A 144,179-nucleotide genomic window follows, 5' to 3' on the forward strand; every position below is an offset into this window, starting at 1 on the left:
TGTTTGCATTTAATGTTGCGCTCGGATGGTAGGCATTGTAAAGTAAATAATCATGTTTTATGGTAGGGTGTTTATTTTTTTTTTTCAGAATTCTATTCTTACTTTGCTACTTGTGTGTACAATAGTGATCATATCGTCAGCATTATTTTGACCAGGCATTGCCACTTTAGAAATAAAATTAAAGGTGTGTTGTAAGCTATAAATATACCCACTAACATATTCACTATTGCATATTAATATTATCATCCAATTTTCCATAAAAATATAAGTGAATTCCGATATCAATAATTCGATTTTCGAAAGCACTTAATCGATCAATTGGAACCTTCTGTGCAATCTCGATTCTTAAAGAACGGAGACTTTGAAATTAGCGATTTATATCGAATGATATGGCTAATCGTTATTCGGTGCCGGCTGAGTGCTGGGGACCTTCTACCACGTCGTAAAGTGATATTACTTCAGTTGTGGGAGAGTGACAGCGCGATACAAAGCGTAGAGCGTCATCTCTCTTCCACATCAGGAATAATGTTAATTTGAGAGGTGATGGTAGGTTCTCTGTTTTGCGATTCGCCTTACTAATTTCTCACAGTTCTATCGATATAATGGCAGTATCATTTTTGCGTTAACCGTGTAATCTCCGCTGTGGGTAATTCGGTGTTAGCACGTCGTAATTCATCACGATTTTGTGCAGTGTACCGTTTTCTCTTGCGAGTGCGGGTTTTGTATAGAATTTTTACGATACTTTGTAGAGACTTGATGATTCTGTGCGTTGAATTATTTTGAATATCAAGGGGCTCATTAGAGGAAAATTTCTAAAGCCTTTTTTTCAAGTCGGCGATATTTGACAACAAAGACTACGGAGTGAGGATTCTTCGATTTTCTGTTATAAGACAACACTGTAGACTACACAGAGAGAATGAATTAAATAAAACAACTCCCTCACTAAGAATTTAATCCTTGCCGCGGGGGTTTTCACAAACAATCAAGTCACATGCACAAAGACACCCACGCTCATTACAAGGATTCGTAGTCACACAACCTCTTGTGCAACGCGGGGATCAAACCCGTGCCACCTCGCATCCAGTGGATTGGCATGGTGACCTCATCCACTCGGCTACCAGTACAATCAAAGTCATATTTGTTAACTAACATATATTATTTCACCCAACAAAGACTAGTAAAAACAAATGCCGATACCATAAAGAATGCCTATTTGTAAATTATAACGGTCTCTACACTTGGAGAGAGGTTAATTAAATTAAAAATTAATATTTGCCGACTTTAGTAATTTGCACGGCCATAATTTTCCAATTAGATACAGAACTTTGATTGCGACGGGTGGGAATGCGGTGGGATAGGATTTAGGTAATTCTACAATTATGCATAGGTCTGTGGCTGTCTTGTGATGCCGAAATTTCTTTTGATCATTGCACCGCCATCGCGCCATGAAGCTTCAGGTTTTAAGACTTAATTTGTCTTGAGCTAAATTACAAGGAACTAAATTCTCAACTTTTTTAAACTTCGTGAAATATGTAGGTAGCTTTTTATGTCTGTCAGCTACGGTAAGGGAGGAAAGTTATAGAAATTAATTATATAATAACTTGTAGTATTATTGATTACTTTTGTAGCTGAAATTTTCGAGGGCTGATTAAAAAAACATTATGCAAATTATTAAGAATGAAGAAAATGAATGGCATACGCAATGCCAGTCACATATTTTGATACAATGTTAAGTAAAAATTTACATGAAATCTTACAACTTTAATTTGAGTAGGCATGTATTAATTTCCTTTTAAAATATGCGATATATTATTAAGGTGTGTCCTTCGTATTTTTTCCTTAACTTCGTAAGCCTGATCACTTTATTATTGCTACTAATGACTTAATGATTACTCACGATTTTGTTTTTGGTTTACATCATCAATAATACCTTAAGGGGTAGAAAACACACTTTATATAAAGAACGTGATTTATTCAAAAAACTTTTATGGTGTTGGCGCTTTACTTTCGTATGTAAACCTCCTTACTGGACTGTTGAAGTTACTTTTAAAGACACTTAGGTACCTACCTACTTGATTTGTTAGAGTATCATCTGCTTACCTTACTTATACGACTAACTTAGTTGTAATGGATAAACATAAACCTGAAATTTTAAAAATGATTTACCAGTTAAGTCCTAATTCTTTTTTCTTTGCTATGACTCCGCACCTTAATCAATGGTTCAGAGAGCACACATCTACATTTAATAAGGTTAAGGGAATGTAGAACATAATCTTTCATTGATTTTGACTTAAAATACTATCAAAACTTCTTGCATGCTAGTACTTTAGGATAGCTCCTTAAAAAAAATGAAACAAAAGGCGTTTGTTATCTGTAAACAATTTGACTGTTCATTTGAATTCGAGTCACGATACTCACGATGCAATTCATCACTGACTGACTGACTGGCAAGTCACTGACGTATCCCGATTGTCAGTCAATCGGAGATCAGTCGGCTATACTCGGCTACACTCGGCTATCGTCGTATGTAATCAGCAAGTTCGGTAATTGTTGAGTTCGCACGTCGTACGTCAAGTCACCGCAAATGCCTCGCGGCTATAGGCGATTAAACCGCTGATTGTGATAGTATTACGTGTATGCTGTTGCTATTGCTATCAGGAATGTCTATTGACTTTTGCGTTAAATATTTGGAAGGAGAGGACTGTTTGGAGGGTCGTTTCAGGTTCAAAATTAAACGAAATTAAAAATATGGTAGTACGTTGAATGAAGGCGTTTGGTTTGACGTTTTTTCCATGAATCAATGATGAAGACCTAAGACTTCTGCTTACAACCATACACATACAAGTCGAAACGTCAATATTGTTTTAATCAGACCGATTGTATTATTAAAGTGAAAAGTTATTTTCACAGATTACAGCCGGTTATTTGGTAGCGATAGAGTCTAATTTATGCGTAAATAAGTTTTGCAAACATCGAAATTGGGCCGAGTTAAGCGCTATCTACCGATAAATGGCAAACACTACATGCACCTTGATTCTTCTAAGTTAAAATATATTTTTTCAATTAAGATTTAGAGGCGATAGCAAATGACTGCTATTAAAACACGTAGTTCATCAATTACGGTGACTAGTTTGGCTTCAAACGGGCTGGTTCACATAATGTCCCTGTGTCGCCAGGTCGTAACAGTTTGCTATGCAAATTGGTTTATATAAATGGCCCATAATTAGATTTTGTTTTTATTTATCCGCACACCATCAAGTAATAATTCAAATTATGAAAGACAAGTTCCTACGGTCATTATTAATTGGCTGTCAGCTGAGTGATTTGATAGTTAATTATACGTTTACGCGAAGTACTTACAAGTTATAGAGATATAACTGGTTTGGTTATCCTTCGAGTTCTTGATGTAAAGTATTCATTTGAGAGGATAACGACACCTTTTTATTGATGCTGTTAGGTGTGAAGTATGATATTAATAAAGAAGAATTATAGGACACTTGTACCTACTGGAAATTCAGTTAGTAGAGTACGAAATTGCTAAAAATATAGAAGTAACACCTGTACTTACTTGATACCAAATTTTGCCCTGCTTCAAAATGATTATAGAAATATAGAGCCCAAGCTAACTACATCTTAAATAAGTTTAGAAATTGGGCTAAAAAAAGATTATTTCATCATGGAGTCTCAGAAGAAAAAAGACTGAAAGCATCCGATTTCTAACTGCCCAAAAACACATGAGTTCGAATATATAAAAAAAACTTGAGGAAATAAGCTATTCTAAATCTCGCCTCATTCGGAGTTTTTTTTTTGTAAACTACCACTTGGAGCGAAAAACTAGTTAATAAATCAGAGAATTACCATCAGAGCTGACGTCTCTCGTCTCTCCGTCCGTCCGTCCGCTAGCCCGGACAGACCCGGGATGGCCGAAGCCCGCGGCCCGCAATTACGAACGTCGCGAACTGCCGCACCGCCATTATACAATTTAGGATAATTAACTACCGGATTTTGTTGTGCTACCCACAACGTAATTACGTCTTATAACATGCCGCTACCACTATTATTACTGGCAAGTTCATTTTGTTGCTAATATAAGACTTGTAATTGTTGGATTTGTTTAGTTTGTTGTGTTGGTACGAATCGTGACTGTTTAATTTGCATTCGAATTTCGTAATCGATGTGAAATTTTTGATTTACGATTTCTTTTTTTTTCTTTTTCTTTTTGCTGGTCAAGAGAAATTTAAAGTGCCGCAAAAGAACTTTTCTCATTTTTTTAACTCGGTCGTTTAGTAATGGTGCTTAGTTTTTTTCAAGTGTCTTATTCATTTTAGTTTTCTTTGAGAGTCTCGCAGGTGTCATTCGTATGTTTACAATTAATATCTAGTTAAAATATAATTAATATTTCTGATTGACCGGCTGTGAGTTTTCAAGACTTGTATTTTGTTAAAATACTTACAAAAACTTACAAAATACAGCACTTATTTCTTCGTTTATGTCATTCAATAATTTTGCTGCCAATACTTCTTTCTGAATAGCACTTGACAAAAACGGCATTTCATTTCAAGTTTACTCAGTTAAGCAGAATTTCATTTTAAAATTCCACCGCTTCAATGGAATACAAATTTCAAGAAAAGAATTAAATTTTAAATGTCAAAGTGTTGGCGCGAAATCTTACGGCACGCGACCATTTTTAAAAAGCCAAACTCCCATGGTGTTGCAGGCCACATTAAGTAAACCGTTCATTATTCGGTGCCCTCATTCGGTGGAATTATTTAAATGTCAGCTAAATTGCTTTAACAGTCCGAGAGCAGTAATAAGGTGTCCATACAGCCTATAATTTTCTCTCGCATTCAATCACTCAAGCACAGTGGAGGCGCGTCGTGCCATAGACTATGAGTTTACGAACTGTTAAACCTTTGTGCTGACTTGGTAATGTCTATGTCTGTTACGAAATTGTTTTTCTTTTATAGAGATTGTTTTGTAGAGTACCTGGCAGTATTTACATGGTTTTTTACATCTATCATTAGTTTTTATTTCTAGTTAGGATTAGGTACCTATTTTCATAACGAATAAACGAAATAACGAATAATATTGTACAAATATTGACATGAGAGAAATATGTAGTGATGTAGTAAAAGAATTTTAAGCACTAATTTGAGGAATAATCTGAGGAGCAAATATTATTTCCAATTTCATTTGAAAGAGACCGATCATATTATATTGTATGCAGATTTAATGTAAATATATTAGGTCTGTAACTTGATCTAAAAACAAATATTAGATCAAGTCGACTGGTTAGAGTCAACAAATATTACAGACAGGTCATTTTCGTTAATTAGTAAAAAAAAACATCAGTCAGTTGTTCAAAATCATTTCGATCATCGGCGCTTACAATGGCGTATCGATTCTACATAAAAATCTTTGCCCATACATATGAAGCGACTTTCATCTCGTTCAACCTGTCCAGTGGTGTTGTGATAACTTTTAATAGAGGCCGCAATCATAAGCCTATTAATAAAGCCCGTGGCAGAGGCGTCTTCTCGCTTTAATCAACATTTTCAATGAGATTATTAAATGCCGCGAGTTTCCAACATGGCGACGGTTTATGTCCACTGATGAGTTTTACGATGTGACCGTGTTCGGCCAGTGACGTATTTATTACGATATTGATGTCGTTATTCTTATGTTTTTTGACGTTTATCGCAGATGATAATTTTCTTGTGAAAATATTGTTGTGGAAAAGTCCGTTAAACTTTTTGCCTCGATTCAACATTTATGTGTTACTGTTGAGTAACCTCCATCGGTCATGATGAATGTTAATGTAATTAAAGTCTTCTTGGTTTATCTTATTCCTTATGTTAGATACGTTAGGTCTTTCTGGAACCTTAATTCGACCATATTTGTCATGAAGGATTATCGGACCTCCATCAAATTGTGCCGTACAGTATCCTTAATTAATGTAAGTTCTTAATTAATATAACATTAAGATTTCGAAAGTATAAATCTCTATCACTATCGCTTTTCGCCGTATGATTTACTTACAACCAACCTTTTATTTCATGAGACATTTGACAGCTACATGTCTATAACAAAGGGAGAACAAATTGAAAACATACTAAAGCTACAAATAGTTTAGTTTTTACAATAAATAAGTCGAATGAATAGAATTGGCATCAATACATTTGTATTGGAGGCACGAGCTCAATCGGCTGCGTTCGTGTGTCATCGGCAGTTGTCGGCGCTGTGTCATGCGCGCGCAATCTGCCCCCGCTGTGTCGCCCGCGCATGCGCGACGTCTTACTCGATACAGTCATAGAATAAATTTGTGTGAAAACTAATTCGTATTAATGTAAAGATTTAATTCTATCAAGGAATTAAGAAAAAAAATATGATTTTAATAGGCTTTTCAGCGATACACGTCGTGCTTGACAGAAATTTATTTTGACTAAATTTATTTTAACTTTTTTTGCTACGTTTGACCTGCCTGTACAAATGGCCTATTATCGTTTTACTTTGTGACGAAAGTAATTTTAAAATGAGCTATTGGTAAGTTTAAACCAAAAACCACATACACTACGTTTTAACATACACTACTCCTTAGTTAATTAACATGAAAACCCTTCATTCAAATAACGCATCTACACTAATAATCTATGTCCCGTCGGCAACTTACCCTTTGCTATTATCATTCATAATTGAAATAGTCACAAAAAGTAGCAAGAAAGGAGTCCGAATAAGATACAACTCCATTACAAGTGGCCAGAGGTTTTGATTGGTCACCACACGACGCCTTTATGCATGTAAATCAAATAAAAAAAAAACAGGAAAGTCATGATCTAATTTAACTGCGCCTAATAGAGATATCTTGATACATTTAGCTATGTAATGTTATTTCATGGTGTAGGTAGGTATAGTATATTAAATAAAAAGGACGATAAATTTTTTGAGTATAAGTTGTGTTGTACGAGAGTTGTTTTAATGAAGTATCCTGCTTGCTGAGATTGGCATAAACCATAGTATCTAGGTATGTATACATGTTCAAATTTAAAATGTATAGAGGTTGAAAAAATGTGTCAAAACAGTTTACCTTCTTTATTTTTAATCGGATTAAATATCTATTTTCTATTTATTTTATTTTCTTATCAGTCTTAATAGACGTTGTCTTAATAAATCTTTCAATGGGTCAGTTAACTCGTTACCAAAATGTAACGTAACAAAAAAAAAGTAAAAAACAATATGTCACTGTCAAAATAAATTCCTGTTAAACAACGATGTGTATCGCTGAAAGGCCTATTAAACAAAGACACGCTATTCGTTTACTAATTGCAGAAAACAACAGTGAAACCACAAGACAATACGATAACCCTACCCTTTCGAAACGACCAGCTTAACAAGACCTCTCAGGCTGTGCAATAAACTTTCGCCGGCGATAACAAAGAGGGAAACGTCCAAGGACTTGCTCAGATCAATTTAGATTGGTGGGTTAATAGCTAAGAACGAACTGGGAGGTCTGCCGGTCACCCCACTAATTGAATGTGTCAATCATTTTAACAACGCAAATGAATAGGGCATAGAACTTAACGCATCCGTTTTATCAAGACCCTCCTGAATTGCTACTTTGCATACGGGCGGGGATTTTCGTGACTGGTGGGACGATTGCCCCGGGCAGGCGATCGCTCATTGCTGTATCATGCCTGTTTATGCCGGACAGCACTAATTGTGTAATTTTCCAGTAAACTCATTAGTGGGGGCACGTGTGCCGATGGATAAAGTTTGTTGTAGATCTGTTTTGTTTCAATTGTTGGGATCGACTGGGAAAGGTTCCGAAGCTAAAACTAAAACTTCTTTTCTAAAATTTTCGGCACTTTGTTTCAATGCTTTTTCTGAATACATTCTCTCTACTCCATTTCCACGCTATTAAAGTACTTTAGGTTGTATTATTTAAGATATGATTCAGCCTTCAGCGCAGTGTCGACATTTGGACAACAATTCAGTCCTAAAGCTCCTTCTAGTCCTTTCGACTCTACTCTGTAACAACAGACCAAGAATAAACAAATCCAATAATATATTCAAACCAACAAAACATTGATGGTTCCTATCATCTCATTATTGAATCAGAGGCCAAACTCTATTTACATATACAGATGAAGTCTGGCTGACAAAAAAACATAATTTGTTACGATAAATCATAGAGCGATCATATTTCATCGTCACAAGTTTTGAATGCTTGGCGCGTCTCATTACAGAGCGGAATGAATTACATTGCCACCGAGTGAGCTGGCCAAGGAGTATTTGTTTAAATTGAAACGTGGTCACGTGGTCCATTTGGAGTAGGTACCTACTATTTATTCCCCAATTTAAATAGGGATGATGTCAATTTTGAATAAATTAATTGATACGTATTTTTGTTTTATCCCGAAAACATGAATTGATGGAAATACAGTGAATGGAACTTACGTGTGACTGTGACGTCACTTCTGTGTATTTTACGGAGTCGTTCCATCACAAGCGTCTTCTAATCTTTATTTTAAGCAATTTTATTCTTTAGATTTAGGAAAATATACGTGTCTAATATTTTTAAATTTTATTCAGTTTAAATTACTTCTAGGATAAAACTAGGAATTAAATATGTACACTTCTTCTGTTGGTCTGCTTTCAAAGTCACCTGATTCTTTTTTTTTAATCTTTTTAATTTACGTTGAATATTTTATTGTTTGACTGTGGACCTAGCACTAAGTCACAAACAAACTCCTTTAGAAATTGTGTGTCTTTGAAAATTGATTGTGTTCCTTATACACGTTCCGTATTTTTTCCATCGAAGAAGACCGAATGTCTGTATTTCCCATTTCTCGACTTTGATATAAGACTTTGTATTGACCTATATCAATTTTGCGGTAATCAGACTATTTTTTTAAATGGTTATACCCAAATTGGTAACCAAATTCTCAATAATAGAGATAGAGATACAATTGGAACAATCGATTTTAAAACTTACTATCTTTATAATTAAGTTCCTATGTGTAAATAACCAATGAAGTGATTAGTTTTTGTTCTGTTCGTCAAGATGGCGCCACCGAGCCGTGTCGTAAGTCACGAGACATTTAATAACGTTACAAAGAGAGCTTGCAATAGTGATTGATTGTTGTTTTTCTATTCATTTTAGGATCGATAAGCAATAGTTTATTAATATTTCAATCGATATTTCGTTTTGTAAAGTTCAATACGTCCTTGCAAAAAGTACTTGGGTTACGTCGAATCCCTGCGTGGTTTAGCGTACAAGATGGTGCGTATTTTTCGGTTTAGTTTTTTTTGGACTAAAATACTGGTTTAAAAATGTTGCTCACAGTTATCAAAATTTATTAAACAATAATTTATGACAGAAATAAATAAAACCCATGGTCGTCGTAATTCTATTAGGAGTTATCAATATTCATGAAATATTCATTTCAATCTTTTAATATTTAATAACATCATCAAGCCTAAAAATTGACAAAAAAATTTAGACGTGAGTTTTTTATCGATAAAAATATCATTATTTGCACCTGCGAATCATAATCGATTTCGTCTGGGCACATCTCTTTGGATGTGTAGCGACAGACGTCACGCTGCGCACGCGCACCCCTACCGTTACACACGAATATTAGTTCTTTATTAATTCTGTATCGATAGTGTATCGATTTACGTTTTATTATCGAGTAATGGAAATGTGGATGGACTTCTATTGATATAAATATGACAAAAAGATACATACCGGTCAGTCAGAATGTGACTTGGTAACATTGAATGACAACAATAAAAAAACAACTATTTTAAAAGTAATAAAATATCAGCTATATTGACTGAGTTGATATTGTTGAAATTGATTTTACAATCGAACATAACTCATGCTGTTTGTAAAGCTTCTAAAGTACAGATAAAAAAAACACAATCAAATATTACAAACAGATCTACAATAAACATGCTATAAAAAATAAATTATAAAAAATAAAATGTCTGACTACTATTTATTTTATAGCAATACTTTTTTCCAGCATTAATAATTTCAATTTAAATGCCGAGCAAAACAAAATATTCAAAATTGGAATACATATTTTTTTTAAACAGCTCTGCTTAACGTAATAATCGTAATCCATCACTCGCTGGGAGCCAATCGGCTACCAGCAGTCTATTCGTAGCCGGCTGATTGAATTAGCCGTATCAATCATTTAAATGAGGTTTTGACCTTATGTGTTGTGTGCCTGCTCTTACCGTAGTGTGCTCTTAGCTTTATACACTGTTAAGGTTGGCGCCAATTGTACGAGTCGAGTGTTACAATTTGTAATGTATCTGGTTGTTTGTAGGCTTTTTGATACTGTTCGATGTTTAATTGTGTCTGTATTGAATTTCACAAAAAAAAAAAAAACTGAATTTTTGCAAGGATCTGTGTGATCAAACTGAAGTACCTAAGTAAAATTTTTGTTGCACTTTACATAACGCGGCACACGTTATACACTTGATTGTGTTTTTTTTTGTTATAAATCACAAAGCTCTGCTCTAATACTAGTTTCAAAAACACTTCACGCAACATACCTTCATATAAGGTTCATACGTAGTATGGCTTCGTAGTTTTAGTAGGCTTAATTAAAAAATAAGGACGATAAATTAAGTAGGCAGTCAAGTGGCAATAATTTAACATTTATACACAAAACTACATGTGTGAATTATTTTAATCGAAAAGAACATCGAAATAAAAAATAAAAAGACAACTAAAAACAAACGCTAACTTAAACAATACAAACATTCCAAATACGAATTTGGAGTCCGCGAAAACAAACTGCCAATAATATTGATTAAAAAACAACAATGGCGTGTCCACGCATCGTAATATTATTTCGGGACAGTATTATAATAAATTCTGGTGTTAATTATATCGTGAGTGGGTCGGCGGTACAAAGCCGGCGCGGCGCGGGTACGCGTGTTGATTTTCAGTTTATTTCATTAGATCCGCGCAGCGGGGTGCGCGGGAGTCGACGCCGGCCAGGTAGAGTGTTTGTACTTGCGGCTAGGCCTGAGACTGTACTGTTAAGTATATAATTCTGACCATTTGATGCGACAGTCAAACTGCAACCAAAATGGTAATCCTTTTATTCTGAGTTAATAACTGAAATGCATCATATTTTCTTCTTAATACTATTTATTGATCTGGTTGAATGAGATAACTGTGGTGGATACATATCTATTGAATTTACAATAGATATGTATGCCACAAAATGCAAAATGGCTTTACTTCTTTTGTATATTCGATATAACTTACGATGCAAAAAAATAAAACCCGTCAACACAAATAACCCGTACACAAACAATATTTATCCGTTCCAATAACATGGTCACTCTTCTGAACGCCATAGGGTTCACCTGCCGCTTAAAATTGTAAAATATAGCATTTTTAATGAAGTAACCTTTTCAATTTTCGGCTTTATAACCTTTATCGGCGTGACATCGGCCTAATCAGCTCGTTTGCTTGTTTCTAAATGTTTCTGTTGATTCTTTTTTCAAGTATTATTTAGTGCCTCGCCTGATTACCTTTCTTTTTTAATTTAAAGAGTTGTGCTTCGACTGAATATATGGGGTAATTGAATTTCGGTGATAGTTTCATGTGTTTTAGTGATGTGCGTGACGCTGTGAATGTAGATTGTATTTTTTTTTGTGTCGTTAACTAGGGCTTGTAATAAAATGTTTGTTTGATATCGAATTTGAAGTTAATTATTAATTATGTGTACGCTTATTTAGATTCTGTTTTTGATTAGTTTGATCGGGGTTTGGTTTGATGTAGGAATGTTATTGATATTCGAGGATCTTTGATGGAGAGACCAATATTAATTTTGTAGAGTAGGTACATTAGCAAAATGGACAAAATACGAAAATAGGCTTCCTAATATTCAACTTAGTTTTTTTCTTCTTTTGAATATTATTTATGCATATGTATTTCGTATGTTCAGAGTAACAAAAAACTAAACGTAAATCTTTTTACCACATTTTATTGTTATCTATGAAAATGCAATAAAAAAACTTTCTTTACGTTTACAAAAGTTATAAAACAGTGTAATTTCATTACTGTAGTAAAATTAAATGGAGCTTTAAAAGTGTATTATGGTTCAAGGGTTAAAGGTCATAATATATTCAATTTTGATGATCGACAAGGGTTTGGATTTTCGGAATTTATTTAAATCCTTACCGTGGGTGTTTGTTAGTTATGTAACAAAAGAAGAGAATGATTGAGTGAAGTTTTGTCGTCGTTTTGAGACTATTTGTGACCCAGAACTCTTTTATACATATATTACTAGCTGACCCAGCAAACGTTATTTTGCCTTATAAATTATTTCTAGTTGTATGTATTTATTAATGCCACATTATAAAAAATAAAAACAAAAAATAGGTTAAAATAAAATTAAGTTAGGCAACCCTTATCACTTAGGGGTATGAAAAATAGATGACACGGGAGTTTTATATATGATATGATGAATATGTCCTTATTTTATACAAGAGAAACATACTATGGAAAAAGTTCTCATCTTGATCATTTGTGACAGCGAATTGTGTATTGCTCTTATCGAAAAAAAAGGACAACCACAACGTTTGTGTCGTCCACGAATACTTGTTCTGAGTCTGGGTGTCTTTATGTGACTTGAATGTTTGTGAAAGCTTAGGGACACAGGAATTAAACTCCTTATTGCGGATAGAAACATATGATCGTTTCGAACACTCATATATTGACATTTACTATTCGTCTATGTGTTTACTTACAAACGGTAAGACAGAATTAAAATAATGTATCTTCTTTATTACATTGTTTGTTTTATGAAACCATAAAATAAAATGTAAATCTATGCGAAGAAAACAATAAAAACTTTACGTTGAAGTCTTCAATGTTATGAGTTATGAATTTGAGAATATGTTTAGTATATAACTTGGTTCTTCGGGAAAGAGTAAAAAAATATCGCCATCTTTGTCTTACTAGCTTTTCATATGTTTTAATCTGACTCTAACAATACTTTATCCATTATCCGGACTACCAACTTACATTGGTCAATCAAAGTATTATATTAAAGGTAGTTTGTCACATGTTTAAGCTCTAATAACTAGACCAAACTTGATGAAATTTAGTGACGAGTTAGCCGACACCTGAATTCAAACGTAGGTGACTTTTTACCTGAATGAAACATAATATTATTATATTAGTAATGTTTTGCATCTGATACACGCGCTAGTGATGAAGCCGAAAAGGAAAGTTAAAAATAACCTTATTTGCTTTGAGAATTATGTATGCGAGAGTCAAATAACTATGTCTAATAATTCGTTTATTTTACCTGCACAGAAGCTGTATGTAAAATTTCACCAAAGTTTATTCAAACATGTGATTGTTTTTCAGAGACTTTAAACTTTTCGTTTAACTCAACGGCATATTAATACAATGTTAATAGTTATTAAAATGACCCAAAGATTTATATTCGTGCGTAAACAGGCTAATACCATGTTAACATAGGGAAATTTCTATTATTTTAACAGTTATTCCGTTTTATTGATATTGCAAACACGTGTAAATTAACTTTGAACTGCAACAGACTTAACGAAGTTGTAAAGTTTATTGAAGTTACATACTCATGTTAGTTGTGACCCTGTAGGATAGTAACTATGTAGGGTCAACACATCTGTAGAAGTATTTAGACTAATATTGTATCTTGTTATAACGTCATAAGGTTGAAAATCGTATATTGTAGTTTGTATGATCTGACTGCATTTTATCTAGTGTGGAGAATAACTTATTTTCGTACAATACAGGTGTTCTTTTGGCCCGCGTTTTAGATAGTTATAAGCTGGGATATTTCTTTACCTGACTTCTAAAAAGAGTTTCTTATGGCAAAGGATATTTTATTTATTTTTCAATTTGTTTGTCCGCTGTCTTTCCAAACTACGACTGGGTTGGCTTTAAGCAATTCCGGAATCAGCCTAACACGGTATTTCAAAGGAAGTGCCTGCCAATATGGCTCCTTCTTATTACTACAATATTAGCAAAATGTGTTGTCATAGTAACTGACAACTGTAGTACACTGTAGTAACTGACAAAAAATCAAAGTATTTAGAACAGGATTAACTGTTTAGTCAAAACTTCCTTGAGATAAATTTACCTGCTACTGAGAATATCGCTGAAACAAAAATGTATGAATTATATTTAATCAGGCATTTCATGTTTCAGAGTGTACCTTGTCTACACTGAAATATGTGAAATTATCCTCTTTGATGTTCAATTGTACTTGAGTGTTATACATATACAGCTTATATTGTACCTACAATATTTTTTAACTGAAAAACTACAAGGTATGTAGATCGTAATTCTGTTATTCTTTATTAGAGAGAATTATGTTTAAGAAGATGTATAATTCTCACACAGCTTTGTTAAAGTGCTGCGTCTTTGTATATCTGGGTATTCTAGGTATGTGGGTTACTATGTCTCAACGAGGGGGCTTTATGAAGAGGCTAAGTTGGGGTAAATTGTTAACTGACTCTAAAAGTATTTATTTACAATACAATAATTGAGCAATATCTTAAAACAATATTTGTGTGAGTGCAAAATGCCTGGCGAAAGTTGAAGTACGGAGATTAAAGCTAGAGTTCACACAATTTAAATTGACTGATATTTTTCCTTTAAAAAGTAACCCTAAGGATCTCAAAAAATTAATCTCATTCAACATATCCAAAACTCTTCAAAACTAAGAACATAACGACAGACCATTCCCTAATCGCCTCGGATCCCCAGCTGTGAGGCAATCATTAATTAGTCCAAGACTTGCTCTTGAAACGATAAAAAAGTCGGGAATAATTTAAAACTCCATAATTGGATATTATAACAAAAATATCGCATTAAAACTGGCCCATTCAATTTAAACCGACCTCATTTGTTACTGTTTGTCTATGGTAGTTTTGTTTTAAAGTCTACGTTGTCTCTGGTATGAGATATTGTCCGCCATTTATTATTTTAATTTAGTGATGTTCCCGCTTTATATTTGGATAGATGGTTTGATTTATTTAGATAATGTTTGTGTGTATATGAGGAGTTTGTAAATTATACGAAATTAAAGCTTCGTTTAGGCTTTTATTTATGTACCTACACTGCATCGTAATGGTAATTGATACAAACCATAAATAAAAAGAATGTACTTAAATATGACATACACGGACAAATAATGACACTAAAGAAACCAATTAGATTTCGAAAGTATGTCCGCGACCAGATATCGATTGTAAGTTTAAGCTGATTGACCGTATTTCCTACAATACCTAAGTTCATCTCTTTTGATTACATGCATTTATAGGTCTTTAGACTGGATGATTTCGGAACACGATTAAGATAGATCTTAATAAAACAATTCAATAAGAAAACGCAGATAATTAATTACATTTAACTCTCTTTAAGTTCCCACAGATCCCCAATCAAATTACATATTATTCCCACAAAAAACAATGTTCGGGATGCGAGTCGTGAGCGCCATTACTGGGAGCAGTTGCGCGGGCGCAGCGCCTGATAAATCATTGTGGCGCTTCTTGAGTCTCATTGGATACAACTTTGATTGATGGACGCAAGAGGGCCAGTTTATCGTCAGTTTAGAGTCTGCGCGTAACACGGTAATGATGTTCCCGGATGACCTTAAAAGTAAAGTTAACCCTTTTTCGCTTTCGTCAATTTTTGACGTCAACTTTTTGTGATTGACCAAAGAACTTGATCTTGCATATTGGAAACTCCAAACCCCTTTTTTCAGTCTTCGTTTGTATGAAAAAGGCTTTCAGTTTCTTGTGTGTTGAAATACATGGAACTATTCTTTCGGTGGTAGTTTTTACTGATTTCGTATTCTTGTAATTTTAATTAAGAAGTAAAAAATCGTAATTTAAGATTTTTTTTCTTTGTGTTGTACAAAAAGGCTCATCTTATATAATAAAGGTTTTTACCATACCTCGCTTCGAGATGTCAGAAAGTGGGTAGATAAAGATTGAAAATAAAATAGAACTACGAAGAAAAAAATCTCTCAATTTTTATTCACCCTTTATTCAACATTGATTTTTGTATGACGTCTTCTACAACTTTTATTAATCGTTAATAAACTTTTATTCCTCCGATTCGCCACGACCCTAACGAAGCGTACAAAATCTATTATTTTAAATTAGTTTTATTGTATAAAATCACCCATCGTTTAGTTAACGATTCGATACGAATTAGAAACATTAGCGAAGTCGGAATACTTTAATAGAATCGCACGCGCAAATACTTGAATTAGGTACTTACTTTTAAAGTTTCCAGCAAAGCGTGCATTATGAAAAGTTTTATCGATTGTAACCGTTATGCGTCGGCAATCGATATTCGGATGTTGGTATCAATAGTATCGTGATCGGGCGTATCGATTAATTATGAGAATTGATTAGACGTGGGCGTGGCCCGGCTAACGAGACCGGCCGATCTCGTGTTTGTTTAATTACTCGGGATTCCGCCTCCCGCATCGCCTGCTGCCCTGGTACTTTGTTATTGAACGCTTGCTTCTGGTCTTCAAATAAACTTATGTAAAATGACTACATGAGCAGTACATGTTCCTTGATAATAACAGTCCAAAATTACTGAAATGTTCGATCGAGGTTTCTATATGACTTCTGTATTGATAATATTCCAAAGTATTTAAAAGTAACTTAATGAAGCGATATATGTAGTTTAGCATCAGCCTAGTTTCTACGCGTTAGTATTGACTTTAGGAGAACTCTTTCAAAATGTCATTCCTATGGAGAAGAACCTACAAGAATCTCCATAAAAAAGTATATTATAAACGTTTTCTCCTAAATCATTCGAATATTATGTGTTATTTATGCGTGTGTTGGTTTGTTAACTCTATACAATATATACAATATAAACCGCTTGACCGATTTTGATGAAATTTAGCTGATACTAGGCCGACTGCGTTAAAGGAGGGTTATGTGTTTACAACCGTTATCCAGACGGGCCAAACCAGTGTTTTCATAAAATGATAATAACCTGTCACAACATTCATACGCCCGCTTCACACGCGCAAATTCTAGGAGGTCACAAAACATACAAAAATGTTGTTCGCCTTCCTACTTTTTGTGTGGATTCATAATTAGATTTGGCGAAGACCCACCCTGCCCGGCAACTGTATCTTGGTACAAGTTACAAGAATATCGTCAGTTTTAAAAACCAATATGAATTGTGAAATTGACAGAGTTTATCTAAGAACGTAGTTTAAAAAAGGCTTAATTCTCCAAAGCTTCTCATGAATAACCAAATTGTTGAAAAGCATCCGTCTGTCAAGAAATAATGCTTAAAATCGTTTGTTTGTTTTAATAAGCGTATTATAATAACTTTCAGGCTGGAAAGATATTTTAAGACTCTTCAATAATTGTATAGTTTTTTTTTGACAGTCATCACCGAGACTAGCAGTAGATACACCACGACTTTCACCGTAGTCGTAATCAGTACATCAAATTAATTCCATGTGTTAAAAGTGAACACATGAAGTTATTCGCGTTTGCCCGCTTCAACTTTTGACAAAGGCGTTCAACATAAGCGGCTGTTGAGAGGCGTTCCCGTGTAGATGAGTTTGGGAGGATAAAAATTCGATTACAATTAAATTAACCAAACTCGTATTTATTTTTCATTAAATCTGATTTTGGAACTCGTAGAATATTATTTATGTGGCTGTTAAGTTTTGTTGCTACAGACGTTTTATCAAAATTCCAGAATACAGGCCATCTTTTTAATACTGGCCGAATGGGGTATTAAAAATTATGTATTTTGAATAAAGATCAACTTGACAGTTGTATGGTTATAAATTTTGGTAACCCTTAAATACCAAATAAAAAAAGGGAAGATATCACAAAAGAAAAAAATCTAAAAATGCTTTACTTGTCTGTCTTGCTCGTTTTAATTCAATAGCTGACCTAGGACGGCAGTAGTGTTATTACGTTTATAAAGCTGTTTGTTTTATTGTATTGTCTGTCAAAGTAAACGTTTGGCAAAGTGTTTTTAATTGTTTCATTTATCTCGTCTGTAGAATATTATTCCCCGCTTATTACACCAGGTGGATGTTTGTGTAGTTTTTTTTCGGGTTTCGTATCCAAGTAGCTTTAGGGTAAAATCGTTAGCCTGTCACTAATGTAACACTGTTTATCCGTCTGTTGAGCATGTCTTTTTATCCAATGTATAAAATGTATGTGTTTTAAAATAATTTATAGAATCGCAAAACAGGTCACCTAGATGGCGTAGAACTTCAACATTGTTCTATTAGTTCTACAAAATTCACCTCTAACCAAGCTTTATTTGATGTTCAAGAAAAAGAATATCAAAAAATCTAAGAAAAGTCATTCAAAAGCGGAAGTCGCAATTTGCATACTAAACGTTTCTACGATTGCTTTACAATTAGGTCCCAATACACAGAACAAACTAATCCGTCAGAAAGCCGCCATTAAAACATCCGTTGAAATTAAAAAAAACGAATAAACGTGAGTCACGGCTTTCTTTCAATCAAGCGATGGTAAATCATGGGTTAATTGAATTTCAGATTAATAGTTAATCATGAGCCAATCGGCGGCGTCCCACGCACCGAACTACCCACGTCGATATCAAATGTAATTGCATGTTATTGAATTACAATTTAATTAAATTCGATTATGTAATTAATGTACGCCATTGTTGTGTTCGTGATGAATGGCCCAGTTGAAACGGTTAGCTGCCATATTTTTCAACTTATGACATGTAATATGGCTCTGATTGATGTAAGTGTTTGTTGAAAGGCGAACGTTTATTTCTGTTAACGTATAAGCGTTCGGTTCTTGTCTGTTTGTCTGTTTGATCGATATTGGCACTACTAAAATACGCGCTGTTGGTCGATAATTGCTGCTTTGGTTTGTGTTTCGATTTTATTAGTCGAGTACATTATTCAATGCTTGATATCTATAGATTTATGGAACAGGTCTGGTCCCACACGGAGAAGTGTTGTGTATTATTATTGTAAGTTTACTGGCATTAGTATATGCAGATTTAATAATGAGTAAGTTAAGTTTAAGTAAGACCTAAGTTTCAATACCTATCTCCGGCTAAAGAAATGTTTTTATGAAAATTGGTTACCCTTCAACTTTATTACCGTAGGAAACATAATAGGAATCTGGTTTTCCATCGGGTTTGCAACAATAAAAAGGTTAAAGGTATTTAGAAAAAAAAGGCCGTTAAAAGATTCAATACTCTTTTATTTATACAAGATATTCAGTAATGATTTTGTTTTACTTTTTAACAAACAGCAGAAGCGAAACACTGGTTTGTGCAACATCAACATTTCTTTTTTACCAAAAAGTTTGCGTTCAATCCTCTTTGGTGCAACTTAATTTAACAAACTAATTTTAAAACCTTGAAAACATTTTAACTGTTCATTAAATGGCCACCAACACCAAACCGTTATCATATAAAATACATACACAATTTTCAAATTCAGAAAGAAGAAAATAATGTCTTTTAATCCCCGACGAAAAGCCTTTTAACAGATTACACACGGTGATTTTTTAGTCGGCTTACAAAAGCAGCCCAGTTCAGGTATCCGACTTTAAATACCCCTAGGCGCGATTTTTTTACCAATAACTAAGATATTAGGTACGAAGAATGAAACAAGAGAAATCTGAAACATACTCTTAAAAATGACAAAAACGCCGCCGCCCGCGCCCCTCACAGAGCTGTTTCTAAAACTACGAAATTGCATCATAATTTTGTATAAAGATTGCATTTTAAATTTATTCAAATCTCATAAATTCTATTTTTTTATCATGAACGTGTTCTAGTCATTGGATACATGAACTGGGCTGCTTTTGTAAGACGACTAAAAAATCACGGTGTATATTATGACAAATTTTCACGATTCTTAACATTTTTTTTTGTTTGAATTTGAGTTTGAAATTGAAATATAAATAAATAAAATATTACAGCATTGTTGATTCATTAATTGGTTCAAAATTATTATTTACATTACGAATAAATTACAGGTATAATAACTTGTTTATTGTCCATATTTAGGTTTATACACACGGTTTTTAATACTTTTTCTTGAGTAAAGGCACAATTAAGGCTTCGACATACCGCTGTACATACACTTACAGAAAACTTAAAGTACTTATCACCTACAATAAATAACAATAAGGCCTACTAATGGACGGATTCGAAGTAATTATAGGTATCTTATATAAAACGTAAATTTACGAATATTTACTAAAATAGGTATCTTACATGGCGTTATTGCCAAAAATGTTAAGTAGACATGGTCGTTCAATTATTTTACAAAAGATATTTGCAAAATTATGCCAAGAAGTAGATAATTGGAGTCATTTAATTATGTTCTTACTTTTTGTCATTATCTCCCACAACATTAACAGACAAGTATTTAATTATAATTAAGATGTACAACAGGCTCTCGTTATCTCGTTAAAATTTCAAGATGATTGCTCATATGTTTATTATTTTATTTAATTGTTGATAATGGTATTACTTTTAGTTACGCCCCGAATGCAAGGGTATGTCATTGCAAAGTTATTTAATTAATATAAAATTCATTGAACAGTTAGATCAGCTGATGATAATTCATTGATTCATTGAATGGCATTCAGAGTGCTATGACGTCATAGTACTATATTTAAAAACTCAATTGCTCAACACCCAACAATTTAGAAATAAGGTTATAATCAACATGAATCCCGAAATTAGAATTAAGTAACGGCAACCCGACGTGATTCTCCCAATGTTGCCAACCTTCAACGGGTCGAGCTTCAATTACGAAACCGGATTGAGGTTCCCCGAAACGGAACAACACTGCTCAACTGATCAAGTCGGTATGATGTCTTTGCCTCAATATTTCTAGTCTGAGCTCATGTTCGCGGGCCGCCATCCTTAGGGCTGCGATACTGGAACTCCTTCTTTCTATTTCTGGCGCTGTGGGTTGAGTAGGGGGTGATTCACTGCCTGGTGAGATTGGGGGTGAGACGGGTGGTGGGTCTGGGGACTGTCGAGGGGGGGCGGCCAGGCCGGCGAGCAGAGAGTGGAAGGGAGGGCTGGACGTGTAGAGTGGAGCGCTGAAGAGTGGCGGGCGAGGGAGAGGTGCGCCGAGGTACTGGGAGCCGAGGACTGGGGCTCCTGCGTATCTGTGGACAAAATATGGATGGTTAAATAACAATTGAGAATGTAACACAGCATAGCTGTATGCTGGATGGATAAAGACTACTGAAACAAATAAGAGAATAATCAAGAGCTGAAATTGTTTTCACTCTAGATCTTTCCAGTAGGTTTTCTCCTTCTATAGTAGTAGTCAATAGTCAATAATCGAACAAAAAACATATTTACTCTAAAATAATATAAATTCGACTGTAGGGGACTAAACGAGGCGTAGTCAAAGAGATTTGCATCTAAATTTCCTGATTTTACGCTAAGCGATGCTTTGTTTTACCAAAGAACCAAAACCATTTTATTCTCAATGCAAAACCATAAATATCAATTATCAAAGTTTCCCACTCACCTAAAAGACGCCAATGCATTCGTATCAAACGGTTTCCTGAATCCGAATCCTAGTTGTGAGAAAGGGTTCGGCATGGAGGCGACCACTGAGGGAGGGGGCGCCCCACCCGCCCCCCCAAGGTACGGGTTGTAGGGATGCGCTTGAGGGCCCACCTTCTCTTGCTTCCGCCATTTTGCGCGGCGATTCTGGAACCAAACCTGCGAAAGAACGATGATAATGAGTTTTGTTTGACAGATGTCATTTGTTTTCGTTTTTTTTAATGGCTACTTTTATGACTGAAATTCGAATGTTTGTCATGTTGAGTTATATTTTGTTCAATAAGCTTTAATTAGTTGTATGCTGAAGTTTGTAAATCAATCATATTTAATTCGAATACGTCTTTTACTATGTCACGTAGTAACTAAAATAAGCTTTGCCTTAATGGTGATATGACGGCAATTACGAAAGTGTTTTAGTGCATATTTATACAAATTGTGTTAAATATACAATAAGATGAACAACAAGGCTTTACTTCTTAAATATATTTTATGTATGCACTTTAGCCTATTATATATTCAGATTATTTTCGAACCAAATTGTTCCTAGCAGATAATACATGAAATTATACTAAGTCCATAAGTTAATTATCTTTAAAAACGTTCTTAATTTTTTCTTGCTTTGTTAAATACACGATATGCAAGCTAACAGGTGTAAAAACGTTTTCGATTCTCTTACATAAGGTAATTACTAAACGAAAATAACTGTACGAATTACTGTTGTTCTTTCTATAATTATCCAATTATATTCAGCCAGTGTTGAGCTAAATTGGATTTAGACAAAGCAAGCTACAGAAGAATTAAGAAAAAATGAAACTGTTGTTCATATTCTTGAAAAAGGAACGCTTTTGAAAAAGGATTAATATCGAACGGCCATTTTATGAAGAAAAGATTAGTGTACCAAATTCAAAATTTCTACCCAAATTGTGACGTTTGAAACTTCAAATATTGATTGTAACATTTGCAACATTGAATTCAAGTTTCCTTTTTTGAATTACGTTGTTGGTTTAAAAAATGTATTAGTCATGATTGAAATATCAACCTAAAAATGAATGAAATAATTCAATTGTAACAATTTATTGTGTTTCTTTGTATTTGGACGTAATAAAGCATGTTCAACAAACCTTCACCCGTCTTTTACATTGTAGCTCTGACAAACGTGTCATAAAATATGGCAGCCCAAACAGATATTTATTATATTATAACAACAATAAATTATTGTTCAACAAACTCATGTTTATTTCATATTTTCGTCAGATGTCTTTTATAATTATTTATGTGCCGGTCGGGGAAGAAAAACTCTGGCATGCAGCATACGTTAGACACACAAGGAAATTGTGTCAAAATGAAAAAAAGTAACATTCCTTAATTGTGTTTGGACCTTTCCTTATCTGACGTTTACAAAGTTGTCTATGCCGGCGGCGGCGACACCACTTAAACTGTCATCGCTTTTACAACTATCTTTTTAACACGTTAGACGTTTGCTGCAAGTTTTACAACCGGCAATAGTAAGTTTGTGAAGGCACCAAGTTATGTGTTCGCAATATCAAATAAATAGAGCCATTTAATACATATAGAGATATAAAGTGCGTGTCGCGGGCCTCGCTAGATTTATTGCCCATTCAATGACTAAGCCTGGATAATATCATGTCTCCGTCGATACTATCAACTAACATTTGTAGAATTATATCCAACGGTGTTATTAAATGTTAATTGTACCATTCAAACTGACAGCTACCGTATTTTATTACAACAAAAATCTTACTTTTAGCAACAAAAAGGTTACAATTCAATAGTTCTGTAAAAGGTCGATTATCATAGCATGAAATATTTATGCACGTACAAAAATGTTGAGACATGAAAAAAATCGTCACGAACCGTACAGCCATTATGTAAACTGTTATTTTTATGGCAATTTAAATTAATTCACTTATGATAAATGGTGTATAGTAAAAAATTAAACGCGTTTCTGTAAATGTCGATGCGGTTTTAGCGGATGCTGTGATAAACAAGAAACGTTTTATGTTGACGGTGGGCTGGTGCGCGGGAAATCGAGCCTTAACTACTAGTTACTTAAAGTTAGTTTTTGCGTGCGGAGGTATGATCTATTAAGTTTACAATGGCCATTACGGATATGACTTCATACGGCGTGGAGGCCGCGAATTTATAAATGTTGTAATTGGTGGCGGGAAGGCTGACGGCATGCGGGCGCAGTGGGCGCAAAAAGGCACCGACTGCGTCCCAGGTGCCGTGTTTAATAGCTTAACAGAGTCGCGCATTAAGGTAATGACCACGTCGGCCGGCGCTGCGATCGAGCCACCAGGAGCGCTAAGACTGCGCTGCGACGTGAATGGGGACACCATGCATCGAGTACTGAGAGACCACGATCAAACAGTACATTTTTGCAAAACCCATCATTAAAAACAGTTAGAATTAACTCGTAGATCTATGTAAAGACACGAATACGCTGCGCCTATTATTTAAAGCTGTCAATATTAGAATAGTGCTCAACTTTTAGAACCCAGCTGGGCTCGGCTCGTGCCATTACGGTAGCATCAAAAAAGGCCTCATTAAAACCTGATCCCCTTATCTCATCCGGTTCACACTAATGTTTTATAAATCTAACACTTTATCCGCCCACGTGCTAATGCTAAATATATTAATATTAAGTAGTTTTTAAAAACATTAGCTAATAATTTGTTTTAAAGCTTTTGCAGGCGGCCTAATCTGTGTCGTTAGTATAATTCTGCATTTATAATTCGATGGCTTTTTTTTGTGAGCGCAATTTTAGCGGCCGCTCGCGTCATGATGGAATCAGCTGGTAATAATACAAGAAAATTGCTAATGACCTCATTTAATAAACAAGGGTTTGAAAAATACGCACCTATTAGTAAAATGGATGGTGGCTCTTTGATCTGGTGACTGGACTCATATGTAATGGCGCGCGTTAAGGTAAGTAGCTTCGTGTAGATGTCGCCACTGCGGGCGAAGGTTTCGATGCTATCTCTTATAGTTATGAGGTCGATGTATCTCGTCAATTACGGTTTTATGGGCTTCGGTTATGTAGTTCTTTGTTGCTTCTGGTTATAATAATGATATCCCCATTTCCTTGACATTGGAATGACTATACTATAGTTGATCTACCGTATGATAATACAAATGACGAAAATTAATGGCTGCCTCACTTATAATTATGGAAAATTAATGTTTTAGTCAATAAAAAATAATTTATTTTCTTATAAATTTCTTGTTTTATAAGGAATTTTTCGTAGCAAGGAATATGAGAACTGTCACGCATCAACTATAGTGTCAAGCGATCTTAAAATATGACAAAAGGTAGTCCTTGTAGAAGCGAGACAGCGCTAGCAGCATATTACCCTCTCTGTCTACAAGTGTCGGCATCTTTCCAACTTTAAAAGCCCATGGTAGATAACCGATTAGTATTACATTTCCACCAACAGTTACAGTTAAGTATGAGCACTGACCACAGACCACAGCATCGTTTAACTATACTTGTACAAATAACTGTTTTATTTCAATAGAACTAAACTAGGTACTTAAACATGTTCAGTACTGATAGAGTAAACAATTTTATTACTAACATCTTATTCACATGATACATACAGTCAACATCACAGTCTTAATACATACTGAGTTATAAAAACTGTTAAATGGCATAGGTACGTATACTTTACCTACGTCTACCTTATGAATCTATATCTATACTAATATATAAAGCTGAAGAGTTTGTTTGTTTGTTTGAACGCGCTAATCTCAGGAACTACTGGTCCAAATTGAAAAATTATTTTTGTGTTGAATAGACCATTCATCGAGGAAGGCTTTAGGCTATAAACCATCACGCTGCGACTATTAGGAGCGAAGATACAATGGAAAATGTGAAAAAGACAGGGCAGGTATAAATCATAACTTATATCTTCTACCCACGGGGACGAAGTCGCGGGCAACAGCTAGTTAATAATATTTATATTATTTATCATTTTGATACACATATATATGTATAGGTAAAGTTACACCCAAAAAGTAAAAATGGCGCCAATGACTTAGGTTTATTTTGCTGGTACGATACGAAAAAGCGTTATTATTTTAGTTTCAATATAAAGGTTAACTGTCTGCTATCATTATCAGTCCCGGCTTAGTCCACTGCTAGACATAGGCCTCCTACTCCAATTCCTTTTCGGATATGAAATCAACAAAAGGCTCATAACGCTTTGGGTTGAGCGGAAAGTGTGAAACTTCTACTGACTAAAACCCATCCATGTTCCTCTCTTTGCCTTTCGCAGCCACTGTAACATTCTCGGTGAAACCCGCTGTCTCTACAATCACTGCCATACGAAAATTTTATAAGTTTTTTTTTCCGGCGCTTTTTTGATCCGTCTGATGGATAAAGATTTTTCATTAAATTTTGTTGCCGACTGTCCTATTAGATATCTTTATATTACTTGAAGTCCACTTTTTATTGAAACATCTGCCTCTTGCAATATACGATCGATGTCTTATTAAATAACTTTACCTATTATTAATAATCAAACTAATTGGTTGACAATTCTTCTGAGTAAAGCCTTTATTACTCAATTTAATTCAATTATAATTGTATCTAGACATCTTAAGACAATGGGCAGATGGCAAATTATATACATGTAGTAAGTACTGTCTATATAATTTGTAGATGACAATTGATGTTGATATAATTTGTAGATCATAAAAACATCAAATTATTTAGTTACAGGGTAAACTTTTTGTGGGATAAGCATTATTGAGGTATTTTCGAATAAGTGTTTTTTGCATTAAGAAAAATTACAGTCTTTTTTTTATAGCTGTATCGATAAAAATAGGCCAAAAAACAAATTGGTTTGATAAGAAATACCTAAGTGTATTTGTCATTTGATAAATTTACCACAAGAACAAACGTTGTTTAACTTTTAAACTATCATAGTGTTGTAAAGACGGCGGTATTTAAGTTCCTACAACTGAAATACCGCCGAGCCGTCGTTAATTTGCAAACGAAACCATACTCCACAACCCAACCATAAAAAGCCTTTTTCATAATTCAAATAAATATAATTCGATGACTTGTTTTATTCGATTACTTCATCCTTGCAACATTAATTCGCATTCGAGTAACAGCATCGATTGTGCACAAATAAAACATTGCGACAAATAAGTATGGGGAACTCTATGTTATTAAAAGATTGCGGGCAACAACGAATATAAAAGAGTTTAGGAATGGATGTGGTATATATCAGAAGAATAATGTTTTAACAACAAAATCATTACACATCACATCCACTATAAGTTAAAAACTGCTGAGCCAAACTTGATGACATTCTAAATGTCAGCTATTTCACGTTACATGCAAAAAGACTCAACAAAATTGATTTATCCATGTCGAAGTTCTACGGCAACAAACATAAAATACAGATTTTCTTCAGTGCATTAAGGCTTTTATTTATTCATAATTAATTACAAGTTACGCATATCTGGCTTTTTATGATTTTTCTTGCTTTTTTATTGCTAAAGTGACTTGTACTTAGTGCACTCGGCAAACACTTCTTTTTAGTTTTGCGCTAAACTTATCTACCTAGATTTTTTGTTAGTATTTATGTTGATTTGACCAAAGGTTAGTCTCATCGTTTGCTAAATAACATAATTACTGTGATGAGTTTAATACGGTTAAATATCATTAAATTGACTATTTATGATAATTGTAATTAAAGGCGGTTAAGTTGCCTTTGCCTTGCAGTTTGCTGCGTTCGCATTTTTTTTGCTTCGTTCAAAGCGTGATATTGCTGTACGTAAAGAACTGAGCTTAAAATTAAAAATATTTTTATGCTGTTTTAAGTACCAATTACTGGTACTTATTATTATTCCAAAAATATTATTATACATTTATTCTCATAAATTGAAACAGACGTATCAAATGGCGATTACGTTACAAATTAAACAGATTTAAATCCATCGATCGACGGACCAATCAAAAACCGAAAATTTTGTCGAACTCCAACTAATCAAGTACCTATTAAAAACTCATTTACTACGCTAGTAACATTCATGTATCTTTTTGTTTTCTATCACACATAGAATAATAAAAAGATTAATATTCAAACGACATTGTAAAAAGTAATCAAATTAAAACTTTGTCCGTCGCACTGCGGGGGTCAAACCTCTTAGTTGTGGACAAGTACACTTCTATATCTTTCATAATTAATAAATAAACATTTATTCAAATATAATTACTTTATAACCTACATCTATAATTGAAGTTAACATATCAGTTAGAATATGAATTAATCTATTAACATGGAACTATAGACATTATAATTAATTAATCATTTTACGGTTTAAACAGGATTGTTAACATGTATGATAATAGGACCCCCTAGTAGCCACATTTATACGAATTTTTGTTGTAATAAGACCCTCAATATTTACTTCTTAAAAATGTATGTTAATTGCAAAAGATGCAAAAGCGATAGTCATTGTGTCTGAATTTCTAATTATTAGGAAATTCTTTAATTTTAATATTGGAATTAGCTAGGTTTTTTTTTAACTAAAACAAATTATATCGTAGCGACTCAAGAGGCGCAAGAGGAAGAACAGTGGAGAGGACTTAGCCCAACTGTGGGATATTCTGGGCAAAAACATTAATAAATAAAAATAATATTCACTATGTTTGACGTATTTGAATGTTTGCTATTAATTTACCTTCCTCATATATAGTCATTTAAATGATTATCGTACGCATTTTTCTATTTCTAATAGTCAACGCGTACAAAGCTTTTAATTAACAGTTTATACGTAAATAGTTATTTATAGGACTAATTGAAGTTTTTACAAGGAAACTCATAACAAATTCTGACACGTGTATAAATTGAATTAATTAAGTGTAATCATATGATTATGGGTGACGACGCTATCATAGAAGGTGTTAACAAAACGTTTTATGGATGTACTTTCAAACATGTTATTTTTTAAATCATCTTTATTTAAGAGATTTCTTTTTCGTGATGATCGGTGACAATGTACTAACAAAAGGTTATTTTGTTTAGTTTAATTTATTAAGTCTGATAATAACAAGCATCGCTATCCCATAAATTAAATGTTAAAATTTGTTTGCTTGGGATTCTTATTTCCATGGCAAGGATGTTTTTCTCTAAGTAAGTAATAAACATAAAACTTCAGCTGTTAATAAACTGAGACAACGCTGTACGCGGCCTAGAACAGCAACTCTTTTCGACAACTGAAATAGTTTTACTTCAACAGACGATGGTAGGCTTTCAAACCGTTAATCACAAAATTTACTTCAAAATACCGCATCCATGAGCACAGTTGCTTTACTGGCCGCATGTCGCTGTAGTTTATTATAGTTATCACTGCGGGTCTGTCTCATTCGATTCGGTCTGCTCTGATTGAAGGTTGCCTGACAGGTCCTCGCTCAGGTATTAGTCTTATACCGTTGTATTAGGAGTTGTACATACCGATATATTTATACACTTAGTATTTAGTTTGACATTTGTTCTTATGGCTGACCGGCTGTTGACAGGGAAAATGATACCAAAGGGACATAAAATCCGAATAAAATCTAAAATCTTCTTAAGTGATAATCCAGGTTATAAACTATCTGTGTGCCCATTTTAGTCCAGATCCGTTCAGTGGTTTTAGCGTAAAAGAGTAACAAGCATCCATCCATATTAACAACTACCTTACATACATTCCGACCACTACCTTTCAAAGTAATATTATTGTAGGCGTGAAAGCGAGAGGGTGCTCTACACAACGTAGAGCAGCATCTCTTTCATTCAGTAAGAAAGTGAAAAGCCGTAGAATTTGAATCATTAAACATGTCTTACCAATTAATTAAGTACCTGTGGAACACTCAATAAATATAAAAATAGGTACCGTTTTAAGATGTAGCTGTAAAATAATATAATATCTTCTTTATGTATTAATTTAACTTGAGTTTTAACGGTTAACAAGTACAAGTCCAATCAACTTTGTAGTTTCGCAAAAATAATTATGTATTGTAGTTATAGGTACCAAGAAATAGAAAAACATTTTAAATTATAAAAGGATAAGATCAAATTAATATGTTGTAAAATTAGCTATTAAATACCAATAACCTAGAACCAGTTAGTTTTAATAAATATGTATATTTTAAAACGCGACTTTTTAAGGCACTAATAAAATTGATAATAAATATTTAAATTCAAACATAAAACCTCATATTATTGTTTTACACGTGTTTTGTGTCGAGAAAGGCAATAAATTGGATAAAAAATAATTTATTACTCTTTTTCATTGCTTTGAAGATTTGCTTTTTACCCGACGGCGTTAAAAGGAGGGTTATCTAGTTACGGTGTATGTATGTATGCCTAGACAGACCGAATATTTTCGATTGGACACCATGTTAGAGCTTTAACAAAAATAAATACTAATATTGGGCCATGAAATTGGCGGTCTTACCGCTGAAAGCGATCTTTTACAGACAAGCTTTGGATGTACTTCATTCAGAATACATGTAATAACATTTGAGCAGGCATTTTCGCCGTCATCGGTCTTTGCCACGCCCTGCCCCAACGGCTGGACGAATTTTGACAAGAGGGTAACATTGAATTTGTGAGAATTGTGCAAGTGATATAATTATGCTATTTAAATATGAAAAATGTTTCAAGTGAGGATGTGATATGTCTCCTTACCCTCTAACCCTGCTAGTAATGGGTATAAAATGAAAGGCAGTTAAACTCCGAACTCGAAAATATAAGTTTTTCATATTATTTTTATAATATTGCTTTGTAGTTACAAAGTTTCGCAATCCAAGACCAATAATTTGTTTGTTAATTTTTTTGTGCTTGCAACATTTATTCAAGTGTAACAATGTTGCCAGTTTACAACCCCTATTATGCGATGCCACAGATAAGAAACTGTCGTGTAACGTGAATACATGTAACGACAATTATTTGTTGTAATGAGATACCAACTGAATAATAACGTGTTAAACGATATAAAGTACTTTAAACTAATTTAAATGTCTTTTTTTGTTAAGAGGTTAATTTTGAATGTAAAATAAATGTAAATGACGTCTATTGTCATCGACTCCTCATAATTATACTTATTATGTAATATACGTTTTTTTTATTTTGTTCACACTGGCCTTTTTTAAATCTGTTTGGGCCCTACCACTGTCTCTCCAAACCGTGCAGAGCCGCGTCTGCTATTTTTACTTAATAATATGTTTATTGATACAATGGGTTAGCCAAGTATTGTTTAAAGCTTGTACCACAGTAGTAGTACCTATGCTCATGAGCTTTTACGTGTATGGCAGCGAAGCAATTATATTGCAATATTTTTACTTAAAGGCCAGTGGTAGGCCCCCTAGCTTGGCGGTGCTTAGTAAAGTAACTGCTTGTTTCGTTACGATTCAAATTGTACACGTCGATGTTCCGAGACATTTCAGAAACACTGGTTTTTGACTGTTGGCTTACACGTGATGACTGTCACATAATGGTGTAAGATATTAGTATTTAGTAGCGATCATCAGTTCTGCAGGCGAATTACTCGTATTATCTTTTTTAGTAAGAAACGAGACAGCGCGATACACATTGGATAGCGGCCTCTTGCTTCCACAAATGCGATAACTTTACTTTAAGCTTTGGTGGTTGGCCTATAATACGATGTATGTGAATACAAGGGTTTAAGAGTTATAAATAGTTATAAACCAACACCGCACATCTAAATGTAGTCATAGAAATGTACTTATGTTTTTAATATGTACTTAGAGATAAGTTTTATCGTGCACATCCTGTAAATACTTTAATAAAATTGGAAACTTGAATACATAAACGTAGAAAGTGGCAGAAGTTAGATTTTAAAAACGGTTCTGTGATGTAAACATGCTTTTGATTGTGAGAAAACTTTGCTTTTAAATTTTGTATTTCTTAAACAAAAACAAAAACTTTAAGCAAATAGATGGCGATTTTGTTGGCAAAAATTAAATAATGCACAAAAATTAAGACATTCTATTATAATTTTGATGCTTCTGTGTTTCTTTTGTAACTTATATTATATTTGCTGGCAGTTCGAAAAATATATAAATCATTTACATCTCATTATGTTTCTTTTTTTGTTAATCTTTATTGATTATTTTAAGTTACCTGTATTCGAGCTTCAGTAAGTCCAATTTTCATAGCAAGCTCCTCCCTGAAACAAGAAAATTAAGTTATTAAAACGTATTAAATCTTATCTTAGCCGAAAAATCACTTCTACTACATAGACGTTTCCTGATAAATGAGATTTTCTGAAATCTGTTGCGTATAGTAGGTACTTTGATTGAGCACCTACCAGTCAAACCAGAAAAATGGTTTATGAAACATAATTCCCTTTTGGAATTTCGTAGATAGGATCGTAGCAATAGGTCTTCCATAAAAATACCACAACATTCTTTTAATAGTTAAATTAAGATTCTCACAGAGTTGGAAATGAAACAGCGTACTTTTTATCATAGAGCGACATCTCTTTTCAACACCAACAAGGATCTAATTTTGAAACGTACACAAGGTAGCCTGATAATAAAAACAAATGCCGATATACCCATCATAAATCTGCTAATCACTTTATGGCTTACAAACAATAGAATCGTTTACGCAAACGAATGTAAACTGAACATAAAATGCAATTAACAGGCAGATTATTGCTGTAATTAATTTAACAGAACTAGTACTTGAGAAATTTAATCTGCTTCATCCTATTACGAAATTGCTGAAGGATTAACACATTGATAAGCTTAAGATATTATATTATGTTTGTGTAAACTTCAAGACTTAATTGGATTAAAGTTTATTAATGTATTAATTGTTTTCTTAATCCGGTGTTAAGAGTTTTGTATGCCAGATGAATGGGTTATATGGTTTTTAGATAAAACTCTCGGTATTTATTACTGTAGCGGTAGTGTATTCGCGTAAAAAAAAGGTTTTCGTCTCTATAGGACAGTGTTTAAAAAAAAAACTCGACTCTATCGTTTCTTCTCACTATGGTGCTTTAATAAATGTTTTTAAGTAGAAAATATGGATATTAAGAGTGAAAATAAAATACGATTCGAAACGGTAAGTGTTACTGAGTTACTAAGAAAAACTGGACACTAAAATAAAAAGGGCTCTGAGAAAAATAAAGGAAAGTATGTTTAGACTCACCTCGTAAAGACATCAGGATAATGTGTCCTTGAGAACGCCTTCTCCAACTCCTCAAGCTGGAAACTGGTGAAGGTGGTCCTGTACCGCCTCTGCTTCCTCTTCGGCGCGAACTCATCAGCATCATCGCTGTCTGCGGATCCTGGCGGGGGCTGTGACGGTGACTGGTCGGACCTGGACAGGTCCGGGGTCGTCCGGGGAGAGTCGTCTTTAGGGGGCTCCGAAACCCCCATGCTTGAGGCGTATTTCTGATACTCTTGGTTGTGGGAGTAATAGTCTGGAAAGAAAAAGTTCAATTAGTTGATGACCGAAAGAAAAATGAAAAGCAGGTCATGTTAGGAGACTGCTCTGGTTGAGTTTCCACTACAGGGGTACCTCCTACTTGCACAAAACAAGAATAATAAAAACTAGTAGAATTCATTCACTAACCAAAAGCTTTCTTACAAAAATATCTCTTAACTGACATCCACTGCATATTAAGTCTAAAAATCTTGAGCTGATTATTTTCCGTCGATATGCAATCGATACTTGAAAAAAGTCAAATATCTAATGGTGACTTAATGATTAAATAAAATAAAATATTTACGTTGAAGAATAACTGACAATTCTCTTACGGCGTATTTGCAAACAACACTTTTCTTAACTATATGTCTATCTCCACAATACACTTAGTAAAGAAAAAGACAGCAAGGAACCTTAAGTGGGAAATTAAAAACAGTATCGTGTATGCTACAAGACTATCATAAAAGGCGATGAATATAAATCTAATGATCTTAATTAAGCGCACTTTAAGTGTAATATAACAGACAAAAAAGCGCCATCTATGTTTCAATATACGAACTACACGTGTGTTTAGGAAGTTAACGTGAATACTTGAGAACGAATCAGTCATTTTTCTAAGATTTTAATTAAATACAGGCGCCGTACAATGGCGTGTGAAACACTTCACTAGAATTTATACCGAACATACCATTTATCAAAGATTATTACACAGATATCACGTGACTTGGTGTGTAAGTAGTTCAAAGATTATCGGCGTATTAGCAGTTTTTACTTCTTAACTACTGTGAGACTTAATAGCAACTCTAAGTAAGACTTGCAATTGTGGGAAAGAGATGCCGCTCTACATGATGTAGCAAGCTATCTCGCTTCTACAATGGTAATGGACAAGTGTGGTTCGGGGGATTTAGCCACGACCTCCTTGCTCCTATAGGCTATAGCGTGATGTTAGGATTTAATGTAAATTAAAACCTCCACAATACTCATATCAAAAATCCTACTTACATAAATTTTGAGCAAAGCGAAGCAAATCGGATCAGTAAAAAGTCCTTGATATTTAGCATTATTCATACAAGAGACGAGGGATGGAAATTATACAATTTTGTTTTTCAATTTCTAAGACTGGATAAGTACGTTATTTTCTTTTGTCCCGCAAACATCAATTCATAAAATTAATTAATTAATGCGAAGTCGCTACGTCACAACCCATCTCTCCTAAACTTTCAAGTATCTTTCTCGCGTGAGTTACATTTTATAACAAATATAATTACGCTTATACATTTCTACATAAATAAATACATTAAAAATAACTTACAAATAGACATAGGTCAAACATTTGTCCTGGGTGGGAATCGAACCCACGACCTCCGCTATAGCACTCATCGCCACTGACCACTAGACCAACATAACACACTATGGAGTGCAAAATAATAAAGTATTGAATAGTTCCTTGTGATTTCCACATTGAAACTTGATCATTAGATGTATAAAAATGGCTGTCGTGATTCCCAACTATTAATGGTAATTTGACCTCAAGTTTCTAGTAATCAATTGTGTCGTTTAATTCAGTTAATGTTATTAAGTTAATTGGTCTCTGATTATGGTGTTATGTCTTTAACTGTCGCTTTATTATGTTGCTAGAGAAGAATAACACCAGATAATTGCATTTAATTTGCTAGCTCAATACGGTCATTTAATCATTGCCGGTTGATCATTTTTTCTTGTTTGCGATTTTAGAATAAATATTTTATTATGATATTTGTATTGAATAGTATTTGTTGAATAAACAAATGGCATAAAATTGGTCAAGTGTAAGTCCGACTCCCGACATTGAACTGTCCGTATTTAAGTTATTTTTCATGCATCGTCTCTTTCCATAACCCAACAGATTGATGATTTTTATATTTTTTTCTTATTGACTTTTAACTTTTAAACCTACTGTGTGCGACGTGTCGCTGAATCGATCCCCGCGTAGGACAAGCGTTTGTATGATCGACGAATGCTTGTTCTGAGTCTGCGTGTCAATGTGCATGTGGGGTGCATGTTTGTGAAACCCCCCGCGTCACAAGGATTAAATTCCTAAATGCGGGAGTCGTTTTAGTTGAAAAAAAGTTTTCTAAATCTTTATGTCAAACATTAGAATTACTACCTGGTACCTGTTAATATCAAATATTAGAATGATTACCTGCACATTGACTCCCAGACACAGAAAAACCTAGTTTGGAAGGCTGAGGTTACATTTTTTTTAACTATGTACAAGGTATTTTTTTTAATTGTGTTTTTTTATGAAGTAAAGATCATTATTATTATTATTTAAGAACAAAAGAATGAATTATTTTAAGAACAAAATCCGTAGTAAGGATTGCGTGCTATAAGTATGCAATGAGTTAACAAATTGCGTTATAAAAGTCACAGATTGCTGTTTGCCACCTGTAATCACGGAAGCATTAATATAATTAATTTAAGTGTTGTATTAACGTATTAATACTCATTTTTTGTGTAATTGATACGATTAATTAAAATAGTTTTTAACTTTCACATTTCTAATACGAACACTTATTTATGAATTCATAGCGTGGTTATAAAACGTGTTTGTCCTTCTGACAGATTCTTTCAGAACACTATTTCATCTTACTCGTTTTTGGAATATTTTCCGCATAGAAATAAATCCATGTATACCGAGGACCTTTACTTGAACAAAGAAATTACAGACCATAGGCCATAGCCATGAGAAAACTTTGCTAAATGACATAAATAACACATTCGAGGGCGATAAAGAAAGCAACTTTAAAACAAAGTCATTCTGAAATACGGTTCGTAAATAAAGTTTGTCTCAAACACGGATATTGTTACCTATAATTTGATTAAAAATCACCACCACACTGCACAATCCTTGGCACAATCACTCAAAAACAATCATAACTTTCTTACAGCAAAATAAAAAAAATTAAAAAAATTATTACGTTTTTTTTTTCTCAATTTTAACACATGCTTATAATATTTTTCTCACACAGCTAATTCTTAGAATGTCGGTTAATAAATGAGCCCTTATTTCAACGTTACGCGATAACAGCTGATAATAACATTGATATTATCATAGAGAATTGGATTTCTTGTGTAAGCAACTATTTTTAATAGGATTTCAATTAGTATGAATTGATTTATTTAGATTGGAGGCTTTATCTTTACAAGGTTGTAAATTGTTTTTAGAAATAGCGAGTATTATAAGTTTTTAGCACCCAATATGGCTATGAAGGTGAAACATCTTTTGAAGCGTTTACCTCTTAAAAGATTTTTGTTTTTTTTTTCGTTAAGTAACTTAATTTATATCTACTTATTGCTTCTTGTAATTTGAATAGCGGTAATGATATTCTAATCAGTCTAAAGCGATGAGTAAGATTTTGTTCTGATTATTTACCAATCAAAATGGAATTCTCTTTTTAATCCAATTACAAACCTTGTTATTCCCACAAAATGGCATTAAATTTAGTAAACCATAAAATTAAAAAAAGCTTTATAATCAAACGTGTATAACCAAACTCACAGTGACACTTTCTGTAAGGAAACTTCTTTCACGCATGTAAAGAGTCCACAAGTATTTTTAACACACCTTCACAATGATGCACTTATGAACAATACTGCACTAAATCTAGAAACACCATTCGATGCCAATTTGTTATCGGAAAAATAGTGTCTGGTATCAGTGAAATGAATTTTGACAGATTATTGTCAACTTGATTCAACCAAAATGAGTGGGCAAATATTTTGAGCCTATTTTACTGTATTTCGCTAATTATGATTCCTATAATTTTAAGGACGAAGCGTTTACTAAGAGCTGTATACAGGGAAAATGTTAGGTACTGCTTGCAGTCTAGAGCGCTGTCTCGCTTACACATTGTTTGTACAACTTGTTGGCATATATTAGGTTAACCTATAATATATTCAACCTTTGTCAACTACAGATTAAAAAAATCTAAAAACACACGTTTTTAAATGTTTCAAATTTCACAAAAATCGACCCAGCCGTTTTTGTACTTGCATTGTGATCGAGTTTAAAGCTACCCTGAAAATTTCAGCCTGGTACCTTATCGGGAAGTGCCTCAAAATTGAAATGCAAAAATCCAACCGGAACGACAAAAAAACAAAAAGAAAAGTGAGTGTATAAAAACGTGGGTAAATTATATAAGGGATTTTGTTTTAAGAGACAAGAACTACCAGGAGAGGGTTGCTTAATAATCATACACATTTCTTTATTAATACAAACTGTAACACTTAAAGATATACCTTTGCCTAATGAGTCGTCTCCATTTCATGTGAAATGGCGTAGCAGACTGGATTGTGATATAGATCGATCGATATCATCAATTCAAAGAAGTCCGTTTGCTATGGTGACTAATATCCTTTTTATGTAGATTGTAGATTTTAACAATGACTTATCTTACCAATATGTACCGTAGATGAAGCATGGTCGATATATTACTATATAAATAGATTTTCGATATAAGTTTCTTTGGTCTTAAAAATAAAATGTTATGAAATACTATTATAACTAATACTATTAAGCTTAAAGCATTTTTTTTGGTAAGTGATCCCTCGGCGTAGTGTCACTCTTACTGACTAAACCTAAACCGCCGTGCTACGTCATCCGCGTTTTTGTATCGGTGTATGGCAATGCGTTGCAACCCTTCATACACCTTTTCACCATAATTTACTATTTTAATTATATCTTTAGACATATGCGTCTATAAAGACTCTATATACTAAGCAATTATAGGAAAATTTGGAAAATAAAACCAAGTTTTCACTACCCGTACTACACTTTTCGAACGTAGAGAATTTGTAGAGATACGCTACTAAGTCGCTTTGTATTCATATAAAACGGTCTTGACACCGCTCTTGTCCTGATTGTATAAGTGTTTTAATCGGTATTGACCAACTAGTTTGACACCAAATCGGAGTCCTTTATTCGTGAGCTGAGGCGGCGGGAGGCGGTGTCTTAAAGTCTGCAAGTCGAAATTAGTCGGCCGGCCCCGACAAATGCGCGTGAGTCAGCTATGAATCGCTGCTACGATTTTTATAATAATTCCGCTCATATGATATCCAAAAAGTTTGTTAATTTTGGCTTGGTAAGTCCAGTATTGATCATATCAGCGTGGCCTTTCGTAGACAAGCCAAATCAAACGCTCTATCTACACGCCTGAAACTATGAAATCGAAAACCTAAGCCACAACAGTATCGTAATGAGGAAGCAAATTACGTGTTTTCCATTCAATTACATAGAACTTTAATACAGGACACGAAAACGCGTGTCCAATTAAGATTCTTTCAATGATAACCCATTAACAATAGTTGAAAAACACACGGAACTCCAACTGATCTAGCCTTATATATCTTTTCAGCGGCTCTTTAATTTATCTAACAACGAAATTCACAAATCGCGATAAAGATTTAACAATGATTGAAAGATTACAATCTCTCGTTATCAGTAATTCGATATAATTTATATCTGGGTAATGCAGTATTCGATCTAATTAAGTTTACAAATAAAATCTGATCTAACAACAAAAGTACCGATATCTAGATAATAGCGATAAGATGACAATTGCGATAGTTATCAACGATAGCATATTTCGATATATCTGTCGATTTACCGACATTTTATATCGATTTTTAAGTTGAAAATAATAGAATCGACTGCTGATAGAGCGATGGATTGATAACGAAATTGTACATTTAATTTTATTTAATTAACATTTTGTATTTCGGTTTCCATTTATTTTATCGATTGAGAAATCTGTTCGATTAGTAAAATCAATTAGAAATGGGAGATCCTGTGATATGGTATATTTCGGTGGCTGGTTTTCAATTAGTGGTTTTGTGTATGTATTCCATAAGTGACCGACTGATTACCTGATGTAGTGATACTACAAGGTCTATGTATGCTAATAAATAATAATGATAGTTTATGTATAGTTGTTTATGTGTTTATTGTAGATTGAAACCGAACGCAATTAATTGGAACAAACTTGTTAACATTTACGTAATTTAAACACAGAGAAAACGTCATAAAAAAAATCGGCTTCTATTTTCCGCACTTAGAGTCCAAATTCACCCATTGTGCAAGAGAAAACCTGGATTCCACGTATTAGAATCTTAAATCGCGTGCAGAGAGCTAACGTGATGAACAATGTTAAAAACCGTCTCCATATGGCAGTTGCAAGAGCTGGTATGACTATGACAATTTTAAAAGAAGTTAAAACGATACACCAACGAGGTGTGTAAACTTAAATGTATACATTAATGCCTTCTTGTCTATTTAATAAGAATATCGAAGAAATTCGCAGTCACCCGGTAGTATGCTATATAAATTTAATTTACGACAGCGAGCCCAAACAAAAGGTTGTAAATTTTACGATCACAATCATACATGTGGAAACAACACTAGAAGAATCGTATTAACGTAATTTCCCATACAAACAAAAAATGTATGTAATTATGAGTTACATATAGTTTCTATTTGATACACGGAGAAAGTAGTATCAGTTCATTAATACATAAGTAATGCAAAAACTGCTAAATAGATTTTAATGAAGGTGACTAATTATGGGAAGAACTCGGATGTATTTGAAATATCATTAGATAGTAATATTCAAGAAAGTTCTTGTGTACGGAATTAGTAGAGAAATCTTATACTCGTGCTTGGATAAATGGTTCGTTTGTTGTTTCCTAACTTCTTCTAAATTTAGAGGGATGGATTTTCCTAGTTATGCGACAAAAAGAAGGATTTCTGTAATCTTCTAATACATAAAATTCCCGTGTCACGATGTTAGTTACCGTACTCCTCCGAAACGGCTTAACCGATTTTTACCAAATTTTATATGAGTATTCAGTAGGTCTGAGAATCGGCTACTTACTATTTTTCATAACCCTAGATTAATTAATATTTTGTCTCCACCGTGATCATCGACTGTTAGGCGATACGTAGTTCGCCGGGACAGCTAGTATAATATAGGCTAATATTATAAACATGAAAAATTTGTACTGCTCGGATATTTGTTACTATTTTTACGCTAAATATATAAACGTTATTTAATTAAACTTAGCAAGGAAATAGATTGTAGTGGTAGAATAAGACAATCGTTATCACGATTAACAGCGATAACATCCTTGCAGACAGAGTCACGAGCGATTGCTAGTTTATTAAAAACTTAGTTTTGAAATTCCTATTTTTCATTAAAACAAAATTGGGCAAAGGTTATCGTCTTCATGTTAATATGTAGGTGAAACCAATGTGTTAATTTAGCACTTTTATGTTTTTGAATCTGAATGTCTGCCAATGAGCTTATTGGAGGACGATTTGAGATATGATATGTAAATGATGTTGAAATAACATTCTAATAGATATACAAACTGATAACATCGGGTCATATAATTAATTCCGATTTCGTACATAGTTTTTGGAGACCTCCAGACAGAATAACAACGTCTTTCTTTCTGTTGAAAATACTAGAAAATATAGAAGATAAAATTCTCACAAAAGAAAATGTGTTTTCCATCCACCATTTATTAGCTGTTCAAGATTTGTATAGGAAAATCCATTATACTCTTTCGTAGTAAATTATGTGGACTGTGGACCAGGGCCTCGATTCTGCTATTTTACAACGGCCAATGAATGAATGGCAATTGAATTAAATTTGAAATTATTCCTATTATCAATTTAGATTCCCTATTTTTCAAAAGTATTTTGCCAATACAATAATTGAAACTTAATTGTATTGACCTTGAGTTTAGCGTCCCACACTGAATTTCCAATTATTGTGTAGAAAAATGCTTAAGATAAAACGAAAATTGACATTCAAATTTCATTCAATCATCGGTCATTTTAAATAGCAGAATTGGGGCCCTGATCGGGGCCCAGATAGGCTTGCACCTAAAGTAAAGTTATTGTACTTGTGGAAAAGAGACGACGCCATACAAAGTGTGTCCGCTGTCACGCTTCCACAACGCCCTCATAGTCAAGTTAAATATCTATAAATATACTTACTTAAATGTATGGAAATAATATTTCTGTAGTAACTTATAATAAGGATGATTATAAGTTACTATATTATTAACAAACATATGTACATACAAAATAAGAACCTCCTTTTTTGAAGTAGGTAAAAAATAAATTTGGTTATGTTCAGTCACGTGACTGAAAACTGCCTTATTCTAGTATACAAGCATTTTCTGCCAACGTTGAAGAGTGACATAACGATACCCTATTTATTAGGCAGTCGTGGAAGAGTGATAGCGCTCTACAAGGTACATATTGCCGTCTCTTTCCCACCACAGCACGGCTACAATATTATTACAATAAGATGTTGCAGTTTCTTGGTCTATTCTATAAGACAGACAAAGTCACAAGTACTAAGCTAAGCTAACGCAATTGGAACCTTGTCGCACCTTGCCCCCGTTAAACATGTCTCAATTAGGATTACAATTTCAGATCCAAGCAATTAAATTAATCATGCACATGACATAATGCCGGCAATTTGTGTACTAATAACTTTACAATTAACGTTAATTATATTCTTAGTATTGAACTCAATCTATTAAGTATACATCAGATGTTGTTTTTTCCATTGCATTAATTGATGACTTTGTACTAGTTTTTAATTAAAGTGTAGGTCTACTAGGATATCTTAATAAAAGTCTTTTGTGAACGTGTAAGCGAGAAAGCGAGATATACCGCATAGAGTGACATCTCTCTTCCGCTAAAAGAATAGTTTGGAGTGGAACACATGACAAGAACATTTAAACAAAAATGTACTTTATTGTAATGAGGTAAAGGATTAATTTTGAAGTTTTGTGAGTGTGTTGTTATCAGTAATACGTTTATTGTTAACGTGTCTTGGAATTTCCTTTGCTTTTTCTTAGAGTAATGTTAAGTGAGAAAACACGGGAACCTTACTTATAAATTGGTCTATTAAATACAAAGTCTTTGAGTTTAATATGGGTACAATACCCATAAAATACGTATATTTTCATGAGTAAACTCATATGCAAGAAATTAAGAATATTCTTTATCATCATATAATTTTAAGTTAAATATGGTGTAAAATTCCACAATGTCTAATAGTTAACAATTTCATCATAAAACGTTCACTTTAACAGATTCGTTTGACGTCAACGGATAATTAAACCTTTACAAAGTTTGCACATTAATTAATGCTATAAGTGAGAATCATCTAATCCACCTTTGGACGGTAAGAAAAAATATGGGCAATTGTACGTGTAAACATTTCTTGAAAATTGAAATTATGATTTATGTATAAGTGTGTGAGTAGGTATGTGTAATAATAATTTTTAATCGACGTAAAAATGGTGGAGTTTCTCAATTCGACTGTATTTAGTTTTTTTTCTATGTTTGTGATCTCAGAAATTTGGAGTCGATGACACAATTTTCTTGATTGAACGTGAAATGGCTGTTTTTGTTCCCATAAAAAATCATCATGTTTGGTTTTTTAGCTTTTATTTGAAGTCGATTGTATGTTTTTGTAGTAAAAAAAAAATTATAATCTTTTTGCATATGCTGTCTGTATCTCGGTACTGTAAATTCTTAAAGCGGGAATGCTGTGGGAACGAGATAGCGTATCACAATGCGCGTAGCTACGTCTTGCTTATACAACGGCAGCTTGCTTTAAGCATTATATTCGTAATAAAATATAACATTAGATGTATTGATGCGTAACATTGATAATTTTAATTACTATTGACTTTATAATGACCATAAGGAAGCATATAACGGAGGCAAAAGCAAAATATATAAAATAGCATAGAGTTTGAAACGTGTTTTTCTATATTGATGAGATCAGAGTAAATATCGAATGTTTCAATTGGTCGTTAAATCTTATGTTGTCTCTGTCATTTTAGGCTGGAGAACAGAGACAGAAATATTTCAGAACGTGTTTTTAAAATGAAGCTGCGTAATAATGGAAAGAAAATATATACAGGCTTGTAAGGGGATTAAATCGGTAAAATAATTAACTTACTTTACCATATCATTAATCAATGATTACATTAGATAATAAAAAAAAAACATTTTACTAAATATGTAGAATACATTTGACTAAGTAACTGTTGACCTTTAAAAGCATATACAACTATATCTAAAAGCAAGTGTCCCAACATTGTTGTAATTCACTCATAACAACTGTTAACCAACACAATTACATGAACGATTTTATTTCGAATTTTCGAGAGCAAATCGTCGGGGTCTTTGTCGGATGCGCGGGCGCAACGATTATTTATAATTATTTAATTGCGAGCGTGCGGGTCGTGACACTGGCTCGCGAACACCATTTTCCTTCGGGTTTTTACATAATTACAGTTATTCCTAGTGATTCTACGTTTTTGTATTAATTTTTCCTTTATTTGATATAAGTTAATTGTGTGGTAGTACGTATAGGGAAATTGTATTAGAACAAGGAGTTTTATTCCAGTATTTGCCTATATTGGTATTTGTAAAGAATTTTAAACAGTACTATAGAAACCTAATCGAAATTTTAATAAAAACTTTACCGAGTCCACTTTAAACGATAAAAAAACAAATTATCGTCATTTGAAATCTTAAAATTTGCTATTTAACACACAATACAACGGTGGCGGCCATTATGAAACACGTCATCTCTAGTCTATGCCCGAGATTATTCATAATTGTCTATTCCACTCGCAATATTCTGTTCTAATTCTAACTTAACCTACAAATAGCCAACAAAACAATAACACAAACGGTTCGCCGTCGACACATAACTGCTGAATATAAAATTAACAAATCGCCATAATTTACATCGTAAATTATGCCTTAATAATATGCGAGCTTATCTCCTACCAAGACATCTACTGTCCACAAACATATTATAAATCTAACCTTAAAAGTTACAACTTTTGAAATAAAGCAATAGAGTTCAATTTTGATTGACTCATTCTTTCTAAAGTGTTAACGTATGTTGGTATCTGCAAACTTATTATTAAACTCCCCTCAAAACGTATTAATCCTTATAGGTAAGCCATAGAGTTCAATTTAGACTGTACTATTCTTTCTAGAATGTAGTCGCAACTTGGTATTTGTCTGTAATAAAACAAAGGGAATGATACATGCAAGTTAATTACAACCAGAAATGTAATTAGGTCTAATCAAATAACGTGATCTTTTTATACGTTTTTGCTTGAAGTATTTTTTGCTTCTACCATGTTTTTGCAAACCGTAATAGTGTTTTTGTTCTATTGTAATTGAAATGTGTTACTTATACGCATAAAATTGTTTCTATCAATCAAGGTAACAATTACTTACGATACTTTTAAGACGCCGCAAAATGGTCGAATGCGTGACACTGAGAATTTGATTAGCGAAAATCAACCTTATAGGTTTTCGACTAAGTTGTTGCGAATGTCAGAGTAATAATACTTATGTGAGTTTGTCTATATAAAAAAAGTCTGTAGGCTTTTAGGATATGATAAATTATGATAATGAAACACGTGCTAATGGATTTAGTTAAAAACTTAATTTAAGCAACATTTAAAATACTTTTTTTGACTATCTTGTTCTCATATAATAAATAAAATTAAAATAAGTTGTATTTTTTATTAGAACAATTTGCTAAACTGTTCCATAAAAAGAGGTTATTTAAATCATTGCCTTATTCATAGCAAAAAGGTTACACAACCTTTTATGTAACATAATAATAACAATAACTCGTTACTTTAATAACTTATTGCTCATTAATTATTCTGTAGCCATCTTTGTATAAAAATATTAAACATTAACATCAGTTAATTTTGAATTACGTGTTTGTTACGTGGGGTTTGCAAAAACGCGGGAAAAATGGGACTTTCTCGATGTAATTATAGATTGGAGAAGAGATAGTGCGCGTACGCACGTTTCAAAATGGCGGCCGTTTTAACCCTAAACTGATGAGTTCACGTTGACAAGTTGAAATATTATTTTATTGTTTAAAAATAATAAAACTATTATATTTATTTTAAATTCTTCTTTTTATTGCGTGTGATATTAAGGGCTTTTTTATAAACCTTTATGAACTAATTGACTTATGAAATTCCGACGAATGCTTTACTAAATTTTACCTTTAAGTCCATCCTTCAAACTGTCTTCTCTAAACGGAAAGAGATCTTTGCCCAGCACAGAAGCCTCGACTAATAATGATACAATTTATCATAGTAATGCAAAATGCTGGAAATATTTTAATTGCATTCTAAATCCGGAGTGACTAAACGCCGACACCATTTTAACTAGAATGTTCAAAAAAAAAAAAATACAGTCGAATTGAGAACCTCCTCCTTTTTTTGAAGTCGGTTAAAAAGGTTGAATATGTAGCGTAAAAGGTTGCTTAAGAAATTGAATACCACAAGTTTGGAATACTTCAGAGTATTTCTAGAATTAGTTACGCTTGGTATTATCGTATTTGAATATAAAATTCAAAGAAACGTACGGTTTGTTGGTTCAAACGAAACATAGTTAAAGAAATATGTCTGTTAAGTTGGACCTAGACACCTTGGCTCAACTTAAATAGTTCCTAGTATTTAGAGAAGGCTTACCAGCTAGAGCAGTTGTAAGAGCGAGATAGCGATACGCGTTGTAGAGCACCGTCTCTTTCCCACAATGCTATAGTCTTACATTGAAAGGTGATGGTACATACATTGGTTCTAATTAAGTAATTCTTAGTACTTTATGAGAAATATCTATAATACTGTTAGTTTTAAGTAATGTTTGTTTTTAATGTATTATTTATAATATGTGTCGTTTAACGGTTGTAATACAAATAAAAAGTTTCTCATGGACTTGAACTACGTTTTGAATTGTTTTTTTGTGTAAAATAATGGTTGTTGCGTATTAATATTGTATTAGACAAGTGAAATAATAAAATGGTATATGTTACAGGAACTAAAAGTTTAAAAAAAAATATTCTGTGTCTGTGTGTCAGTCTGTGCGTGTCGCGAGTTCGAACCCCGCATAGGACAAGTTTTTTTCTGATTAATAAATTCTTGTTCTATGTACTATTTGTTCCAATGATCAGAATGGTTGTAAACATAAGCAGCATACCTAAGAATTTAAATTCATAGAGCGGTTATTGTAAAAAAGATGTTTTTTTATCACAAATCAACGATGCGAAAACTATTTATAGCGAATAGAATTTCACAATACACATTTTATAACATCGGTGTAAGAATAAAAATAATATAATATATAAAAAAAATAACAGATGAATAAAGTTGTAAAGACTTAAATGCTAAGTATCGTTATCTTCATAATCCCGTTGTAGGCGTTTCCGAACTATAACACCTTTTGGTACTTATTATTTTATCTTATTAACACTATCATTGTGATACTGGCACTAGCTGGCGCCATTACTGTTTGAGATAACAAGCCCTATCATGTAGGTTTTTATTTACTCTTTTATTAAGTATTTTTCACACTTTTAATACCACGCACCGTTATTTTAGGGTTAATTTACTTCAAAATGGCGTTTAACCTTCACAGTGCCGAGTATTCGAAATATTGATTTGCAATAATAATTATTGATTTTAAAATACAAATGTCAGTCGAATAAATTATGTCAAAACAGAACATGAATGTTAATATAATTGTTATTTGCACAATGTAATGTTTTAGTATGGCAAGTATACAGTAATTATTTGTACATAGCTTATAGAGTGAATACGTTATCAATCGATGTTGCCTTATGCAACTACACAACATTAATCTATTTTCAAATCTAAATAGACTTTAATCACGATATTTTGGCGATAAGATCTTATCGTACTATACTTATAAAGTACAAATGAGCTACCGATTCAACACACACGCTTTCATGTGCCGACATACGAAAAACTAAATATAATGTCCTGTTATTAATTAAATGATAAAGGGATCTTAATTAATTTTATTAAAATTACAAAACAAAAGATAGGCGAACATGAAAGAATCACCTTGTTTCGCCAAAGGTTGTTAAAATGGAATTGAATACGTTCGTACACATTCAAAAGCCAATTATTTTAACAAGTGAATGTGTTCCGGCAATTATATCGATTAAAACATAATAAAATGACCACCAAATGTATTTATGGAAGGTAATACAGAACTTATTACTTACGAAAGAAGTAATGAAATAAAATTATTAATAAAGATATGGTTTTAGAACAATAGCGGCAACAAAAAAGGTAAGCATTAGGCGTGGACTAGACAAACATATCAATTGTAAAAGTCAATTGTAAAAAAATGCCTGCACTCACTACGTACGAAGGAAATTAAATTCCTGAGTGCGTGCGCTGTCGCACTAAATTAAAAAATAATTCAATGAGTTCTAATTGTGGTGCGGCGCGCGCAGGGTCGATTTTATCTTCAACGTTCGTAAAAACATTGATCGATAGTATAGATGTTACACACACTCGTGTTTTAAGTAATCATAGCCATCTTACGTCATGAATTTATAAAAATAAAATTATATTCACGAAAGAAACGCGAAAATGTTTTAGAATTGCATGAGGTCTGTGGGGTGTATGGTAATTTTGACCTATACCTGCATATATTATGTAAATGAATATTGTTTTAACACCTCATTTACAAATTTTAATTGTGCTATTGATATTGTTAAAAATGTAGTTGAGAATTCTCTTTATTATTTCAGATAATATACTATGATAATACCATCACCTCCTTAGCTGACCACTTACGACGGACTAAGAAATTATTTTCAGTACTTTACAAGAAAATTACAATTTAAGTATTGTAAGAGAATACAGACATTAGCTAGGGATCGAAATAACAGCCTTCTTCAGCCAATGGAACTATATTTTATTTTCATCATCATTAGTAAAGTAAGTTATGACGACCTCCGTGGTCGAGTGGCGTACGCACCGGTTTCAAGGTGTCGCTAGCTCTGAGGTCCCGGGTTCGATCCCCGGTCGAGTCAATGTAAAAATTCGCATTTCTACATTGTCTCGGGTCTGGGTGTTTGTGGTACCTTCGTTGTATCTGAATTCCATAACACAAGTGCTTTAGCAACTTACTTTGGGTTCAGAACAATGTATTTGATGTTGTGCGCATTTATTTATATTAACAAATTCTTAATTATCACGCCAATTTTGAAATGATTCAAGGAGCTATGAGAGCCATTTCACTTAAACCTACTTAACGGACACAATTAAATAACGAAATCTTTTGCTCTTCGTTTATTGTTGCCGCGGCAGTTTCAATAATAAAATTAATTAATTTCACAGTTATTCGATCGCACGTAGAGTGCGTGCTAATCGACAATTAAGTTCAATATTATTTCTATTTGTTTCATACGCCGACAGCCAAAGGTACGGATATATTTGCAATATCAAACGGGCGTTAATGTCTCTCACGGCTATTCATTACCTGTACCATGAGTTGTAGACATGTTGTATGTTGAAGCGAGACAGGTATACATAATATAGAGCGCTCTCTCACTCCCACAACGACTAGATTTCCGCTTGAATCGCTCATGGTAAGTGCAGTTTCTCTTAAAGAAATATTAGTGTTTGTATTAATATAAGTACTAGGCTCAGAAAACGCGTTAAAGTACTTGTTCAACGATAAAGCTAATTGTTATTACCAGATAAATAACTTCATATACTTCACAATTATAAAGTGACAAGAAAAGGAGTTGGTATTCTAAAAAGTATGGTTATTGTTTCATTTTATTGACGCTATATACTGGTCTTAAAGTAATATTATTGCGGTGTGGGAGAGAGATGCTTTTCTACGGCATATATTGCGCTGTCCTGCTTGGATCCGTTCTCGTGGATTTTCGTTCACAGAGAGAGGCAGATAGACAGACAGACACAATTACTTCTTCATTGACTTAAATAAACAATAATTAAACAAAATTTCTAAGCCGTACTTCATCCTTAATTTTGTCGTTAAACAATATCTTATGAACAGTTTAGCTAAACAGTTGAAACTTTCAATTCCGAAATTTTTTAGCCGCTACAACAAAATATCAAAATCGCATCGATTTGCAAATTTGTCTAATTTAACTTTTGAGCGGAACCCTCGCGACGCGAGTTCGTCACGCACTTGACCGGTTTTCTATTTTCTTTCATTTATAAAGATGATTGATCCCCATCCTATTGGTAATAAAAACATAAACATATTTACCTATAAGTATGGTATAGGTACCTATACCCAGCACTTGTGTGCGTTAAGAGATATTTAAATGAATTGTGTTGTAATGGGCTATTTCCTGTCTTTAACTCGTGTTCTGTTTATTACTTATACTTAAATGGTTTGAGATAAGATAGCAAATATTAACAAGAATATTGGTACAGTTAGCTCTAGCAAAAAAGACCACCTCTATTTTTTTGGGTGTTATTTGATGCATTTTAGACGACGTCTTTTGACGATTACGTGAGGTTGCTATAACATGAAAAATAAGTTTATTAGTAATATAACAATATCTCCAACCATCAATACGTTTCGACGGACCGTGTGTAAGTACACGTCGCTGCAATTTAACCCTAGAATGCGCGCGGAAATGTCAGTCGGCATAACAGCAGCTGCGGGCGCTCCCGGCCTCACTTTCAACTCAGTACTTTCGCGTAACCATAAATTACGGCGACGTCCGGACATCGCCTCCCCGTGCGGGCACTAATTGCAAACAAATATCGGCCTTCGCGCCTCCGAGCCCGACACCCGTAATTATGGGATCGTTTGCCCGCTATGTAAGTGCACCTTTGTGTAAGGACATTAGATGCGCGTACGCTCTGCCTTCACATTGATACTCGATATAGCCTTCCAGCGCTGACCGTCCGCTAAGCGACCGGTTTAATCTACATAGTTCAAGTAATAAATTGAAATTACCGAGAAATGAGTTAATCATGCAATTTTGAATCAATTTCACCGAATGTATGACGGGTTGTGTAAATAGTGTGTTAGTCTATGTTAGTCACGGTGCTGGGGCGACGGTGACGACCGTTTTATCGGCCGATATGCGTCAAGTTTATGACGCGCATAAATCTTGCGGGAGAGGCCGATAGGCCCGATAACGGCGGCGGGGAATTGGCGACGCGGGCCTCTCTAGGTGGCCTCGCATTTACGGGTTGGATAGTACCTTGCTAAACTTGATTTATTATATTAGATTAATATTTATTAATTTAATTGATTGATACAAAGTGAGCGGGACGGATAAAATTCAAAGTATTCTGACATTTGAGGCTTAAAGGATTTCCAGTTTAACCACTTATTATGGAAATGCAATAATAAAATAATTGTTTAAATAACTTCTCGAGTTCTTACTCGACAGTCTCGCAGTCACTTTGAGTGCGAAGTGCTTAGCATAATCATATGCTTTCTATTCAATATCATGTTGATTCTTTTCTTTTATTATTTGCATCGACATCGTTGCGTCGTTTTACGCAAAGGGGACGAAAAAACTGTTCAGTAAGGCATAAGTGTTTATACCTGTACAGGCACAAAGGAAGGGCGAAACTCCCAGGTGGTTTTAGTTAGTAAGAGTCCCTTCCCCAAGGCAGAGAAATTTCATGGCAATGTATCCGGTAAAAAGAAAAGAGAGTGGTTAGTAAAACATTCTCTATAGGTATAACCTATTTAACGCATTAAAAAAACTAACTGTAATAATAAGCTTAGCTATTTAAAACGTGTTATTTGTAGTTAAGTACTAAAAATGAAACTATGTGATACTTCGCTGACAAACTCATTGACCGATTTAAATATTCGAAAATAAGACCCAAGTAGTCCAATAATAATTACGAAGTGATAGTTTCCCACCATTAATTGCGGGCTTATTTAAAAGTAATATTATTTCAGATGTAGGGGCGTACCAGGGCCCCGATTCTGCTATTTTACAATGGCCGATGAATGAATTGCAATTGGATTAAATTTAAAATTATTCCTATTCTCTTTAGCATTTTACCAATACAATAATTGGAACTTAATTGTTTTGACCTTGAGTGTACCATCTTGTACTGAACTTACAATTATTATGTATAAAAATGCTTAAGAGAATACGAAAATAGTAATTTTAAGCCAAATTTCATTCATTCATCGGCCGTTGTAAAAAGCAGAATTGGGGCCCAGCGCGCTGCACAGTATAAAGCACCGACTCTTTTTTCCACATTCGCAATAACAAAACTTAACGGTCGCCTTTGCCTATTTATACGAAAAAAAAATATCACCATTTTACATTAACTGAAATTAATACCAATTAATCTTTATCAAAATTCCCCGTCAACACTGTCACTGCGATCGGGTACAATCGACCGATATCTGTCTCTCGCGAAGCGGAACGATTGGCAATCCGTGTTTCATATTAATAATCCTAACTTGAATAAATTATGTTCGTAACTTGTGTATGTCTGTTTGCGTGCTTGTCTGTGCGTTTGTACTGGAAATAGATTCATAACTTTCACTTGAAAGGATAGCAAATAAAGTAGCCTTTTTAGGTCAGCGGTCACCGTTTATATACGCATACGTATTTAATTATTTTGCAATATAATAATTATTCGAAAAGGCTTTGTTGCGTGCCGGACATTAGGCCTTTGATTTTCAACCATCGGTCAAACCACAGGGCTTCAAAGAAATTAGGTGACGCCAAAAAATTAATTAAAAATGGTTTATCCACTAAAATTTTGTGAAACTAAACATAAAACTGAAGATTAGTAAACCTTAATGTTTTTCATTGAAAATAGCAGTTACTTTCAATGTTATTTCATAAATATCATCAGTCGCCATTTTTTGATGTAAAGAAATATTAATGTTATTAAAACTACGCACGACGAACTTAATTGAAAGTTAAAAGTGAATGTACAGAAGTATAAGAAATAACGCTTTTTTCACAAATACTTACTATAATTATTATTGGAGATATTTTTTTTGATCAAAACAATTATTTAATTATAAAGATATACCTTCCATCAGCCATTTTTATTTGAAATAACTTACAAAACTATTCATAATAATGTTTATAGTCATGTGCTTAATGGACATAACTGTAATTATTTTATTATTAAGAACCATTAAGTACTCATTAAAATAACAGAATCCGGCTGGTCTACTGACTGACCGTGCCATCGGTCCTGGGAATAGGAAAAGTTATTTTCCGCAAATTTAATTTAATTTGCTTTTAAATATTGTTATTTTAGACGTTCCGCATAGGGTATAACTGCCTGTCTGTCTATCGGTCCATATGTCGCCAGTCTCTCATGCTAAGGGATTGCTAAACAGTTGAAAATTAACAAATCAAATCAAATCATAAAGTTTTTATTTCAAATAGGCCATTTCTCAGGCACTTTTAAAACGTTACATTACTGACTCTAGTTGCACGTTTCCAAAGTGTCATTCTTATGGAGAAGAACCGGCAAGAGCTCCATAAGTTACTCTTTTCAAAATAAAATATTACAGTAGCATTTTACATTATAATGAATGTTTGCATCTAACGATTCAGGTTAAGCAACGACGATTGTAAAGAACATCAATTTGTTGGTGGGTTACAAATAAATTTAGGGTCCGTACTAACCGATTTGTCTCTTGTCTATTATATGGAACGTTAGCCTATTATATGTTACTTTCATGGCAGATAGGACATCTAGAAGAACTGCTCAATCCAGTATGTTACGTGAAATCCGTAGTATAAACGAAAATTCAGACCCGATACTTTTAAGAGGATTGTCGGGACTTGAATTAAAGTGTTAAGATGTAAAAAAAGACTTTATGCACAATAATAATTATAATTGATAACGCTTACTTAAAAGGATTATGCTTCAATCTTTCACATTTCATTATTAATAAGCTTTTAGAATTCACTATTGTCTGTAATGTCTGTAGTTTTAATTTATTGGTTGCAGATAAATATTTTTTGAAACATTTGAATATTTCATAAGTTTACTTTTCAATGTAGTGAAATGATGAAAACTTTGCAAAAACCCCCACGAAAAATATTAGTGACTTGAATGTTTCTAAAATCAAAGTAGACAAAATCTTGTAAGTATTTATGTTAAGGACGCCAAAATAAAGATGAATTAGTTTTTTTGTAAACGTTATTAGAAGTGATTCGCGAGGATGATGAAGAGGTGTTTTTTTAAACCAGACTATATTTTAATTCCCCTCCACCCCAGACGATCTTACGCATTCTCAAATCGGTCGAATTTGGGAAACCCAGCCGGACGAAAACAAGAACAACCAAGTACGTCTACTATTATCAATCCCACAGCTGGACAACGCAACCTCCTTCAAATATAACCTTAATAAAAATGTTTACACAAACCATTACTTATATTTCTATCGGTACAACAAGTTCATATCTATTTAATTAATCATAGATTCACAGACGTTGATTAAACACGTTTAATTATGCATGTTAATTAAATGATTACTATATATATCGACCAGGATTTCTAGTGTCATAATGGTACTTGAGATGTTGAAGTTATAAACTTGTCTTAATTGTGAGTTGATATTTAGATTGACAGGTTTATGCAAAAATGTCTGAATTATAAAGACATATTCAGGTCATTTTGGCGATTATTTTTGTCCTCTATGAGTAGAAATTAAGTTATTTCCAATTTAAAGCTTTCCTCTGTTTTTAAGAGTATGGGTATTGTATCTTACAAAATTGACATCATATACAGATTATACGTGTTTTTGGACAGTCTGTAGCACCAATTTCTTCTTTTAGCGCAAGAGAACTTGGGAAGCAGAAAAGAGTTATCGATCATAACTCTGTCTATTATATGTAGGTATAAGAGTAATACTCTTGCACCAAGATCCTGTCTATTACATAATATGACTAATATAACTCTTGTACATCTTATTCGTTATGTTGTTTTTGTCTGCACATACATTATTCAATAATTGATAAACAGTACAGTTTATTTATTAAATACCGGTTGGCTCACTCGACTCTTCACTCGATTTTTTCGATGTAACATTTAATTAGTTTTTTTTTTGCAAAACTTTTAATTATTACATAAAAAATATATACGTATTTTAAAGGAAGCAAGAGCTAGCTAGCTAGAGCAGTGTAATTAATACTTGAATTCAAGGGGTCTATTATTGTCTTAGCCGTTGGATACAAAAGGTATAAGTACGTGAAATATGAGACACTAATTATGGTTATTTTAATGAAAAGGTCAAAGTTGCAATAAGGCTAGTTGTTCGCCACAATATACATTTAAATGTAACAATTATCTCAATTTCTAATTAAGAGGACACGCTTAAATGGCTCTAATTAACCACTATCAATGCTAATTAAATTAACATAATCAACAATACAATTAGGTATCTAATTATTGATGGTAAAAACTAGGATTTTCTTGAAGTTAAATAAGCCTTTGGAGTGGGGATGCATAACGTCGCGAGGAAATTGGATTTCAAAATATCATCAGACATCACTTACCCTTAGCGCAAGCTTGGCAAATGCTTTTTTTCCCTCTTTATCGCGAGAGTCCTTATTACATCTTTAAAGTATTGAAAAAGGTACAACTGTATTCAAAAAGACCAAGGCAACATAGCCCGAAGACCTAGACGCGTGCAACCGAGTGGTGACAAAGGTCGAATCAATCGAAAAGCAGAACGGGCACAGGCGCCTAGACGGTTCGTTTTAGCTAATGGAACAAAAAAAAATGCAGCTTACAACTCCGTAATTGATGTAATTTCCATTAATAACAGTATGTCTATTACACCATAGTTCTTTACACCCTAAAATCACTTCAAACTTCCCACAAGTCACTTCAAATGACATTAACCTCACGCCAACACGCGCAAAAAGATGACAAGCCAAAACAAATGCAATACGAAAACACGCAACATTGTCCAGTTACAAAAATAATCGGGATTCGAAAAACAAATTGACAGCCCTTAACTAAACTGGATTGATTCCACGACACACCACCTTTACACTCCCATCAATTCATTTTAAACCTTAGGACTATAAAGTTAAGAGTTACGGGATAGTTTGCCAGTGGTATAATACCGTGGTTACCATCGCGATAGGATTTGTCAGTCAATAAATTGAAGCTAAAAGTCTGGAGATGTGTTTTGACTGGACGCAATTAATGCACTTTGTGCTGTAAGAGGATTAGTTTGAATACAAAAAATATATAATACACAGATGATGTGGCTCGGAAAGGACTTTGAAGGAATTAAAATGATACCTGTCGCATAGGCATTATCGCATTTGAGTGTGCACAATGTATGATTTAAAAGGATGTAATTATTCTGTAAATTTTCCAACGATAAAATTTTCTTTTTAAGAATTGCCTACAGAGAGAAACATTTATTTTTTAAGCAGTTAAGTATTTTGACTTTATTTTATTTTTTGTACATTAAAATATTATAACAACAATATACAACGGTTTACTCACGCATATTTATCTTCTTTTCCCGATTAGTTTCGAATCAACCGGTGTTCTAACTCATGAGTTGACGTCGTAAACCGAAAAAAAGTCGTCCTATTATAAATTCCCCATTTGTATGTCATTCGCGCAATCCATTCAATTATTTTTATGTCATTCTACAATTATTGCAAACATGTTTAAAAGCATAGGTTTAAATGGTTTTTAATTAGGAGCCGCGTCCAGTTCGCCTTAATATGGACATGGTAAACGCTGTGAGAAACTTATAGCTTATAACTACATTTACAAAAGATATACAAGATACGGCGAAGTGGATTTAATTTACATATTATATGTATTTAATGTTTATGTTAGATGAGTAAAATTCGTTTAGCTGGTCTAAATGGTTAGCCACTGGTTATTTAGTCATAAACTTCTGATGACAGTGGTAGGTATGTGTTGACAATTAGCCTGTTTTATTATGTAATCATAACTTGCTTCTAAAAAGGAATATACTTATTTATTCAATAATTTATTTCAGCAGATTTTTACTTCCATTTCAATTTGGTAGAGTATTTATAATTGTTCTTCAAAGAGAAATTTTATCAAGACACATTAATTCATAAAAGTCTTTTTATCACGATAAAATAATATAAAGAAGCTGAAGATTGTTAAAAGGCTGGATTGAAGGGAATTCCTCTAATTTTTGACAGATTAATCAATTTCATTTGTCGTCTAAGTATTAAGGCAGAAATGCCAAATCATTTTTTCATACATCGGGTTTAGTATAGTTAAAACTAACGGCTATACGAAGTCAACCTATCAAAGATCATTAATTTAAGTTATTAACTTTAAAAGTATTAAAGTGCACTACAAATTGAAATAGTGGGAAACAAATAAAAACTGACGTATCGAAAGCTATTCCCACGGGAGTTGCAGAATTCGAGTGAAATGTTAACGTACTTAGTAATGGGCTAACAACATGTTATTAAATCGTTGCGAGTTCTCAGTTCAACCTAGAATTACTCTTATTTTGTATTTGTTTAGGTTTTGTCTTGTTATCTTTGGACTTTATTTATTTCATGACAAAAATGAGATAGAATTACCAAGGCAATGCATAAATTATCTCAAAAAAAAAATCGAGTGTTTAAAATTAAATAAAACTAAAATTCATTGATTAGAGTCAACACTGATCCACTGACCATCACATATTTTGAAGTTAAACATATTTAGTACGTTACGGCAATATGGTGTCACATTTCTGTTTTTATTTATTTAAATGCGCCTATTTTAGCTGCATTTAGGTTAATAAAAACAAACACACATAAGATCTTAAAAAAGTAAATTTTATAAAAATACTAGCTGACCCAGCTAACGTTGTTTTGCCGAATATTTTTTTCTAGTTATATGTATTTTTATGCCGCATTATAAAAAATAAAAACAAACAATTTCTTCCAAAAAAACAAATGTATTTTTTTAGTGTGAGTAACCCTTATCACTTAGGGGTATGAAAAATATATGTTGGTCGATTCTCAAACCTACTGAATACGCATGTAAAATTTGGTAAAAATCGGTAAAGCCGTTTCGGAGGAGTACGGTAACTAACATCGCGACACGGGAATTTTATATATTAGAAGTTTTTTTACGAAAACCCAATTAAATTGCAAAAAATCAACATAAACCGTTTTCTTTAATGCACTACGTAACTCCAACATACAAATAAAAATCGTGTTTACGTCAACGTTCATCAAACAATCTTTCATGCTTCCAGTTATAATTCTTAATGACCAATCATTGGCTAATCAAGAAAATGATCTAATTAACTATTATTGTTTCCACGAACACACTTCTTGCCACAATAGGTGTTGACATCTTTCATTTTCCCTTTCACCGTTGCTTAGCAACGTCAATAATAATTGGTACTTTGGACTCATTGCAAGTCATTGTTGACCATCTGTGTTCTGATTACAGGATTGTTAGGTTGTTGTCTTTTGAAAGACGTATTTAGAGGAAAGAAGATACAAGGAAGAGTTTAATCGCAATAAATCAAGAAAAGAAGGCGGTTAAGCGAGAGTCAAAAGACTAAGGGGTTTTCACTAATAGGATCAAAACATAAAATTGGTGTAGGTACCCATTAACTTTATAATCGTTACAACTTTGCATAATCCGTAAATTTATTCGTGATTTATTTTTTGTATTTTTTAAGAGGCATCCGAAATACGTTACACAGAAAAATCTGTTTCGCTATCACGGTTCATGAGATACAACCTAATAAAGGCCAGAAGGACAGAAACTGTTACTTCAATAATAGGGTTTAGTTTTAACCCTTAGGAACATAACCCTAAAAAATGATACCATACATGTTTCCAAGGCAAAATCAACATAAAAAGTCCTGTTAAAGTCAAAGCAATAACTTAACAAGTAGAAACAACAATAATTAAACAATGAACACTAAAAACCGTTACATTGTACGCAAATAAGCTGATGTTGGCTTGTTCAATTTATATGCGCACGCGCAACTGTCCACGTAAGGTGTATAACGACGGACTTGCAATAAAACACACCCCCATAAGTAATAGCGAATGTAAAAACCGATGCGGGCAAGATTAATCATCAACAGTTAAAATTACATTCCTAATCACCTTTGAACCAAGCATAAGATAGTTAAACACAATTTTCTCATGTGTCTAATGGAATTAAGTGTTTTTCCCCTATCTTATTAGCCGAAAGGCCGTAATCACTGTGGCTTGGGCGACTCGGCGACTCCAAGTGGGCCATTCGCGAAAGAATCCGTTCGCAATTACACCAATCAATTATAATGGAAGAGGAAATTGCTCGTTTCCGCGGCCGCTTACACTGAACACCGAGTTGACAGGGTTGCTCTGAGATATAAGCGGAAGCGGGTTGAAAAAAAACGGACATCAAATAAAAACTACCGAGAAAAACTTGATAAACTTTCTGTTCTGAGGTAACAAACATAAACAGACAAATTGAGAACCTCTTACTTTTTAAAGTCGGTTGAAAAACAGTTTGTGTTATTAATCATTGATTACTAAAAATGATGCAAAAACCAACCATGATTTCTCGGAAACACTATATTACACATTATTTAGACAAGTGCCAGTAACATCGGGGCTGACACCACGACAGTTAAATGATTAACTATTGTTAGTTATGATGATACCCTCATGCTATGCTGTCATTACTATATTTATGTAACGTCCAACTAAAAATAGGAAACGGTATGTAAATTAGGCGTAATACATCATGGCTGTAAAGTTCACTGAAGTAGACAGAATTTCAATCCAAAATTAATGCATACCTTGTTAAATGAAAATCGATTGTGTTGAATTGAATTTAAAGTTGAAATTTAGTTTTCTGACGCAATTGTATAGTAATTTGGACACATAATTCCTCAGCTTCAGTATTCATTCTTAACATCCGCAACAACATAACAAAACATATTTAAAAAAAGCCCGCTTCCGCCCGTCACTTGGGCCAAACATCTATCGACGCGCCTAGCACGCGACTACCAACAATTCAACGGATCACGGCACTGATCATGACGGTGTCCTGCCCCGACATGAACAACTTCCAAGAATCCAAGAACCAAGGCAAGCAAGGAATTGAAGACAAGACAAGAAATAAACGCAACAAGACATTGAAACCGGGACGCAAGAAACAAATGCTTTTTGAAGAGATTCCTCACGTGAAGATGAAGAATTTTAACAATTTCTCGATAAAATTCTTAAAAGAATTAGGAGCGATCATAATTTATTGTTGCTTTTTTGTTTTGCTTTTGAAGACTTTATTGTAGAAAGCGTTAATTTATAGCTTAATCGTACAGTAAGGCACGAACAGAGAGAGGTAGGTTTGACGAATGATAAAAAATATGTATGAAGTGCAATAGTTTAAAGAATTTTTAACTGTTATATTTTATACTGGAAAATGCAAGACATTATGGATAAATATCTGATAATATTGCCCTTGTGTGTAGTTTTTATTACAGTTTAGGCGATCCAAAAAAAGGCTTAGCTGTAAAATTATTTGGTTTTTGTCATGATTTTAAAATCAACCTTTGCAGGCCTCTGACTTAGCTTAGCATACACTTGAAAAGTCTCACTTACGGTTTCCTCACGATGTTTTACTTTTTAAAACGCATATGAATTTTGAAAGAAACTAGTGCATGTGTGATTTGAACCTTCAACCTTTGACTTGGCAGTCCAAAGGCAAATACACTAAGCCATTATCACTCTTAAACAAAAAAACCCTCCCATATAAAACCAGATTTAGGTATTAAGGATCACATAATCATGTATACAGTACCTAATCGCTTGATTGTGGCATTAAGCTTTCAAGTAACGAGTAAACAGAGTTAGTTAGAAAACGGTTTATTTAATTAAGGCGAGGCGCAATCAACGTGCCGCGCCGATGTGGCGATACCGCACGGAACCTCACTTAGTGCTTATAGCTGGGTACTGGCGGAGCTGGGGAAGAACTTTTATATATGTACTATACAGGTAAAATATATATAAATACAATCTATTCCTTCTCGTATGGATGAGGTTTTCTCTGGTTTTCTGAAGTTTTGAGATATATCCGACATCTCCAACACATTTACAGGAAATGTTGGAAAAAAGTACAAAAGTCTGCATAGATTGATGAGGACGTCGGGTCCTCACCAGTTATCTGGACAATACTTGGTAAGGCTTCGTCAGACATTGGAACTGCTCATAGCGACCGTCAAATATGTATGTATATAGCCGCCACAAATTAACGTGCCGAACGAAACACGGACGAAATTTCACCCATCCATGTCACATCCGCATTAAGCGTAGCTTAACCAGTGATCGATTAACTTGTGTAGTTGTTGCTTGGCCACGAGGTCCTTCAATTAATACCATTGTCATAAATAAATAGCATTATAAGTCAAATAATTAAGGATATGAATACTTAACTCAAGTGCTAACATGCATTTCTGAGGTATAGTCTCTTCAAATGGGCTTGATAACAAGGCAAATATCATATAGTCCTGATGATATGAAGTGCTCATTATAAACAATAATGAAAATTCACTTCAATTCATTTAATTAGTACTTGATCATAATCGCAACTAGTAAAGTACCCAAATAGATGCCTTGAGGGATTCCCATCATAGATTGTATGATCATCTATTTAATAACATTATCAAACGTTTGTGTAGCGATCTTTCGATGATGTACGTCTGCTGCCGCTGAAATAGATTTATCTTAAGCCTATTTTGTATTTTCAAAGCGTCTGAATCGCAGTTGACCGGATTTTGAAATACGCCTCATCCTACTTTAGTAGAATGGAATACAAACAAAATGTACCTTTTTTTAAGATTTTGTCAATCTGCTGTTTGTCGCAACAATTACTGCCAGTGTCGCGTACAAATGTACTTAAAGTTAATTTAATTGTATGTAAATTTAACAAACCAAAACTGTCAAAGTCACTCTTGTCATCTTCAAAGAAAGTTACGTCAAATTATCCACCGACTACTTATAAACAATATGAAAATATATCATGTCTCGATAAAGACATAAACTAATCGAATCAAAATCGACATTGTATATCATTGGATCTCCAATTTAGTATTTTAAACAAAAAACAACAAAATACCGGTACTAATGAAGACACAACGGAATAAACATGAGAGCCGTAATCAAAAAGCAAAAAGATTTTACAATCACGGCTCGGTGGCGGTGGGTGACAAAAATGCAATTTAAGTTATGCCAAAATAAAAACTCAATTCTGATTCGAAACCCGGGTGTAATGGCGACCGCGATGGCAAAAACTGTCCTTCGATCATCCCATAGCATAATTAGTCCCATGCTGCGCTAAGAAACATACACCATCTACAACTAAGCGTATATTAGTTTTTTCATCTATCGCATTGAATGCGCCCTGCAATTCCCATTTTATGTCGCCAATGTCTTGGTGATGTTTCTATCTTGAAATTTCACTTTTTCTCAGAACAATTTGCCGTTTTTGTCGACAGTAATGATCATTGCGTTTACATCGAGATGTCTTATTTATCTTTGTAATTTATGTTGTTATTCTATACAGATGAGCATAGTACGTGTTGCACTTACTAATGCATAGGTGTGAGTATAATAACGTTGATATTAATTTCCGGGCTTTGTACCAGGTCTGGTATGCAGAGGGGAATGGCGGACGGTGTAAGAAATAAAATAATGTTTCCATCACATTAATGTTCAGAAGAAGATATTCCATAAACATTAACACTTTATTGAAAACACTACAAGCGTTGATGTACATATTAAATTTCCTGGTAACATTAGCACATAATTTAGTTTTTGTTTATTATGGGTTTAGGAAATAGGAAGTTTTGTGGTTTTGAATAGCCTACATGAGATAAGACCAACGGGAGAAGAAGTAACTTATACCAATGAAGTATACTTACATTTTCAAAACAAATATATTATAAAATTCTAAGTTGTAAGTAAGTTTTTTGCCGTTGTATCAAACACAATCAATTTTAGAATAAAACAAAAAATGCTAGAATAAAAAATTACTATTACTATTGTGTAGAAGCTAACCACGGCAAATTATAGACAAGCATTTATTTAAATTCTTATTCACCATAAACATTTGTCTAAATGTCGACATTAGATCGTCCGTCATTAATATCTTGGAGCACTTTATCTGTTAATAATTCCATGCAAAAACCATTTAAACTCTCAAAAGGCACACCTATTATCGTTGAAAACGCAATTTATTAGCCGGTAGCAATCAACAACTATGATGTATGCAAGAATAATGAGCTGGATTCTGGTTTATATTCAATAAACACTCTTCAACGCCATGGAGAGGCATCAGATCAGTTTCTGTTCCCTGATTATTGAGACAAACTTTTTCAGTCTCTCCAGATTCCTACCACATATCTCATTACCTGCCTGTTTTGATCAGTTTGTCGGTGCTTATACCACTTTTTACTCCAAAATTTGCAGCGCATTTGCGTTTTAGTACCGATCGTCGCGTCATACATATGCATGGATATGTCGAACACAAAAAATCCCCTCGATTGTCGGTTGTTTGCTAAGTACCATAAACAATGATAATTAATTAAATGAAGCATATAACAATGACATTTCATCACGACCCGCTGTATTAGCATTATTAAGACCACCGCAGCGTCAACGAGGGGCAGGACGTGTGCCCACTTTCCGTACATAATAAGGAATGGCCGGCAATCTGTTATTTTGTGTGCTATAACCAGAGCTGGCCTCCCTGGATTCTTCGCGGAATCAGTCACCTCAGCTTGACCAGTTTTTGCCGACCCCGCGACCGGCCTCATACTGTTCTTATACATTACAAAGAAGGTCCTAAGTACAATATTATTATTGATCTGCTGTTTATACCCAGATTGCGATATACCCTTTTAATATGTAACAGCCCCTCCAGCAGGGTGGGAAATTACTCCTTTTTGAGTACTTTCAAGTGTATCTTCGATGCAGGAATTTATATCATGGCGAAGCGTTCGTGATCATAAAAACCAAATTCCATTTAATTATGGATGATTTTTAAAATCTGTGAACAATGCCAGCCATCCTTTGTGGTCGCACGGCTGCTTTTTTTTTGTTTCCGATGAAACTAATTTGATAATTTCTTATTGAAATGCGGTCGAGTCCTTCTCTGAACGACCGATATAGACTACGTATAACTGGGTTTCAAAGAAATGAATTAATTGACGGACGAAACGGTAGCATTGCGTACAGCGATATGAAAACCAATTAATAGAATCAAGGATGCGCGAATCAGAAAGTGTTTTGTTGGCAATCGTCGTACACGACGAGATACGGCAAGATTTATTAATGGGACTGTACCTGGGACTTGTACGGACCCACTCGACTAAATCCGATATAGTTTTGCGATGAATATTATAATTTTTTAAGTTAAATATTCCCTCAGTTTTTGAACTTATAGCGTATGTGACAACACTCTATTAAAGTTGTTATATAGATGTAAATTTCGATAGTTTTGAAGTCAGCGACTAACTCAGTAAATACACCGTTTACCTAGACAAATATTTTAAGTAAAACCTATTAAATATTTAATTTATTCAACAAACCTATTAAGTAACTTAATTAATAAAGCCACTTAGACATTCGTAAAACTCTACACATTTTATACTCGAATAGTCCATATAGAGACAAAATGAGCTAAAACCTTTCGCCGACTTATCTCCAAACTATCCATTATTCAATATTCAACAAAACAAACTATCAATATTATTAATATATTCGCAATTAATATTTGTGTGTCGTCGGCTGCGTCGCGAGTCGCCGTCACTTAGATATGTCAAGATTTATTGACTACGTCACCAGCTAAAAGGTTTGAGACAGAGCTCGGACGATAAGTAGTTACGTATAATTAGTGTGGGGACACGCGACCACCGAGACGAGAGCGGACACACAAACAGACCGTCTCGACAAGGAATTTTCGGATAAATAGGTGAAGGTTAGTAGTAGGCTGAGGGTTTATGCGGTGTCAGTCTGCCTTGTCTTGTAAGACTACTCGATTGCTTCTTTAAATCAGTACCGATCGCATAAAAATCAGAACGCTGATCGATTATCGATACTAGTTTATGAGTCTTACCGATCTATAATTGATTCTGTTTGCCGTATTAAATTTGCAATTTAAATCGCTAGGCAATTTACAAATATATTTTGCTATTCAAAGTGCGCGTATATTCAGACGTGAGTTTACAAATGGGATCGGTCACATCAGAATCGCGTGACATGTAATAACTTGTGCATAGGTTTTGTAATGAAATCGCCGATCCGCGATAAGTGAATACATATTACTGTGAAGCTTACAGTGAGCTTCGTGACGTATAGCTTACACACGGCTTTGTACGCATGCGTGGCGTGTGGCGAGCTCGATTAGTCAGGCCGCGGTAAAATATTGCAGAATGGGCTCAAGGGCCCGCGCACATGGCGTTTTCGCGGCTTTCACTGTCAAACTGACATAACACCGCCATGACACAACGTCACACCTTTACTAAAACCACAATAACTCAAAAAAAGAATACAATTAGCTGCATGACATTCTATTTTTAAACAATGCTAAAATTTATTGCCCTTAATAAATAACGAGTTCAATTTCTAAAACGTGTCCGTACATATCGTGTTGCGTGTTAACCCTACGCCTGCTACCCTGGTTGACATTCCGGCGGCGTGCCTCGGGCCTCCGCGACCAAATTGCCGCCTTTATCTTAGGCGCCTTCGACAAATTACGTCGGCCCCAAAAAGTCAACGAGCTTATCACAAAACGTTAGAGCGTGTGTTAGTTGCTTGTACGTCGCTGCTTTTAATTTCGCCCGTATAGTTTTTGTTATGTCCTCATTTTAGGGTTATCTCGGTAGGTAAGGCTGAATGCCTCTGTCACATATTTTCGTCTGGCATCCCTTTGGGAGTCGTGTCCGAGCTTGTAAGTGCTCGTGTTGATTGGGGTGTGCTATAACATGTTTTGTGGCAATGTTAGTTTGTGTTTATAGTTTGACACGCGCTCTCGACTCCCGTACATAATGTACGGTCAGCTGTAGCGGCAGTGGGATGGTCGGCGAAAGTGTTCATAAGTGGGTCGCGTGAAGATAATTGCAATTAGTGACGTGATCATATGACTAAAGGTTATTTAATTGCCTTAAAACTGACTCACCGACTTACGCTTTTTTTACAAAGATCTCGATAAGCTATGTACTCCATATTTTTCTGTATTAGACCACCGAGCGAACATTATACACAAACACACATTTAGTGTGATAAATTGTCTTTGCTATCACGTTATTCAAAATACAACCATAACTTAACTCTTTAAGGTATATTTTTCTACGTTTTTTTATATTTAGAAGTGGGATTGTAAGGACTATTACGTTTGAATTATAAGTTCTATAAAGGTGCTAACAGTTTAAGTGTAGATACCATTTGTTAGGTTGAAGTATGGTTCAATAAATATTGGACACCTTTTTATAATATATGAAGTAGGAATAAATGACAAATTAAACACGTCTTGAACTGCAGTCGGAGTACTTTAGATAACCGATTATAATTGTATCTACTTATTTTGTTTGAAGGTATATTTTTATCATATAGGTCGTCTTATATATCTAGAATTTAAGAATTGGGTGCAAAAATTTTTATGAACGACAGATGATGGCTATGAATGGCTTCTTGGTCTAGTGGTAAGTGAACCTGACTGCTATAACGGTCCGATTCCCATCAAGGACTATGGTTTGTGTGATGAGCACGATCGGACACTAGAAGGCGGGTTGTGAAAGTTATGGAATGTGATATCACTTAATTGTATTATTAACTATCAAAACACCACCACTGCATGGGTATTTTATTCTTAACTACGGTTAGCCAGTGATACTTTTAGATGACAAATTGTTAAACAAAAACCTTTCGATTTTCCTAAGGCTCTTCAAAAAAGCTAAGATCCTTACGACAACAAACCAAGTATTGCATACTGAATACATCTTCAAGACTACACCTTCAATTAAAAAAATCTTAAAGAACTAGTTTATTATGGCATAAACGACATCAATCCATCAGCTATGCTACATTGCTAATAAAGGTCAACACTAACCTTAACAGTTTTAGATCAAACCGATAGTCTTATTAGTCTCACCTCTTATAACCATATAGGCCAGGAGCCAAACACAACCGCTTCCAGTAATACAAATGCAGCAGTGAATGAGACGGCGCTCTACAAAGAATATCGCTTTCTCGCTCCCACAATTTAAATGATAGTAATAGGCCAGGTAACTTACACTATTATTTATACTTAACCAACTTATTAATGAATATATTTGCAACTGAATATGGATGAAAGTCGTATACAGGCTATACACTCTTGGTTATACCAAATACAGTCCGTGGAATAATTTATCTCAACATTTTGCATTTACAAAGATAATGCCAATGATTGATTTATTGTATTTGCTGAAGTAAACTGCGATTTATAAGTGCTGACTATCGGTTTAAATAGAGTAGGAGAATGGTACTTAACGTTATTATAATTTATTATGGAAGTCTTGTGTTATTATAATCGGTGTTGGTGTGTTAATATTCCACTGCTTGGCTATATAAGATCGAACGTTATGAGTATTAGGACTGTCAGAAATTAACATTTATTCAAAGTTGGTATTTCAAAGTAATCGGCCCCGGGCCACCGGTTTTAAGGTGTCGCTAGGTCTGAGGTCCCGGGTTCGATCCCCGGTCGAGTCAATGTAAAAAATCACATTTCTACATTGTCTCGGGTCTGGGTGTTTGTGGTACCTTCGTTGTATCTGAATTCCTTAACACAAGTGCTTCAGCAACTTACTTTGGATTCAGAACAATGTATGTGATGTTGTCCGCATTTATTTATTTAATATAATAATCATTTGCGTAAAGCGGTGAAGGATAGCACAAGGATACCGTTCACTTATGAGATTTTTTCTTCATACATTTGTCGCATGGATAGCCGAGTGGTATAAAAAAAGGCTGCTGTGAATGACGTGTCATGGGTTCGATCCCCAGGACAGTGTCCTTTACTTGTGCATGTCACTTTAATGAAACCACCGAGACACAAAATATTACACAAGCAGGAGAGGTTTATAAGAGTCGGAACCGACACCATAAATTTAACTTGATATCCGAGAAACAGAATGTTTAGGTACATTAGGTAACCCATCCTCGAACTAACCCTGACAAGCGCAGCTTAACCTATGTTATGGATCAAACCGTACAGCTTTTACTTAACCAGTTAACAGTTCCTTATACATCGCAAAAACAAAGATAAATTCAATTTGAAGCTTGTCTTCCAATTATAAAGGGTTATTTAATAGTTCGTTTATTGCTAAAAAAAAACCTGTATCCTCTATGTACTTTTAATGGTTTTAAATGTGAAAAGTGTCAGCTGTCATGTTTAGCTGTCATTTTGCTAATCATCGATCAAGCTGTCAAACCAGATGTTGAAACTTAAATATAGATGGCGCTAGGTTGTGTTATTGCGGCACAGGCTTTGTGTATAAATCCAAAAGTGCTGACATTTCATGTCGTTCTTTAAGGCATTAAGTAGAAAGAACATTAGGTTGTTCATAAGTATTTTTTTTCCAGCCATTTCTTTCCCACTGCTGGGCAAAGGTCTCCCTTAGATTCTTTCATAAGAATATCACACGTTAAAATAAAATTAATTAGGTATAGGGAGACGATCAGCTGATCATAAGTATTTCAGTTTCGATAGATTGTTTCCATCTTATTTAGTATCTACTTTATAAATTGAGTCACAACAGAATCCAATTACGCTCTAGGGTGACAATATAAATTCAAATAAAAATCAGACTATTCAAAAAATCTGATTATCACTTAAGGTTACACTTATTCTATTACCATAATTTCAATTCCCATCATCAAAAGCGCTTTAAAAACCACACAGAATTACTTAAACATTTAACTTCAAAAGAAGGTTTCATCTTAATCATAACTAACTCTTTGGTGCTAACCGCCTCATCTCAAAAGCAGTAGTAATAGTAAATAGCAGCTGTACGAGTGTGACAGCACTCTACATGCCGTAGAGCCCTATCTCTTTTCCACACGTACAGTTATATCACTTTAAGAGTAAGTGGTAGGCGGTCAGTGGTCTTACTGCGAACCGTTCCCACTTCAAAATGTAGGTAATTAGGATTTCCACTGAAGTACTAAGTGAAATACTAGCCTGGGGTTGAATAAGCTGGTTAGAGTTACTAAACTGATATGGCTAACAAGAACTGTTACAACTACTATTAATATTACATATGTTGTAGTGATAGCCTAGTGGTGTGAACGTTGGACTCCCAAATCAAAGGTCAGGTTTGAATCCAGGTAAACATACATGTTTGTTTTGAATTGATGTGCGTATAACAAGGTTATTGTCAGTTTTATTAATAGCTATTTATCGTAAAATTTTCAAGCATATATTTTTTTCTGTGCTAATAGCTTACCTACGTTATGTTTAACATTTGATATCAGGTAGTGCAACAACCACACGGCAAGACGAAGTAGTGTATGTTTGTATTCAATGATACTTGTCATAAACCAAAATGGTAGAACGGATTCAGGTGAAATTTAATGTAGAGCAAAATGAGATCTTGAGGAGTGTGAAGGGTTTTCAAAATCTCCATTTTCTTCGAGTGTGGTGACAGTAACATTATTTCCTCTTTCTAATGAGACTAATTTGCCTGCACTGAGTAAGGAAATCATGTACTAATTGCATTTTATATAATTACCAAAGACATTAAAATTTTCATGTTTCAAGCAAGAAGTGTCATTAAAATATTATAACCCCTATTAAGCTTATAAAACTTAATTAAACTTTTGATGATTCTATCTAATTACTCGGCCACTTAGGTATACTGGGATCAGTGGTATCTAAATGCTAAAAGTTTTCATCCCAATTTGATATAGGTCTATGGTTACCATAAGCAATATTATTGTAGTTGTGAGAGCGGGATAGCGCTCTACAAGACGTATATCGTATCGTATCGTACCTCTCTCTTTCACAATTGGTATAATATTACTCTGAGAGGTGGAAACCGTGAATGGCCTTCTGAAAAAATACTGAACCTAGTTAAATGGACGTTAAAAGTTATCATAGTTATCATGAAATGTAATGGTACAAAATTAAAAAGAAATATCCCATGAATAGTCTTCAGTGCAACCCTTAATTGGCTATTAGATGATCAACCACGTATAAAGGTTATAAGTTAATAATAATAATTACATTAGTTAATTTTATTATACCATAAACATTGATCACCAATCAGAAATTGTCATAGCAATTTTATGTTTTAATAATTTTGATCATAAAAAATATTAAACTACGTTATTAACTGTAATTTTGAAAAATAGAATAAAAGGACCAATATTAGAATCGACTTAAAATAATAATAATTTTGTAACACTTCTGCAAACGATTTTAATTTTGCTTTAATTTACAAATTCAAGACAATCATTTTTTTAAACAATAACATAAATTAATACTTACGCATTCAAAACAATAGAAAAAGAACTTTAAATATGTTATTTATGTTTTCACATAAATATGTATTTTAATGAATAATATAAGGCTATAAATAAGAACATGACGTTTCTTCGCCGTTCATTGTTCCGTCGGCATTCAATTAAACAAAGATAACTGAGACATTTTCATTTAAACTTGTTCACACAATTCTATTCTAGTTATTTCAGTCATATTAATAAATTGAACTCAATTAATGATGAAAACTAATACATATTTAGATTACAAATTTAATTAATCATGACTAAACAATTTTACGACACGCAATTTAATGAAACAAATGTAAAAATAACAAGTTCCACAAAATGCATTTAACACTAAACAATTTTAATGACGTTACATATAGCAAACCTGATATCGGACTAATTTTAATAATAAATATTTAATTAAAGTGAAAATTGAAATTAAACGAGTTTTAAATGTATTTTTGCACTCACAGTTAACCGGCGAGCGATGATCTCTCGGACTGTAACACTAAATCTAATAAAGTTGAACACTCAATTTCTGATATGACCGAGTAATTAAAGAACAAGCAATTAAATGAAAACATCAATTAATTAGAAGGGGAGAGGCGAGCGGGCGCGAGGCTGCGGCACTCACAACTGGTTTGAAGAAACGAACACAGCATGCCTCATCCATAATTCAAATAAAACATGGGGCCCAGACCCCGCCCCTGCGGTACGCCGGCCAATAGCCTACACATCGAGCACACTCCGCAACTCCGCCTGCTATAAACTTATTTCCCCACCTTTCCTATTTTAAATTAGCCCTATTCGATTTCGCCAATAAATTAATACGCAGCGATAATATCATCTCGCGGCGGCCGACGGTATCCTACGTCGCCGATGTAATTGCTCGTGGGTGCCGATTGATTATTTGCAATATTCAATTAATAATAAACGTGATTCCGATGATCACGACCGGCCCCAGCTAACAAGAGTAATTCTTAATGTCTTAATTGACAAATTGAATTTCTGAAAATATAGAAAGCAATTACAATGTTCGATTGATTTTTTTTAATGAGGGTAATCAATTTCAAATCGTTACCGCTACTGGTAAAAATGGTAGACGAGTCTCGGAAGCCAAACTAATTTCGTTTTGAACCAAGTTACTATTATACAAATGAATTCGGAGATTTGTTTTGACGTATCAAACAGGAAATTCTTGGTTACTAAGCGTTATTGCTTTATCAGTATCAATATTTTACAAAGGCGAATTGACATGGAGATAAAAATGGGATTTTGTCCTCCACTCCGGGTTCACTGGCGGGCCAGTCACGAGCTCGACCACTTTATGCACATTAACTAATTTATTTGCGGAGATTTTGCTTGACGACTGACGTTCGACTTAGTCCTCGTCGATAAGAAGATTGAAATGGTTAAAAGGATTTTGATGCCCCGGATACGTAATTATTCATCGTCGATTGTTTAACTTATACAATGTCTCCGCATTAAGCTCTTCACAAAAAATACAAAAAGCAAGCTGACCGTCTTCTTTTCCTGTATTCAAACACATGCAATTGTTAAGCCAAGTTTTATTATGAATCGGTGTTTCAGCTTCGAGTAAAATGTTTTAAAGGTGGCATTAAGGACAACGACAAATAATGAATCCTTTATCACCATGGTTCATTGTCATTTTGAACGACAAAAGCGTTGCAGTAGGCAATTACTTGCTTACGTAAAGCTTTTTCATTGTTGGCACCACTAATTCATTTTCGAGGGAGCATCGTTTTTTGCTTTTAGCATTGTTTGTTGGTACAATTTGTCAGTTTGTTGTCCTTTTGAGGTTCGCCCGCTGGACGCCAGAAAAAAATGTGCCCCTTTTCGGAAGTTGCTAATGATAAGGCGCCAGTAGCTTTGTTGGTTTTTTTGTCGTCTGTGGTGTGAATTAGAACTATGATTGTCTCGTTGTATTTATTATTACCCCCGGTCCGTTCTCGCCTGTATATCTAGAGAGATGTGTAACTTTTTGGGTTTGCCGACAGCACAAGTGTGTCGGTGTATAGTTTGCGGTTTCGGAGTTGATGACACGTGGCGGCGAGTCAACACGGAGTCGGCATTTAATAACAGAGCCGAGTCCGCCGCCGCCGCGCGCCGGTGTGGTCCGGAAGTCGAGATTGTCATCATGAGACATTTCGGAAACAATTTTATTATCTTTTTCCGGAGATTTGTTTTCTATTACAGATATTAATGTTAGCGGCGGAATAATGTAATGTAGTTTTGATTATTTTCCACGAGCTCGTGAATCCGCGCAAATTGCACATTGTATAAACATTAGCATTGTAAGAGATGTGGGTATCTAAATTATCAATTTATCTACAGTCATTTGACAACGTTAGTAGATTTTCCAAATTATACTTGGACATGCATTAGCAAATGCTCACACGAGCTTTCCGTAATTACTTGTATTGTAAAGCAGGATGTACCTGCAGTTATCTACGACATCTAAAATTAAGGGTTCGCTACAATTACAATAATTTAAAAACAGATTCAATGTTGGTGTATAATTTAACTTTTTAATAACGTCTGGTAATATTACAAGTGTAAACAGAATACTAACGGGAATCTATCGGACGGAATTAGTATGAAACGATTACCCAGATAGGGATCTCCGCCCTCATAATTGTTATTTTTACTGTCGTTAACGCGCGCTACGTAAATTTAGACACGAAATGCCACCTCATTTACTTCCAACCCCTCGATGTCATTTATGAACATGATAATTTCATTTTCCAAATTACATTACAGATGTTTATCTTTAACAACTACAGCAGTAATAACTTTACGAAGCTAAATCGTGTGACCGTTAAAATGTTCGGTGTTGAATTTGAATGATGTTAAAAAGTTAAAGGAAAATCAAAATCTTGGTTATTTACTAAAGCGTTACTAAATGTGGTTCAATAAAGTTTGTATAGGCAGTAATGCGAGGCCGGGGCGGGCGTGTTGCGGCGCGGGCGCACGCTCTCGCCCCCTCCCCCCACCCTCCCCGGCCCCGCTCGTCTCCTGCGCCTCGCTACCGTTCCGCTAAACAAACTTCACGCAGAGACGCCAAATCGATTCTCCGCAATCGCATCTCCGCCGCATCGGCCGCCTAATAATACTAAATCACTTTTTTATCGACGCTGAGATATTGTTAAACGGATCGACTATGAAATTATAGCGGCAATCGGCGTCTCATTGTTTTCGCTCCGCTCCCAGAGGATCCGACGGAACGGTGGAAATCTGTTAACTCATAAATTCATTATTTCCAAATCGGTTCTGCATTGTTTTCGATGAACATCTTTGTCTGACAAATTGGCGTGCCTGAATCCCGTTCGATGTGGCACGGCATAAGGCATATGTTCCAGTAATTTGCTGAAAATTAGATTTTTGATGTAATAGGACAAGGTTGGAGTGGAACTAAAGTGGATCTTAATCACGTTACGTATAATTAGGGTCAGGTGATGTGATGTGGGCGTTCCGGTACACCTCAAAGATGTAGAGTCACCTCATTGATTGAAAATGTAAAATGTCAGTCGAAGTGATTACAAAGTTTACTGAACTCGAGTTTAATCAACTATTACTGAAAGAACGGAAAAACGATTTAAATAAAAAACAAAGATGGCGGTTTGCGGGCAATTTGAATGGTCGTCCATTGAGCAGAGTGAAATGGAGCGGCGCGCGCGCAGCGGCCGCGGTGACACGAGCCGCGTACCTACCGGACAGAGATTTGCAACATTTTTTTTACTCTATTAACCATTTTATAGAACACAATTTAGTTAAATAAATGCGACGAATTGGTTGAAATATCGATTTATATAAGATATTGCATGAAGTGTAAATATCGTAAATCATTTAAATAGATAGGTGATTTATTTCGTGACCTTAAATAATTTAACTAGGTATCTATTCTGAGATTATTTATATGCCTAGAGCAATTTATTTTAATGGGATCATGTATTTGGCGATATCAATGTCTATTTAAATTTCCATTTATCCCAAATCAAATCAAAACCTGAGTGCCATTTAAAAACACCACTGAAAAAAGTGTAAATATAAGTAGAAAATGTTGAGCTCCCCTGCATGCAATCACAAACGACTAGCAATACAAACACATTTAACATTGAAAGCGGCAAAAGAAACCATTTGAGGTTTGTGCCACTACGCACAAGATAGGCTGAGTTTTTGTTGCGCGTGCGCCGGATGCGGTGCGAGTGCCCAACAAGTACATACTGCGGTAATGTGTATATAATTTCAAGTTAATTGCTCGCTAAATAACTTTATAATATATGTCATTATAATTGTATCAACGTTAACGGAGATTTGCTTTATATTTTATGTCTAATGACATTATTTTTGAAAGATGTGTCTTGGATGAGAAAATGTGGGTAGAGACTTTGTGTTTGTGGGACTTTGTCTAATTTTTATGTAAATATGTTGAAAGTTTAAGAGAATTATTTAATAACTTTCGTGATTTCGTTTCCGAACGCGTATTTATAAGGAATTGTCGAACTTTTGCGATTTCAGAATTAAAGTAAATTTTTCAATCAATCTTTGTATTTAAGGCCAAAAAATAATAATAAAATAAACCTAAACGACCATCTATTATTTCATCGTTTCACTCATCCATTACTTATTAATTATTATCAGTGTCATCTTAAAATAATAGTTTAAGAAAGTGATTTTATTACAAATGCAATTGTTAAACGTGATAAGGAGTCATTTTAATTGTTACTCCCAACTCTCTAATTCAACAATTAAATATATAACTAGCATATATCATTTTTATTTTTATAAAGTATCGGTTAATTACCAAAAAAATTGTATATTAATATAAATCAAAAGTAATTACTTACGAAAAATAGTGAAGATTTATTTACTTAAGTAAGATCAAAGCACGTTTTACACACACCTGACTAAATAAAGAATTTCGCTTTACTATTATCTTTAAAACAATAATTTTCTTGAGGTCGAAATTCTGCCTGAAAATTGGATAATCTTGACAACGCAAATTACTCATAGGGACGTTTTGAAATGATTACCAACCGAAGCAAGAACGATGCTAAGACTAAACTAAAATATATATTCGTCTCTACATTTTATTTGAAAATGACAAAGACAACAGACACAAAGTTTCACTGAGCGTCCTTCTCAAATAAAGCCGCAAGTTTAGCTGTCTTCCCTCACCCTGTATTTACAACCTTAATACAATTTATGGACACGAAATTTCCCTTATTCGGATAGAAAATGTTTTGTCAGTCATGTAACGTGTTTATAAATAGTATATTGCTGTCTCAACACTAACTTTTGTCGTGTTTGAGCGCCATTAGCATTACCTATTTATATAATTGTGCCGACGTACCGGTCAAAATGTAATAACTTATTTTTTGACTCTGACGTAACGAGGTTGGGTTATGAGAAATTACTGGCAGCTAATGTAAAAAAATAAATAAAAAAGTACTCTCCTTTATGGTATTCCATTTTTAATTAAAGAACCGAGTTTAGATTTTTTTGGCTGGGAGTTTTTGTTTTTAATAAAATTATGAAAGAGCTATAAAATTTGAAATGTTATCATACATGTCTACATTTGAGTTAATTAAGACTGTTATAAATTATTGTTAATTTACGATTTTAATTGTCAGTGAACGTAACTTTCTCAGACCGAGAATTTCCTAACATTTAGTTCATAAAATGGCATGCGTAGTATATAAACTCAGACAAGTCTAAAAAGAACAATTAAAAATATGTTCTATATTTTGTTTCATATCGCAACAAAATCTTTTATATAACAATTAAAAGTTTTGCTTGAATTGATTTTTTTTTTCCTAGCCTACTGTGTCCCACTGCTGGGCAAAGGCCTCCTCCAAATCCTTCCAGGACTCTCTACTCTGGGCCGCATGGAACCAGCCTGGTTGGTAAGCGTTGAGGTCGTCTCGCCACCGCTTCCTAGGTCGCCCACGACGACGCCGTCGATCCGTTGGAATTGAAAATTATTCATTTTTATTTTAAATATAGTTTTCTCTTCGCCAGTCTTCTAGTAGGTAACTTGAAACTCAAAATTGGCAGCTCTCATAATATATGATTATGAGTAAAACTGTGAAATAAAACCCTACTTAACAAAATTTTAACGTCTATCGGTTATCAACTTCATCATTTTCGATATAAATATTTTTCCAAAGAGTGAAGTGTAAATCGAGTTAGGTTTTTACGGCGATCTCATTGTTGTCTTGAATGTAAGCGTTTTTTGTAACTTTTATAAAATATTATTATCACAAAAAGCTGGCATTTCATTTTAATTGCCATCGGAATTTATAAAAGTTATAAGTTTTAATAATATCGGGCCGCGCGTGACCATGTTACACAACTTTAAAAATTAAAGTTTTTTTTAAGTTTCATCGTTTTTAGATACTTTTTACTTTAAATTACGCTTTTAATTTACCTTCTAGATCTTTTTTAATCTCTTTAATACGATTTTAGAGGCAGTTAATTGCTGAAATAATTGTGTGAGCAATAAAATTAAGCTCTTTCAACAATATAAAAATATGGATTTTATTTCATTTTCGTGTTGGCAGCAATAAATGATAAACAGCTCCAAGTTGTTTAAAAAGTCCATTATTAGCAGAATATTCGTTAGAAAATACTTTTAAGAATTTTAGATTGTACTCATGCGTAGTAGAAGAACAAAAAAGTACAGTAATTACTAAAAAGAATGTGATAATATCAAAAACGTGATTCCGAAACGCGAATTATACAATTCACATCACTGAACCAAGTCAATTTTAGAATAAGACATTCAGCCATTAAAGAATCATACATTCACCAATCAAAAAATAGCCTGCCGTGTCTATAGCCCCAATAAAGTGGTATTACGAAAGCCAATAGGCTATAACAAACTTCCAAACAATGGTAACCATGCTTGTACATTATTAAGCAATTTCGACAACCATTAATCCGGTAATGGGCAGTAATCGTATAGTAACGACTCCGTTAGTGTATTTGTGATCATATTTACGATAATTCCTTATTAGATTGGTTCGTATCGAACGTTATGTGATATTTCAAGATACATCTAATTCAAAAATGGTTTTATAAAGAGTCAGTTGTTCGACTGTAACAACCTGCTTGGTTTTTTTGATTTGCGTGATAAGTTTTGGAGCTTGTTATGTAATAGGTACTATTAGGTAGATAAAAGGGTAAGACAAGAAATTGATTACACACAGCACACTTGCTAATTATATAAGAAGGTATTGTATATTGGTATACCAGAATAAGTTGATAAGTTAAATTTTTATTCAGTGTAAATGGCCAACTCTGTGCTGATTTTTTATAGAAAATAAATAAAAGAATAAGTGTTAAAATGTCGAAATGTTTTAATGTATAAAAAAAAACGCTTTAATTTTTTCTGGTGTAAATTGTTCGGTCAAATCAATAACGTTGATGTAAAATTAATTAAGTTCTCTAAACAATTGAGGCCATATCGACAATTTTGTTCAATAGGCTTTTAATTATTAATATTAATAAGGATTTCTTTAAAGCATCAATTTGCATATCCAGTTGGTTATTGCACAAAAATCATTAAGTTAATATAAGCGGTTTCGAAGTTATCATGGTCAATACACACAATGATTGGAGGATGAATCGATCGTAAAACTTAAATAAATGCAAGCCTTACTGAAAATTATATTATGACTTTCAAACAAACAGACCAGGGACTATCGGTAACTCAATACATAAAAAAGGCAAAAAATTCAAACAGAATTATCACAAGCAAGCTTAAAAGGCCTAAAAAAGATATACCACTAAAAAAAATCGTCGCTAATTTAATGTAATAATAATATAATTTGTATAAAACAGCAGACGTTGACAGAATAAACGCTTATGAAACCACGAAACATCGTTATCGTATCGCGTGAAGTTTTCAACCGAAACCCTTAGAAAACAAAACTGTGTAATCATCGGAAATTTCACAATATCACCAGCACCCTCTCCAAGAAAGTTACAGTTGTGGAAGCAAGATGCCGCTCTACAAAGACTAGTGCCGTCTCACTTCCATAATTCCAACCATCTTTAAAACGTGGCGTTAAGCCCACAGGAGCTTAATCGTAAACGATTACGTTAAGCACAAACTAATGTGGTTTTAATACCGGGATAGCTGATGGCAATTTGTTCCGAAAAAACTCAATTTTGGTCGCCCAGACTTAATGATAAACTAATTATTTGTCGCCATTTTGGAAAGGGTTCGAAAAATGTGCTTTTGTACTTTTTGGTCGTATGTGTTTTAGTAATGGAAAAATTCAATTGTATGACTTTTTGTTTGCGTAAGAGAAATTGTATTTACGATTGTAATTCGTAATGCAATTCGACTTAATGTTGTAATGTGAAATTCGGGATGGCAAAAAAATATTAATGTTTGTCAGTTTCAGAAGGTTTTCGGGCGTATTCCGTTATTGTTTCATTTCGTTTTAATTATTTATTTATTTCATATGACGATATTTACAGCTAAAGGTACCAGGTGGTAAAAGAACCAATTGTCAAAAAAAAGAAATCTTCTATCCAAATTCAGAGCTGACAGCTGAAGAATTTAATTTTAAAATAAATTGTCCTGAAAGACAAAAAGTCTTACCAGATCAGATAGTCTACCGCTTCATCTTGCAGCAATATTATTGCAGATGTTGAAGATAGATGTCGCTCTACGCCCTGCACTAACTTTAATAATATTAGTTTAAGACGTGACAGAAACTCAGAGACTGACTTTCCAAATGAAGAAATAGTCTAAGTTAATGCCTCCCACTTTCCGTACTTCACATTATACCTATACAAACCTATACTATGCAAACGCTTAACTTATCTATTAAACATGCGCACGCAAAAACATTACAACAACTCCTTACCGAAGCGTCAATAGCTTGAACATCTGTTGGTAACCAACACACTGTATCCTTAAAGTAATAAAAAATAACGCCTAATGTACACTAATAGTGATGTAACGACACAAAGCCCTATAATTCGATGGCCATGCGTTTAGTGATGTCCCTCAAATTGATTCTTGTTGTGGGTTCCGATGAATTAGGAAGGGTTGAAAGATTTTAGGGTCGTTTGTCGTGATCATGCTTATTATGTATTTTTTGTCAACAGGTACTGACAAATGTCGATTTCGGATTTTTAGGGTGTCGAATATTAATTGGATTGGATTTGTATATGGCTCGTGGGGTGCTGAATTATTTTGTTTTAATTAATTATACTGTGCAAAAACATAGTGAACCAAAAAGGTTTTGAACATTACTAGCTTTGCCGCGGTGTTACCATACCAATAAAGTACCTGTGTGTTAGTCCAGGGGCTTAGCTAACCCCAAATAAAGGAAAGAAAATGAGTTATATACACTCGCAAATTTGTTAGAGCCTTCTTAAATTAGTGATATAATTATAATATTATTACCAGCCTATAGATTTCCCACGTTTTGAGCATTGTTCACCACGCTTACTCACTAAGGGTTGCTGATTAAAGTCCTATAATTGTTATCCAGGTTTACCAACGATGTTTTTCTTCTTCGTTCATAAGTTCTTAGAATAATCAACGAAATACATGGGCGGGGATCACACTTCCCATATTTGAATAGTACAACTGTGAGCTAGAAGTCTAGAACATTTTATTTCATCTAGTCATGGCTTAGCAACCGATCTTTCACTGAACACTCCAGTATGACAGATTGTGTCTTTAATAGATCAGAGAAGAACAGCAGCAGGGTCCAAAAAAAGCTCATTAAATACAGATATTAGATATGCTGTATAGATTACCGGACAAAAACTTAGTCAATTTATCTGCACACGGTTGTATTATATCTATTGTTGATTTAAATTGTAATCTATTTTTATATGTGTTTGATAAAAAAGTGGTATTATGTTAGATGAGCTGTTAAAAAAATACGGATTTGGCTTTTTATTAATGCAATTTGGGATGTTTCGAGTTTTTTGGAATCAATGTAAATGTTTACTCTTGTGAGCTTTTTAGTCTTAGAGTTCAATATGTACGCCAAAAAATACAAACCGAATTTCTCATGATAATTTTTAATGACAGAGGAAATATTTCTATGCTTCTTGTTTTGCTCTGTGTAGTAGCCAGGATGCTGAGAATAAGAATAAAATTGCGCAGAACGCTATTATTGAACATAGATAAAGTAAGGGGCAATAACTTTTATTTTCCTTAAGTGCCGACGTAGATAGACATTAAACATAGTTTTATTACTCAAGCATTAATTACTTTAATTGTCTCCACGAAAGACCTCATAAATCTTAATACATACATAAATACGTCTCTAATTACAATAGAATACACAGAAGGTAAAATAAATCCGCTTATCAACATCGAAGACATCAAAAACTATAAAAAAACCCAATTACAGCAAATAAACAAAACAAATGTACGTTATTAACATTGCAATTGTATTTAATTACGTATGTGCACACTTGACACTAATTCAAAATGGAAAATGTCCTAGGACAGACGAACATCTATTATCTGATTGCGATCTTTTACGGTGTGACAATCATGTAACTCAACGTTCATGTAGTCTGTGCCAAATCGCATTTTAATTAGGCAGATAAGACTCGCCATTAGCTAGCAAATTACCCGAGGAGCTGTTTGTTTTATTTTATTTCTGCTTATCTGTTAATGTTGCATCTTGTCCGTCAAATTACCGGAAAACGTGTGGGGTGCCAGTGCGAGCGAGTAGTCGTAGTAGGATTTTTATTTTTAAGATTTAAATGACGCTAGACTGAGTAGGTTAAGAATACATAAGAAATAGGTAGGGCTTGGGTGAGTAAATTATAAGCTTGTAAAAATATTTTTGCGCCCGATTGCAAAGAGTTGACCCTTCCAAACAAAAACTTGCCTTTAAATGTTTCCAAAATATGTATAAAACATTAATACACCTAATTAATGCATGAATGAAGGGCAATCAAATTAATAGGAAAACTTTCTAAGTAAATTTATTTTTCCTATATTACGCATATCCATGTCTTTCGTCACTAGTATTTGTTAATTAAGAGTACCTAATCTAGTAAAGGGACAATGCTATTATTTTTTTCCCCTCATTTATAATACAAGACTACATAAAACATTAGGTACAAATAAGGATAAAAAATAAAATTAATATTAAAAAACACACTCAACAAACAAATGACGTCTGTCACAGAAATAAAAGTTATTCAATTCAGAATAATATCGCCCTAATTAATATACGATACAATTGTATTTTTAATTACCTACGTATCACCCATTTGCGTCACTTGCATTACCTATAGGTCTCTTTGTTCCATTTTGAATAAAATATTGTGTATTTCAAATACACATATTTTTCACTTCGCCCGATACTGAAACAAAATCTGAAGCTGTTTAAAACACAAGGTATTAACAACAACTATTCTTTACTTAGTAAACGAACAAAATTGACAGGACGAAGAAACGGTCACAAGTTCAAAATAATATGACATATATTACGTCATAAGCTAATTAAATCATACAGAGTAGGTACAACTCGCTTGCAGTGGGACCACAAACCAAGATGGCGTCTTAAGTCATCAGTTGCATTAATTCTACAATATTTTATGCACATTTTATTATAACACCTATGTGTTTGCATTTTTTACATCATTTAATTTCCTGTATGCAATGGAAATAACACTGATGTATGATTGTGGTGTAATTGTATTATTAATATCTCATGTTTTTTTACTTGATAATTACTTAGTTCAAGACTTAATCAAGGGATTTAGTACGTACATATACCATATGGGGGTAATAGGCATAGTTTCAGCCGACTTCAAAAAGAAATTCTTCATTCGTCTGCATTTTATTTTAATCGTTTGTTACTTTACATCTTCGAACTAGATGAACCGATTTTGTAAACCTTTACTGACCAGTAGTACTAAAATAGGTTACATAAAAATTACTAAATTATTTGTTATGAATTAGTGAGAATTAACTAGAGAGCCTCAATCATAAATAATGTTTTACAACAAGACACCTAAGTGTACAATTATCTATGCATCTTTTCACATCTTTATGCCTAAACTGAGAAGACACTCAATGCATCCAAAAGGCAAAATTGCCATCAATTTAGAGCCATCATCCTTCGTCCTTATACAACTCCATTTTGTAAATTACCGCTGTGACCACTATCCCTTATCGGGTCCTAGTTCAGGAGTCCCCCCATCAACCATTGTAATGGTCAAGGAACATTATTTTTACGAGCGTCATAAGTGATCCTTTTTCTTTTATTTTTACTACACAAACCGCGCGTGCGCCTTAAATGCGTCCCTGTGATAACTCTCACTTTTAAACCCTCTTATCACCGCATAAAGGTCCTTTCAAATCCCAAAGGATTATAACCTTTATTGTAAATACTTTTAAGGTCTATATTTTTTTGCGAGAGTTTAGTACTTTAAATTCCAACAACATAAGTCATTTGTTAAGTTATCAGCACTTTATTTAGAGTCAAGATTTTCTGAATATCAGAATGTTTGTTTTTTTCGGCGCCGGCGCATGTTTCGAATATTTCGAATGTTTTTCCTTTTGGTTGTAAATTATTTGGTGATAGTTAAGTAGCCGTGTTTTTGTATGTACTTTATTTGTTGGTTATTGATTAATGAGGTTCTTTTAAATAAGGTCCTGTTGGAAATCGAACGTGGAACTTTGATATTTGTGATGGACGACCAATTGCTATGAGTAGCTGTACTAGTAATAATAGTTATAATAGTTTAAGTTAACGAATTTAAAAATATTCTTATCGTTATCCAATGAAGTTCAAAATATATCTGAAGCCTAAAAAATGTTTTTTTAGAGCAAGCGTTTGAAGGAGGACATTTGCTTTTACAAACCAAATAGACAGTTAAGTTACATGTTATTCACATATACAAGACCCTAGACAGTCACTCCTATATCATTAAGTACTTACGAAAACAATGAAACGGAGTTATTCCGCAAAAAATACGGAATTAATTTCTGAACGCATGTATTTAACGTCAGAAAGATGATATATGCAAAGAGTTACATAATTATAAAGGTTTAATACCCATTGAGCATGACTAGGATTACATATATAAGGAAGTACAGTAGACCAAATTATAGCGTCATAAAGGTATAGAAAATGGACCTTACGGCTTTGGTTTTAAGGTTGTTTTTAAGAATATTTTTTACAAATGATGTGGTAGTCTGTACATGTAATTACAAATCGTACGTTTGAAACACCTTTACAACGATAACTTCATTCATAATTAGTTTTCTTTTTAAAATTATCGGAATATAATATCTAACGCCCAACCATTTTACAAAGACCTATTCGCTTGTTTAGCCTCTAAGCCTTTGATTGTTAGGCGGAGCTCAAATTATATTGGTCACATTACAATTCTGCAATATTTAAAAAATATCAAAATTGCTTTAAAACGTAATGTATTTTTTTAAATAATTATTGCTTTTATACCAACTTTAGTTTATTCATATGAGTGATTATAAACGGTTTTTTAATCTTAACATCTTTATAATATAACGATAATTGCGTTGAAATAAGTAGATATTAAAATTTGTTGCATATACATATTACGCCTATTATTAAAATGTTAATTGCTTTGAACATAACATACATCATGTCAGAAATAACATCAAATGAAATTAACGCTATTGTTTGTTATAATTAGTTTTATATTAAATAATATTACGTTTTAGAAGCAATTAAGTTGTTGAAATTATTTATATTTTAGTTAATTTGAGTATCTAATCAGAAAATGAAAAATATACGTTAACGCACATAATGGGTTTTCAAAAACCTCTGATACAAATTGTTTCGAAATCACTGTCTACTGATATCATAGGCTGCGTTTACAACAGAGATGTACGAGGATGCGTAGCGAGGGATGTGTCTGTAAATAACCAATCGAATCGCTTCATTTACCTCGCCTCGGTCTGTACAGCTCTGGTGGAAACGGCTCAGTGGACATCCTCACACGACACATTTCTACCGGACATCTCTGGTGGAAACGCAGCCTTAAGAGGAAGACGAGAGGCGATGTTTTTCCATGGCTTTGCAAATATTTTCTTTTTATTAAATTTACTTGACGATTTTGAATCATCACTCAATTGTAATGTCCTGTCTGCGCGCAATGAACTGCAACGCTTTGCCATGCACCGGTCAAACGCGAGAGACGTTGCACGGCGGTACAGGTTTAGTCAGTAAGAGTGGACACTAACCACATCCTCCTCCGGGGAAGTGGGTGTCCATGAGGATTCCCCCGCTATGTAGAAAACAAAAAAGGTTTCACATTTGTGTTATAAAGTTAAAGACAGCGACGCCATTTATCCATCTAAATTACAAAGCTTGAAATAAAAGAATATACACCAATAAGGCATCTAAAGAATTCAAACTAAAATATGTTTTTAGAAAAGTATCAGACCACAAAAGTGACGGTACTACACTGTCTATGGTACAAGCGGGCTGCGAAACGTTAATTGATTGCGCACGCGCACCTGTCCCCCGTATAAGCGAGAATATTGTTGCCAGCCTTGAATAATGGGTACTACACTATATTATTAAAATTACAGCTGAAAATCTTTATCCTCAATGTTTTTGTACAGTGACGTGCAAAATTCTTTTTTTCGTGATATTTCTATTAGCAATGTAGCATGTATGCCCGTTAGACTGCTATGACAAAGGTTTGAATCTCAGCACGCAGCAATTTCATTTCGAATTCATGTGCATATTTCAAAGTATTTGTCACTGGCTAAAAACCGTAAAGAAATCCCAGTGGAACACCGAATAACAAAAAAATATTTTAAGGGTATCTAAAGGCCAAACTTTTAAAGTCTAACACGTGCATCAACCAAGTGGGACTGTTCGAAAGGGGCCCCGGTGCACAAAGGGGAAAGGAAAGAATATGGGAGGATTTTAGTCAGTCAGAGTCTCACTTCCTTCAAATCCGAAACCGTAGGATTCATTTTAATGATTTACCATCCAGAATAAAGGTTGTAATGAAACCATAACATACGATGAAGGCAAGTAAACTAGAAAATATATTGTATCTTATCTCTTACACGTACTTCCTTGAAATTCGGTTAATACAAGAGTTGTTACTAGTAGTTATAACAATAACGCCTTTAGCAAGCATGCGAAATAAATGAATTGAAGCAATTATAAAAGCTAGTAAATTATCATTTTCTTTGCAATTATTTTTATTTTATATGACATATTGAATTAAATAATTTATTGTTAAATACAATGGCGGACGGAAGGGCGTGGCTGATTGCATTTCCGAGCACTAAATATTGATTTAGCGGAATTAGTACCAATTTATTTGTATTTATATTACGTACTGATTTTATTTGAAATAAAAAGTTGAAGGATGAGTTTAATTATTAATTATTTCATCCATAACTTCAATCATACAACCAGAACCTTCGCCACCAGAAGTAAATGTCGACAGTAAAAGTCTTTTGTAAATAATTATAAATATTATTCGTGGATCATTAAAAACATTTATAGCCATTGAAAATTCTTAAACAGATCTTTCGCTCTTTAGATTAAATAGTTTATTTAATTTTTCATGCTTAGCATAGAGTGCCGTCTCACTTTTTAATCCACTGTCCTATTTTTCGACTGGCCTGTTGGTCTAGTGGTTAGTGACCCTGACTGCTATACTGGAGGTCGTGGGTTCGATTCCCACCCAGGACAAATGTTTGTGTGATGAGCACGATCATTTGTTCTGTGTCTGGGTGTAATTTTATCTATATTGTGTATGTATTTAGAAATATATAAGTATGTTTATCAGTTGTCTAGTACTCATAATACAAGCTCTGCTTAATTTGAGACTAGATGGCGTCGTGTGAAAGTTGTGGAAAAAAAAATACGTTGTTAATCCTCCTAGTAGGAGGATATGTACTATGTATACGTATTATAAAATCATGGGTAAGACATAGATGACATGGTCATTTTCATTTTACTTTGGCTGCTCGTCTCTTTGTTATTGAGTCTAGATCAGAATTTACTATCCATACCAATCATTGGCCTAGCCTTTTCCCAACTATGTTGGGGTCGGCTACCAGTCCAACCGGTTTCAGCTAAGTACCAATGTTTTACAAGGAGCGACTGCCTATCTGACCTCCTCAACCCAGTTACCTGGGCAACACGATACCCCTTGGTTAGACTGGCTGTCAGACTTTTTCAAGCTTCTGACTACCTGTAACGACTGTCAAAGATTTAGGAATAACATCCGGGACCCACAATTTAACGTGCCTTCCGAAACACGGAGGAACTTGTTATGACAAAGATGGTCACCCATCTACGGACCAACCGCGTCAAGCATAGCTTCCTGCAACCTGTGATCGAATCACTTATGCGGTTATAGCTTAGCCACGAGCTCCTCACTATCTATACCAATATATCCAAAAAATGTAGACCTACGTCACTTTCACGAGCGAACATAGCCACATGCCCAGCTAAAGAATTGATTATACAAGTTCTGATACCGACTGTACAATGAGAAATACTTGTTTGTATCGTTCAAGGTGTAAGCCTTGCTTAATAAACGTAATTAATTTTACGAATTCGAGTCGGAACAATAAGAGTTATTGCCAGCCTCGCCCTGTTTCAGACCTCTTTATTAAAACAAGGATGTCCTTTATAAACCGGTAAGTGTAATTTTCTCGGAAATTGTTTAACAAGAAAATTTGGGCGTTGTTTTTAATAATGATATATTATTTACTTAACAATAGTTAATAATGATAAATTTAAGAAGGCTGACTTTAAGTCTTAGCTCGGAGTTAGTATCTTTCCGCACTTTCATTCGGTATACTTAATAATTGGCTGACGCGGCGTTTTATGATTAAGGACGCGGGTTTGATCCAAAACACGCATATTTATCGGGATATCCCATAATAACGATAAATACGCGGTAGTAAACCGTTATTAAAAATAGTTATTAATTTACAATCGTCACCACTTCAAAGCTTTCAGATATCAACTTCTATATCAAAATAAGGAACAAATAAAAAGCAGATCTGTAAATGAACCTAAAAAAGAGAACTTTTCAGAATACAACTACTGTATATGATATGAAACTAAAATTAATTACGCGACCCAAAAGTATTTACCAGATTCTTCTTTGCTATATACAAAACATTTCGCACAATGTTATCTGCAAAACAATAGCTGGCGTCCAAACACACTTAATATTCAGCAAGGGTATGAAATTCCAGATATCATAGAACGGACAAAAACACAGCTGTCAAACTAGTTTATTGTCATTGTACTCAAACAGCTGCAATGTGATCTATTGGAATAAGCTTATACGAGTTCATATCATGTACATGTCATATTAAAATAGAAGCAGGAATTCATTCGTAAAGTCCTCACTCTCCTAGAAGGTTTTTTATGGAAACCCATATAGAGAAGAAGAGAGAAGGACTCTTCCAGCTTTAGTTTGAGCGGAAGGGAGTGTCAGACTTCCGCTAACATAAACCTGACTAAAACCCATGTTGCCTACCTTCCTTTGCCTTTTGTGTACCAAAGGCGCGGTCACCCTTATGGACAATCCCACTGGATTGACACGCTATGTTAGGGTCAATCCATGACATGGAATTTTAATATAAAATATAAAATTTGTTATTTGTTCTAAGAAATTGGTCGACCGGGTTAAAGTTCTGCTTAAACAAAAAATATACAAGAGATGACTTCGAGTATTTAAAAGTTTAACTTAATATTTGTCAAACAGTATCGTCATCCATCACCTCATGGGGTATATGTAAAAGCGAGACAGCACCATACACGCTGAGGACTAGCGTCCTTCTTTCACAACAACGCAACAATCTTCCTATAAAACTTGTTGACAGGCTACCAGGTGATTGGATATTAAAGTATTTAATTACCAAGTAATATAAAAATAAATAACAATTTAAATAAAAGGACTACTTTGTATAAAGGTCCATATAATGACAGGTGCTGAATACATCTCAACATTCATTTGTTTCGCTAGATAATAAAACACATTTCTGTGCATGTATTATCAGTACTCTTCTCGATAAAGTTTTAACGAAACGAACCTTTAAATTTGTGGCTGAAAAGCATTTTACGAAGAACTGTTTGGTCGACTTTAGTTGAATTATTTAAGAGGAATTTGCATCAGCTATCGCGTGCAAAGATGGATCGCTAGTAAAACAATTTGTTTTCGAATTACTTTTACAAATACTATGTCACACGCTTCGGTACGTAGATATCATCTTAATCTCTTTCTTGGCTCCAATCGTGACAGGACCCTTTGAATTAAGCCCTAAACTTGTCACGAACGGCTTGCATTACAAGACACCATTTTGTTTTTATAAACTATTCAGGTTTTAACAATGGATTATTTGTTCTTATTGATGATAGTGATAGAGATAGGTGTGATGAATTGTACCTACAGTTGCTGACTGGTGAAAATCTTCCCGTTCGATATTATTATGCTTCGCTGAAATTATTAAAATATTTTCAATTCAATTCGTAGGCTGGATGTGTATGATAAGTGTAATACTGTACCAGTCTGGAAGACAGCGGATTCTGGATTGCCGCGTACCGACCACTCAGAAGACATTGCATGGAGTTTAAGGTCTAGTAAATAAAAAATCTGCTTCCTCCTTCAACGAGGATTAGTTGATGAGCATTCCCACGAATTCCAAACAGACAAATATGAGAGACTGTTTGAACATAGTTCCGTGTTTTGAATTTTTCCCAGTTCCCAGTTAATGCTGGAGGCTTCTACAGTAGTGGAACCGAGACAGCAAACTGCACAACTAAGAGTTTTCTGTCTTTTTAACAACTCCAAAAGACTTAAAGGGGTGATAAGAAGTCCCTTAGGGCAATATGTCAGTACGCGAATAATTTGTTTGAAAAGATTGATATGAAACCTGTAAAATAAAAATCACTGACGATAAATAATCGTTGTGAATACCGATCACCTGCCGAGGTTCTAATTTAGTTCCGGAAATCTGGTAGGGGTGCGTTATGTTACGTCTAAACAATCGGTGCTAAGGGTCGGTGTTCACTGGTAATCGGTTTATTTAATGGGTTGGTTAACGTTGTCAATAACAACAAGATTTTTGTTGACCGATTTCAGATGCATTTTTTTTAATAAAAAAGTATAATATCAATTTAAAAAGGTACTCAGCCAAACTGTATAGGACTAAATGGCAGCTTTTCCACGTTAATTGAAAATTAATGAAGAAAATCGGTACATTTAGTCTGAAGCTCTCCGGCAAGAGACACAAAAAACCCTGTTAAATTGAGAAACACCTCCTTTTGAGAAAGGTGGTTGTGTATTTTTATCCCAAAACAATTGATCTAGTTTGGCTACAATGAGGTTTCCTTCATTTTTAAAGCTAATATCATACATAATAATTTTTGCACTGCTAAAGACTTTTTAACACTGTCCAACGTAAGTTCGTTAACAGTTCAAAGTTAGCAACAGCTGACAATGAAGTTAAGTCTAATATAAAGCTTTAGAATAATAAACCTACAGGCGTCTAAAATAATGTTTTACCTAAAGCGTAGTTATATGCCAGCAGATCCCAAGACAACCATTTTTGTGCATTAAAACTTGATTCGCTGTCTACTTAACCTACATTTTAAAACACGGCGCATAATAAACGTTATAATTAAGGATACTATACAACATAATATTGTAAAGCTATAAACTCGTAAATTAATGCTAAACTGTTGAATGAGGTCGTTTGAAGATCAATACCTTTACCATGAGATACGTTTGTTGCCATTTGTATAAGCGAGACACTACTATGCACGATGTATAGCGCTATCTCCCTCTCACAATAGCGACAGCTTTGCTCTTAGAGTACTTGGTACAGGAACTCATCATCATCATCAGCCCAGCCCTTTCCCAACTATGTTGGGGTCGGCTTCCAGTCTAACCGGATTCAGCTAAGTATCACTATTTCACAAGGAGCGACTGCCTATCTGACCTCCTCAACCCAATTACCTGGGCAACACGATACCCCTTGGTAAGACTGGTTGTCAGAATTTCAAGCTTCTGACTACCTAACGACTGGTACAGGAACTGATGTTTGCAAATTAATAGCCCTTTATGTCGTAAAATATTTAAATTGCATTTTATTGGATTCTTTAATAGGCTTTATGTTAGGTAGGTAGGTTTTAATTGTTTTAGCGCTCATAATACATATATAAAGGTTACGCTCGCAAGTTTCAAACAATTTTTATTACGAATATATATTTTTTTAGAATCGAATTAAACAGCTGCACTTATAGAAAAATTAAGTAGTTTTTAATGAGATTTTAATTAAAATTAATAGCAGCGATACCGGTACACAAAAATGAGCCATATAATAAAATGAAGTCGCTTTTAAAAAAAAACATTCAACGAAGTTCCCTACACTGATTACAAGAAAACACTAAATTATTTTAAAAAACATTAATATATAATAAAAAGGCATGATTTTGTAACAGTATCTACCCTTAATCTGTATCAATTAGCCTTTCACAATCAGCAGCTTTCATTTTAATGAAAACTGTTGCAAACGATACACGAACGCTTATCACAACCGCGATATGTAAATCAGGGTTTATTCAAGAACATTACTGTTTAAACGGACAACTGATAAAAGTTTGGTATATTTAAGGCTGAGTAAAATGGTACGTCAAGTGATATACCAATTAAAAATAATAAATTTGATTTAAGTAAAAATTATGTTGCTTTGCTCGTTAACAAATGGTAACAATATTTTATGTGTACTCGATCAGTGGAAAACGATGACGATGTATGTATTTTTGACAAATGGGTATTGGATTAAACTTAAACTTAAATTAAAATTTCAAATAATATTGGATACCTACGTATCACGCAACTTACATGGTGACATCTTTGGGGTTAGTAACGTCACTTGTTGGTAAAAAGCGCATTCATGAGTGTCGTCACACGAGACTTCATCTTTCTTCCGAAATAATTTGTTTCTTTTTTTATTCAAATACAGAATTTCTATCTATCTATTCTCACTTGTTAAAAATGCTGATGAAAATAGTATAAGGCCTAGATATATACCTTTCAATGTATCACAATTCTATTTATTTTTGACAAATGTGTACTTTTTTTTGCCATATTCAATACAGTTTGTGAGCGTTAACGGTCTGAGAAACGTAACTATTGGCATCAATTATTGCAATAAAAGTTCCGTTTCTTTTGTCACGTGACTTATTCTTGCCCGTTATATCTATGCATGTGAACTATTCACTTATAATTATCATTAGACGATTGTAGAAACACCATTTGTCGACAAGCGTTGACGCGCGATCGATCTAACAATACAGGTCGGATGACATCACATGACATAGCGCAACCTATGTATGTTGTCAACTAATCATCTCATACATTGTACATTTATGGCTTTTGTTAAAGCTATGAAAAACATAATAAAATCAATGCAATTTTGTATGAGATCATCACTCAGAATACATGATTTTACGATACTAATGTCGATATAATATTTATAATCGATTCGTTGTTTTTTTTTCTTTATTATAATTGTTGAATATGTAAATTTGTTTTAATTAAGTTAATTGAATTCTGTATCATTAGTTTTGTTTAATTCATTACGATAATTGTGATTTGGAGTTGTTTTGTTATGCACACTAATTATAATAGGCCAAACTTTTTCCTCTGTTCAACTATTTGGGATAGAAACTAGAAACTAATTAAAATTAAACATTTAAATTGATTAACTATAACAATATTATTGAATATTATCTAAATGCAAAATTAATGCTTTGTGTTCACACATGCTTCCTGTTTCATCAATATTTCGATATTAGATGATTTAAAATGTTTAAAACTTTAGTAAAGTCTAAATAAATTATCTTTAACAGAATATTTAACTGTATATTATCACAGATCTATGCTAATCTCACCCAGAACCTTCCCAAAACTATTGTAAAATCAAATCAATACCTGTACAACAAGCTTTATCGAACAAAACCGATCGAAGAAGCGAGATAGCACAATGCACTGCGTATCGCCATCTCCCTCCCGCAAAAGCAAAAGTTTCGCATCAGAACTCACTAACTCACAGTTATTTTTTAACAAATAACTCACTTATTTACGTAGTAAATCTGTAACACAACGTACATTGGATACCTATTGGTCAATATAACTAAGTTATTAGATAACGAGGCTGTAAATAACGTTAACACTTATTGCATTAGTTAGGGTGTGGTACTAAAGTATACTAGTGAGTACTTGTAGGGAAAGCGGTGCGATGGATAAGTGGTAACACTAGTTTGGTAACTGACACCCAACCCCTTTTGAAAGAACTCGTAAATTACTGTCTTATATTAAAGTAGGGCTGTGGAAAGGAGATAGAGATTGACAAAATGTAGAGTGGCATCTCGCTTTAATAGTTACCGAAGGTGGGATCTAATTACAGCGCTTTTAATGATTAGGGAATTTCTAGTTTCTTTTTTAAATGTATTTTATGTTAATACTAGCTGTTGCCCGCGACTTCGTCCCCGTGGGTAGAAGATATAAGTTATGACTTATACCGGCACTGCTTTTTTTCACATTTTCCATTGTATCTTCGCTCCTATTAGTCGCAGCGTGATGGTTTATAGCCTAAAGCCTTCCTCGATGAATGGTCTATTCAACACAAAAATAATTTTTCAATTCGAATCAGTAGTTTCTGAGATTAGCGCGTTCAAACAAACAAACAATCAAATAAACAAACTCTTCAGCTTTATATATTAGTATAGATTAGTATAGATTCGTTGGTTGTACTGATATTTCTTAAAGCTTTTCTTGTAAGAAGCTTTCTAAATTCGTTTTCTTTTGCTCATTAATATGTGTTGTGCGTTTATTTGTTTATATTGATTTTAATGGGATCATTGAACAATTTTATTTCGATAGAATTGTAATAATTATTATCAACCTATCCTAAAAACCACATATAAATCTCTTCTTTTTCGTAAAAACCTGTCTCTATCTTACCTCCGCCTTAATTAATTGTCACTGGGATTGTAAAAGCGTGATAGCGCATTACAAGGTGTAGAGTGCCATCTCTTTTCCACAACTGGAATATATTACTTTAAAAGGTAGTGCCTTTTGACAATCCTACTACTATTATAAAGGCGAAAGTTTGTAAGTATGGATGTATGGATGTTTGTTACTCTTTCACGTAAAAACTACTGAATGGATTTGAATGAAACTTTACCACAATATAGCTTATACATCAGAATAACACATAGGCTACAATTTTTGAGGTTTCTAATGTGAGGTCGTAAAAAAAACACATTTTTTGCGCTTACATTGCAAACGCTGACTGAATCCTACAAGATAGATAGAAGGCTGATAGATAGATAGAAGGCAGGTATAAATTATAACATATCTTCTAACCACGCGGACGAAGTCGCGGGCAACAGCTAGTACGGCATAAAGGTGCTAAACAAACACACCTTAATAAAATAACTATAAAACAGTTCAAAGTAAACTTTACCGTTATTTTTAACTGAACCCGGAGGTTACAAGCAGCTGTCGATTGCGAGGTTTAGAGTTCAATTCCAAGGCTACGCAAGCGCTTTTGTAGTTAAATATTATTGTTCAGTTAAAATTGTAGTATTGACATTGAGTTCTAATTCAAATACTGTGCGTTTTTTTTAACAGGTGTTTTATTTTGTTAACTGCACGCCATTATTATTTCTATGCAAATCCTACACTTTTTGTGTGAATTCTGAAATATATTTATGCATCAATCATTTAAATATAAATTAAAAAAGGTAAATGTTAAGTTTAAGAAAGTACAGCCTAATACTAAACAAAACTTCAAGAGCTTCTTAATTGAGTATAGATAGCTACTTTATGACGTTACAGAGACAGAATGACGTCATGAAAATGATTTGTCCAATTAAAGATATGGGTCATGTAATACAAATATTTTAAAAAATACCGTTGAAATTAGCGGAAACAGTTGCAACCAATCTGTATCCTGATCAAGAAGTTTATATCATCATAGAGTTCTTACATGCCTTTTTTAAATACCCAATATAATAATTTTTACTATTGATAAAAGTTATACGATGACAAGCGAAACAATTTTTAATTTTTAATGAAAGCACGAATTGTTTCTAACAAATAAATGTAAAGGTCTGTGTCTAAAGGTTAAGCAATTCGGTGAATGAAGATTTGCAAATTGTAATAAGATATTACCATTTGCTAAAAACCTAAAAAGTTTTCATCAAACACAAACTCTTTTTGTGTCAACAAAAAAAACTAAGACTCACCATCACTGGGGTTGGTAGCACTGTCGGCTGGCCTGTCAGAAGAGTCCTCAGTACCAACAAGGTTCCGTATGCTGAACGAGCTGGTCTTCCTCGCCGGCGTCACTTCCGCGGTCACGCCGACGTCACACCCGCTCTCCGTTCCGTTCACTAGCTCTCGGCACACCTGTTCATTCCCGTTTAGAGACACCACTTCCCCTGTCCCGTCCAACATGTCCCCGCGACGAGTTGTCAAGTCCATTTTTGACAGCTACCTTGGCACACAACAAATTCTTTAGAACAGTTTCTCTGTTTGAATTTGACATTTTCGATCACACCGCGCGGGAAAGTTTGACAGATTCGTAATTCGAACTCATTTCAGAATCTTTTTTTTTATTGTTTGCGGACGGTTAAACTTTTTTTGTCACAAGTTTTAAACACTTAAGTTTTTAGTCACAGTTGTCCGTTTTTTTTAGTTGAAGTTTTACAAGTATTGTTTGGAGTTATCTGTCAGTCTGATTAAATTAATCACTGAAGACACATGTAAATCAATTATAATAACATAAGACCCACAATAAAGACTATGTTACTGGTTTACAACACGTATGATACCGGCGGCGTGAGTTGCGCGAATTTTTGCGACAGTCGCGCGCAACGCGCGGTGACTCCGCGGTGGTGAGGCCGACTGGTCCTCCGGCCTCCTCGCGCCGCTCTCGCGCGGCCCTCCCTACGCCTCCGGAGGCGGAGCCACACCGCCCCTCACTACGGCACTAACACAATTGCGACCGCGACTTTTTAGTCGACAATTACGACTTGAACACTTGTACTGAAGATTTTTTCCGCTCGATCGATTTGTTCTGATGAGTTCTAATTGCGTTTATTGATAAGTACTTACTTAAGGTTACAAAAGACACCGGTTGACGCAATTTTCTTAATGTGTTAGGTTTTTGCATTCAGTTTATTTATTAGGCGCTGCAGTCGTACTGACATAATTGTAGCGGGTCTTAAGTAGGTGTCGTTGTAATTATCATAATTGGACAAGCCGCGACCTCCGCCTGTAGAGAGCTGGAAAAAATATCGGCGATCGTAATAGAATGCCTTGGAACGGTTTTTATTCGACTAATTTAGTCACACGTGTAGGCATTTTAATGTGTTCCGAACAATGACTTATGTATCTAATCTATTATTTCTAATTATGTTAAATGTGACGTGTACGTTTAGAAATGAATGGTTGATAACGTCCTCTATAAAATTTATTAAATTGACTTGAAGTACTTTGAACGGTAAACATAGAAATAATTTGCTTAACAGTCCTAAATTGTAGTAAAGTATATTAATAAGAATTTATTTTCGTTCCCAATTTCTCAACGAGTCCTTATCGCTACTAAAGCAATAAATTAACTTGAGCCCTTCAATAGATATTCACAATTAGAGGTAACAAATTTGCCATCGGTTTATTTTAATTTAGCAACATAAATTGAGATAGCGTGGGACCCCTAGCTAAATCAACGCAGACGTTGAATGAAATAGAAGTAAACGGACAGCCCTAAGGCCAAAACAGACCTTAGGGCTGTCCGAACGAAACAAAAGCAAGCGGTATTCATGTAAACAAGATTTTTGGACAAAAGTTTATTGAATTTTGATAATACCAAACAGAAAAAACTCACTTATTATGTATACCAACTACATATAGATAATTATGTGTAGTACAAGAGAAGCGCTTAATTTTATTTGTGAAATTGAGAAAGAATTGGTGAAATTAAAAAATATGTAACTCTTTTCAATAAAAACTGACAACTAGAATGTGATTAAAGCAATTCAAATTAATAAAAATTCGACTTATCTACGAATTGACTGAAAAGTTTGCACTTAATATCAAATACAAATCATGCAGATACCCTATAAAGAGCTTAAGTTTAATTTTAACCAGTATGAAATATCTTATTTATTTGACCGAATTTTAGACTGCGCGGTCAGCCAAGTGTTATTTTATTATTCAATTCGCCAAACCCATTGTCACGTGTCGCGGGTTCGTTTCCTGCGTAGGACAATAATTTAAGTGATCTACGTATTCTTATTCTGAGTTTAGATCGCTTTTTGCATGTGATTTATACTAGTATGTGAGTGAAACAGTCTGAGTCGTCTCTTCAAAACAATAATAAGTATTTTTAATAATTGTTACGATATAAAATCGATATCTTGGTGTTTTTTATTAAAACACATTCAATTAATAAACAACTGATATGTTTCAGTAGCATATTATTGATTTGTTAATATTTATTCTTGTTTTACACAGACTAACGAGAAAAGGACACATCGGACTACTTATACCATTGTTGTAAGTATTTATACTAATGGAGTATGTTAGATATGATAATATAATAGGTCCCCTTCCTATCTCGATAATAGAGTACCCTCTTGGTTCTCTAATTTCACCATCCTTCCATTCCTTCAACCGTCTCGTTCTACCTTAGGTAGCCCTCACAAACCACTCACAATTGTCTACCAATCCATTCTGTATTTGTCAACCGGCCATAAATTCTAGTTAGCCTAAGACTCCGGAATCGCTCGCGGCGACCTCGAGTCTATCCGAACTCAATATTTATTGTCATGTTAATGGAAACGCAGATAATTGCGACATTTGATTAAATGTTATTTATTCGCTATTTGCTATTTGTTAAACTAGGATTAGGTTTTGCAATTTGATTGCTACTCAAATTCAAATTTAGCTAGCAAATTTGCTGGTTTATGTTTGTTTAATGGGTTATATTATTCCGTTACTTTTCCCTAAAGCTTATTCTATTCTAAAATATCACAATATTGGGGAAAGCTACATTTGAAATTTAACATCCCTGTTAAAATTGTAACGTTTAAGATACGCCTAGGTATTTTGCTGGTTTATAATACTAATTTGTGTTTCGAAAGAAATCATAGGCTAAAAGCATTACGGTAAATCTTCCGAATTCGAACTCACGTTCTTATAATACAAAAACCAAAGATTAATCAGAGTTTGGCATATGAAAATACTAAATAAAAGCGAAATTTGTCTATTATTTTGTGAAAACTGCAAAAAAATAAATTGTGCTTTCGCATTTAGTGATTGTCTCATTAGATCCACTGGAATAGCGCAAAACAATTGATTTTAAATTTAATGTCAACACAAATAAAGTAGCAATTCTAATAACATAAATGCAATACAGTGAAACACCGGGACACTATGTCACCATCGGGTTCCGTTCCAATTTCACAATACAACAAAGCTTAATAGAAAAACCTAATTACCAGCTACCACACAGCGATTTCTATTGATATCACTTTATTACCGACCGATCGATCGAACTAATAACATTTTTTTTTCAGACGCAGATCGCTTTATCGATCTCCATTTCCTTATAAACAAATAAGGCCATATTTAATCACTATCTACTAATATTTGTGAAGTAATCAGCCGCTCGCGTGTATAAATTGCAGTCTGTCCGTGTGTGAGTGATCAAAGCCGCCGAAACAGCGGGGCACCCACCCAATTTATACAGGGACGCGGACTGATTCTATTTGTATGTTAATGTACTCATTACTGAGACAAAAAGGGTAACGACTAGCATCCCGATTTATGTAGATTTTGGAAGAAAGTCTAATATTTCGTTTCGTTGTTAATTGGGGCTGTCGTGGTGGCCTCAGAGCTACGGACTCGTGGATCTTTACATAGCGGTGAAATGGTCCATTGAGTGCTTAAGGTCTTCAATTAATATTATGATTGTTGAACAACAACCCCTGTATAAAACATAGGTAAATTGTTTTTATTTTTACCAGGGATACTCATTTCTACACCATATCCTTAGTTTTACACCAAATTAAATGATTGCTTGGATGCTATTAAAAATGTAGATATATCTAGTACAATCAAAGCAGCTGTCTGCTTTCATTATAATTAACAATTTTAGCAATAAATATTCTACTTTAACTGAAACACAGTTTTGTACTAATTTTTCGATATATATTTATACAATTTGTTATCATACAAAAAAAAAATATAACAACTCCAAAAATTATGGCTTTCACTCAACGTTAAAATTTAAGAGGGGCTAATTTTAAAGAAAATAAATGAATATCTCCTCCTCAATACCTACTTTTGTACTGCCTACCTACTTCTGCCTGGTACTTTTAATATCGAACACATTTACTTAATTTCACGCCACTGTACAACTCACACATCAAAAATGTAAAAAAGAAACAAATGCCCATCAAATATCATTTACAAAAGGCATTCAGTGTCAAAAAAAACTATAGCTACTTACAATATCAATACACTGAACAATGCCGACAATCTATGTAGGTTTTCAAAACTAATAATATTAAAATGTTCAAGTTTGTTCGTATGAATGTATGTTTGTCCGTCTTTTATGCAAAAACTACTCGACATATTTCGATAAAATTTTGCACACGGGTACGTAATAGCCTTTTTTAAAATATAAGGTACTTTTTACTCCGTTCATTTGTAAAAAATAGAAGCTATAGGAGTAAAACCGCGGGGCGCAGCTAGTAGTAAATAATGAAAAGCGAAATGTAGAGTCATCAGTCGATACAAAGATGCCGACATTTATAATCAACTGCCTGTGTTTGTTTGCGTACATTGTATTCGTATAGCAAGCATTCAATCGGTAAATAGATTAACTTTACTTTGAAACTGATACACAATAGATTTATATTTACTTTGGGCTGTGTGCGTTGGTTGGTAATTTATGATCTAGTGTCGATAGGATCAAAGTTATACCTAAGTGACTTAGGCATTTTTAATTGTGTAATTTTGTTCTGTATTTATTTGCTTTCCATGATATTGCTGTTAAATTTTATGTACTATTTGTACATTGTAATTCTGTTGAATTGCAATCTTTACGCTTACTGCGCAGGCTGGTTCCATGCGGCCCAGAATAGAGAGTCGTGGAAGGATTTGGGAGAGGCCTTTGCCCAGCAGTGGGACACAGTGGGCTAGAGAAAAAAAAATCTGTTGAAGGATAGTTAGTTTAAAAACTACTATACCTATATATACTTGCAATTACTATGGATGCTTATGTCATATTACTTCGTTAGAGTATTCAAAGTTATTAACATCAAAATAAGTTTGAATTTTAAAAGTAATAACCTCACTCTGCAGCGAATGTACTGTCTGTTAATTTTATTCTTAGCTAAATTCAATTTGTCCCTTGCTTCATAAATCTTTATCGTATTTTTATTAATGGTATCGAGATGAATGGTTTGAAGAAACTGCTTGCCAGTTGCTACCTATAATTAAAACACAAAGCATGCGCAACGAATCCCCTCCTATCCGTAAGAAATCTGCGGAAAAATCAATTTACAAAATTATAATACCAAACACTTAAGATTAAATTTCACAATACAGAAAATTGAAACATTCTTTATAGTAGTTGCCTAGTTAATTTTCTCCCTAATTTGTTGGTAAAAAACTTACAGGGAGCGCTCAGGCGCCTGCACATCGCGCAAGTCACCGGCGCGCAATCAGCGTCGCGTCGCCTTTGTCTCAAAGACACCGCCGGCCGGCACTCGGCGCCGTTATATTGGTAGCTAACAGTTACTATGGGCGAATTTTGTAATTAAAATAGGGGTAGTAGATGTTGCAGTCGACGTATATTCTTTTCGTTTTAGTTTATTATTATCCTACTATAATACATTTATGAGAAAAATTAATTGTAAGAATTTCAAACAAGTCTGAAGCAGCCAAAATTAGCGTTTGATTAAGTACAAATTTATGTGCAAGGACCCAGGCTCAGAACAAGCATACGTGCGTAACACAAATGATTCGATCGATCCCGTGACACGTCAGTAGGTTTACCGTGGTGACCTCAACCACTCGGCTATCCTTGCAGTATTTGATAACTAACTTCAATTCAACAGCGAAATAATCGAACTGATTCTACTTATTGCCTAAAATCAATGCCATTTGGTTATTCGAAGAAACGATCAATCGGAAAACAAAATGTTCGTAGAATGAAATAATGATAAATAGATGCATGTAGTGAAAAATAGATGCATGGTAATAGGCATACGGAAGCGCGACTTGTATTCGCCTAAGTTGTTTTATAGTACCTTACAAGCTTATAGGCTATTATTGCCTTCACTATAGATAGTCAATTGAGCAAAAGCAATATTTCTGTATCAGTTAATCTTAGCTATTTACGAGATACGATTAAAAAAAATCATTTCTTCATTTTAAATCTCAAGAAAAACCCGTAATTGAATCAATTTCTTTCCTGTATTTAAGTTTTACTACTCTGTTCATAAATTAAACGGCCGTTAAATAAAAAGGGCATAAAAGTTATAAAACCTATATAAATGAATTATTTAGACAGATGTCATAGCAAGAAACTTTAATTTCCAAATCAATTTTGAAATCTCGATAATAAAACTCGGATACGGCAACAGTTATTACATTTCACTTGTACAAAGTGTATTTTTGAAATGATAGACAGAATAGACTTCAACAAAACTATAACAGTTTTAATTGTTTGTTTAATTAAGGATTCTGGTTGGATCCGAAACTTGTCGGGCGATACCAGTAGAACTGCAAGAGTATACTCCGTTCTTACTCCAAGAGCTGGATATATGACTCCAGTTTTAATTGCCATTACCGAATTTCGATGTTTGTGTCACAGCATGGCAATGAGGATGATGATTCATTATAAAAATAAAAATAAACTAATTAGTCCCTCAGTTAGAGATAATTGAAAAGTACGTAAACGTATTTGATCCTTTTTCAGAAAAACTAAAATTGACAAAGATGAACTGCTTTAAAGTTTAGGAGAGGGGCTTGAGACGTAACGATATAGTAAAATTTATACTCGATCGCAACGTTACAAGTTTCATTCACTGTCATTTTCAATTGTGACGTCACGCGTAAGTTTCATTCACTGTAATTTGGTCAATTTATGTTTGCGGGATAAATTAAGAAATACAATAAACTACAAGAAGAACACTGGAAAAAAAATGTCATCATCCCTATTGTCTCCTTTTGGGTCTGCCCCGCTTACATCGTGTTTGTGTTAAGGGCCATTTAACTATATAATATTTATATAATAATAAATAAATAAATCCCAGCTTTATAACAAGAAAATCAAATGATATTTGACACATAACATGTTTCAACTTTTAATTAATGAAATTCTAAACGCCATTTACTCTGTACGTGTTCCGAATGACAATCTCCTGTCGTGTCTGTGTTTTGATATAATTGGGTGTCAGATAAATATCTGTTCTTATTATTTCGTTAATATTGATATCTTGGACCTGATTCGCATGTTTAATGTGGACAAGTCAAACCTGACACTACGTAGTAAAGTAACATTATTGCAGTTGTGAGAAAGAGATGCCGCTCTACGAAGTAGTGCGCTGTCTCTCTGCCGCAAAGACTGTTTTACTCTATGATTTAGTGGTAGGTCCTTAGATAATTGTTGTAAAACATGTAATTTATTGTTTTACTGCATTTAGTTATTTTTATTATTGTGTGTGGATATAATAAATTGATGTAGGATTTTTTTCATAAATTCAACTTATGCTTAACACGTTCCTAGATGTATAATACATGTTTTTTAATACAGATAGCTACTTACTTTTCATCTCGTTAAAGTTTACATTAGCGATATATTCGTACTCAATTTTTAGGGGCTAAATGATATATTGAATAGAACTAAAAAAACAGTGTGACACTTGCCCACACTGTATGCTAGCTTGCTCGGCTTTTAGTGAGGCAACAATAATTTCTCTAGCATTTTTTCTCGATACTTTTAATTATTTATGATCATTAATAATCAAACATTCTGAATTTTAAAATATAAAAGCTCTCCTCGCTACAATTGTTCAACGAAACCTTTAACAAACTTTCTCTTTAGCTACCAAGTACTTAATTACTAACAATTAACCAGTAGGAAATGGTACAAATGTTAACAGATACATGTACTGCAGTAAATGGGCAGGTTCGCTTCCGTGTACATCAGTAGAGAGCGGCACCGAACCCGGACCCCATCGATGACGGCGCAGAGTCGTGTACACACCCACTTATTAAATTTACATTCATAAATGGAATACAATCATCGACAAATGTTTTAAATTAATTAATTTATACGGGTCTTCTAGAAGTCCTTACAATTCTTGTCATTTATAAAGCCCATATTAATTACTTAAGAAATAAACATTCGTACTTTATATCTTTTTTTGATAGAGATATTAAACTATGGAAGAGGGCATTAACGAAAACTCTTGATAGCTATAGTTTGAAGAGGAAGAGATGTCAATACGTAGAAAAATGTTACAAATTATGAAGTGTGGCTTGGGATTTCATGAGGATAAATATTTTTGTATCCCAAATAGAAACGCTTAATTACATTCAAGAGAAACAATGGTTCTACAACAATGGCACCCTAATCATTTGGCTTTATTGTAAAGTTAATTATTGGGCACATTTTGAGGGGGAAAATTTGATGACGATTTTGTACTATAAGAATGAGAGTTTTGAGACCTGAGACCACTAACTCAATACTCCAGTTGGTTAGGCAGACTGGAGTTTTTTATACTTCTGAGCAATTTTAAAAAAAACTCAGATATACTATACTATAGGCTGGTGTATTTGGACACTCCACTTACCATTTAAAAAATCAAAGTACAAAGAAGAGTACCCTTCTTTAATCAAAAACAAGAAAAATCCGTTACAGACAATAATTATTTAAAATTCGAAACATGTTTTCAAATATTGTTGTAGTTATTAATTATAATAAGCTCTCAGCTTCTGTGTGTTGTGCCCGTGTGTGTAGCCCACAGTGAACGTCCTGTATCCGCCCACTAATTCAATTTACATCACTCTGTATAACTGTACAATCGGTAGCAAAAGATTTAACTGATTAGATTATATTATTTATTATTAATTGATTTTGAGTTTTGATTGGATTTTGTTTGTTTTGACGATAGCAGACGCTAGTACTGGACTTATTTCTTAATCTTTAAAAAAAAAGATGGGTGGCACATAAGTACTTAATAAAGCTCTTCTTACGTGGCACAAAATATACTTTTTCGAACAGAAATTGTATAAAGGTATTTCTTTATTATATAATTACACTTTTTCCATTATTGTTCTTATGTGTTTTAGATGTCTAAACAAAAGACGTCAGATACACATTTTTTCCTACGCACCAAAAGCCTCAATAGCTTTCGATAACACTTGTCCACTCAAGTATACCATGTTTGAATAAATGAGCGACGATGATTTGCGAAACCATTGCCTCATGCAGCCACTGCCGGCACCGATGTATAAGCTCCAGGTCCCTACCATCACATCTCAAAACAACATCTTAACAATTGTGGGAGCGTGACAGCACTATACAGCGTAGAGTGCCGTCTCTTTTCCACAAGTGAAGGAATATTACTTAAAGTTATGTGGTAGGCTGTCAGTAATTATTCCGATGCGCCGGCGCCACCGCCCCGCACAATATTAATTACTAGTAGCCAATACATAGTATTGTCTAATTTAGTAGAATGAGTATACTCTTTGTTTCTGTACGTCTAAGAGAGAAACCGCCCAAGTCAGAGTAGAATGTGTGTAATGATTTAAAAGTGCCTGGAAGACGACCTATTTGAACTAAAAACTATTTTTGTTTGTATTAATTTTGATTTTTGAATCACGGAGAAAAGGGGACAATTTGTCCCCTTTCTTAAGTACTCTGTCCTCTGTTCAAGAGTACATCTCTTTTGAAGGATGTATTAATTCATGTCTTACAGAGCCTTTAATAATTCTTTCAGCCTGTCTAAGATCTCGATAGAGATCCACAGTTAGACAGAGGCCTCATCAGAAGGTGCTTAAATTCCAACATCACGTTGAAAACCATACGATACGAAGAGTTCTGCCGATTTCATCAAAAATATATTTAGAGTTTAGATTATCATCGAACGTTTCGGGACATTTATTATTGCTAACTATGTTATTAAGTCTGTGCCGTTTATGTAACTAAGTAACAAAATACTTTTTCTAGTCCTAAAGGTTTCTGTGACGTGTTTTCAACACACGAAAGCTGTTAAGTCGAATCGACTATTTATGACCGTGTTTGGACAGTAATCTTAAATTAAAAAAATTAAGTATATAGGATATGTTTTTCGCATAGTCATTTCGGCCAAGTTTGCGTCGCATGCAATAATTGAGTCGATTTTTGTTTTTTTTTTCTACTTTCACCTGCCTAAGTTAAGCTGAAACTATGATTTAGCATGCGTTAAGTACATGACAATAAAGTCTAACATATTTTAAACGCATGTTCATATTACGACAACAATTTATGTTACTTACATTATATTATGTCCTAAAATATCTGCAGAGAATGTGTTATATGACCTTATTACTCTAGTAAGACCTAGTATAAACAAGGTATTTTATTATTGATATTAACGGAGCAATAACTTTAAAGTTTAACTACCGTCCGCGACGTTTTAAGTTAAGGAGTATTAGTTTCTGTCTTGTTCAAAAAGTGTTAATTATAAGGTGAACGAGACTATGTATGCGAAAACAACAACTTCATAAAGAAAAAGAAATGACTTGAAATAGCCTGTATTTTATAAATTGTAATAATTTTATGGGTTCCAAGAAGCCTTACTATGTATTTACAACAAGTCATAATAAGTTCAGTTTTTTGTGAAATAGGGAATTCTTTAATGCGGAACTCGATTTTCTTTCTAAATAAAAAAAATCTTCAAAAGTTTATTTTTGATAAGTAACAGGCGGATGGACAGCTTCTTTTGAATATAAGCTATTAATATCTAATATATAAAATTCCCGTGTCACGATGTAAGTTACCGTACTCCTCCGAAACGGCTTTACCGATTTTTACATATTTTTATATGAGTAATATGAGTATTCAGTAGGTCTGAGAATCGACTAACATCTATTTTTCATACCCCTAAGTGTTAAGGGTTGCTCACACTAAAAGAACATTTTATTTTTTAGACGAAATTTTTTGTTACAATGCATACAACTAGAAATAATTTATTAGGCAAAACAACGTTGGCTGGGTCAGCTAGTCTATTGATAAAAAAAATGCAATGTATAATATTTATCAATTAAAATGTAATTCAACAAACTATTAATATCAGCCCGTATTCGTCCACTGCTGGACTTTGGCCTCCTCAATTGCACGCCCTCCTAATCTATCTTTGACAGTATCCAGCTCCTGAGGACGTCCTACACTACGTTTGCCGAGACGCGGTCTAAACTCGAAAAACCAACCAATTTTTAGGCTAGACTAAAGCTATATATGGCTCCGTTACCTAACTTAACCCAACTAATTTAACGCCTATTCCTCAGTTTTAAAAGCATACACTCAGACTAACCTCCACAATACTCCATATCAACACGTCGGCATCCAAAACTAAGCAAGAAAAAACAAGGCAACCTACTACCAAACTTTAAAGTGATTTTTGCCGTTGTAAGAAAGAGATGCTGCTCTACGTATATCGCTCTCTCTTTTTAACAACAGCATCAAGATAGCTGTGCGATGTCGTGGTAAGGTATCTGGACCTATTAGCGGCCGGCAATAAATTGGACCAAATTGAGTTATCGACAGAGATCTCGTGTTTTTGCCAAGTCTTTGTAAAGCAAAGGGCTCGCATCGAATCTCTTGTGGCACAGCTTTTTCTAAGGTTTAATGACTTCGGCTTGGCCTTCAGATGTCTGATTGAATTTTTGTTCAGGAATTAGTGTCTTAAGTTATGTAATGTCATGTTTATTTTGTTAAGGTTTTTGTTGTTGATTTTGACGAATAGTTTTGTTGACTTTGCAATTTCTTTTTTAGAGTTTCGTATTTAAAGGTAAAAAGAGAATAATATAACTGTTCATCTCAAATTATCAACTGCTATGCTTAGCAGTGGAAATATTTACTGATTTCTATTATATTTCAATTTGTTAGTGGATTTGTCCCACAACCGATTTATTATCCTTAGCCTATTTGTGTGAAACCCTCGCCGAAGCAGGTCCGAATCGTATTTTGCCGGATTTTTCTCGAATCACTATTAATAATTTAATCTTAAGTTTCTGATAATCCACGCATTACATTCCTTTTGGACGCGATCTGAAAAATCCATGACCACCAAATAAACTGTTTCAAATTATACAAACCATCATTACCTATAATAATTTCTGAACATTAACAAAAAAAAAATCATTCTGCCTATACAAACAGGAAATCGAATTTAATTAACAGAAAGCATTTTCATAATAAACCACAATATTCGTAAACAGGAATATTATTGGGGAAATTTCGCTTAACCATACAATTGTTATCAATATTTTAATTGTGAATATTAATTAAAATATCCCGGCAAATAATTGAATTTGGCATTTGGAAAATTTACAAGTTAACTTCATTAGTAGCGAGGAAATTATCCTGTGAACCAATTAATGTATTTACGTTTACTGTGTTATCGGTTTTTACGGTTTATCCGTAGATTGTTACCTTATAGCATCGTAACTAGGATGTCCGCACTGATTGTGATATTAATAGGTTTGAAATCATGGTACTAGGTTTAATAAAACACGTATATAGTAAAATATATATTCATTAGGTATTGATATAGAACTACCACAAAAAATGCAAGATATTAAATCGTAAAGATAAATATTGGATATATCTTAATTTCCATGCTTTGAATTGATAGTGTTAGATTTAGTTTTTCTGCGAAAGAATGAAAATGAAGGAAATAAGCGTAATTGTAAGTGGATTTTAATTAAGTGTCAAACTACTAAGCGCTTTTGAGTGATCACCCATGTATCCATGTGTACGTACCAGTGAGTGGAATACTTTTAAAGAAAGCTCTATTACAACTAAATAATATTAATAGTAATAATCTGTTGTACCTGGATAAAAATACCTATCAAAGAAACTTCAGGTTAAAAGTACTTAGACATTCTCTACAAAGTCCGTTTCGAACAAATAAAGAAAGCAAACGCCCACTTCACCCGAGTAATTTAGAACGAATACGAAATAAATATCGATTTAAACAAACACGATTGTGTTTCGATTCGATTAATCGCGAAGCACTTTAAATTCGCTCACAACACGCAAATAATGTTTTAATTCAAAACACTCTTTGGAAATTCGATAAAAGGTTTAAAAGAAACATCGAAACTCAAAGCAAATAATGCTGGCTGATAACGTTAACACGAATCCGGGCCGAATAATCCGAACTGGACTTTTAACACAATTGAAATTCAACCTTATTTTATGTAAGTTACATTTGTAAATAGCTTGCGAAGCTCAGTTCGTGACAGTTCTTATTTTTTTTCCAAAAACGAATCATTGGGTAAAGCTTTCCATTAGCGGGCACGCGCCGAAGTCGACAAACAAATGACATTTATATAAAGAACTCGATTTGAAATTTGTTTGAAATCGGAACGTCTCGGCCGATACAAATGGCGTCTAGACTTTTGATAACCTGACCCGAAATGAAAATGGATTGCATTTAAATTATTGTCTATTTTTTAACTTTTACCCGTTGTTTAAATGATTTATTGAACAGAATGCATTTGAATGTAAAGTTTGTGGAATTTTAAATGCACTTTGCGACCACAAATACTTTATTTTTAGAGGTGGATTTCACGAAGCTGAATACAAATAGTTACCTATACTTATTTAAAAGGCCAGATCAGCATTCTGAAAAAAAAAAATGAAAAAAGATACTTGTTTCAACTTTACTAAAGCTAGGAATCAAATGAATACTTAAAAAAAAAACGAATACTTGTTTACTGAGGGCCTTATTGGCTGATACAAGACTAACAGTAACATTATCCAAGTACCATCAATCTTATTACTAACTGATACAAAATAATCCACATCTATAAATACAAAACCAAACCAAAAAACAAACAGAATAATATCCGCACACGCGCACCTATGTTTGCTTTAGAACTTTAAAGAAAAAAAAAGAAATCCGAAACCCATTGTATTTGATTACCGTACCATAGACAATAGTCATAGAGAGTGGAGTTTACACCACAGATAATGACAGATAAGAGGTAAAGCAAACATCTCGACTGATGGTTGATAGTTGATGGTTACAATCGATTTGGCGCGGCCATTGCGGTCGGCGGAGGAAGTCGCGTGCGATCAAAATTGATCGCGGTCGCAATAATCCTATGACTTGGATGTACGAAGATAGTTTCAATTTTATTTGGGATAGAGTTTTAGGTACACGATATAAAAATGGTTATAAAGATTACACTAATTTTAATAAGGAATATTATCTATTAATTGTGGCTGCAAGGATAGTAGTTAAGGTCACCCGTTTGATCCCTGTTTGGGTCAAGCGCCTGTGAGATCCACAAATGCTTCCGAAGTCTGGGTGTGAGTATGAATGTGACTTGAATGTTAGTGAAACCCCTAGCGTTATTCAGCATCCCTTTCTAATACCAGCTATCAAAAACATAATCTTTTTATCTGAAGCTCATTATATTGTTTCAAATGGTACCCAAGGAAATTACATAAAAAACAATTTACAGTAAGATCTAAATTACGGAGCGGTTAAAACAAAATAATTACAACGATTAAAAACTACTTAAGCTTCATCCACCTCCTTTCAGTTAAACATAATTAGAATGGCAACACTCATTTGCTCAAGAAAAAAATAAGTCAGATATTGCTTAAAAATCTTTTGACTATGGAAGAAAAATATAAGTGCTAACAAAGAAATGCCTTTTCCAATATTCTTATCGTAACTGGCCATTTATAAAACCACAATAAGATCTGTTTGCTCGTCGAGCCGAAACTATTGCCGATCAGAGCTTAAACAATCTCTTAAACCAGGACTATTCCCAATGCGGAAGCGAGATAGTGCTCTACATTCCAGATACTGCCATCTCACTTTGACATTACCAAGTAGTTTTGATCCAAGAGTCCGTAATAAGTGGTTGGCAGTCATTATAAATGTTAAAACATGAAATTATTATAGAAAACGATTGTTATGCAAACAAATTACTTGAAACCTGATTCGCTATTGTGAAATGATTTGAAATTATTTTATGCTCAGATGGATTATTGGTTTAGCACCACTTTTTGTATTATGAGTTCAATTGTTATTGTCTGTCTAGCTTAAAAGTAATTTAAATTATCTAAGACTGAAAGTAAAAGGAAGTAGTTATGAAAGAGAATAATTATTTAGCAATTTACATAAAAAATGTTCTGAGTTGGAGATAGTTAAACTAGTCAAATAAAAGAGGAATCTTTAATGAAATTGGACCTAAATTAAGTCTTTTCATTGTGAAAATAAGTAAACACATAATTACACATTATAATAATTAAACTGCATACAATAGGTAGGTATACACACTTTTTAATTATAACTGAACTTAAAGCAAGACCAATTTCGCTTTAATTCAGCTTAGCCAGAGACATGCACTGTCTTTGCAATACTTGACAAATGACTCACCGCTTCAAAAAATCCGAGTAAATAACCTAAATCTAACCTCACTTTAAACCATGCTAACCATCAGTTACCTAAAACTAAAGTCGTGACACAGTTACATCTCACAGTCTAGTTAGAGACAAGTTTATCATGTTAATGAGCAGCACAAGTCAGTTGCGGTTGTCCAAATTGCTGGGCCCCAGTTAGGGCGCCATTATCCTGCGGTTACACGCGGCCATCTGAAACTTTGTGTAATGACGGTGATTACGGAGGCTGTGGTGACGGATTTTTTGTGCTCTATTGAAGTTTGTAAGAGATTGTTTTTACTTAATGCTTTGGTAATATTTTAACACGTTTAGTATTTCAAATTGTGGCCAAATTTAATGTACATATGTCCTCCCAATCTTCCATATTCTATTATTTCTAGTAAACATTTCCCTATGTCGTGAGTCATTTATGACTTTTTGCTATTGTTTAAATATTGGGTTTATTGGCGTGGCAACGAAATTTAGATAATTTTATTTATAAACTTATGGAATGTTAAGGAGTAATGAGTGGATGGGTGATTCTTCGGAAAAAATACACTAGTTAAGGTCATATCATTATCCTCACCAACTGGTTCACTTCACTGTGATGCTTAAAATGTTTTGATTCTTACTTCATCTAATAATAGCCGTAGTACTTTCCAAGCTTAGGTATAAATAATATTAAATCAAGCAATCTGCAGTATGAAAAGTGTGGTGATGTTCTTAATTTGTGTTAGTTTTTTCCGGAGAATCACCCAGATATCGTATGAGAACTGTAAATCTGCATATTATTATATAAAGTTAGATTTATTGACCCATTATTAATTAATCTAATGAATAAGAATTGGCGAAATCTGAGATTAACTTTATATTATCCAGCACAATCGATTTTGTAAATTTGGGATTGATCATCGACTTGATATACCCAAAAACCACTTCATTGTGATCGGATATATCAACAAAAGTTCCCTTTTTAAGTCACTTAAAATGTTTTAAATGTTTGACAAGAATACCCCTTAGGCTTAAAATGGCGCAGCTGTTTAAAAAAACTCATCAAATAATTTATAAACTAAAATAAACCTAATATATTATCCTTCGTTAGAACTCTTAGAAATAAATTTTACGACTGCGTGGGATGTTTATTTAATAACTTAATCGTCGTCTATAGAAAAGCATCTATAGGTGTACCTAATTGTCTACTAAATACCTTTAACTTAACTAAGCTATGGCTACGTCATTCATTCATACAGGGCAATCTCCCGGGGCCTCGCGCCCCTAAAATTTTTGATGTTTATTTAACACTTGTAACGGCAAATTCAAATAAATTTAGTTAGTTAACTAATTAATAAGTAAGATTATCTAAAAAAAAGCTCTTGATTTTTTGAAGTAGCAAGTACGCAAATCATTTGTTAAGAAGCCCTTTCGCCCGGGGCCTCGCAATGGGTAAGGCCGCCGCTGATCGGAGGCTGCTATACGAAAAGACGTACGTCTTCTGAAACATGATGATTTAGTAAAGTAAACGTCGACCGTCATAAAAACTTATAAAACTTCATATACTTAGACAAGCGTCTTCGGAAACTAAAGTTGTCAGTCGTCAGATATGTGGGGCCGATCTAGATAGATGTACAAGAAATACTGGATAGTGACTAGACCTTTTTTATCTTCCATTTTCAAGGATTTTATATGACTTAACCTAAATTCTTTTTTGTAGACCATGCTATGTAAAACTCTACGAACACCTTTTTAAAAATATCTTTTCTAATTGAGTCATCTAGCCAAATGTTTTAAGAAAAAAAAAACAAACACGAATTTTCTTCTTCTGCAACCAGTACCTAGCTATAATACATACCATTCAAAACATACTTATTTCAAATTTGAATAAGCCGAAAAGGACAATATCCGTAAATGTATTTAAAACTCCATAATTTTAAACAGTTCTGAGTCTAATAAACTTCAGCTTGTTTGGGTACCTCTTAAGCGCCGTCCCGATGTGGTGTTGATAGTTTTCTATTATGAATTCAATCAACATAAATTAGTTTTAATTTGGCCGATGACGACTCGGCCACGGATTCATCTTATCCGCTTCTAAAGGTTGGTACACACTGCACGGATGTGTTACGATAAGATTAATTGGTTATTGTGTTTCCGAGGATGAAATATTGCGTGAATAAATTATCAATTTATCTTTTTTTTTTAAATTAATCTATGAATATCTTCTTAAAATTATTTTTATTTAATTTAAGCATTGTGATTTTTAATAAAAAATTGTGCTTTCAATACATTTCAAAAAACATTCAAATTAAAATTAATTGATTATTAGGAACTTATTAATTTCTACAATTTAAACAGCAAACTGGAAAATCTAATTTTATTACACCAAATCATTAATACCATTTTTTACAGTCATCTATTCAGTAGAGTGTGCTCGGACCTTAACCCGTTCATTCGTTTTTGTGAATCCACCTTGATTATGAGTAATCAATTTTTTTGTTTATTTATAATTTAGTATCGAAATAAACGGAATTGAGTGGATAATATATGTGTTACGTAAACATCCAATGTCAGGTATTGAGGTCCAAGTTTTGAGTTTCTGATTAGGAAAAAAATTGAGGGGCCTGGGAACGTGAAACTCGTAATTAGAACTTGCACCGCATTTTCTTATACTCCAATGTTTAAGTAAATATATTTTTTTTAATTCTCATATGGTAATACATGTGACCCTTAGAGTTGTCTACACAACATCACAAGTCGATGGTCCACCACCTGGGCCTACGCAATGCAGTTCGAAAGCAGTAAACTTTTAAACATAGTAATTTGAAACTCTTTCACAATCATTTGATTCCCGTTTAATTTATCTTTATTTAGATATCTCGGGATACACGACACACAATACACGACTCCATTACTTTTGTCCAACCAAATAACCAGACTCAAAACAAGCATTCGTGTATCACACAAATACTAATTTTACTTATACAACCCTAAATGCCATCCCTGCAGTCGAAATAATAAACAAATTGTATGCAAACTTTAGTCACAATTAGTCACACATCTGCATAAAAAACCTATCCCACCTAAATACGGATCTCAAAACACCTTTTCAAACAACAAGAAAACATTTCCAAAGGTTCTTCAATAATTTATTAAAGCTTAATTAAGTACACTTGCGTAGCGGGCTATGATTAGCAAGGCTAAGTGCCAGCAAGCCGCATTTATAACCTATCATAGCTACGTCATAAGACAACTTACACATCCAACATATTCCGCGCATGGATATTAACCACACTTGGTATTAATTTCACCAGTAATAGCTAATAGCTGACTCTCTTCAAATTTGCATATTATTATGAAAAAGTTAGATAATTAAATCAATTACAATGTTGCCTTATTCGTCGATGAATGAGCTCAGTTTATTTATACTAAACGTTAAAACATAGAGTCGTTATACAGGTAATTGAAGCAAGAATTTTAGTAAGAGTTCCTGGGCTAGGTTGAGCAAATACAAGCGATATCGCATGGTCATTGCCTAAGGATATAACGACGGATTGCGGGTTCGATCCCTGCATAGGACAAGCGTTTGTGTGATCCTCGAATTCTTGGCCTGGGATAGCGTGCACAACTTAAATGTTTGTAAAGCCTCCGCGATACATGGATTAATTTCGGCTGCTTGACTAAAGAAGCAAAAGAAGAGTTTGCCACTTTTAGAAGATTCTTAATAGATCCATCTAGAATTTAAGCAATTATTTCAACCTTCTTTCATTTCCCGTAAATAAACAACTTGCACCAAAAGAGAAGTTCTAAGCCATATACCGATAAACCCTACGCCATATGCGCTTATTAAGCAATAACATAATAAACACTAATAAAAAACAATTAACTTAAAAACATTGGTATTGCATTAGAACACAAGAGAACCCCAATCAATTGTAAAATTATTTACGACACACTAACATGAAAGTTTATGGCACTACACACTGATTACAATAACGAGTGAGTGTACTATTTGATGATCGAATTAACATTTTATAGAAATTAATCGATTTTCTATTTATAACGATTATATTGTATCCAGTATCGATATCATAAACGTCAAACCGTACCACGGTGTCTGAAAGTAAGAGTAATGCAGTTGTGTGAGCGAGATGCCATTCTATGGCTTGTAGTGCGCTGTCTCGCTTTTACACATGCAAAGGTCTGTCTGTGAGGTGGTAAGGTGTTGGTAGGCCCTCAGTGATGGCTAATGGTAACATATGGACTTCTCAACTGTTATAGTTTCCTGTTTATTCGGTTTAATCATGTTTTTTCGTCAATGAAGATAATTGTTCTGCTCATTATTGGGATTTCTATTCGGGATTTGATGTTTGACGGTCTATTAGTTCATTAAATGCTATTTACTTTTCCTTGTTTTCACATCGCCATTGAGTACTAAAACCTCCTTTCCAAAGACGATGATTATTACATTGAGCTAGTTTTTTTAAATTATATTATAGCTTGTGTGAGATCCGACTCCTGAGTATGATGTCTCCTCTTTTTCTTCCAAACCGCCATATCTTTCACGATATCTGGCCAAGTACAACCCACATATCTGAATTGATCATGACAACAACTTCGCCTGGATTATATTGCCACCCGGATGTAAGGAGTCCAATCACTATCAACGAGGACACAAAAAAGCCTCATTTTATTTTATTTCTTGCTCCCGAATAGAAAAAGTTACGCAACGGAAATAGTTAAAATGTCTGTCTAACATTAAACTTGTAATCCTTTGGAATACACCTAAAAACAGTTGACTCGTTTTTATAGTATGCTATTCGAATACCTTCTTTTCGTAAATACAATGTCAATATGACATTTACAAACTAAAATTACATAGTACTGGTCTTAAAACCCGCTGGCCCGACTGCTAAAAAATTTAAATGATTCCACCAGCACATAAAATACGCGATAAAAACTCCTAAATCACATGTTTTAATCCTGGTTATAAACTATCTATCTGTGCCATGTTTCGTCTAAATCCGCTCAGTGGTTTTTGCGTGAAAGAGGAACATACATACATACATACAATCTTTCGCGTTTATAACTAATATTAGTAGGACAGTTTCCTTCATTACTTAAAAACAGATAACTCTTTTAAAGTCAGTATATTAATTCACAATGAATTATTTTCAGGATCATTAACTCGCAACATTGTTCTACACTTTTATTAAAACTCCTTTCTGTAATTACATGCAATGTGCGAGCTTCGTAAGTAATCCCTGTACTTAGATTCGAGTAATATTTCAAACAGCACACCACCTTTAAATAATTGTAGTCGGTTAAATATCGCCAGTATTAAGTCACGTTGGACTAATTATGGATTTTGTTTTCTATTTCGCGTTTTAAATATGAAGACAAATTGGTTATGTACTTGGAATTTACGTTACTGTTCTTAACGTTATGAAGGAACAAGGTTTAAAATCATTTTTATATCAGGGCCTGCCAGAAATATCTTACGCGTATAACCCAACTCTATAGAAGTATTAGAAAACTATTAGCTAGGAGACAAATTGTTACATAAGTCTATTCTCACTTTAAGTTTAATATTGCTTTTAAATTATAAACCACTCAACCAATTAAGCGACAATGCTTTAGAACCAGCTATAAAATTAATTAAAACTTAATTACAATTTGGATATCAAATTAGCAGTTATGCATAACTTTTAATAACTATAAATAACTATTTTAATAAAAATGGCGACATAACTTACGTATAAATTTTATTAATTTGAAAAAAGAAATTAGTTTCGTGCAATATAATTTTAATGATTCGAACAACATTTGATTGAAACGGCGACGTTCGAAAACCAATTTTTTATTCAGCCAGTGATGTCAATAAAGTGTTATATCGAGATAAAAAAAGAAAACCTTAAAAGTGCCAAACAAAAATGCGAAATATCAAAGTAAAATTGATTCAATACAAAGCTTATTATAAATACTGCAGCATTAAACTTGAGTGTATTTAAAATAATTTAAATGGAAACGTCCAGCGTCGCTGTTCGTTCACAAAACGTCTTTATTCGTTCGTATAATTTACGACAAGCTATAAACTCTGGTACCTAAAGATCAGTGAATAAAAGTTAGCAAGGCGCAGGCGCTTGCACCAGTCGAGGATCCAACACTAAAAAATCTATATCAATGGCACAGTTTTATCGATAAATAATTGTATCGATAAATATTTATACACAAATGATCGTAGAAATCGATTTGTTTCGCCACTTACGTGTTGGCGGTTGAAGGAAATTTAATAAAAGGTATAATTTAAAATATATAGGTACATATTTTATTCTCTTATCTCTTGAGTGAGTGTGGTTTAACTACTTTCGTTTTTCGATGTCTGTTATTTAGAGAATGTCTTTACTTTACTTTACATATACATAGAATTTTAATTATTTGTAATTTCTTTCAATCAATAGGTATCCAGTACAAAATAATACTCAAACTTACCATAAAATTGAAAACATCGACAGCCATTTATCGATAACAATTATAATCGATACTTCTACGTTACTAAAGTAAGCCCGCTGGCCGACGGGGCTCATAAAATCTCATGATAAGCGCCATTATCATCACAAAGGATGCGTGTAATTGTTTGTCAAATAAATACTAATAAAATTTTGATGTTTATTAAATATAATTTTGAAAAGGGCTCTTTTATGTATTCTTGATTGTCGTAAAGAAAATAGTGCTTAAGGAAATGTGCACACGACTATCTGTCGTTTAATATAACTTCATATGTTTAACGACTTTTTAAAGTTTTTAAGTAAATAAATACAAAAAAGCGTCTCTCACAGTGACTTTGGAATGGTGTTCTATTGAAATCATTCTGCAAATAGGATATATCATCACTTTTACATGTCTTTTTTGAGAACGCTGGAGTCGACATTTCCTATCTGACTACCCTCAGAAGAAATATCGAAGTTAACTCAATGATCACACTCCCTTTTGAAGTGAGTAAATGCAAGTAAAGTGTATAAACTAATGCAGTGTATTTCTTTATTATCGAGAATATGCCCAGACAGACTGACAAGTCAAACTTACAACCCTTCTTTTTGCGTTAAAATGTAACCAAGTCTTTAACTATACCAAAACCCAGACTATCAGCTGTTATCCATACTTCACAATCTAGCCTGCACATCTCGCTAACCACAGCTTCGTCCTGAGAGGTCAGGCGTATAATTGCGGCACGTAGACTCGTCCCTTCACCCGGCCTTGGGTGACTAATGCCAAATTGGTGATGATTGTGTGTGATTGACGGTGAATCAGTGATAGGGAGTGGTAAGACTGTTGGCGAGTAGCGATTGTTAAGGGTCGACGTTGTAGGACTATAGATCTCTTTCAGCTAGAACTGCAGAGCATACGTGAGCGATATCGTAGCTCTGGCTTAGGCAGTTGAAGGGGCCCGGGGTGTTTTTAACCTTCGAAAGTTCGAAATCCTTATCCCCACGCCGCGCCGTGCCTTCGGCGTTAGTTGAAGCGTTTCAAGCAGAAAAAAATCAAGACATGTTAAAAGTTGGAAAAAAACTATAAAAGATAAACAAGACAATGAACATGTGTCTTTTTTTTAATAAAAAAAAAAACTATTTTAAAATCAAAATAATGTAGTTTGAGATGAACCACTCAAGAAACCCGAGTCTTTTGTAACATGCAGCGCAGATAATACTTTCCATTCATATAATCGCTCCCGCTTCCAATATAACCTGACCCTTACAGAAGCCTCAATCCAACAAATTGTAAGTACCTAACTATATTTCGCGGATGAAATCTTTGATATTAATTACATTATCCTGTCATGGTGAGTTTTAGAATATAATATGATTATTCATGGCTAGGAACTAACGATTAATGACCCATGAGTCACCGCGTTCTATTGAAATATTCGACTGTTATTATTTATCAGTTGCTTCCTATTAATATTAGAGGTAGGCTTATATTATAACTGTTTTATGGACTTCAATTTATTTATTTTCCACATTTATTGTTTTTAACTTTCAGACCGTTTGAGAGCGCGCATATGATGTTTCCCTGTCAATGATAAGTTTGAAAAGCAGTGAATGATGAGAGTAGAGTCATTACTCTGGTTTTACTTTTTAATCATGGCGATAATGTCGATTGAGTGCAGTATTATCGATGAACAACTGGTAAATAATACAATGAATATTGCAATAAGTAAAAACATTTGTCATAAATAAAACATGTCACGTAAAAATAACTTCATTTATTTATCTTAATAATTACATTAAGTATAGTGGACGGGGTTACGATAGGAAATTAAGAACTAAATTAACATGCTTAACATTATATCTATGTACAAAACCAAAACTTAAACTAAAATTCTAATCTGGATACCAAATCAAAGAGAAATTAAATTAGATAATACTATGATAGCAAACTTTTTACAATTACTATGAAAATTATTTAGATATAGATTTACAATTAACACTAATTAACAGATCAGATCAGCTCTTTGTCGTAGTAATTCTAATCTGAGTTCATGTTCGCGGGCAGCTAGTCTCAAAGCGGCAATACTGGAGGATCGAACGTCATCCATTAACGGGTGCATGTGAAGGTTTTCACTCCCCGGCGATATAGGAGGCGACATGGACGGCGCAGGGGATCGTGTAACTTCGGGCGACAATCGGGAATGATCGGGTGACGGTTGTGATACACCGGGCGTCGGTCGGGAACTCTCGGGTGACAGTCGGGGCGGTTCGGGCATGAGGTTCGCGAATAGGGAGTGGAAGTGAGCGGGAGAGGTCGCGTATAGCGGAGCCCCGAATAGAGGCGGACGCGATAGCGGAGGCAGGTATTGACCTCCGAATAATGGTGTGCTGGCGTACCTGTAGATAATAATACTATATTAGTTGGTGCAATAATTTGGCTGAAAGATACTTTTGTGTCCGATATCCAAGTTACATTAGAAACTGTCGTCAGATATAGAATCCAACAATTCACGAAATGAAATGAAATAAATTTTATTGTCACAACACACAACAGGATACATAATTGGGTTGAAGCTGAAATATATCTTTAAGGTAATATAGGGACAGTTTCACATAAAACTCCAATTTCCAAATTCCAAGAAACTCACCTAAAGGAAGCCAAGGCAGCATCAAAAGGCTTCCTCAGCCCGAAGCCAAGCTGCGACAGTGGGTGAGGTGGTCCCGGCAGAGAAGCTGACGTGGGCAGTGGCTGTGCCCCTCCGAGGTACCCGCTGTACGGGTGAGCGTGAGGACCCACCTTCTCCTGTTTCCGCCATTTAGCACGACGGTTTTGGAACCACACCTGTTGGGAAAATGCTAAGTTTAGAGAAAGATTTTAACTATAGAGGGGAGGGGATGGAAGAAAGTGTAGATAAAGTATTAAAAAAACACGCGTAGGAAAATGTAGAGTTCATGTTCGATTTGAGCTGATGTATGATGAGCCTTGGGATTGTCCGAAAGGGAAATCGTACCGCAACTGTGCCGTGTACGTAGCTCCGGTAAACAAAAGGCAAAGGAAAGAATATTGGTAGGTTTTATTGATTTCTCTTCCGAAAAAACGGTGCCATGTCATCTTCGTCATTTAAAAATGGAATGTAGAGACGAATAGACATTTTCGAATCTGACTTAGCGAAGCAACAATTATGCATAGTATTAGATATAACTGTTATGATAATATACTGAAACGGAACGTTAATTTTGTATTTATTTGTTTTGTTTTTTCCAATAGGAAAAACTCAATGCCGACGCATGGAGGCATGATAAATAAATTAAATGATGTTTCCTCAGTCCTATTTATATTAAAAACAGTTGTTTGCTTCACACTTAAGCCCCATTAGAATTCTCCATGTGTAATGCAATTATCATAATGTTAAATCCACGGTTGAACTTTTATAACGCGCATAACAATTAACAATCCTTTCAACGTACGTAGTGACAACAATTTTTCCTCAATTCCAGATAAAACTGTAAAACCAATTTAAAACTTATTGCTATGAGTTAAGGTTGAGTTTACATAGTGTGTATGTTTGAAATATTATATACGGGTTATCAATTCACACATAGATTTATTATCTGCCTTTCTAGTTCTAGTATTAACAGTTTAATAACTCTCACAGCGAACATAATTAAACAATTAAGTAGAAACTTTACGACCTTCGGATAGCATTATTAGCTGACAATATATTATATTAAAAAACTAAAGAAATGTAACATAAATCAAAGTTAATTAAGAGTCACTTCGTGTTGCCCGCAAAGGCCTAATCTGAACATAAATGGAACTTCTACTCATTAGTAAACGTTTGCTATTGAAGGCAAAAAGGTTTTAATTAAACCGCGGTTGGCAATGTTACATGGGCATGAATATAATTTATATTTATTTATACATTTTATGAACAATGCGCCATTTTTTTTGCTATTGAATTGAGGCAAACATCACTCATACAATTATCACTTATGGAAAACCGTTCTGATTCCAAACACAACTCTTAAATTAAAAGTCGGCGCCATCTTTTTGTTTTGAAATAAGAACGGGCTGTGTGCTGGCCAGTATTTCTTTCTTGCAATCATCAAATTGTTCATTCAGATGATTAATGAAACAAATTGGGTTTCATTTTAATTGCTATATCAATTCCGTAATTGAAATATAAAAGTCTTATAGCACTTAATCATACATGTTTAGTAACTTCTGTCTATAAAATAGATAGGTTATAAATATATGTGATTTATTATTTCTGGTAATCAATTAAGAATTTGGTAAGATAATAATGCCTATATTTTAATTTGCCGACCTTACCGCGCCCAGTGACGTATGTTTACGATGATATGATGAATTGTGTGATGACGTAACGAGCCATCTGCTTCATCGATTATAGAGGTAGAGCTTGCGAAGCCATTATAGAGGAAGTTTCTAGTAGCAAATTTTTATTATACGATGTCATGTCAACGCATTTGCATAACAAAATGCATGCATACACCATTTGTAGTCCGCTATTAATAGGCACCGTCGTAATCGATACATACAAATTATTCTATCAGTAAACTGAATATCATGCATTACCTGTACCGTACGACAAAAACTAAAGTCTTCCCATTAAGTCCGCAAACGTCTATCAGCTAAAAACCATCAACGTTTTCTAAGTAATTGGCAATTTCCAACAAAGTCGTATTTCCAATTTTGCAGTGACTCGGACATTAATGAAAACATCCGACGGGTCCGTATGCCGTGATTAAGTGATCATTAAGGTGTCGTTACACCGATATGTGTACGGGCGGAGTCGCGTTTCCCCACAGTTCTTATAAGGAATCTTGATTTCGTATTGTGACCATACTTCGACATCATAATGACAGATATTAATCGTTTTAATCTCTTTTAATAGTGCACTTTAAGCAAAGTGAGTATGAAAAAACTAAGTTCTTGTGACCTTTTACGAGATTGTAAAAGTAAAGAGCTCGTTTTAAAGAATTATTTTAATAAAATAGCGTTTCGTAAGGTGACCACGATGAGAGGATAATTATAAATTTAGGAGAATTATGTAATAAATTGAATTTTAGTAAAACTATCAAAAATTGTTTGGCAATTTAATATGCAATGCCTTTTATTAACGTAAATCGTAGTTTTAATGTAGACATAATGAAGACGATCACGATGATAATTCTTGGAAATAATTGCTATTTAAATGAGTTATTTCTAAAAGTTATTTAGATAATAGTAAATCATGCTAATACTATCAAGTTTAATAACTTTATACGTATTTGTATAATGTAATCGCTTAATGTACGTAATTTTACAAAAAGACGAATACTTAATCGGAATTTACAGTAGAAATATTTTTTTCTTTTTAGGGTTCAATACATAAACGTAACAACGGAACCCTATAACTATTGCACCGCTGTCTGTCCGAATATGTGTTCGTCCTCCACCAGACTGTATCTCATGAACCAAGACAGTACCGAAGCACATTTTAAGTTTCAAAACCTATAGATTTGAATTAGGTTACCTATTAATACAATAACTCTTTTTGTTTGACAACAATATTTATACCAGAATAAGCTTGTACAATTAATTTGCAAGTTTTTACAACAAGATTTGTCAAACATAAATAATCCTACGAATGTTACCACTCGTTAATGCAATAAACACATAAAACTGCAATAAAATACAATAATTGAATAATTAAAATAATTATGCATTCAGTTTTTTTTTTGTAATACGCTAAGCTTCTTTTAATTTACTACATTTAATAGCGACTGTTGGCCAGTATGTTAACGGGAATTATCCGTTCTATTTTGATTATTATGGTTAACCTACAAATAAAGCCCTGTATACATTAAGACGTGAGGAAAATAATTAATTTTTGCTTGTTAAATAGCTTTCCATAAATATGTGTTTTATTGTAAGTGTATTAAGGAATGTTTTTGAACAGTTTTCTGTTAGTCTTGTGAAGTGAAGCCGGCTTTATTTGCGTACATTTTATGTTGGGTAATAAAAGCAGTAATTTAATGTTACGTTACTAATTATCGTGTAACGTGTTAGCCAAATGTACTGATCCGTTGATTGGTGAGTTTTTCATTCTTTTGCCATTATTTTTAGTTTATTTTTATTTAAATATTTTTACGACTTTTATATTGTGCTTGTTCAGAACTTTTTATTTGGAACTGGATTTAAAATTCTGCAATAAAATACAATGTATCTTTGAGTAGTTAATAGTCCAAACTCCTATTTGTGTAAAATAGAAAAGTTATATGAATCGAACGAACATAAAATAAGTTTTCATTTTAGTCATGTACTTTTAAAATTAAAAAGTAATAATGATTACATCGTTTTAACAGCAAATCCATGAGAAAAATGTCTTGATTTCAAAATTAAAATATTCAATTCACATCGAACGAAATGATTAACCGACAATCAGTTAATTGAATTCAAAGTGAGTAAATTAACGTGTGTGAATTATTTAAAGCGATGCTTACGACAAAATTTTATGTGGTATACTTATTAATAGAGTATGGAATGTGTAAAGTACCTTATGAGCGTGACTTGTGAGGCCGGCGCCCTGTCGCGCGGCCGCGGGGGGCCAGACGTGCGACTTTTTGTCGCACCGCTCAAGAAAACGCATCCGATTTTATTACTTTCCCTTAGTCGACGTTTTGATTGACTTAATAATATCGATCCGATGAATATATGGATGATTCCGAAATTCATTAATGGACAGCCCGAATATAAATAACTAATTTATGGAAAAATAATTTGTATAAATAATTTTCTCCTTACCTGTATTCTAGCTTCGGTGAGGCCGATTTTTAATGCCAGTTCTTCTCTGTAACAATGAAGTTATTGTTAAAAATGTGCATATGTCTTAAGTACAATGTTTTCTACTAAATCTTCCTAGGTGATTCAGTAAAAAAACATATTCTAGTGATAGCAAGTATAACATGCAGGTTTAATATAAAAGGACCTTGTTATTTAAATCAAATAAATATTATAAACTGATTTTTTTCGATCTCTTATCATTTAAAGCATGCATAAATTAATAATGTATCCATTCTATTCAAACACATATTATAAAAGAGTTGTTCTTATGGGAGATGCACGGCACCTCACATTACAACCCGAATACCTAAGCCATGATCTACTATGATAACCAACAAGCCCTCAGCACTTTGAAACTCCAGGATAAAAAAAATATAGTTTCACTTCCTTGCACCCATAAAAAATGGAACATGCCCAAAATGCTTTGCAAGAAGGATGCTTAACAATAGGTAGATATATTATGTACTATACATGGTGATGTTCACAAATCTTTGCAAGAAGGTTATGTAACATTCTATGGACGTACCTGGTAAACACATCAGGATAATGAGTTCTTCCAAAAGCCTTCTCCAGTTCATCAAGCTGGTAGCTGGTGAAGGTGGTCCGGTACCGCCTTTGCTTCCTCTGAGGGATGTCTTCGTCGTCAAGGCCGCTGCCAGAGCCAGGGCGCTCATGATCCAGTGGAGGAAGGTCAGGAGTGGAGGAGGATCCAGGCTCAGAGACGCCCATGATGAGGTGAGGGAAATAGAAAATGATGGAGGGCTTCGAATTGAGTTCTGGAACAAAGGAGACTTAGTTTATTCTTTGTGTTTTTATGTTTTTTTTTCAGTAGTTTATATAAGTAGTTAATACTTTTTTACTATTGGTAAGTATACACTGGCAAAGGAGGTTTTGTTTTGAAGTACATCCACTGATGAAGAGTTTAGTTTTAACTCCCGAACTGCAACCAGCCGCCGCGATTCATAGCTTGTATATGTGAACTACTAAATAAGGTTTAATATGTTTCGCTACTAAGTGAAATTATAGTTGGAAAAGTTTTCGAAAGACTAGTGTTACCTAACTTCTTGATAATGAAAAATTTTGATCTACAAGTCAAATAATAAACCTATGTACATTTTACATGTAGACGGCAGAGAAACATGGTATTTACATTCAAAAACAAGAGTAAAAAACGTAATACAGTTTTATAATTTCAATTAATAACACATTTCAATCAAGATTAAGTCATAATTCTTAATCTCCTTGTAATCTTCGTATAATCCAGTCAATTATAAAAATAAAGCTTAAACTCACATAACAACAGTAATATAAAAGGTGTGAAAGTATTAACAAAATGCATGGTTTATAGAGCGTGATAACTTCGTATTACAAAGAGCAATAAAAAATTCATTAAAATTGTGATCGCGTTAATTTCTACAAAGGATTGAAATTTGGCATGATTTAAAAGGAGTTTTAATTGTTTAGCATATAATATTGTTTTTATTTAATTAAAATCCGTATTTACTTTTTTTCATACGCCTTTTCGTGTATTTTTCAAATGTTATTAATTCTTTTTAACCAGATTCAAAAACAAAATTATTATTTCAACTACGCCGTTTTCCAGGCTCTTTAAAAACGTTATAGCATAAGCTCTAGGTGCCGGGCGGTTTGCTGAAACAACGAGGAAATGAGCCATATTAAAAAAATATATCTTGTCCACAAATATACTCAGGTCTAAAGACTACCCTCTCCCATAGAAAACAAAAACTCTTCTCTTCCAATTTCGATGAATTAATCATAATTTTATTTGTTACTGCTATTTTAATTTTATTTACGTGACCTGTTTCCAAACAGTTGTTTACTTCTACCGGCAGAAGCTATATTTAAAATATGGCTAGCATTATCCGTTACAAGTTTCACAAAGGTATCCATCAAACAATACTTATACCTATATTTTATAAGCAGAATAAAAAGTCGATGGCCACGATAACTAATATAATTGAAGCTAACAATAAAATATCGTGTAAACCTTTCACATTTTTATTTACGTTGATTATAAGAAAGATATAATTATATTAAAGATAATGTTCGAAGTTATTACAATGCAACGGGCTGTGTCGAGGTTCAGGCCCTTGTGATTAAACGTCAAGCACAATTAACGCCCTATCATTATTGCCCATCTAAATTGCAATGCCAAACATCCGCTTTCTTACTAACCTTTGTAAAGAGGTTGAAATGCAAGGAGATGGAGATAGCCGTGTGCTACTGGAACCTTTTTGGTAAACAAGACTTCTTACGGCCAGTAATAAGAGTAACAAAAAGTGTGAATTACGAAAATGTTGTCTTTTAAGGTACCTATTGTAAACTGAGGAATTAAGTGTCTTGTAAAAACAAAACGGGTTGAAAATTGTTCAACAACCAATGCCTTTTCAGAGTGACAAAAAAATTGTCACAATCGAAGGAAAATGGAGCTAGTATGAAGCTTATTGGTACCTATATAACTGTAAAGTTATTGCATGGGACGTCATGCCTACGTATTTTATGAATTTCCAGCGATATTTCCCACTGCTTCCGATCTAATAATACGATTTTTTTTACTTCTTTAAGAAAGTAATTTAACATAACAAATTACTATAGTATCGAAATCAAACTTTTATATCTAGAATAATTATTGCTCCCGTCATAAGAAAACCCTACCTTAAAAACAAATAAAAAAAATGTCATAGGACGTGTAATTAAAAGGAGCAATAAAAATATTCTTGACATAAAAAAAAACTATTTAAAGATACAAAAAAGAAATATAAAAGACAGCTAGGGTCCCTAAGAATGCATTTAAAATTAGTACTAACAGTAAAATAGGTTTTTTTTTTCCGTTTCGCTTCGCAGATTACAACGTTAAAGCGATGCCCAAGAGAAATTATTACCATTATGTAAAAAAGTGTTTATTGTTAAGAATATTTTAGTTTAAACACATTTATTGTTCGCAGTTTAGTTAGTCATAACTTTATATTTATGATATGTTTGTGGAAAAGTGTTAGGAAGGCATATGTGTGATTCGAGTGCTACGAGGAGAATAATATATCTTCTTCGACTAACATCAATTTTTCACACCCCTAAGTGTTAAGGGTTGCTCACACAAAAAAAATATATTTTATTTTTTTGACGAAATTTTTTGTTTTTATTTTTTAATAATGTGGCATTAAAAATACATACAACTAGAAGTAATTCATTAGGCAAAACAACGTTTGCTGGGTCAGCTAGTGTTAAATAATATCTGAATTTATCATTCCACAGCTGTTGAGGAAATATGTAACTACCAAGATATGATATATAAGAGTGCATCATATGCTTGTTATTAATAATAATACCAGCCTAAAGATGTACCAGGGATCGAGAAGACGAAGAAAAGAGACGACGCTCTACAAGTCTCGCTTCAACACAGTCTAGAAGATGGCGAGATATAAGATAATATATCAAGTACGATGTATTCAGATGTGTAAACTATTTCTGTGAATACGTCTGATTCTGTTTAAATACAAATGTATGAATGGAGCTAAGTAGGTTGTTAGGTGTGTCGAAAAATTGAGTATGTAAATAGACGAAACAAGAACAACGAAATAAAAATCAAACCACACCCTTAAACACTTCATTAATTATAACAAATTAAATTGCTTAGCAACAAAACGCAACGCAATTCTCGTTCACAAAACAACGACTTTGCACGTCATTCACAACATTTCTCTGTTCTTTGTAAAAGTAATTAGGCAGTAAAATGTAGCATACAATCCCAACAATGCCACTACCAACATTACAAAAACGAAACTAAGTTACCGTCATGTTGGCAATTACCGCATACTTTTCTAACCGGACGACAAACACGATTCGTTATATCTCAGAAACAATTAGCACAGTTAATCAACTAGAGAGATCCAATTAAACAAGTGTTTAATTACATTTCAGTCATAATTAACCGGTATATTTTGTGAAGTTTTTAGTGATATTCAAATATGAGCCTTAGTAGCCTTACGATAGAGTTGATTGTTGAATGTGTGATTAGTGATGCAAGAAAACTAATTTAGGCTGCCTTTTGTGTTTGAGTAGACCTTTTGTATTTCGCGATCTTTGAATAACGATAACTGGGGACTGTATTGTGCTTAAGTAGGCAGCTTATTACTTGCGGTCAACGATATCAACTGAGCATAATTGTATAAGTAGTTACGTTTCTTTGGAATAATAAATTTCATGCCAAAGCCTTTAATTCTTTTTTTTTTGTTATATTTCCGAATCAGAAGAAACTATTGAGAAACGTGAACCGGACGATAAAAAAAATCTCAACCCAAGAAAATTACGAACAAAAAATATACCGTTTAAAAAACAAAGAGAAAACAATTTAATAAAAGACAATAATTAGATAAATAATTTATGAGAGGCAATAACTTTAAAAATTGTGATTGAAACGCTCCAATAATTACGATTCTTATTCACTAATTAACCATGTAACTAATGCTGTTTTTTACAACAGAAACCTTGCTATGTTTTATACTGTTTAAAAACATTCGTTGCGTATTTATCCGTGTAAAAAATATTAGTAACAGATCGATCAGGAACAGAGTATAGAAAAAAGTATCTTAGCAATTTAGTCGAGTGACAGCATGTACTTACTTATATGCAAGTATTTTTTTAACTTTTTCTAGATGTTTTTAGACTTTTATACCTGAAGGGTAAGGGGGTACTGGGATGCTGCTGTCCAACCGTCGCGGTCGTTCCGTCCGTCTATCACCAGGCTGTCTCATGAACCATGATAGCTAGATTATTGAAGTCACAAAAATGAATTCCTTTGCAAAATACAGCCAGCGTCACTAGACAGATGCAGCATCTAACGACGCATATATCAAAATAGGTTCAGGCATTTATAAGTCATATGCAACACAGACATACAGAACATAACAGACATACAGAAACGACTAATCGAATAACAGTAAACAAGGATCCAATATCTAATGACATAAATAGCAGACAAATGGTAAATGAAAACTATTTATTTCAAGTTAAACTGGCAATTGTTAAATTAGGTTATTACACAACATGAAAGTAATTCTCACGGTGAGTGACACGCAATGGCGACATGAAATCAATTTATATAAGTATCTAGTTTCGCTTTTATCGGATTCACTTTTTATATGTGGGAAATATGTACCTGTAGGTAACAAAGAATTGAACGAGAAATAGTAATAAACGTAAATTATAACTATATGTAATTAGTAATTATTGTTGAGCGGTTATTCCTGTCTTTGTCCCACTAATATTGTAAAGGCGAAAGTTTGTGAGTGTGTATGTTTGTTACTTCTTCACGTCAAAACGGCCGATTTTAATGAAATTTGGTATTTAGTTAGCTAACACTCTAGATTAACACATAGGCTACGATTTATTACGAGAAAATATTTTATTTCCTAACCACGCGGACGAACTCGCGGGTAACAGTTAATATGTCATAATTTCAATTGAGTTTTCGTTAAAATTCTTTCTTTCAATGGATCTTTTAAATCAGGTATCATCGAAGTTCAAATTACGTTCTTAAGAGGGCTCTTCTATCTTCATCATTAGACTTGTGCAAGTTCAAAACTGCTATTGTATTATCATCGAACTATTTTTAGTATGTATCCAAGATCACAAACAGATGATTCTCTTACTCCCAAAGTTACATGTCGCCAATTCATAATTTCATACAAAAGACTTCTGTTCTCATGCAGTGCAAGAGACTTAAACCAATGATTCTTGACCTTACTTTAGCAATGGGCACCAAACCGTTTAAAGCCAATGAACTGTTAGGCATTTGTTTTGTTCGTAGTTTATCCTCGACGAAATCAGTTATAGTTCACGTCTGATTAGCTAGTTCGTTTAGTGGTCAGTATCTGTTCCTATTGCGCGTGACGACACCTGCGCGCGCGCCGCAGCCGACCATCTGTCGCACGCGCCGCTAATCGCGAGTCCCAATACCTATTTTGACTTTGAAAATTAATACCATTTAAACCAATATCATAAACTCCAAAGATACTTATATCAACTCATTTTAATGTATCTAGCGTATTAATAGACACAGATACATTAAAATCCACTTAATTACTTAACAGGCTCTACGGTAAATCTATAAGTAATAATGCGATGAAAACCAGCAAGAAAGTTTAATGCCAATTTATTTTGCTAAGTAATATCAGCAAAAACATTGCGAATTTATCTTTCCGTCTATAAGCAATGCAAATAAATGTTTTTGCTCGAAAGGGAAGCCTAGAAATAATGGAGTTTTTTAGCAATTTAAATGTCCGAAGTAATAGAATTCATCTTCAACGAGGTAATTATTTTATTGTCCGTACAACTGGCAATTCTCCGAGAAATTTAAATGATAGTTAAAAAAACTAATTACACTTCACAAATAACACAAAAATATTGAAAGCCGCAGTGAAATTCGTGAGCAAATTTAACAAATTAAAAAAATAAATTAAGCACAGCTACGGTCCAGTATTACCACTTCGGGTACTTGGAACAAATACTCGAGTAAATTAAATAAAGCAATCAAGATGTAAAATTTAACGCTTCACCGAACTCGCGGTGAATATTGACGAAAATTACACTGATTGACTCTATTCGGCGGGTAATCGACACTATGTTAGACTATTTTTTGCACTCTATCTAACAGTACCAAGTTCGTTTGCCTTAGAATAAAACCTTAACCTTTTTCTGTCCCGCCCACTTCAATAGAAACCCCTAACTTTCAATAGCTAATTTATTCGTCATAAAACTGTAATTAAAAATGTGTGAATTAAGTCTAGACTTCTCTATCATATAATTAACAAACGATTCAGCGAATACTGGCCGTGTACGTAGTGTTTCAATTAATCCCCTTGTAATAAATATTGGCAAAGATCGTAATAATTTAATACACTATTGGATAACACTGGTCGTTATAAAGAATGTAAAAACTTGTAATGTCAGAGTTTAGCGCCGTAAATGAACATGCTTTTGGAATAGTTAATGCAGCTATGAAGCTCATACTGCCTAATGCGGTTGTAACATAATCGATTCACGTAGAGATATAATTGTAGACCATGTTTGTAAGAATAAATTAAAGTGTATCGGCAATGCTTGTGTTATAGAAAAACTATAATAATTTGATTTATACGCAGCCTTAAGGAGTTAACAGTACGGTGTGAAATTAGCAATGAATCATTTATATGGACGATGCATGTTGCAGTTACCGTTTGCTATGTACATCTAAATCATAATTTCTTTGAAGAATTTCATATTTTTCCAATGATGAGAAACGATACATTTCCTCCGTTTACATCCGTGAATCAAAAAAGATCAACGTGTCCCCTAATTTTCCAGTATCTGTATAAATAACACTATTAAAATGAGTAGCTATGCGTCAAAAGTCACAGCATGACCTCAATGAAAGTTCAATTAATTCAATTAGGTAATTATCGACTATTTCCTGTTTTTACATAGAAAAATAATGTTCGCAAAAAAGAGAATGAATTTAAAAATTACAATGTAAAACAATTTACTGGCGATGATCCAACGATAACGTATTATGGAGTTTTAATATATTCAGATAAGATAATATTTCCCTTGCTGTGAAAGAATTATAATATAATAGGATTAGGAAGGATAGGAATGAGGAGGCGCCTCGAGGATTATGTTTTTGTCTTACCAGACATTCAATGAACGATAATCAAATGCTTGAGCCCTTGTATCTATTGTACATGAAAAGGTTATTAGGCTCTGATAATCTTTGTATTTATTTGCATTTGAAATTAATGTTGAAAATAATCCATATTTTTTTAGATTCTTTTATTATTTTTGCCTTTCGTCTGAATTTTATAAAAAAAATCTCACCCATCCGATCCGTCTGACTTGATGGAAGAAGCAATAATGAAAACAAACTAGTTATAAAAATATTTGTCCAAACTTTGGAATCTCCATTCTGCAGTTTATCGTAAACTCTAAGAATTGAAGGATTAAACGTTTTTGTCCATTAGGTCTGGAGTTAAGTGTTAATGGTGTCTCGGATTATATCGTTGAGCTTCAGATAAGAGCTGCAAGTGTCTGACTCACCCGTCCCTGACTGATGGCTGTCTGCTACCTGATAACCCTGACAGTACCACGCTAATGCTATTAAACAGAGTTCGAATTCCTTTAACGTATCGTCCTTCACTCAAGTGTTTAATCACTTAGAAAAATCTATAAAACTTACTCTTAATACAAAGGAACAAAATCCACAATTCCATGATTTCCTCATTAAAAGATTTATTTGATCAGTTTAATTATTCTTTTGTTCTATCCACATTAAGCGCATTGCATAGTTTTTCCATTGCATTCCTAGTCATTCCATTGTCGGCAGATAAATTATTATCATTGGGAATACCGTACATTTCTACATAATTTGTTTCTTTGAACGACTCGGTTAAAAAACCTTCTGCTTGTCTAATAACATTCACAAAGCTAATATTATTTATCGTAATCACAATCTCAATAGCATCCGATTCAATTTCATCACTCCATAACGAACAACGGAGAATCTTCAATTTTAATATTGTGAACATTAAAAAAATAATCAAGATACAAGCGGTATGGATGTAAATGGACATTCCTATTACAAACGCGGCTAGTAGCATCGAGTAGCGTGTAATGAGAAACCAGAATGTTAATTAAGATCTAATTAAGTCTAATACAATCAACAATGCTGCTCGCGTTCCGGAGGCATCCGCAAGTCATCACGAAGATTTACTATCGTCTGCTCTACAAAGATCTCTGACCTTCGATCTAAAGGCTTATCATTGGGAGTTTTTATAGTCGACCCGGGTAGCACGGCGGGTCTATATAAACGGTGATGTTAATCGAATTGAGATCGGCCAACCCTTTGTAAAAAACGGTTAAAATCACTCTTTCTAAGGCTATTGTAATGTGAGAACTCAATTTAGTGAACATTGCTGCAATGTATACGTGAGATCAGTTGAAAGGGTAATAAAGATATCCATCCTCTCTATGCAGGCAACAAATAATACCCATGAGAAGTGGAAAATCTTTTTTAATAGAAGACGTAATTAGTTTTCAGAAATAAAAAGTAAATTATATCTTGTAGATATTTTTAACGGGTGCAGTGGAATGGTACGGGTTTGGTATGGTTTATGAAAAGAGCAGGACTTTTGTTGCTTTTAGGGAAGAACTAAAAGTATGTACTAAAATTAAAGCAAAATTAATCCATAGTAAGTTCTGCGCACAGTGAATAGTTAAGTATACTTTATCAAAAGTAATAGTGTGTATCTTCTGAGACAAGACATCAAATATTTAGATTATTTCGTATCCATTTTTGTGTTATTGACAACAATTTATTTCGCTATATGATAATTTAAATGTAGCTATTTAAATTAAATCGTGACCTAGTATCTTTATTCGATATGAATAATCAACCCGTTTTCGCCGGCCGTCGGCAAAAATATCTCTAAAACATTTTTTAACAAATTTAATGTCAATTAATATTATAATTTATGGTATAATAATTATAATCATGTAAATTAGACAAATTATGATCACGACAAAATATTTTGTCCACATACGGGACGCCTATAAAATAAATGACACTACACCAGTTAGAGAATAAAAAATATAAAATGCCCGTCACATTCCGGCGTGGAGGCTAATAAAACCAAGATCAATAACATAAATACGCTATTGTTGTCCATCTTTACAATATCTAACAACTGTTATAGAGCTTGAGATATGAGAATAACATTCAAAGCTGACCATAATACAAGCTATAAACAAAATTAACAACACAAGGACCCCTGCTGATTTCAATTTTGAGGCTGACATCGGCCCTAATTCAATAAAGCAATAAAATTCACCTAATTATGCAAATGCCTTTAAAATATCATGTATTATGCCTTTTTTGACTCCCAAAAAATATGAAGCGAGACGTCAAATATGCTTGTGGGCTTTGATTAATGAAAGATGGTCCTAGCTGTTGGAATAATGTCATTATTTTAATAGATCATTGTTGCGTATAATTTTGAAGACAGGAGGCGTCGTTTAGATGCAATAGTTAATCATTTTAAAGTAATTAAGTTTTTGTTCTGCATCACAAATGTATAAAACTAAAATAGATTTTGTATTAATAAATGTGCTGCATTGTTTTGTCACAACAGATGTTTTTAATGCTTTAAATATGTTTTTCTATATTTTAATTTTTATTGTATAACATTAAATACTCGGGTCAAAATGAGTATCCAAGATAGTATACATTTACGAAAGAATAATCAATTTAAAAATAAACAGAAGAAAACATGCATCACAGTTACACAATCTACTACAGAAAAGAAATAGAATATTTTTTATCAATACTCTTAAATCAATACAGAATAATCAAAAATTAAACTAACGTAAAATAATAATAAAAATCATAACAATAATTAAAATCACTTACCACACTCAATTCACAATAAACTCCGAAATAAAGTCCTTATTAAGCACGAGACGAAAGATAGTGAACACGAATAAATTGCCGTCAATAAAGGCCACAATTTACATGATACCCCGTGACGTATCAAACGACAACAGAGCAATAAACTATAACACACCAACGCCTTCAATCGACTGGTAGAGAATAAAGCCGGCTACGGTCGCCTACGCACCGCTCGAAAAAGTATAACAAAAAGCAGCGGGCCGAGACCACTCCCCTTGGGCACGCCCGGCCAATGGCGGCCCGCTGATATCACCGCCGCCGCGACGGTGGGCTGAATCACTTGATACGGGTCCCTACTACGATATCGTTAATTGACTTTATCAACAAACCGACTTTACTGGCCGAAGTCACGATATATGCGTTTGTCTGCCGTGTCAAAAGCCTAACTGTGGCACACTAGCGCTGTAATTAAGTATGCTGCAAGTTAATGGGTGATTTGAGCTAGAGAGAGAGATTACTTTGTAACTATTAAATACCTTAAGTGAATGCTATAAAGTTTGCTTAACCTAATGCGCGGATTTTACAAGCGAAAGGTGTTCCATTTCGGAAAACGGTATTCAGATGTCCTGCTAAAGGATTGTATGTTAACATGCTTTATATTTTAATTCATTTTTTTATCGCAATATCTTCAATATTTTGGAAGATAGGTCACTAAATATTTATTGACCTAGATTAGGTAACAAAAATAAATTGTAGAGAATTTATTTTTGTTACCTAATCTAGGTCTAGGCTAAAAGTATGCTGTTTTAACTAAAAGGTGCGTATTTAACCAACTTCAGATTTACTCAATTAATCGATTACAAATTCAATAACATTACATTTACAAACATTACTAAGTACCATTTGTACCCCGCTTTTGGCTTTATTGGTTACTTTTAATTACTAGTACTTTAGGAGCATGTAAGACTCCTTATAAAGCGTCCAATTAGAAGCTATGAAAACTTTATATATCTGAGAACACTATTTATCTACGACTGTCGGCATCTTTGAACAAATTGCATGTAGGGCTATAAACCATTCCCTGTTGGTATTGCAACTATCTGCAACTTAGTTAACGAATGGTAACTAAGTTGCAATCAAATAAATAATAAAACGAACTTTGACAGTCGAATAACTTTTTATAGTCTTATACCTTTTTTTTATAATAAATGGGGACAACGTCGCATACATTGTTCTGAACCCAAAGTAAGTTGCTAAAGCACTTGTGTTATGGAATTCAGATACAACGAAGGTACCAAAAACACCCAGACCCGAGGAAATGTAGAAATGTGAATTTTTATATTGACCCGACCGGGGATCGAACCCGTGACCTCAGAGCTAGCGACACCTTGAAACCAGTGCGGACGCCACTCGACCACAGAGGTCGTCGTACCTACATACATTTATTCGTTTATGATCATTGTCACACAGTAATGAAAATTTTGTTTTGCAGAGATCATCAAAATGAAGTTTTTAGGCGATATTATGCTGACAAATGTCAATTATAATATAATTAACTAAGTTGCCTTTTCTTTTGTAATTATGTTTTAAAAACATTGTCTACATTACGAAGATGTTTGAATGAGCTCCAAACTTTCTAATAAAGTTATTGTATCAGCTTTCTTCACAAACATACTTAAATTCGTTTTGAGAAAACAAAAGAAGCAATTAAAATAACATGTCATAGCGCTGCTGTACAGATTTGGTGAATAAACGTAAAAATATAGAGAAACGCTACCGTATGTGTGCTTTGATTCCACCAGCTATGTACCTTGGTGTGCTGATGGTGAATATATTTAAAATCAATGGATCAAGGCCGATCTAGATAAACATCTTGGGCTAAAATGATTTTTTTCTCATTAAGAACTAATCAGTTTTAAATTGGATTATTGCCAAGTAGTTGAGGTAACGCCAAACTGGTGTTCGATCCCGGGTTCGATCCCTGCGTATAGGCAAACATTTGTGTCACCTAGAAATGCCTGTCTTGAGTCTGGGTGTCTTTTAGCATGTAGCATGTAACCACCAACGATATAAAGATTAACAACAAAATAAAAGAAACAGAAAGGGCTCAATAGTAAACCTTATAATTCCATATAACTTTATAGGTACTGCAAATGCTTACCTTGTGCAAACATCTATTAAAACATTCATCTGTTTTTAATAAACACTTTACATTGACAGGCATACGAAGTAACTAAATCATAATATTTAAGGCAACTTTACTCGCAAACCTTCCAGGAAATAATCTTAGGCTTTTCACATAAAGTAATTCTTAAGCTTCATATAAAAAAAACGTTCCGAGAATCAACATTATCAAGAGATATTAAAGTAGTGTTGCCATCAGTGCGCGCAATTAGACTCCCACCCGCAGTTGTAATTAAAACTATTAAAATGACATTTGGCGCAATACAGAAACTTCCATGTGCAGTTCCGTGTATAATCATATGAAATCGCTTTACGAGTGTTCTAACATAATAATGTTTAACGTCATTTTAAATCAAACAAAGGAGAATGTTCGGTTCACAATTGCCGTAGAAAGCAAACTACATCGCTTTACCTAGTTTTTACGTTGTGTGAAACTCTAAACGTGATTTTTACTCTATTATTTTGATTGCCGACTGTAATTTTAGTAAAGTGTTTTTATTGTATACGCAGTAGGTCTGTGTATCTTTCATTTATTTTTATGGTGTGTTACTAAATTTACTTTGCTAAATTACTAGAGCGTTTAAATTACTACGCAAGTCATCCAAGCTTCCTCTATCTGACGCCGTTCATGTAAGAACGTTATTTAATTTATATTACGCAAAACGCAAGTAATAAAACTTAACTTAGCATCACTGAAAAACATGATTTCCGTGATTTCCGCGAATTACTTTGTACTTAACATTGTTTATTGCAATACAATGTCCATATTCAAATACTTATAAATGTATTATAATGAAACACAATCATCATAATAACGTTAGATAAACAGGCACTGGAAACTGATTGCGCATTACGTCCAACTGATTACAACACAAGGATTTCCTCCCACGAGTAATTACAGCAACGACACAAACTACACACGTGAATAATGAACAAGTGCTAGCGCGCCCTTGCGCACTCCGGACTGAATCACACGAAATTATAACTAACTACGTAATTCCCGCTCCGAGAGTAAATTGGCCCATATTTAATTTTGGGAAAATGTAAAAATAAACGTTTTTATTTGTGTAAATAACACAATAAAACTGCGGCGGCCATTACGGCGGCGACACGAAATTTGTACGCGCACCAAATTACACAGATACGATCTGTGTTGATGTAATTGTTATTTTATTGTCGTTAGTGCCCCGGATCGCGTAAATTCAGTTAGGGGGGAATATGATTTTTTCAAATTCAATATTCAAGTTTTTGTTATGACCGGAAACGGACGCGTTAGAGAAAAAATTACGCACATCCGGGCCGAGGCAGCTTTTGCGCTATTGCAATAACGGTAATTAGTTTTTGATGCGAGCGTGATAAAAAATGATGCGTTTTCCTTTAATGTGACTATATTAAAGAGTATACCGACTAATAAAAAAGTGTTGTCAACTCAATTGAATGGTGGTATTACTGGAAATCAGGTCTAATCGACTATTTTATACGGACTATTTTTGCTTGGACGGCTCCAATCGGATATCCCGCTAATGTGTCGAACGGATGACCAATGGTGTCCTAAATCAATCACAATGCATCATATTTTTTCTGTGCAGGGTCAGCAGTGACTCGGTACTCCGGATGTGACTGGGCTTGGTCCTCGCGTCGGGTTTCCTTCGTTTTTTACTCCAGCAACTCAATTTAAAACAAATTAGTTAGGACGTTCACTCCAGTTCTTGTCTGTTTCACTGCCGATTACGATTCAACTTGGTTTTCAAACAAAGCTGACAAATGATTCGATTCGATGCTTTGTTTATTAACAAAAGGTACGGTTAATTGGCTTAAGTCAGGAGTCACTGACTTACACAGAATTGGCGGTCAAAGGAAACGCAATTCGATTTGCTTTAATGTTGTAACTTCAAAACCGTTAATCTAACTAGTTTCTAGTTAAGTTTGTTTTGATAACTATATTTACTGACCTTTTCAGAGAATTATCATTTTATGAGCATTAATTGAAATATAATTTCTTCATTTGGTTATATCTTAATCGCAGTTACATTAAAATAAATGGATAATCGTTAATATAGCACGACTTTTAAAACATACATTAAAATTGGTGATTTAAAAACACTAAATCATTTTAATCAAACGCAAATTGCCGATAGCAGCTCGGTCTACGTCCGAGACTAAATCTTAACTCAATATTTGTTTTAATGACACGATAATTGATTGTGCACGCTCGAATCGTGTATCCTCCTGTCCCGAAAACCGTCACGACGTTCTCTCGAACACGACCGAGAAATAAGTTACTAACGAAATTTAGTCACCTTTGTATCTGGAGAACAAAAAGCAAATCGAGTTACAGCTCGAAAACAGAGAAAATCAACAAACAAATACCATTACCACGGCCATTTTCGAACGGGACGCGCTCGTGATGATGGCGTTTTTCAGTGCGTCCGACGGTTCTCAATAACACGATTTATGTATAAGCTATCAACTGTACATCCGATACAATGCTGGGTTTGTTCGGACCTCATCAAACTCTACCTATAGTAAGCCAGCGCTGGATGTCGAACAGTGACTTTGATCTCATTTCCACGTTATAGAGTCAATGCCACAGGGATTCAATTCACGACTCCTCTTTTTGGGTAGATTCGGTCGGGCTGTGTACTAAACAAACTACCAGCAGTCGTCTTGTGAATCGATTGGTCTCGGACTGCGGCGTCGCTCGTCAAAAGGTAACACTTAGTTTTTTACAGTGAAATATATTTGTTTGAGTTACGCGGGTGGTGGGAACAAGTGCGTCCGATGATACTGCGATATATACCAAATACCAAAATGTTTTTTTCTTCTCTCAGAAGTGATAGTCTAGAGGTAAGAACGTTAGACTGCTATGTCAAAGCTCGTTGGTTCAAATCCTGACGCGAAATATTGTTTTTTTTTTCGAATTTATGTGCGTTACTTTGTAATTATCACTGGCTGACGAAAACGATGGAGGAAAACTTTATGAATGAACAAGTTTTCCAGAGATTTTTCTTAAAGAGTTAAAACCACGTCATCGTCCTAAGGATTGTTGAAAAAACTGACAGCCTGTTGTCCATAGACCATACAAATAAAAAAATAAATTGCAAGATAAAGAAAGTCAGAAAAACTGCAAATGTAACAAATTAGAATATTCACGTGCCTGTATTTAGCAACTCATTAATTTCGCTTAATAGCCTCTAGATAAAGATAAAATGTGTGGGAATTTCAGCCTAACGACCTCTCATGTTATTATCTTTTTATTATGATTAATTATTTACATTCACGTAAATCAAACTCGGATGACTTTCATCGTTAATGACCATCGATTATTGAAGATTAACAACCCGAATCTAAAACGGCTAATTACGAATCCAAACATAGTTTTTTCATAGAAACGTACCCTCAATTCTAATCGGGTTCATTAATTACGCAACTGTCACTGTTAACTATTATTCATACAGTAAATAGGATTCACTCAGTTAGTCATGTTAGTACGTCGTTTGTGTATAGGTGTCGTTTTTGACATTAGAAAGCTCGCCGGAGCCAAATCGACTTTTAATTAGTCAGATAAGAGGCTCATTACATCGACATTAGTTGTGCCAACTAACGTTTTTATGGAACATTTTTAGGGTACAGTGAGTACGAATGAATAGGGACAGCCGTAATTATATGAAACTTTGCTTCGATCGTATATTTAACAATATTTTTGAATATAAGTATGGCTTTATTCTTTGGTAATTATTTCCAAGTCCTTTAAGTCGATTTGTAAAGTTGGTAAATTTTTATTAAGTCCGAAAATTTTCTTATCTTGTGAAAAGTCATGAAAGTCAGTCAAAATATGCAGAGTTAAGGAGAATTCTTTATGTTGTTCCGCTTTCACGCAAAATGGAGACAAAATTTGGTACACAGATAGTTTATAACCAGGATTAGTTACACCGGAATAGTTTCTATATAAATTTATTTTGCTATAATGATTTGATTGCAAAACTTTCCAGCTTGCCTTTTGATATCCGATACCCTATCACATCCCTTCAGCCTATAAGTACAATTTCTATAGTAAGAATCAAAAACATTTTTTTTTCTATCGTTTGATTAATCACGATCATCATCGAAACTCAATTAAAACAACGTCAAACTGTAAAAAATAATGAGAATCAATGTTCCATTTATTGAGCATGTCAAACTGCGCCAAGCAGAAAATCTTGAATTAAAATGTGAACTTTACATAATAGATGAAGTGAAAAAATACTAATTAGGTTCCACGGACCAGTCTACAAGTTGTTTATTTGCTATTCACTTGCAATTCGAGTTCTCTGCAATTGTTCGAGGTGATTAAATTAATTGATTTTGCAAATGGTGTATTTGTGTTACCTACTGTTTTAAGTATCTGGTAATGCTGCATTGATTAAGTTAATTATATTATTTACTTTTGTATCAAGTTCATATTCGTATTGAACGGTTTTCCCATTTTGAATTGCCCGAGCCTTTCTTTATCTCTATCCTAAATTATGACGAAGCGTACGATCACAAATTAAAGATATTTAATCGTAAATAACTGTTATGTTGTCTATGAAATACACAGATTAATTTAAAAACAGCTCAATTTCTCAAGCTACGACACAGTCAGATATAACATCATACATTCCAAAATCACGTAATCAAACACTAAAATAAAATGAAGTTATACATCAAACAACGTACCTACAGAACCAACATAAAGTGGGAACGCACCCGGCGCAGCTCACAAATTGCGTCAACTTCATAATATTAGCGTTTCCGAGCGCGGCAAGCGAGCGTATCGCGTTCGTAATGTTGTTTTAACAGATGTTAATGGTATTCTTTCTTTATTACCCCATCAGACCACACCGCGGAAAATGTCTAACATTTACAAGAAACTTCTAAAACATAATATTCATGTACAGCATATCAATTAACCAACGACTGCCAAGTCAGATGCGGTCACTTGGTATTTATTGACGAAACAACTCGTTAACAATGTCTATGTTACTACTGCTTACATATTATAGTTATCCGTCGCATTAGCATCGGATTACGGCCATCGATTCCCGTTTCGAACATTATTACGTGAACCTTGCACCCTAGAATAGAACACGTTTGTTATAACCAACGGCACATACATCAACGCGATGTTCATGAGTCAAAATAAATTGCCTTGAATTTTTATGATCGCTAAACATGAAGATGCAGGTTTTATTTATGCAATTTTATCATTATGCATAGGTATAGCAAATAGTTATAATTCATTTGTAACAAAAAACAAAAATCAATAAATTGTAACGGCTAATTCAAAGATTACGCCCCATTACACGCACTTAGGGTTGGAGCGGATCGCAGCAAATGATATGTTCTCGCAGTCCCACGGACAGGTAATCTCGCCAACACATTACGGGACGATTTTCACGGCTAGCTATAATTTAATATAATCCAAAGAAATAGTTGCACTCGTAACGTTTCCAAACTACATCGAGCAAGCGATACTCGAATCATCGAACGAAGCTTATCGATTCAAAACTCGAACCGTCATCATGGTAGAACTTTAGGCAGAAGGAATATGGTTCAAAATTGAAATTGAAATCATATGTTTTTCATAAATGGACTTTATGGCTTTTTTGTTAGGGATTTCGTATGAAAGAATATCGTTGTACACAAATAATCGTGATTTCGATAATCGGATGGTATGTTATCGATCACGACGCTAAAGTTTCGATTCGTTTTGATTGTGGATCAATGCTTGTTTTGATTTCAAATTCGCGCTTGCGTCGTTTGACGCTAAATAGCGTCACGTAGACGGCGTTCTCCTCTCTTATTACGTATGCTCGCAATTTTCGTTTTCAATTTAAAATGGCAACCATGGACCATTTTTGGTATGTGTGAATCAGATCATTATAATGATGAGGTTTGATCTGCCTTGAATTAGATTCGAATCGTCCAAAGTGTCATTATATTAAGTGATGTTGAATTTGAGCAATTTATTGTAACTCACATTTGTATATAAAATAAATCGAACGAAACGTGGACAAAGGTGACCTTAAAAAGTGACAGCGACTACCAAAGCAATTTAATATGGGACTTAACCTCCAATTATTTCGAGTCAAACACACATTACCGAAATGAGATAAACGAATCAAATAGTCTTGCCTGATTATTAGTTATACAATAGCATTATGTGGATCGAAAGCAATAATAGCTGTTTCGAACGAGATATCGTTTATTCAATCGATTCTAACCTCTGTGTCCCCGCACTACAGACAATGTTGATTCGCTTGGTTAGTTTTTCCTTTGTAAATGGGTGTATTTTTGTTATATCGGTCTCAGAGGCCCTACGTCGATAACAGGTTAAGTAAATGACACAAAATGGCCTCTAAGGGCAATAAAAACTAATTCGGGTCGGACATCTCATATTACTTTTCAAAAATTCAATTTCATTTCCACGCTTGTGTTATTTTTTAGTGTACCCTGTACATTTATTGCTACAGGAAACAATTGGTGAAGTCAATTTATTTTTTTGTTCAGATGTCTTCATTTTAAATCCAACATTAAATTCTACCATTAAAGATGCATTTAGGTAATCTCCAACTATAATCTGGGGGCTATTAAAACTCGTGTTTCAGAATTAATATCGCGGTAAATACGTTTATAAATATTAGTTTGAGTTTTACATTATTGTTTACGCATGAGTTTGATAATTTCTATTTAAAATGAAGACAAACAATAAGAAAAGTAGGAGCATAAAACCAAATAAATACTTTTCGTGAGCGGTAAAAAAAAATTGCGTGGTTTTCAGCAAATGGTTACCAAATATATCAACTTGTAATAGATTCAAGATTGAAAAGAAAGATACCCAGATGCAGATAATAATAACAAAAATCGACAATAATTACTAGACTATAACTAAACCCAGTATTTTCAAAGAACTATCAAAATTACACAGAAATCAAAGCCTAAAAGCTATAGAGCCTCAAAATGCTCACCAAAACCTACTAATAAGTATAACAAGGGCCAGATACAGAAAACGTGACATCCGCCACGTGCAGCCTTCCTCGAATTTATGAATTACAGAGGAAATGGTAAAGAAATTGATTATCCTGTGATCCCAATTCGGCACAATTATTTTATCGATTTCGTACTGTAAAGTTAAATGATGTGTGGTCGGAATTTTAGGTGAGATTTTATTTTTTTAAGAGCCGATTTTTCAACCATGTGAAGAATATATTTTAGGTTTTGACAGCTTTTGTACAGAAAACATGTCAAACCGACTTATGTATTCTTTAGTTGGATGTTAATTGATGATTGAAAACTCAGCTCTAAATGTTTTTTTTTTGTAGAACCTTGCTGGTAAAACATGTTAAATACTGTTTTCTAATTAATAGGCCGCTGGCAATTAATTGTTCTGGAAGGAATTTGAGGCAAGAATTGCATTATCACAGCTAATATTAAGTTCTGCCAATCTAGATACAACTTTAGCTGGCTGATTCGTATTTAAGAGCTCTAGAAAGGTAAAATTCATTATTATTCTGATTTGGTGCAAAGAAAACCCATTACTTAGTTAAGCTCGCTTTTTGTACGCACCTGTTATGTTATTTATTATTATAAGTGTCACTGATACTTATACCTACATTGTACAATTAATAATAAAATTTAAAATGTTCACAGTTACTAAAATTGAGTTTTATTATTGTATGAATATTATCTACATACATATGCTAAGGCTCGTTAATATTTTATTGTATCCGCATTAAAATTAGCATAGTTATAGTACGGTAGACTTATATTCCATGGCATAGTTAAATAAGGCCTTAGACTATTACTATTAATTCTTCCATACATTGATAGAATTAACAGACAATTACCTACCTATAGCAGTCACGAATTATTGAATTGCAAATGCAATGTTGCTAATTTAATTCAGGGTTAATGCAAAATTTGTTAAGTACATAATTACTCACATGAAATATATTGTCTGAATACATTAATATAGTCAGTAGAGTATAGTAGAGTCAGACTACCGACTCCGAGTGTTTCATACAAGAAAAACAAATCACAAAACAAAACAACTACCCAAGAAATATATCACCGTAACCAACGTTTCATAATCTCAATATACTTTTTTTGTTATAGAGGCAATATCAACACACTATCTGTCAAAATTTTACCTATTAATGTATATGTATCTAACTATGTGCCTAATTTTAGTTAAATGTTTATGTCTGAATTCATGGTTGTAATAGTTTTAAGCAACTATTTGTATGCCAAGTGAGGCGAAACATAGTGAGACTTTTTTTTTATTAAGAGCTTTTTTATGTGTTGCCTATTTTTAAACAAATAAATTTATTCTATTCTATTCTATACCGGATCATTGGACAGAGCCTGATGACAGACGGACGGACGACAGCGATGCCTCAGTAATAATATTTGGAACTCTAAAAATATTACTACATTAGCACTTACCTTATCATAGTAAACATAGAAAATCGCAGTTTTTTACATGTTCCGTGATAAAAACGAGCAAACACTAACCCAAGTGTCACAGATATTTCTAATGACTGTTTTAAACGGCACGGTTATCGAATAACATAGCCCAGTAACTCCGTTAAATTTTCATTGTAATGACGACTTCGGTAAAATAAATAAATGTAAACTACTGTTCATTAAGGCTGACAAGAACTCTTACTATAAGTATTACAAGCTTTGAAAAAAAAAACTGTTTTCGTAGTGGAAGCGGGACAGCGCTATAGACTTCACTAGCATCGTCTCGCTCCCACAATAACGACGATCTTGCTTTAAGATCTCATGGTACAGGCAACGATGTGCGAAACTTAATCAATTAAAAGTTTCATTACTTTCTTACATGTCCAAACAAAACTTGCAATAAAAAGTGTAAGTTTATCTTTTAAAAAGTAAATGCATGTGTTTTTTCAAATTAAAAATG

At 33.8% G+C, this 144,179-nt stretch overlaps 2 protein-coding genes across 2 annotated transcripts; both read right to left on the reverse strand.

The window, feature by feature from the left end:
- Positions 1-20,064: 20,064 nt before the first annotated feature.
- Positions 20,065-94,760, reverse strand: LOC113501197 (homeobox protein aristaless-like). Its single transcript, XM_026882263.1, has 5 exons — positions 93,842-94,760; positions 32,818-33,091; positions 31,783-31,828; positions 21,579-21,775; positions 20,065-21,207 (listed from the first exon to the last, which is right to left on the reverse strand). Exons 1-5 carry the CDS (start codon positions 94,077-94,079, stop codon positions 20,883-20,885), a joined length of 1,080 nt encoding a protein of 359 aa, XP_026738064.1. The 5' UTR covers positions 94,080-94,760; the 3' UTR covers positions 20,065-20,882.
- Positions 94,761-117,713: 22,953 nt separating this feature from the next.
- On the reverse strand, positions 117,714-133,336 carry LOC113501362 (homeobox protein aristaless-like). Its single transcript, XM_026882496.1, has 5 exons — positions 133,070-133,336; positions 123,137-123,386; positions 122,572-122,617; positions 118,412-118,605; positions 117,714-118,160 (listed from the first exon to the last, which is right to left on the reverse strand). Exons 2-5 carry the CDS (start codon positions 123,337-123,339, stop codon positions 117,767-117,769), a joined length of 837 nt encoding a protein of 278 aa, XP_026738297.1. The 5' UTR covers positions 123,340-123,386; positions 133,070-133,336; the 3' UTR covers positions 117,714-117,766.
- Positions 133,337-144,179: the final 10,843 nt, after the last annotated feature.

Source organism: Trichoplusia ni, chromosome 15 (genome assembly GCF_003590095.1).
Source record: "Trichoplusia ni isolate ovarian cell line Hi5 chromosome 15, tn1, whole genome shotgun sequence".
In the NCBI taxonomy this organism is placed as follows: domain Eukaryota; kingdom Metazoa; phylum Arthropoda; class Insecta; order Lepidoptera; family Noctuidae; genus Trichoplusia; species Trichoplusia ni.

Bases quoted from the DNA above. Each gene is read 5' to 3' on its own strand.
- LOC113501362 (XM_026882496.1), bottom strand. From the start codon at position 123,339: ATGGGCGTCTCTGAGCCTGGATCCTCCTCCACTCCTGACCTTCCTCCA. The intron at 118,606-122,571 runs GTAAGGAGAAAA...TTTTCCCAACAG, and splicing joins TCACCGAAGCTAGAATACAG to GTGTGGTTCCAAAACCGTCG. The intron at 118,161-118,411 runs GTGAGTTTCTTG...TATTATCTACAG, and splicing joins GCTGCCTTGGCTTCCTTTAG to GTACGCCAGCACACCATTAT.
- LOC113501197 (XM_026882263.1), bottom strand. From the start codon at position 94,079: ATGGACTTGACAACTCGTCGCGGGGACATGTTGGACGGGACAGGGGAA. The intron at 21,776-31,782 runs GTAACTTAAAAT...GTTCTTTCGCAG, and splicing joins TTACTGAAGCTCGAATACAG to GTTTGGTTCCAGAATCGCCG. The intron at 21,208-21,578 runs GTGAGTGGGAAA...TTTTGTCCACAG, and splicing joins AATGCATTGGCGTCTTTTAG to ATACGCAGGAGCCCCAGTCC.